We start from the raw sequence: 143,425 nt of genomic DNA, 5'->3' as shown, positions 1-143,425 counted from the left end.
CTCTACCTACAGTCCTCTTCATGACTTTGTATCACAATCAGAATAAAAACCAAAGTCTTAGCTAGACATGGTGGCACATGCCTATAATCCTAGCTACTTGGGAGGAGGCTAGAATGGATGGATTGCATGAGTTCAGGGATTTGAGGCCAGCTTGGGCAGTATAGTGAAAGCCCCTGTCTTAACAACAAAGTCTTTATTATGACCTACAAAATTCAGATTAATCTCCCTTTTTTTTTCTTCCAACATGGTATTACGTCTTACCTCTCTTCCTATTCCACTTCATTGTGCCCTATACTAGACACTGTGCTGTGAATTAGGGAAAGGAGATAGATAACTTAGCCCTTAAAAGAGGTGGTAATCTAGGTTTTTTGATGTTTTATTTTCGTGCTGAGGATTGAACCAGGACCTCGTGCATGCTAAGCACGTTCTCTACCACTGAGTTATGCCCCTGTCCCCAGTGGTTCTGACATAAGCCATAATGCTGGTTTATGGTAAATTCCTAGTAATTCTGATGTTTAACTCCTGGAAGGGATATGAGATTAAAATGCCAAACCTCCTGTGTAAAGTCTGGTTCTACTGAACTTGTGAATTAGCGTTCAACTTGGTTAGGACAGTGCTATAATTGTTTACTTCCTTGAAAGCCAGGTGTGAGCTGGGGGTAGAGGAGGTAGGAAGGCAGTAGAATAAATGAAGTACTAGTAACTACAAAACAGCATAGTCATAATAAGGGTCCTCCTTGAGTAGGCCATTGTTGGCACATTACTGGCGGTCCTAAGGAATTGGGTAGCTGGGCATGGGGGTGTTACAGTTGCAGCAGCGCTGTGGGCTCTTTTTCCTTGATTCAAATATATATGTTGAATCAGGAAATTAAAACTAATAGCTCAGTTACAGCTTAAACATCTTTATCACGACGTCAGTAGGAGACAGAAGAGAATAGCAGCATGCCTGATAGACAGCCTGGAGAGCCCAAACGGAACTCCGCCGCCCTCTCTGACCCCAGCCCTTAAATAGAGGGTTTTTTAATTGGTATGTTCTTAACGACATTACTAAGAAAACTGGCTAATTACTTACTGCTTAGGCTGGTGGTGCCTTGTCTCTGGACAGTGTACTTCCTAAGTGCAGGCATCAAGCATCTTTTTCAACCTTTCTTTTATTGGGCTGCATCAGTTGCCTATGAAATTGCTTTGAAGTAATGTGGCATTTACATTTCACTTACCAAAGCCAGGTCACAAAGAAGAGGGAAACGGAGGCACTAATTGCAGTCAGTGCAACTGTGTGTAATTTCTAGAGCAAGGCATGAGGCTCTTGCTACCTTTTATAGCTTTAAAATGTGCCAGTCACTGTGATCTTAGGGCTTTTAATTGTTTCCATATATTTTTAAGGCTAAAGGCTTTAATTGCATCTACTTTTTTTTTTTTTTTTGTACTAGGTAGGGATAGAAGCTGGGGGCCTTCTACCTCCAATCTACCCCTCCGGACCTATTTTTGATATATATATATATATATTTTATTTGGAAGCAGGGTCTCACTAAGCTGCTGAGGCTGGCTTCGAACCCGTGATCCTCCTATCTCAGCCTTCCAAGTACCGGGATTATAAGTGTGTGCCACTACACCAGCTTGCCTCTACATTCTTACTGTGGGTTAACATCAAGGCAAAGGAGAGGGGAGAGGGAGTCCTGGAGTATAACAGGCAGAGCTGCATTTTTCCCTGCTGAGTGCCTGCGTAGCATCCAGGTTCTAACTGCCTTTTACATTTTTATTGGAAATCAATATTGGAGCAATTTTCCAATAATGGTACAAGGATGCATGCCTATAATCTGAGTATTTAGGGGCCTGAGAAGGGAGGACCATAGGTTCAAAGACGGCCTTAGCAAGTAGACTCTCATCAACCTAAAAGACCCTCTTTCAAAATAAAAGAGGGCTGGGGGTGTATTTCATAGAGGTAGAACTCTACTAGGAGGTAGAATGCCCCTGGGTTTGATCCCCAGTACCAGAAAAAAAAAAAAAATTGGCTTATTAAGCTCTTGCCATATCTTTCTACAACTTTATTGATACACAATTGAAATATAAGAAACTAAATATTTATAAAAAATAAAATTTGGTTGATTTTGGCTACCTACATAAAACTTCCACAAACAAGATAATACCACTTAAAAGTTTGCATTTGAGCCAGGCCTGGTGGTGCACGCTTGTAATCCCTGCACTTGGGAGCCTGAGACAGGAGGATGGCACGGGTTCAAAGCCAGCCTCAGCTACTTAGTGAGGCTCTCAGCAACTTAGTGAGATCCTGTTTCCAAATAAAATATAAAATAGGTCTGGGAGTATAGCCTGGAGGTAGAAAGCCCCTGGGTTTCACCCTCAGTACCACCAAAAAAAAAAAAAAAAAAAAAAAGTTTGCATTTGGTTCTGACTGATTGGAAGGGAAACTAATTTCAGGGCAAAAAAAAAAAAGTTTATTTTGGTTCACAGTTGTGGAGGCTCCATTTGATGTACTTTATAACTCTGGGCGGCACATGGCAGTGCACCAGGGAATAGAACAAGAGATGGTAGAGTCCTGTAACCCCTTGAAGGGAAGGCACCCTGGTGACCTAGAGATCTCCCACAAGGCCCTGCCTCTAAGGGCCAACACCTTTCATTAGTGCCACCCTGGGGACCAAGCCTTGACACGTGGGCCTTTGAGGTATACACAACATCAAAGCCATAATGGCACAGTAAGTTGGTTCACGGTTTGGAAATTGAATGCCCCCCTAACCCTCATGAAAACGGGTGGCAGTGTTAAAAATGGGGCTTGGCTGTAATCTCAGCACTGGGTAAATCTGTTGTAATATCTGTTGTAATGGATTTATCTGGGCTGTAGCGTGTGGCTGAGGAAGGTGGGTCCCTGAGGGTGTGGCCTTAGGGATTATATAAGCTTCCTTCCCCTCATCTCTGCATTAGGCTTCCATAATGTGAGGAGCACAGCTCAAGTGCTCTGCCTCTTTGCTTCCCAATGCCATACCCTGAGATCCGTGGTCCCGGGCCTCACATGGATTCAACTCAAAGGCTCCAAGCCTTGAGCAAATAAACCTTCCTTCCTCTAAATTGTAGGATCAGGGTTTTTTTGGATATATCTGTGAGAATGCTGACTAAGACATTGGCCAAATGAAGTTGAAATGCCATTGTAATGCCAGTTAACACTTATATTCCATTAAGAATATACAGTGAAGCTGAGCGTGGTGGCACATGCTTGTAATCCCAGCATTTGGGAGGCTAAGAACAGGAGGATCGCAATTTGCGGATAGCCTCAGCTACGTAGTGAGGCTCTTTGTAACTCAGTGAGACCCTGTATCAAAATAAAGAATAAAAAATAGGGCTAGGGTATAGCTCAGAGGTAGAATGCCCCTGGGTTCCATTCCCAGTACTGCAAAAACAAAACACACAAACAAACAAAAAAATTTTTTTTTCAAAGCCAGGCATGAATGTGCAGGCTTGTAATCCCAGTACTTGGGAGGCTGAGACAGGAGGATCACAGTTTGCAGATAGCTTCCGCTATTTAGTGAGGCCTCTGCAATTTAGTGAGATCTTGTTTCAAAAATAAAGAATAAAAAATAGGGCTGGTACTATAGCTCAGAAGTAGAATGCCCCTGGTTTCTATTCTTAGTACTGAAAAAAAAGTATACAGTAAAAAATATGGTGCTCTAAAATCAGTTAATTTTTTTTTCAAAGCAAATTCAGAGTACTTTGAATATTCCCCTGTTTTCAGTGAAGCAAGTATGGGACAAGCAATATAGCTTTGGAGTTATTTATGTGCCTCGATGCATAGCATTTATAAAACAACACCTCTTTGTTTCTCATGAGAAGGTTGTTTCTAGCAAACAAAGACAGCTAATCATTGCTGACTAGGGTACTCCCTTAGCCAGGGTCCTAATGACACGGGGAGCTTCCTGTCACTGGACAGCATCACGCCTGGGCAAGAGAGAGTGCAGGAAAGCTTCATAGCTCCTGAGGAAGATGGAAGATGCTTGGTGAACGGCAGGCCTCAGCATCCTCTCTGCCTTCAGCAAAGAGCTGGTTTCCCTGGCAACGGGGGCCTACTTAATAAATGGGGCTAGGCAGCAGACACGGGCATGTCAATAGCAAGTGTTCTTGTAGAGGGAGGTCCTCTTCACCGAGTACATCCCTTTAACTGGAATACTCAGATCTGTTGATGGTTTCAGAAGTCAAAAAATAAATAAAAGCCAATGTGCATAGGAAAACATAACAAAAGCGTCAGTTTCATACTCCACTCCTCCCTCATTCTTATGACTTAGAAACAACCATCAGCTCATTTTTTAGATCTTTTGGCTTTAATGCCTCCCTATATATTGCTAATTATTTTCGTGTGTGTGTGTGTGTGTGTGTGTGTGTGTGTGTGTGTGTGTGATACCAGGGACTGTCAGCTCAGAGATGTTCTACCTCTGAGCTGCACCCCCAGCCCTTTTATTTTTTATTTTGAAACAAAGTCTTGCTAAGTTACCAGAACCTGGGTAGAAACCAATCCCCAGCAAGTGCATACACATGCACACACAAAATAAATTAAAAACACAGTTGCCCAAGTTCCTACTACATTTTACTTTACTTCATTAGATCATACTTTTCCTCACTAGGGAAGTAAAAGATCTTCATCAAGCTGGGCGTGGTGGTGCACACTTGTAATCCCCATGCTTGGGAGCAGAGACAGGAGGATCGCGCAGGTTCGAAGCCAGTCGTGCGTGCTGGCTTAGGAGACCCTGTTTCCAAATAAAAATGTAAAAATAGATCTGGGAGTGTAGCCCGGAGGTAGAAGGGCTTCCAGGAACCCCCCCCCCAAAAAAAAAAAAAACTTCATCAAACCACTACTCTCCATATTTTTCTTATTCTAAAATTGCTCAGGATCTGTTCTACAATTCTCTGTGTATGTTGCTGAAGATTGAACCCAGGAGCTTTCTACTTCAGCCACACCTCTAGCCCAATTTTATTTGGAAACAAGGTCTTAATAAGTTACTGAGGGCCTTGCCAAGTTGGGAGGCTGGCTTGACATATACAATCCTATTTCAGCCTCCCAAGTACAGAGATTATAGGTGTGTGCCACCACTCCTGGCTGTGTGTGTGTGTGTGTGTGTGTGTGTGTGTGTGTGTGTGTGTGTGTATTTTTGGTGGTACTGTGGATGGAACCCAGGGTCATTCTACCTCCAAGCTACATCCCCAGCCCTATTTTTTTTTTTTTTTATTCTTTATTTTGAAACAGGGTCTTACTGAGTTCCAAAGGGCCTCACTAAGTAGCTGAGACTGGCTGGGAACCCAGATCCTCCTGTCTCAGCCTCCAGAATGCTGAGATTATAAGCGTGTGATACCACACCTGGCTGTACAATTCTTTTTAAGGAATTCCTTGAGGCCCAGTGACCTCCTGTCTTAGATTTATTTTAAAACCCACTGCAAGGTGTCATCTTGGAGTTTCTTTTCACTATATTAACAGGGTTAGTTATATCATTTCTTGTTTTCTGTATACTCCTCACCCTTGCTGTCTTAGCTAATATTTTAATTAACCCCATCAGAAAGAATAAATTGAAAACAAATAGTCTGTGAATCCTTGCAGGTATAGACAGTGGCTTTAGTTTTTCCTCAGTCTTGATGGCTAGCTTAGTAGGTAGAGATTTTTAGGTACAAATTATTTTCCCATTGGATTTTGAGGGCGTGCCTCAATAAATATGAAATAGAATAATATATTCAGAAAAGTACATAAACACAAATGCCCATCTTAGTGAACAGTGAATATACTGATAAAATCCTAAGCATCTGCAAAAATACTCTCATTCCCACCTACTCCCTTCATCTCTGAGGCCCCTTTCCAATCTCAGTGCTTCTCTTCTCTCCTAGAAATATCCACAGTTCAGTGTGTGTGTGTGTGTGTGTGTGTGTGTGTGTGTGTGTGTGTGTGTGTACTGAGGATTGAACCCAAGGGCATTCTACCTTCAAGCTACCCCTTCCTCCTTTTTATTTTGAAATAGGGTCTCACTAGATTGCCAAATATCTAATTCTGTTGCAGAGGCTGCCCTTAAATGCACGATTCTCCATCTCAGCCTCCCAAGTAGTGGTATTTATAAAATTTTTCTGTTAGTCACTATAATTTTTTCTGTTAGTCATTATAATTATAATTTTTCTGTTAGTCATTTTTTTTGTGGGTCTGGGGATGGAACTCAGGGGCATTCGACCTCTGAGCTACACCCCTGCCCTATTTTTTATTCTTTATTTTGAAACAGGGTCTCACTAAGTTGCGGAGGGCCTCACTAAGTAGCTGAGGCTGTCCGTGAACCACGATCCTCCTGTCTCAGCCTCCCGAATGCTGGGGTTACAAGCGTGTGCCACCACGCCCGGCTTTTTAGTTATTTCTTTATTGATTGACCATGTGAGCTGTTTAAATACAAATGTCACAACAGCTATTCCTGGCTCTGTCTCTTTATTTGAGATTAACTTCTAGAAATAGCAGTTCTGAATCCACATAATATTTTATTTATTTATTATTTATTTATTTATTTTGGTGGTATTGGGGTTCCTGGAAGCCCTTCTACCTCCGGGCTACACTCCCAGACCTATTTTATTATTTTTTAATTTGGAAACAGGGTCTCTTAAGCCAGTGAGGCTTCTCTTCTCTTCTCTTCTCTTCTCTTCTCTTCTCTCTCTCTCTCTCTCCTCCTCCTCCTCTTCCTCCTCCTCCTCCTCCTTCTTCTTCTTCTTCTTCTTCTTCTTCTTCTTCTTCTTCTTCTTCTTCTTTTCTCTCTCTCTCGTCTCTCTCACTCTCTTTCTCCTCCTTCCTTCTCCTCCTCCTCCTCCTCCTCCTCCTCCTTCTTCTTCTTCTTTTCTCTCTCTCGTCTCTCTCTCTCTTTCTCCTCCTCCTTCCTTCTCCTCCTCCTCCTTCTTCTTCCTCTCTCTCTCTCTCTCTCTCTCTCTCTCTCTCTCTCTCTCTCTCTCTCTCTCTCCTGGGAATTGAACCCAGGGGCATTACCTCTGAGCTACACCCCCAACCCTATTTTTTTCTTCTTCTTCATTTTGAAACAGGATCTCACTAAATTGAAGAGGGCTTCACAACTTGCTGAGCCTGGCCGCCACCTGTGATCCTCCAGTCTCGGCCTCCCAAGTACTGGGATTAGAAGTGTGCACCACCACGCCGGGCCTTTTCTACCCTCTTTTTTTTTTTTTTTTTTTTTTCTGTGGTACTGGGGGTCCTGGAAGCCCTTCTACCTCCAGGCTACACTCCCAGACCTATTTTATATTTTTGAAACAGGGTCTCTTACGCCAGCGCTGCTGGCTTCGAACCTGCGCGATCCTCCTGTCTCCGCCTCCCAAGCGCGGGGATTACAAGCGTGCACCACCACGCCCGGCTACCCTCTTAACCATCAAAAATGTAGTCTTACCTAGTGTCCTAGTGTGATGGCACACACTTGTAATCCCCAGTACTCAGGAGGTTGAGAGGCTGACCCTGTTTCAAAATAAAGAGATAAAAAAATAGGGCTGGGAATGTAGCTAGGAGGTAGAATGCTCCTGGGTTCAATCCCAGCACCGTGCGCGCATGCATACACACACACACACACACACACACACACACACACACACACACACTTGCTAGAAGCACCTTCATAGAGCAAGGTCCTGGGGGAGGAGGAAGGGGGTGAAACCTCTTTCCATAAAGACTTTACAGACAAGTAAGGAGGGAAACACAAAGAAAGGAGGGAGGGTCGGCTTGTGAAATGAGCGCGATCCTTCTACTGCTTGATCTCAGCTAATGTAATGATAAATCTCTGTATAATATTAGCTTATTTATTTATGGTGCTGAGAATCGAACTCAGATAGCTCCACCTCTGAGTTACCCCCAGTCCCAGCCCTTGTTTTGAAACAGGCCTTGCTAGGTTGCTGAGTGGCTCCTTAAGTTACTCAGACTGGCCTCGAACCTGCGAGCCTGCTGTCTCCGCCTCCTACGTACTGGGTTTACAGGTGCGCTCCAGTGCAGAATTTACCCTTCACCACGCTGAAACTGCGCGTACGCTGGGTTGCAGGAGACCCCCCCCCCTTTCCTCCCCTTGCCGCAAGGCAACACGGGAGTCCTGCAGCTGCACTCTTCCACCTCCTGGGGGCGCCCCAGGTCTCGGCGCTGGGGAAAAGCCGCGGTGATGGTGACCTCACTGCCAGCGGCCAGCGGCCAGCGGCCAGCGGCGCGGTGAGAGTCCAGGCAGCACCTCCTCATTCTGATCACCCACCCTTCCCTACCTCTCCCCAGGGCGCCCGCGAGAACTCTCTGTTTCATCTCATTTGTGTTTTGCCTGCCACCCCTGCATCATGGCGCCAGGCTTCTGCCCCAGCATCATCGCCCCGGGCATCCGCCTCCATCATCCGCCCCCAACATATCATCGCCCCGGGCATCCGCCTCCATCATCCGCCCCCAGCATCATCGCCCCGGGCATCCGCCTCCATCATCCGCCCCCAGCATATCATCGCCCCGGGCATCCGCCTCCATCATCCGCCCCCAGCATCATCGCCCCGGGTATCCCTAGCAACATGGGCCCCAGTATCATCATCGCCCCTAGCGTTCCACTTCAGACTCTCAGTTCTCAGAGCCTTTGTTTCATTTTCTGAGTGGCTTTTCTTTGTCCTTCTGCCACTCAGGGCGAATCCATTTTCTAGTACAAATGCCAATTCCTTAGCCATCTTGCTGAATAGTGTTTTGCCCACCACTAATGACTCCTGATGATAAACGTGTGGTCATGAATACTAATTTGAAATTCCATCTAGTCGGATGATGACAGGGCGGGGAGGGGGGTCAGCGCTGATGCACGCCTTTATTCATTCATTCCGTGAGCATTGTGCGAGCTGGGAACACAGGAGGAACACGACGGAGCCCTCGCCTTTGCTCCGTGCTGTAAAACACAGCTGTAAAACACCACGATGCTGCAACCGAGGCTGGATGAGAGCAGAGCGTGGCAGGCTGGAGGCCCGGGCTGGGGGAGGTGATCCAGCGTGACTCACACGGGGGCCTGGAGTTGGCCAGATGCTAGAGGGTGGGAAGGTCATCTCTGGCTGCAAAAATAACAACACACGACAATCCATTACTTCCTCCAGCTCTCTGGAATGCAGTGAAGGCCAGGGCAAACCAAATGAAGAAAGGTTCCAGCCCTGCCTGGGATTACCAACAGGACCTGGTATAGGTATTTAGTTTTTTTTTTTGTTTTTGCAGTACTGGGGATGGAACTCAGGGGCATTCTACCTCCGAGCTACACCCTCTGCCCTATTTTGTGTGTGTGTGTGTGTGTGTGTGTGTGTGTGTGTGTGTGTGTGTGGTACTAGGGGTGGAACCCAAGGGTTTTTTTTTTTTTTTCCTCCTGGCTATACTCTCAGACCTATTTTGTATTTTATTTGGAAACAGGGTCTCACTAAGTTGCTGAGAGCCTCACTCAGCAGCTGAGGCTGGCTTTGAATCTATACAATCTCCTGTCTCAGCCTCCCAAGTGCTGGGATTACAAGCGTCCACCACCATGCCCGACTTACTGCCCTATTTTTTATTCTTTATTTTTAAACAGGGCCTCACTGAGTTGCAAAGGACCTCACTAAGTAGCTGAGGCTGGCAGGAAACCGCAATCCTTCTGTCTCAGTCTCCCAAGTACTCTGATTACAAGCCTGCACCACAACACCCAGCTAGGTGTTTAGTTTTATTAGTGGTAATAAACTTGCCAACCTGTCTGGCTTATTTCTGGCTGGGTGTTCTTTGGTGGACACTGTATTGACATTTTTTAATTAGTTGAGAAGGAATTTTTACACAATAAAATCAAATTTTCAGACAAGTATGGTGGCACATGCCTGTGATCCCAGTACTTGGGAGGATGAGACAGGAAGATCGCAGGTTTGAAGCCAGTCTCAGCAACTTAGCAAAACTCTGTTTCAAAAAAAAAATAAAATAGGCCAGGTATGGTGGTGCATGCTTGTGATCCCAGTACTTAGCAGCTTAGCAAGACTCTCAAGTGAGACCCTATTTCAAAGTAATATTTAATATATGTATATGTATATATAAGGGCTGGGAGTATAGTTTGGAGGTAGAATGCCTCTGGGTTCAATTTCCACTATTGTAAACAAACTAGAGCTGGGGGGATGTAACTCAGAGGTAGAATGTCCCTGGGTTCAATTCCCAGTGCTAGCAAATATTTATTTTAAAAAAAAGATCAGCTGGGCGTGGTGGCGCACGCTTGTAATCCCAGTACTTGGGAGGCTGAGACAGGAGGATTGCAGAGGTTCGAAGTCAGACTCAACTACTTTTTGAGGCTCTCGGCAAATTAGTGAGACCCTGTTTCAAAATAAAATATAAAAATAGGTCAGGGGTGTAGCCCGGAGGTAGAGGCCCCTGGGTTCCATTCCCAGGACCACAAAAATAAATAAATAAATAAAAATAAAAAAGATCAGGGTTTCTGGATTCTTTCCAAAAAAAAAAAAAAAAAAAAAGCAAAAGCTCTGTAAACATCAAGCCCAATGTTGCTATGGCAACAATTAGCTGAAGCCCTTCTAGAAGGAACCTGGCTGGCAGCGTTTGCTGCTGCCTTGACCTCTCCCTGGCACAGCTGAATTTGTGACCCATTTGGGGCCCCAGTTACAGGCTCAGGTGTGGACCCCCTTCCTGGGGCCATGAGGCAGGGGAGGAGGACCGAGGGGCCGCAGCCGCCCAAGACTCTGAGGTTGGTTGGGTAGAGCGCCACCCAGCCGACGATCAGAGAGAGCCCAGGAAGAGAAATGAGGTTGGCGGTGCCCAGGGAATTGAGTGATGAATAAACCTGACCCCGACCCGTGCTGGAACATCAATCCTGATCTGTGGGGGTGGGAGGAGTGTAGGGTCACCCGTCAGGGGATGACGGGAGGATTCCTCCCCTCAGGAACTCAGGGTCAGCGGGGTCCTTGCCTTCCACTGCAGAAAAGAATTTCAGCAGGCGCCAGTCAGAGACAAAGACAAAGGCTTACTTAGGAAATACACGTTCAAGGGAGAATCCCGGCCACCTCAAGAGGGAAAGAGCGACTTTTGGGGGCTCACAGTTCTTCCTCTCTTAGGAGACACTCCCCTCTCCCCGTGCAGGGCAGCCGGGGCACATAGCAGGGAGGGAGGTCCGGTTTTTTCTCAGAATCCTCAGGTTCCTGACATCTGAAGTGGATGGCCGAGCGGTGCCTGGTCTTGGCCAAGTGTCAGACCTTCCTTAAGGAACCTTTGCCAAACATCTTAGAAACTTTGGGTGAGGAGATAGGCCATTAGGATTAAAGGTGAGGGTCTTTTGGGGATCTTTGCCTAAGGGAAAGCTGACCCGGTAGGGTGAGGATAAAGATCACCATCGTGGGGTTTTAGATTTTAAGCTACAATCTTTTTCCTCCTGGTTGTTCTCCTTTTTACCTATTATTTTTATTTCTCCTATTCTGCCTCAACCCCAGAGTACCAGTGGAGGCTCAGTGGCCTGCAGCTTGTCCTCTTTCTCTTCCTATCCTCACCTCTGCCCCCTCTGCATACCTGTGTAGACCTCCAGCCCACAAGTCCAAGTTCTTTCTTTTACTGACATCCTAGCCCAGGGGTGGCCTGCATCCCCGTTGGTCTGATTTGATCAGCCTGCCTGCAATAGAAATTAGCAAAGGAGAGGAAAGAGAAAAACGAACTGTAGGCACTTTGATCAGACTGGGGAGGAGCACTGAGATTGCCCCTCCCTCCACTAAATCAGGAACCATTTGTAGAAACCAAAGCCAGGCGACATACACATGTAGATTTAGCTATGAGAACCTGTGGGTCTCAGCATCTGTTCTCAACAGGAGGAAGTTAAACCTCCTCAGTTTAACCTCATTCTTCTCAGGATGAGGCAGTTCCGAAGTTAAACCGATTTAGAGCTTTTGATTTCAAACGGGGGCTCTGTTTAGGTCCGCATGCCCCCACATCTCTAGCAAATAGCTTCCCTTTGTCTACCCTTTGGGCGATGGGAAGTTACACTGGTCCTAGGTCTACTGTTTGGAGAACCAGGCCTGAGCCGGGCGTGGTGGCACACACTTGTAATCCCAGTACTTGGGAGGCTGAGACAGGAGGGTCACAGGTTCACCGCCAGTCTCAGAGACATAGTGAGGCCCTCTGCAACTTAGTGAGACCCTGTTTCCAAAAAAAAAAAAAAAGAAATGGAGCTCAGAGATAGAATGCTACGGGATCCAATCCCCAGTGGCCCCCACCATACACAAAAAGAACCAGGCCTGGCCACAGAGCTTTACTGCAACCCCAGAGCTCTCTGTCACGGGACTGTGGGGTTCTAGGTACCAGGAATAGTCTAGAAGGAAAGTGTAGACACTGTAAGTTGTAGTCCCATGGGCCTGTAGAGTTCTCAGGCACAGAGCATGGTCAGAGGAGAGCAGAGTCCTGGGGTCTCAGCAAATCCAGGGTCAGGTCTGAAGTATTGACAGAGACAGGGCTGTCCTGGGGTTACTGTAGGTAAAGGGATCTGGATTAATTTTTGAGGTTTATTGTACCATCACGGTTGTGAGGCTTAAAAATAACAGAAACGTCTTTTCTCCCAGTTCCGGAGGGTAAAGGGCCAAACTCAAGGCCTCAGTAGGCCAGGCTCCTTCTAGGCTTCTGAGAGAGAATTTCCTCCACGGGTCTCTCCTAGTTGCTGACGTCACTCTGATTCCAACTTCACAGGACCCTCTCCCTGTATACCATGTCTTCATGTGGCCATCTTCTTAAAAGGACACCAGGCATATTGAATCAGAGGCCCTCCCTACCCCAGTTTGAGCTCAACTCAGCTAATTATCTCTGCTACTACGATACAATAATGCATCCCTTAACAATTTAGCAATGTTTTGATCAGCAACAGACCAATGCACCATAGTGATCCCAGAAGATTATAGTGGAGGTGAAAAATTACCACCTAGTGACATTAGCGCCATCAAAAAGCTATAGCTCAAGGCATTACTAATAGGCGTGTAGTAATACTGATGGAAACAGTTTACCACTCTGCCAGTTGTATAAAAATATAGCATAAAGTGGGTATGGTGGCATGTACCAGTAATCCTAGTCCTTGGGAGGCTGAGACAGGAAGATTACAGGTTCATAGCCAGCCTCAGCAACTTGGTGAGGCCCTTTGCAACTTGGTGAGACCCTGTTTCAAAATAAAAAATAGGACTGGTGGTGTCGCTCAGAAGTAGAATGCCAGCCGGGCACGGTGGCACATGCTTGTAATCCCAGTACTTGGGAGGCTGGGACAGGAGGATAGAAGGTTTGCATCCAGCCTCAGCTACTTAATGAGGTCCTCTGCAACTTAGTGAAACCCTGTTTCCTTATAAAGAATAAAAAATAGGGCTGGGGATATATCTCAGAGGTAGAATGCCCCTGGGTTCAATCCCCAGTACTGAAAAAAGAAAAAAAAAAAAGTAGAAACATACAAACTTAATAAGTGCAGGAGTCAAGGTCTACCTGATTTCCGCCTCTATTGTATCAGGCTGTATTGGTTGTTCATCAGCTCTGGGTGCTTTGAAGCAACACCTGGAGTTTACCTTTCCCATCCCCAGGCTGGGTCACAAAGCAGAGGAGGGAAACAGAGGCACCGATTGCCTCTACATATTTTTAGGGCTAAAGGCTCCAATAGTCTCTAGGGCTTTTAAGGCTAAATGCCTGCATTTCCTTTACATCCTTACTATAGATTAATCATTAGAGCAAAGGGCAGAGAGAGGGGAGCTCTGCAGTGTAATCGCCGCTGCCCCTCCCTGCCTGAGCGCCTGAGCAGCACCCAGGCTCTGACTGCTTTTTGCATTTTGGAAATTAATACTGGAGCAATTTTCCAATACCAGCACAATATTTGTCTACCATAATGCTCTATACACATATACCATGTATCTCACACGTATACTACATATCCTAGGTAGTAGGCTAGTGTAGTAGGCTACATCGTCCAGGCTTGTATGTATATATATGATGTTCAAACAGGACAAAAGTGTCTAAGAATGCATTTCTTAGAACTTATCCCAGATGCCAAGTGACTCATGATTATATCTCCAAGCAAGGTCATGTTCTGAGGCACTGGGGGTGAGGACTTCTATGTATCTTTATTGAGGGACACAATTCAACTCACGACAGAATCTACTAACAGGTCATGGGGCATGACAAGGGAGGGATTCTCCAGCTCACGGAAATCACCTTTCAGCCACCAGGCCTCCTGCAGACTGGGAGCATGGCGGAAGTGTCCTCCGGGGACTTCTGTTCTGCTTGACCCTGGTGGACAGTCTGCGTCGGCTCCCATCGCCCTTGCTCCTTCCCAACCTGCTCTGAGCATCTGGCTTCCTGAGGGCTGCGGCTGGCTCACCCTGATGGCCCCGTTGCTTTCTTGTTTTTCTTTTCTCCTCCTCTTTTTCCTCCTCCTCCTCCTCCTCCTCCTCCTCCTCCTCCTCCTCCTCCTCCTCCTCCTTCTTCTTCTCCTCCCTCTCTCTCTCTCTCTCTCTCTCTCTCTCTCTCTCTCTCCCTCTCTCCCTCTTTCTCTCTCTCTCTCCCTCTTTCTCTCTCTCTCTCTCTCTCTCCCCTTTGCTACCATACTATTTCCTCTGGCTCTCCACCCTAACCTCCAGTCCAAACCATCAAAGCACTGAGAGCTGTCCTGGCCCAGCACATCAGCGTGCTCTCTGTTGGAACAGCTTTCTTGCCAGTCTGCCTCATGGGAAGCGGCAGCCTGCGCAGTGGCTGCTCTGGGAAAGGTGTCTGCCCGCCCCGGCCCAAGTAGCTGTGCCCAGGGTTGGGTCCCCATGGTACCAACCGTGGCTGGTTATCTTGGAGTTATCATCTCCAGTAGCTAAGGGCAGGGCAGTGGTCCAGTGCTCCTTCTAAGACAAGGTTTCTTATGACTACTGACACGCGTGGCTTGGGTGACCCTTTGCAACTCAGCGAGATCCTGTTTCAAAATAAAGAATAAAAAATCAGGCTGAGGGCGTAGCTCAGAGGTGGAATGCCTCTGGGTTCCATCCCCAGTACCGCAAAAAACAAACAAACAAACAAACAAACAAACAACCTATTAATATGTCAAATGTCAGTTAAAAAGCAGTCTGAAGCTGGGTGTAGTGGCACACGCTTGTAATCCCAGCATTTTTTTGGTACCAAAGATGGAACCCGGAGACATTCTACCTCTGAGCTCCACTCCCAATCTGATGTGTGTGTGTGTGTGTGTGTGTGTGTGTGTGTGTGTGGTGCTGGGGATGGAACCCAGGGACTTTCTACCTCTGTGATACACTCCCATACCTGTTTTATATTTTATTTATAAACAGGGTCTCACTAAGTTGCTGAGAGCCTCATTAAGTAGCCAAGGCTGGCTTTGAACCTGTGCGATCCTCCTGTTTCAGCCTCTCAAGTACTGAGTACAAGCATGCACCACCACACCTGGCTCCCAGCCCAGTTTTTTGTTTTTATCTTTTTGTGGTGCTGGGAATGGAACCCAGGGGCATTTTATCTTCGAGCTACACCCCAGCCCAATTTTTTATTTTTTATTTTGAAACAGGGTCTCACTAAGTTGTGAAGAGCCCAAGCAGCTGAGGCTGGATCCTCCTGTCTCAGCTTCCTTCTCCTCAGATTAATGTGTAATCCCTGGCACACTACAAGCGTGTGCGCGGCCTATTTATTTTGAAATAGGGTCGCACTAAGTTATAGAGGGCCTCACAAGTTGCTGAGGCTGGCCTTGAACCTGCAATCCTCCTGTGTCAGCCTCCCAAGTACTGGGGTTACAAGCATGTGCCACCACGCCTGGCTTCCCGCAACCTTAATGACTTTGTGGTCCTCTAGGGTTTCAATTGCATGTCAGGGTTACCCAGTAGCCAAGATGGCTGTAGTCATGTCAAGCTGGATCTCACAGTGTCTGTGTGCGAGCAGACATATCAGTGTGTCTGCAGGTTGGATGTGAACAGTTTACATCACTCCTCCTATGTTATCAGGACAGACGGCGCCGTCTAAGACACACTTGACTGCTATTCGCAGCATGCTGCAGGTCAGCGGCCCCGAGGATGAAGTGAGAGACTTTGCTCTAGGGCCGTTCTGCTCCGCAGCCCTGTCGACTTGGACGCGTATGTAATGTGCGGGGACGCACGATGCCCCGTGATTTCCAGTGCCACACTTACAGCGTCAGAGTCCAGGGCGATGAGCTCAGCATCCAGGAAACGCGGCCTCGCCCATCCTGAGCTGGCTTCTGCTTTCTAATTTCAGCTCCTTGGCCACCGGGTTGTACCGCACGGCGCCCCGCTTCACCTTTCTGTAGGGTGGGGCTAAGTAACACTCTTCTTAGAGGGCTGTTTTGAGAATAACTTACATTATTAAGAGGACTTGAAACACAGTGCGATGTAAATGTTGAACAAAAATAAATGGTACTTCCTCCTGTACATGGCATTATGTAAGTTCTTCCTTTTAAAGCAAGTTAACTGATATTTATTTATGTCCCGTCACGCGTTGCTTGATGACACGACATGTTCTAAGAAATGCAGTTAGGCAACGTTGTCATTGTGTCAACGTGATGGAGCGTCCTTTTACAAACCTAAGTGGCACGGGTCACTCACTGGACCTGGCCTCCTGTTGCAATCAAGAGATGTAGCGGCTGGGCGTGGTGGTGCCTGCCTGTAACCCCAGCACTTGGGAGGCTGAGACAGGAGAGTCACAGGTTCAAGGCCAGCCTTGGAAGTGTATTGAGACTCTCAGCAACCTAGTGAGACCTTGTTTCAAAGTGAAAATAAAATAAAAAGGACTAGGGGTGTAGCTCAGAGGTGGATACCCCTGGGTTTAATCCCCAGTACCACCCCGAGAGAGAGAGAGAGAGAGAGAGATGTTTGAGGCTGCTGCCAGTATAATACAACATACTGCTTTATAGTTAACCTGTGTGTGTGTGTGTGTGTGTGTGTGTGTGTGTGTGTGTGTGTGTGGTACTGGGAATGGAACCCAGGGGCCTTCTAACCTCAGTGCTACACCTCCAGACCTATTTTTATATTTTAATTAGAAACAGGGTCTCACTAAGTTGCAGAGAGCCTCACTAAACTGCCAAGGCTGGCTTCGAACCTGTGATCCTCCTATCTCAACCTCCCAAGACTGGGTTTTTTTTGTTGTTGTTGTTGTTTATTGGTTGGTTGGTTGGTTGGTTTTGGTGGTACTGGGGATGGAACACTTCTATCTCCGGACTACACTCCCAGACCTATTTTATATTTTTGTTTGGAAAACAGGGTCTCTTAAGCCAGCGAGGCTGGCTTCGAACCTGCGTGATTCTCCTGTCTCTGCCTCCCAAGCACAGGGATTACAAGTGTGCGCCACCACGCCTGGCAGGTAATGGGATTTTAAGCATGCACCACCATGCCAAGCTTACTTAACTTTTTTTTTTTAAGTAGAAGGAATACACACACTTATAATACCAGTCCTTGAGAGTTTAAGACAAGATGATTGTAGGTTCGAGGACAGCCTCAGCAACTTAACTGTTTCAAAATAAAAAGGTCTGGGGCTATAGTTTGGAGGCAGAATGCCCCGATTCAATCTCCAGTACCAAAAATAAAATAAAATAAAGTGGAAAAAATAAAATAGAGAGTAGAAGAGGCACATTCTAAAATAATGATAAGCTGGGCATGGTGGCACGTGCGTATAATCCCAGTACTGGGGAGGCTGAGACGGGAGGAGCGCTTGTTCATGGCCAGCCTCAGCAATTTAGCAAGGCCCTCCATAGCTTAGTGAAATCCTGTTTCAAAATAAAAAATAAAGCCGGGCGTGGTGGCGCACGCTTGTCATCCCCACGCTTGGGAGGTGGAGACAGGAGGATCGTGCAGGTTTGAAGCCAGCCTTGCTGGCTTAAGAGACCTTGTTTCCAAATAAAAATATAAAATAGGTCTGGGAGTGTAGCCCAGAGAAGGGTTTCCAGGAACTCCAGTACCACCAAAAAAATAAAAAATAAAAAAAATAAAATAATAAAAAAGAAAAATAAAATAGGGCTGGGGGTGTAGCTCAGAGGCAGAATGCCCCTGGGTTCAAATCCCAGTACCATGGAAATAAAATAATGATAAAACGTATGGTATAGTAAAGACACAATCTAGCAGTAACATACTCATTTATGAACATCAAGAGTTATGCACAACACACAGGTGTGTGTGTTATATGTCTGCGTGAGGAGCAGCACAGTCTGTTTGCTGACACCGGCACCATCACAAACAGTGATGCTCTGTGCTGTGATACGAGGCCAGACATGCTGCCAGGAGACGATTAGAATTCTTTGGCACCATGATGATCTTAAGGGGCATCCCTGTGTGTGCCGTTCACTGTTGGCAGAAACATCATTATGTAGTGTGTGACAAGAGGTACTCTGTGGTCCTGGTCATCTACCTAAATATTTGTCTTTCTTCCTTGGTGAACTGTCTGGGTCCAGAGGACTGGGGCTGTGGTCTTTACTTGGTCATTAGGACATGCTCATCAGTAGTCCCTTCCTTCCTTTGTTCCTACCTTCCTTCTTCTCTTCTCCTTTCTCTCTTCCTCCTCCTCCCCCTTCTCCTCCTCTCTCCACCAGAGTCGTCATCATCTCCTTCTTCTTTCTCCTCCTCCTCCTCCTCCTCCTCCTCCTCCTCCTCCTCCTCCTCCTCTTCCTCCTCTTTCTTTTCTCTCTCCCCCCCCCACCAGAGATTGAGCCCAGAGGCATTCTACCTCTGAGCTACCTGCTATACCTGCATAGCCATTTATTTATTTATTTATTTATTTATTTATTTATTTATTTATTTATTTTGGTGGTACCGGTGTTCCTGGAAACCCTTCTACCTCCGGGCTACACTCCCAGACACATTTTTATATTTTTATTTGGAAACAGGGTCTCAAGCCAGCGAGGCTGACTTCAAACCAGTGTGATCCTCCTGTCTCTGCCTCCCAAGCACAAGGATTACAAGCGTGCACCACCATGCCCGGCTTTATTTATTTAATTTTGATGGTCCTGGTGATGGAACCCATGGACCTCTACCTCTGGGCTACACATTCGACCTATTTTATATTTTATTTTTTGAAACAGGCTCTCACTATGGTGCTGAGAGCCTCACTAAGTAACAGAGGCTGGCTTCGAACCTGTGTGATTCTCCTGTTTTAGCCTCCCAAGCACTGGGATTACATGTGCCACCATGCCCAGCTTATTTTTTGTTTTGAAATAGTGTCTAAGTTGCTGAGGCTGGTTTTTTTTTTTTTTTTTTTTTTTTTTTTTTTTTTGCGCGGTACTGCGGATGGAACCCAGGGGCATTCTACTTCTGAGCTATACTCCCAGCCCTATTTTATAGTCTTTTTATATTTATTTATTTATTTATTTATTTTTGCGGGTCTGGGGATGGAACCCAGGGGCATTCGACCTCCGAGCTACAGCCCCTGCCCTATTTTTTATTCTTTATTTTGAAACCGGGTCTCACTGAGTTGCAGAGGGCCTCACTAAGTAGCTGAGGCTATTTGCAAACCGCGATCCTCCGGTCTCAGCCTCCCGAATGCTGAAATTACAAGCGTGCACCACCACGCCTGGCTAGTCTTTTTATTTTTGAAACAGGGTCTTACTGAGTTGCAAAGGGCCTCACTAAGTAGCTGAGGCTGTCCATGAACTGAGATCCTCGAGTCTCAGCCTCCCAGAATGCTGGGATTGCAAGTGTGCACCACCATGCCCAGCTAGCTGAGGCTGTTCTTGAACCTGCAATCCTCCTGTCTCAGCCTCCCAGGTACGGGGATTCCAGATGTAAGCCACCACACCTGGCTTTTGATAATGATTCTGCCTTGCCCATATCTCTGAGGTTGCCCTGCCCATTTTCAATTACTCAAGTTTATTAAATGGGTCCTGAGACACTTTCAAGGGTAGAAAAGCTTACCCATTTTTTTCCCAATGAGTCAACTACACATGAAAAGCAGAAGGATATATGGGCCAAGGCTGTGGCCCTCAAGATATTATGTAAAAAAGGATGAGCCACAGACTCAGAGGACAGAAATCTTTGGATGACATAATCTTTTTTTTTTTTTTTTTTTGCAGACCTGGAGATTGAACCCAGGGCATTCTACCTCCAAGCTACACCCCCAGCCCTATTTTTTATTCTTTATTTTGAAACAGGGTCTCACTGAGTTGTGGAGGGCTTGCAATCCTCCTGTCTCAACCTCCCAAGTACTGGGTTTTATAAGTGTGCGCCACCATGCCCAGCTAGCTGAGGCTGTTCTTGAACCTGCAATCCTCCGGTCTCAGCCTCCCGAGTACTGGGTTTTATAAGTGTGCGCCACCATGCCCGGCTCACATTTCTTTAAATCCGTGTGCCATCTGTCCACAGAGGAGAGGCAGGGCAGTGCCTGGGTGGAGGCAGAGAAGGAAGAGTCTGTAATGGCTGACTTCTGTGGTCCAGAGAATTGGGCCCTGACTCTGCCAGCAGAGCCCCACATCTAAGGGGACCCAGACTCCTTGGAAAGCAACTGAATGGCCGTCTGTCATTAGTGAGCTTAACCTCTGGCATGGCCCCACCCTGAAACAACTGGTGTCCCCCAAATGCTCCTTCCAATCCTACATAAAAGTCTCCCGGAGTTTCGGTAGATACAATCTTCTCCATCTTCTTAGCCTTCCAGGAATGTTTTGGGGCTCCCTCGAGGTGAGTGACAGGGGCAGTTGCCCAGATGAGTCACGCCGTGATCTGGCTGTGTAATCTAAGGCCGCCATAGGGGAAAGCTATGTGGTGTCACAGGGCTCAAGCACAGCTGGCCGGGGGTGGGGGTGCGGGGCGGGGGAGCAGTGTTGGGGAGTGCATTCTTCAAAAGCAGGACTTCCAACTATTTTTAAAAAATGTCAGAGCGTGATAGTGGATTGGACACAAGCATTTGCATTTTCTCTTCCCGGAGACCCCACTAAATGGATTTTTAGAACACATACAGAGAGGGAGAACAGGAGGGGAGGGAGTAACAAACAGGTTCAGAAGCTAGAGGGCCATTAGAAGAGCGAGAAATAGGCCTGGTGTGGTGGCTCGTTCCCTGCCTGGAATCCCAGTGCCCGTGAGGCTGAGCTAGGAGGATCACTGCAGGTTAAAGAGCAGCCTGGACACTTTAAAGAGACCTTGTTTCAAGATAAAAACTAAAAAGGGCTGGGGGTGCAGCTTGGAAATAGAATGCTCTGGGTTCAATCCACACACACACACACACACACACACACACACACACACACACACACATGATCACTAAAATTCTCAAAAACTATTGGCACCAAATCTGCTTGTCTGCCTGCCTGTCTGCCCTTCCTCCCTCCCTCTCTCCCTCCTTCCTTCTTTCCTTTCCTTTCCTTTTTTTTTTTTTTAAATTGATCAGAGGATTCAACCCAAGGCCACTCTCTGAGCTGCACCCCGCCCTTTTTATTTTTTATTTTAAAGCGGGTTCTTGTTAAGTTGCCAAAGTTGACCTTGAACTTTCGATCCTCCTGTGTCAGCCTCCCATGTTCTGAGATTACAGGCTCCGGCTGGCAGAGTTAAAGAAAAGGCTTAAAGATAAGGATGTTTGTCTGAAAGTTTATTTAAGACGTGCGGGATCCTCGGATCCTATTGAAAACCACCTTCCCACTGCCACCCCCCCCCCTTTTTGTTTAATCAGGCAAAGGGGCTTCATTCCCTGGAGGAAATAAGGCAGGTCTCAGGACAGGGGACACCAGACATAGTTGAGGGTAGAGGTACCATATTGTAAGCATTCTACTTTATGTAGTGGGTGCTCAGGTCCTCAATTCCCTTATATCTGTTCAGTTCCTGAATTACCTAGATTGTTCCATCAGCCCATCCCCAGGAAGACCCATAGAATAATCTTAGAGGTTCCTCACCTTTGTGTCTAACTGAGAGTTTACAGGCAACTTATTAATAGGACTCACATGTACTTCATTCCCAATTAGCTTTTAATTTATTATTCTTAAAACAAAACTTCTAGCCAGGTGTAGTGGCTAATCCCAGTGCTTGGGAGGCAGACAGGAGGATCACAGGTTTGAGGACAGTCTCAGCAAGCAGTGAGACTCTCATCAACTTAGTGAGACCCTGTTTCAAAATAAAAATTAAGCTGGGCATGGTGGCGCACGCTTGTAATCCCAACACTGGGGAGGCTGCGATCAGAGGATCATGGTTCACGGGCAGCCTCAGCCACTTAGTGAGGCCCGCTGCAACTCTGTGAGACCCTGTTTCAAAAATAAAAAGACTAAAAAATAGGGCTCGAAGGTACAATGCCCTTGGGCTCCACCCCCAGCACCGCAAAAAAAAAAAAATAAAAAAAATTAAGAAAAGGGGCTGGGGGTGTAGCTTGGAGGCAGAATGCCTCTGGGTTCAATCCCCAGTGTGTGTCTGTCTGTCTGTCTCTCTCTCTCTCTCTCTCACACACACACACACACACACACACACACACACTCTTTCTTTATAGAAATATTTCCATCTTCACAGAAGTAGAAAAAGTACAATAGTCCCTCTTGTCTACAGGGATGTCATTTGGGTCTATATCTGGAGTGTCCCCCAAAGACTCATGTGTTGAAGCTAGTTTCAGATGCAGCAGGTTCAGAGGGAGGTGTCCGTGGAGGAGCGGGATCACTGGGGCTGTGGCCTTGAGGACTAATCTCTGTCCCTGGCTCCATTCTTTCTCCTCTCCTCTCCTCTCCTCTCCTCTCCTCTCCTCTCCTCTCCTCTCCTCTCCCTGTCCCTGTCCCTGTCCCTCTCCCTCTCCTCCTCCCTCCCTCCCTGCCTCTCTCTCCCTCTCCCTCCCTCTCTCCCTGCCTCTCTCTCTCCCTCTCCCTCTCTACCTCCCTCCCTCCTTCCCTCTCTCCTCCCTCCCTCCCTCTCCGCCTCCCTCCTTCTCTCTCCCTCTCCCTCTTGCACTCTTCCCTGCCGCTGTGATGTAGCATCCTCAGAGCCAACTGAGTCTCTGAGACCATGAGCTACAAGAAACCTTTTCTCCTCTAAATTTTTTTTTTTTTTTTTTTTGTACAGGAATGGAACTCAGGGCATTCTACCTCTGAGCTATACCCCCAGCCCTACTTTTTAGTCTTTTAAAACAGGGTCTCATTGAGTTATGAAGGGCCTTGCTAAGTAGCTGAGGGTGTTGGCGAACCACGATCCTCTGGTCTCAGCCTCCAGAATGCTGGGATTACAAGTGTGTGCCACCACGCCCAACCTTGGACCCTGTTTATGTACTCGTTTCCCCCCCCATATATATACAATTTGATGTCTCATTCATCTTAACTAAGCACTTAACTTGCACTGTGTCCATAACTTTTGTAGCATGAGGTTGCAACTGAAAACAAGCACAAATGTTCTATTCTTCACAATTTCCTTCGCAGAAAATTTGTTATTACTTTACAGCTTAGCAACCTCACACACACACACACACACACACACACACACACACACACACACATTGCCTTAAGTCAAGAACTTTTACCTTTTTACTTGAAACACTTAATGGCTTCCCTTTGGAGGATCAGAATTGCCAGCATCAAATACTCTTGGGCTTTGAGGCTATTATTACAGCAACTAAGGGTCCGCTGCACAGGAGCACTGACTGTCCTTGTAAGCAGTCTGATAACCGAGGGGCTGCTGAAGGGCAGATAGAGCGTGTAGTATGGACAAGGGGATAATTTGTGTCTGGGCTGGATGGTGTGGGATGATTTCTTCCTGTTATTAAGAATAGTGTATGATTAAAAACTCATGAATTAGCCAGACATGGTGGTGCACGCTTATAATCCCAGCATTTGGGAGACTGAGACAGAGACAGTTTGCTGACAGCCTCGGCTACTTAGTGAGACCCTTTGAAACTCAGTGAGACCCTGTTTCAAAATAAAGACTAAAAAGTAGGTCTGGGGGTATAGCTTAGAGGTAGAATGCTCCTGGGTTCCATCCCTGGTACCGCAAAAAACAAAAAACAAAAAAAAACCCCAAAACCCAACAACAACAAGCAAGCAAACCAACAAACAACAAACAAACAAACAAAAACCTCGTGAATTATTTCTGGGATTTTTCATTTAATATTTTCCGACTGTAGTTGGCCACGGGTAACTGAAACTGTTGAAAGAAAAATTGTAGATAAGGTGGGACGGGGGAGCTACTGTCTAATGAATCCCTGTAGATTTGTTATTAACTAGATCAGCATCGAGCTACTATCTGTATTTATATCTCTATCTCTATCTTTTTGGTTTATTTGTTTTGCTTGAGTGTGTGTGTGTGTGTATGTATGTGTGTGTGTGTGTGTAGTAGGGATTGAAACCAGTAGTTTTCTACCTCTGAACTACCTCCCAAGCCCTATTTTATATTTTGTTTTATTTTTTGGCAGTACTAGAGATTGAACCCAAGGGCGTTCTACTTCCAAGCAATACCCCCCAGTCCTATTTTTTTATTCCTTATTTTGAAACTGGATCTCACTAAGTTGTGGAGGGCCTCACTAAGTAGCTTGAGGCTGGCCTTGAACCTGTGATCCTCCTGTCTCAACCTCCCAAGTACTGGGATTACAAGCACGTGCCACCATGCCTGGCTCTATTTTTTATTTTGAAACAGGGTCTCACTAGGTTACCTTATACTGGCCCTGATCCTGTGATCCTCTGGTCTTATCCTCCTAAGTACTAGAATTACAGGTGTGTGCCACTGCACCCGGCTTTGCTTGAGTATTAAAAAAAAAGTTAAGTTAGCATAGTGGCATACACTTGTAATCCCAGCATCCAGGAGGCTGAAACCGGAGGATTGCAGTTCTTGGCCAGCCTCAGCTACTTAGTGAGGCCCTCCACGCAACTTAGTGAGACCCTGTTTCAATATAAAGAATAAAAATAGGGCAGGGGATGTGGCTTGGAGATCAAATGCCCCTGGGTTCCATCCCCAGATCAGAAAAAAAAAAAAAAAAAAGGTCTGGGGGTATAGCTTAGAGGTAGAATCCCCCTGGATTCCATCCCCAGTACCAAAAAAAAAAAAAAAAAAAAAAAAAGACGCAGCAAGGAAAGTCCACAAGGCAAATGACTTGATTTCTTTTTTCTTTTCTTTTTTTTTTTTTTTTCTTTTTGGTGGTACTGGGGTTCCTGGAAGCCCTTCTACCTCCGGGATACACTCCCACGGGCTACACTCCCAGACCTATTTTTTAACATTTTTATGTGGAAACAAGAGTCTCTTAAGCCAGGGCGGCTGGCTCCGAACCAGCGCGATCCTCCTGTCTCCACCTCCCAAGCGCGATTACAAGCCTGCGCCACCACGCCGGGCTCCTTGCTGCATCTTAATATTGCCCTTTAAGCACGTGCTTTTCTACTTGTCTTGCATCTTTTGAACTAATAGATAAAAAACAGGGCTTATGTGCTATGGACCCATTAGAAATCTAGTCTGTATCCTGCTCAGGTTAATATATTTGTTTTATTTTTACAATACTAGAAATTGAACCCAGAGGCATTCTACCTCTGAGTTACATATCTCTCTCTCTCTCTCTCTCTCTCTCTCTCTTCTCTCTCTCTCTCTTCTCTCTCTCTCTCTCTCTCTCTCTCTCTCTCTCTCTCTCTCTCCATATATATATATATTTAACTTCAAAAACAGGGTCTCACTGGGTCTCACTAGGACCTCCTATCTCAGCCTCCCAAGTACTGGGATTACTGGTATGTGCCACCATGACCGGCTCCCTGCCTCTTTCTTCTTTCCATTCTTTCTCCCTCCCTCCCTTTCATTCTTTCTTCCCATGAGTTGCCCAGGCTGTTCTGGGGAACTCATGAGCTCAAGAGATCTTCCTGCCTCAGCCTCCTGAGTAGCTAGAGCTACAGACATGTGCCACCATGCCCAGCTTGTCTTCTCTATTAATAGATTAAATAACAAGGCTTATAAGCAGGTCTAATAGTAATTGTAATGTAGGTATGAGCAAAAACAATATTTTGATACATTACAATCACTATTATGGGATATGAAAGAATCCACATTTTCTATTATTGACAAAGCACTGGGTGCTGCTTTATTGTAGTTTTATTTCTTTGCTTTCATCTATATTTATTTATTTATTATTTTCTTTTTTTGTGATACCAGGGATGGAACCCAGGGGCATTCTACCTCTGAGCTACACGCCCAGCCCTATTTTATTTTGAGAAAGGGTCTCACTAAGTTGTAGAGGGCTTCAGTAAGTAGCTGAGGCTGGCCAGGAACTGCAATCCTCCTGTCTCAGCCTCCCAAATGCCAGGATTACAAGTGTGCGCTACCATGGCCAACTTCATCTATATTTATAATTGAAAGTATTGCTAAATTTCAAAAGATTAGTGAAAATAAAGATGATGATTGCATTACCATTCAAATCCCCAGATTTCTTGAATTCTACCCATAGATCCTTGGTTAAGAACTTCTAGAAGTTGGGAACTGTGGTGCATGCCTGTGATCATAGTACTTGGGGAGGCTGAGACAGGAGGATGTAGGCTCAAGGCAAACCTCAGCAACTTAATGAGACACTCAGTAACTTAGCAAGACCCTGTTTCAAAATAAAAACTAAAAGTTGGGTGTGGTGGCGCACACTTGCAATCCCCACGCTTGGGAGGCAGAGACAGGAGGATTGTGCAGGTTCGAAGCCAGTCACGCTGGCTTAAGAGACCCTGTTTCCAAATAAAAATATAAAATAGGTCTGGGAGTGTAGCTGGGAGGTAGAAGGGCTTCCTGGAACCCCAGCAGCACCAATAAATAAATAAATAAATAAATAAATAAATAAATAAATAAATAAAAAAAAAACTAAAAAGGGCTGGGGGTATAGCTCAGAGGTAGAATGCCCCTGGGTTCAATCCACCCATCCAACACACACCCTCTAGAGGCTTGCTTAAATTCAGATGCAATATCTGGGGGCAAGAATTCTTGCCTGGTGCTGTGATGTGCTTCCTTGAGTACCACACCACGAGGCATGTTATGTCTGGCTGTGCCAGTTTTTGGGGTGCTGAAACTCCTAAGTGGGATAAAAAAGTACCGTCAGATCCATCGTTCCTTCCAGTTTCTTACCATCAATGATCACTGACCAGGTGGGCTTCCATTTCACGCCATAGAAATCAGAGCATCCAGAAGATAAACAATTGTGATAAAGTATCTAACAAATTTGAGTGTGTGTGTGTGTGTGTGTGTGTGTGTGTGTGTGTGTGTATGTGGTGGTACTAGGAATTGAACCCATACCCTCAGCCCTTTTTATTTTTATTTGGAAACAGGGTTTCACTAGGTTGATGAGAATCTCACTACTTGCTGAGACTGTCTTTGAACCTGTGATCCTCCTGTCTCAGCCTCCCTAGTACTGAGCTTACAAGCATGGGCTACCATGCCTGGAACATTCAGTTTTTAAAATCCATTAAAAATATTTCACTACCAGCCGGGTGTGGTGGCACACACTTGCAATCCCAGCATTTGGGAGGCTGAGACTGGAGGATCGCAGTTTGCGGATAGCCTCAGTTACTTATTGAGGACCTCTGCAACTTAGTGAGACCCTTTCTCAAAATAAAGAATAAAAAATAGGGCAGGGGGTGTAGCTCGAGGGTCAAATGTCCCTGGGTTCTATCCCCAGACCCGCAAAAAAAAAAAAAAAAAAAAAATATATATATATATATATATATATATATATATATATATATATATATATAAAATCTCACTAGCTTCAAGGACACCAACTTGTTCTGAAACTGGTAAATAAAGGGAGAAAGCCAAGTATTTATTTTGACCTTTCTATGGGAACTATTTTCTAGGGCAACTAAATGATTGTTGGTAAAGAGTCCTTTATAGAAGAATTCCAACTAATAAATACAGAAGGAACAATAAAATTAAGAAAAGATTGTTTTATTTTAGTGATTATATTTCCTCTTTTTTTATTTGTGGTACTGGGGATTGAATCCAGGGGCATTTTACCTCTGAGCTATACTCCAAGTCCCTTTTGCTTATTTTTTTGAAATAGGGTCTTGCTAAGTTAGTGAGGGGCTTGCTCAGTTGCTAAGACTGGCCGCCATCCTGTGATGCTCTTGTCTCAGCCTCCCACGACCTGGTGAGGAGACAGAAAGGAAATAGGCAGATAGGGACGAGGCCTCAGTAGAAAAAACTTAATTTCCTGAGGGGTGAGGGGGTTCAGAGATAAGAAGGACTAAAGCTTCACAAAGCCATCGGTTTACTAATCAACAAACCCAGGAGCCATCACCAGAAGCAAGTCTGACACTCCTGAAAGGAGACTCTTCAAAGGACTTGCAAATACCCTATGCAAATTCTGAGAGCTGCTTCCCAGAATTCGCAGGATCCCAAACTCACCACAATCAAACAGAGGACATGCAGACATATATAAAAACCCCTAGCGCAACCACCAAAACGGGGTTTTCCCTCTCGGGGACCCCCTCCCCTTTAGGGAGCTTTTCTTTCTCTCGCAGGTCATGTTAGCCTTGAGAGAAGGTGGAGTGCAACTGAGGGCACGTGGCTCAGGCAACATTCGGTTAGTGACCTGAAGGCTGGACATCAAGGCCAACCGGGGCCCCTAGGGGTGACCTGCACCTCTTTTCTGGCAGATCGCGTGGACTCTGGAAGAAAGCAACTTGCAGTTGAAGGCATTCGGCTTAGGCTACTCTCAAGTATTGTACTGAAGGCAGCTGCTGGACCCCAGAGTTCTGACAGCCCCTTTGGGGTGTTCGGCCACTTTTCCCTATTCCTTTCTGGCAGATCGCGTGGACTCTGGAAGAAAGCAGCTTGCAATTGAAGGCATTCGGCTTGGGAACTCTCAAGTATTGTCCTGAAGACAGCGGCTAGATCCCAGAGTTCCGACAGCCCCTTTGCGGGTGTTTGGCCACTTTTCCGTATTCCCTGCTGCTTCCAATAAACCATTTACTCCCTTTCCTGCGGTCTACAGGTGTCATTCTTCGCTCACCATAGACAAGAACCCGGTAAGGAAACGCCGAGTTTCTTCTCAAGAAACTCTGTTTCATCTTTGATGAAACGCCAGGTTTCGTCTCAAGAACCCCTCTGTTTCATCTTGGGGGCTCAGAAGAAACCCCCGTTTCCCTGGGATTACAGGTGTGTGCCACTGTGCCCAGCTGAATTTCCCTATGTTTGAACACTGGAACTCCTTTAAATCAGTTGTGGGGTATTTTTTACACAATCCAATTGCTCTTTGATAGATTCTTTGTTTTTTTGAAACGAGAAGACATCCAAGGTTTAACTTGTGTGTTACTGGGGATCGAACCTAGGAGAATTCTACCCCTGAGCTTGCACCCCCTGCTCGATTTGACTTTTTGTTTGGAAACAGGGTCTTGCTATTTGCTGAGGCTGTCCCTGAACTTGCGTTCCTCAGTGATTTTCTTTAGAGTCTTGGTTTCTTGTAAAAGGATGATGTTTGGAGATCTCTTAATACCCCAAATGCACACTATTATCAAACCTAATAATACGACATCAAATCCAAGAGGGACAGAGCAAATACAGCTAGAAAGTAAATCATGAGTTCGTAGGGATATTTCCAATTCACTTTTCAGGTTACAAAATTTTTCCTGAACACCGTTTTTCATATTTGTATTTCTTTTCTCTTACACTGAAAATTTGGTTGTGAATGACATTATCACAATTAATTATTTTTCTATTCTAATTTATACACATTACTGAGTAATTACTAACATTTAAAAATAAACGTTTTAAAAGAACAAACATAAACTTGTAACAATGACTATTAAATTCAAGACTTTTGCTGGGTGTGGTGCAATCCAAATACTTGCAATCCAAATACAAGCTCACACGCTTGCAATCCAAATACTTGCGAGGCTGAGACAGGAAAATCGCAGGTTCGAGGCTAGTTTCAGCTACTTAGTGAAGCCCTTTGCAAATCAGCGAGACCCGGTTTCAAAATAAAGAATAAAAAATAGGGCAGGGGGTGTAGCTCGGAGGTCGAATGCTCCTGGGTTCCATCCCCAGACCCGCAAAAAAAAAAAAAAAAAAAAAAAAAAGCCGGGCGTGGTGGCGCACGCTTGTAATCCCTGCGCTTGGGAGGCAGAGACAGGAGGATCGCGCAGGTTCGAAGCCAGCCGCGCGCGCTGGCTTAGGAGACCCTGTTTCCAATAAAAATGTAAAAATAGGTCTGGGAGTGTAGTCCAGAGGTAGAAGGGCTTCTAAGAACCCCAGTACCACCACAAAAAAAAGAGAAAAAAAAGAAAGAAAATATAAGCAAATACATAAAATTACTCACCTCTCCCTATTACCCTAAAGGCAGCATACTATAAACACAGTTACCAACTAGATTTTTCCCTCTTAATATATTCTGGCCATCAGCCCATAGTGTAATATAGAGATATTCTTTATTTCTTAGTATAGCTGCATGATTCCCCATGATGTGGAGAGACCACCACATATTCTGTCAGTTCTCCACAGATGGACATCTGTTCCTTAGTCCTTCTCAGAAACAGATAAGCGTCTGAAGAAAAAAATATCCACAACAAGGGCAAGAAGACAGAAACATAAACAGTTAAAGAGTCCCAAAGAATAGAACTTAGGCAGGAAGGAAAAAAAAAAAAAAAGCATTACTAACAGCTGCAGGGAGATAAGGTATGTAATCATGAAACTAGACCACAGAGTACTCCAACAAAGGAAAGCTCACAGAACCAAAAAGAGTTCTTGGAAAAGTCGCAATTTGCTATCACAAAACAAAAAAAACCCTTTAAAAAGCTGAAAGATAAAGTTGAGGAAGCTTCTAGAACCTAGAGCAAAAAAGTTGGAAACCAGAAGAGAGAGACCTGATTTGAAAACTGAAAATAGACTGTAACACGGGAACCAATCCTGAAAATCGAATACCAAGATAAGAGCATTTCCCAAAACAGATGAAACAGGGGAAAATAGAGGGGAAGAAAAAAAAAAAAGTCAACAAAATAATTCAAAGTCATTTCTCAGATGGAAGAACTTGCCTGTCAAGACTGAAAGAACTCACAGGTTCTCAGTGGAAGGGGCAAATGCAGTCACATCCACATAAAGAACGAAACGGCTGAAATAATGGTAGGTTATGTATATTAAATTACCCTTGCAAAGCCTCAGAGACTTGTAAGGGGAGGAAGAGGAAGGCGGACGGGGAAGTGCTCCAAAGCTCGTGTGATGTTTGCTCCTTTCGCACTTTACACCTCAGGATGATGCGTAATTACAAGGCACCGATAACGCCCAGAAGGAAAACCATGGCGTCCCTTCCAGGCCTTGAGAGGAGCGGGAAGAGCCCTCGGCTTCCGCAGCGGGCGGGCGGGAAGGACTCCCGCGAGGATGCCGTCGTGGAACGTCTCCAGAACGGCCAGCCCCTGGCCTGGAATCCGGAGCCGCCCAGGCCAGGCCTCGGAACTCTGAGGGAAAATGGTTCCCGTCGCGGGCTCCCTGCGACACAAACCAGTAGATCAGGGTTAGAGAGAATTTTTTTTTTTTTTTTTTTTTTTTTTGATGAGTATCATCTTAAATCCACCTGGGTCCATTTTACTAAGGGCCACTCCAGGGCTATTAACAAGGAGATAACGCGCCATGGCTTCAGGGGCAGAGCCAGCGGGGAGACGAGCCGGCCTGCTCCTTCTAACTGTCCCACCGTCTACTTTCCCTGAAACACTAAAAACAAAAGATTATTAAAAAAAAAATAGACCAAGCCCCACGGCGGGGCGGGGCGGAAGGCAGACGCGAGAAGGGAAGCGTGGCGGGACGCGGTGACCCGGACCCGTCCTCGGTGTGGACGGGGCGGACTCGGGGGGGCAGGGCACCGCCACTCGGCGCCACACGACCCCGAGAGGAAGGCGGGGCGCGGGCCCTGGGCAGGCGGCGTTTCTCAAACTCGGGCCTCGCGGCACCCTGCCATGCCCCATCCCTAGCAAACCCGGCTGGACTGACGCCATGCGCCCGCAGGGGGCGTGTGCGGGCGCTGCCTGGACGGGGAGGGTCCCGGGCTGCTGTCGGCGCCCCATCGCGGGCAGCGCGGCGCCACGTGCCTGGGCAGGAAGTGCCAGCGCGGAGCCTCGACGGCCGCACGGGCTGCAGCCCCGCCTCGAGGCCCCGCCCCCGAGGCCCCGCCCCCGAGGCCCCGCCCCCGCCGCGCGCTGATTGGCGCGGCCGCCGCCGAGCCGCCCGGCCCGCCCAGCCGCCCGCCCGGCCCGCGCAGTCCCCGCCGGCCCCGGGACGGGATCGCGTCGCGCGGCCGTTGGGTCTCCTGAGCGCGCCCTCCGGTGGCAGCGCGGCCGCCGTCCAGCCCGCCGCCATGAACGCCGCCGGCGGCGTCCAGCCGCCCTGTCTCCCGAGCCCCGCGGCGGGCGGCGGCGCGCGTCCGCAGTGAGTACGGCCCCCGGGCCGGGGCAGCGGACGGAGGGAGGGAGGGAGGCCGGGCGCCCCAGGCCGCCGCGACGGCGCGGGCCGGAGGAGAGGGCGGCGGGCCCCGTCCGCGCGCCTCCCTGCATCTACGCGCCCACCCGTCTATCTATCCGCCATCCACCCGTCCATTTATCTATCCGTCCACTTATCCATCCATCCGTCCGTCCGTCTGTCTGTCCGTTTACCCATGCATCCGCCCGTTCATTTATCTGCCCATCTATCCTTACATTTATTTATCCATCCGTCCATTTTCCACCATCCTTCTGCCCTTTCATGTGTCCATCCATCCATCCGTCCATCCATCCGTCCATCCATCCTTACATTTATCCATCCATTTATTTATCCACCATCCATTTATCCCATCTGTCCATTTATCCGTCCATCCGTCTGTCCATCCATCCATCCGTTCATTTATCCATCCATCCGTCCATCTCTTCACCAGTCTGTCATCCATCCATCTGTCCATCTCTCCATCCCTCCATTCACCCATCACCCACCCGTCCATCCATCCATCCATCCATGCATCTACCCATCCGTCCGTCTGTCCATCTACCCATCCGTCCGTCTGCCCATCCTTCTGTCCAGCCGCCCGTCGAGGCCGCGGCCCTGGGGCTCCGCGGCGGCTCGCGCCTCGCCATTGGCCCGGGGCGCGCATGATGGCAGCCTCCGAAACGCCCCTTTCCAACACGATGACAAGCCCCCTCCCCGCCCGCGGCCACGCGCACGTGACACTCTCGGGCGCCCCGGTCTCGGCTCGCGCGCTCTCCCTCCTCTCCTCCTCTCCAACTACGTGGAAACTTGGCCTGGCGGCCGCTGCAGCCCGGGCGCCGCACCCCGGCGCCCCCCGCCCGCGCTCGACACGGCGGCCGAGGCCACCCGCGGGGCGCAGGGGCCCCCGCGCCGCCCCTGCCCCGCGCCCCGGCGCCCGGAGCTCGCGGGCTTCCGCGCCGCCCGCCGCGCGCGCCCCCCGGGCAGCGGCTCCCGCGGCGGCGCCCTGGTCCCCGCCGGGTGGGACCCGCGGGCAGCGAGGTGCGTAGCGGCGGCGGGGGGCGGCTCGGCCTGCGGCGGGGAGCGGGGCGCTGCGCCCGCACTGCGGCGGCGCGGCCTCGGGCCCCGCGGACGCCCCCCGGGGCTCGGCGCGATCTTGCGGGGCGGCGTGGCCAGCGCCGGCCGCCATCCTGGCCTGCACGGCCACCTCCCTGGGCTGGCTCGGGGAGCCCCGGGGGGCGTCGCGGCGTCGTTCCGGTTTCGGGGACCCCCCTGGAGGAGCCCCGTCCAGCGCCGCGGTGGAGATGGGTGGGCTGGTGGCACCCGCCACCTCTCATCCAGCGGGGGGCGTTTCTTTCTGGGTGGCTTGCCAGCGCCGGTGCTGGCCCGGGGATATTTGAGGGAGGTGTGCCACTTGAAAAATCAAAAGGGACACATTGTTTTTAAAAGAGGGGAGTAAAAAAGGGTTTCTGAAGTGCCCCCCCCCCCGCCCCAGCGCGGTGCTGCTGCTGGCCCCGATGGATCGCTGTTGCGGGGAGGTGGGGGGACCCCAGCGCCCGGAGAGCCCCGCGAGGTCATCCTCTCCAGCCTGGCGAGCCAAGCGTCGCGTGGAGGCGAGGCTGTTGCTCCGGTGGCGATGGCGTGGTCTTTTGTTGAGCATCCTGTTTGGTGCTTTCTAGAAAGTACTGTTTTGCAGGGGGTCGGAAGTTGGTTTCTACAGCCTTCCAGGCCGGGGTATTTCGTCGGATTGCAGCAGGATGGGTTCAGGAGTCCCGAGGACCTTTAGAGAGAGCAGCCGGGGTTAGCTGCCGGGGACCTCGTCGTCAGGGCTAGGCCTGTGGGTTTTTAAGTTTACCTTTTAAAATTTAACCAGAACCCACAGTAGAGACCTATACCCATCTGCGTACATCCATAGAAGAGTGTAACATTGCCCAGAAGCTTCAGTACAATTATTCTCTCTACAGCCAGAGGCACAGGGATTCTATTCTGACTGTATTCTGACTGTATTCTAACTGTATTCTGACTGGGGATGGAACCCAGGGGCGGTCTACCTCCGAGCTACACTCCCAGCCCTATCTTTTATTCTTTATTTTGAAACAGGGTCTCATAAAGTTGGGGAGGATCTAAGTTACAGAGGGTCTCACTAAGTAGCTGAGGCTGGCCCTGAACTGCGATCCTCCTGTCACAGTATATGTATTAAAAAAAAAAAAAAATCTGGTCATGCCAGGCGTGGTGGCGCATGCTTGTGATCCCTGCCTTTGGGAGGCAGAGACAGGAGGATCGCGCAGGTTCGAAGCCAGCCTCTCTGGCTTAAGAGACCCTGTTTCCAAGTAAAAATATAAAATAGGTCTGGGAGTGTAGCCCGGAGGTAGAAGGGTTTCCGGGAACCCCAGAACCACCAATAAATAAATAAATAAATAAAAATAATAAATAAAATAATAAAAAATCTGGTCCTAATTGGTGAACTTGATTCTGTGACTGACTGATTGTAGGTGATCGCTGCAGGGCTGCATATACTCCTGGTTACGTAGGTTCTGGCGAGGTGTGCACAGAGAGCCCAGTAGGGCAGTGTGGGAGTGCTGGGTGGCTGGGGATATAGGACTTTTTTTTTTTTTTTTTTTTTTTTTTTTTTTTCTGATTCGGAAGGAAGAAGAAAAACAAGTGCCCCAAAGCTGCTGTAGACTAGGGACCCATAGCGTCCACAGGGAATTCTTTTCTGTGTTTGCTTAGGGTTGTACAGCTGGACCTGCATCATGTCATAGAGGAAGAGTTGAAGCCCAAGGAGGCCATCCGTTGTTAGTTGCTGCCTGCTTGCTTGGAGTGGATCTGGGATTAGACACCTGTTCCCTTGACTTCCTGACCCCAGCAAATCGAGACTTGGCCCTTTTGGAATTTTTAAACTCTCCTTGGCTGGTTGGTTCTAGTTTTCTGTGGTTGCAACCAAAGCCCTGTACCCTCTTATTGGGTCCTTGTTTCTTGGGACGCACATTCTGTTAGCAGTTGAAGTGGAGCTGCGGGCTCCATGTTTGGGGAGGTACAGATCTCGAGGACATTTCTGAGGACTGACGCGGAGGTGGGGTGTGGGCTTTTGGCCCTTGTTTTTATTGACCTTGAAGAAGGAGCCCTCCCCTGCTCTCCAGATGGGCTAGCAAGCGAGGGAGAGCTCCCCCTCCGCCTTGGAGTGAGGCTGGCTCCCTGCTGCTGCAGCAAGTTTCCTTGGAGTGCAGCCTGACTTCTCAAGGCCAAGCACATGCTTGTTACAAAGATCTTTTCAAGAAAGAGGAATTTGGGAAATGGACAGTCCTTCACAAAGATGACACTAAGTTTCAAGAGCTCTACTGGGGGCAGTGGTGGGGAGCAGGGTTGAATTTAAACTTAATATTTTTTGGCGTGTGTGTTATAGGTGATTAAACCCAGGGGCATTCTGCCACTAAGCTACACCCCCAGCCCCATTTTTATTTTTATTTTTTTTGAAATGGAGTTTCACTAAGTTGTGGAGGGCCCCGCTAAGTTGCTGAGGCTGGGGGTATAGCTTAGAGGCTTACCTGTGATCCTCCTGTCTCAGCCTCCCAAGTATTAGGATTACAGGAGTATGCCACTATGCCCAGTTGAATTTAAACTTTTCTTCTAAAAAAAAACCTGTTGAACCAGGTAAACAGGCATCTGGGTACTCCAAAAATGTCATTGTGCTAAAACCAAGTGGGGTGCTCCTTTTTGGGGTAGTAAGCTTGTTCATTCTGCCTGACCAAACTTTTTTCTTACTTATGCCTACATCTCTACCTATTAGTGGAGATGGAGGCATACATAAGAATAGCTTTATTTCCTTGCTTCTGCTGAAAATCTGGAAAGGGTGGATGAGTTTTACCTGAGACGCAGTCTACCTGAATCAACTCCATCTGTTGCCTGGATGTTGACTTTCAGCGTTGATGTCCGAGCTCATTCACCACGGCGTTGGTGATGGCTCTCCCTGTGTGTTTTTTGGAGACAAGCCAAATCGAGCTTTAGCCCTACCTAATTTTGAAGTTCTAGTGACAGTGAATTGGTATATTTTGATTTTTTAAGTACTGGGTCTTTCTATCAACACTTTTTCGAGTGTGGTTCCTTTCGAAAAGGGGTCTTGGTTGTTAGCCTTGAAAAATAGTGATGATATTTTGAAGGAAACAAGGCCAATACAGAAAATAGGGAGGATTATATGTGTCTGTGTGGTGTATTTGCCGTACTGGGACATATTTTTTTTCCTTTTGTTTTGGTACTGAGGATTGATGGAAGCCAGGGCTTTGCACACAAGTGCTCTACTACTGAGCTACATCCCCAGCCCCTATTTTTAGTTCTTTTTTTCTCTTCAGTACCAGGGATTGAAACTGCGGGCACTCAATCTCTGAGCTGTAATCTGAGTCATTTTTATTTTTTTATTTTGAAACAAGGTCTTGCTAAGCTGCACAGGGTCTTGCTATTTTCCTGAGGCTGTCCTCTAACCTTCAAGCCCACAGCCTTCCAAGTACTGGCACCACCACACCTGGCTTAGTTTTGATTTTGAGACAGCATCTTTTTAAATTACCCAGGATGGCCTGGAACTTGCGACTCCTCTGCCTCAGCCTTCTGAGTAGCTGGGGTTACCAGCTTGTGCCTCTGCTCCAAGTTTATACTGGGAAATCTTGATGCATTGTGACAGGGATGCTCGCTCAACAGCCTTGAGCGGGCATGGACTCATCTCCCATGTCCAGCTGGGGCCTCCAAGGCGGTCAGTCTCCTTTGGTCAACCTCGGACCAGCTCATTCTCTGCCCATCAGAGTTCACTCTGCCTGGGGGGCCACAAAAGTTGGTGACTTTCTGGAGCTCATTTCAGCCTCTGCACACTGGTCAGGTACCAAAAGTCTGGCCCCAAGATTTTTCTTTTTTTTTCTTCAGGTCTGAAAATGGAACCCAGGGACATTCAACCTCCGAGCTACACCCCCTGTCCTATTTTTTAAAAATTCTTTATTTTGAAACAGGGTCTTACTAAGTTGTAGAGGGTATAAGTAGCTGAGGCTGTCTGCAAACCATGGTCCTTTGGTTTCAGCCTTCCGAATGCTGTGATTACAAGCGTGCACCACCATGCCTGGCTCCCGAGCTTTTCTTTTTAATACTCCTTTTTTTTTTTTTAAATCTATTCTCACCCTTTTTGCTGTTTATTTTTCAGGTCAATTCTGCTTCTCAGCTGTATCTCAGGGCACCATCTTGGGCTAACATATATAAGACCTGGGCCTACTGCTGGTGGTAGAGCAGGGTCAATGCCAGGCAGACCTGAGAGAAGCGAGCAGTGGAGGCATAGCCAAGCACCCAGATTCCAGCTCAGAACCTTCCCAGGAGGAAGTCTGGGAGCCCAGTTGAGCTGTGCCTAGACAGAGGAAGAGCCCTTCAGGCAGGCAGCCTGGGGCGCCTGGAGGAGAGAAGGGCATTCTAGACAGACAGTACTGTTGAACAGACGGGCTGGTACTCCAGACATCAGTGTAATACTAAGAGTGTATCCCATGCTGGGCTCTGTGTCTCTTTCGTTATTTAATTTCCACAACTATTAGGAGTAATCCCCATTTTACAGATGTATCTGTGCCAGATTGTAGCTTCATGAGAGGAGTAGAATTTGTCAGTCTTGCTCGTTCATATATTCCAGTGTGCCTGGAACATTGCGTGTGTGTGTGTGTGTGTGTGTGTGTGTGTGTGTGTGTGTGTGTTAATATTTTGACTGAGGAAACAGGGAGCCCAGTGAGTCACAGAAGGCAAGACCTCGTGTTTCCCAGCAAGGACACTGAGCCCTAGAGCTCAGTGGATTCTGCTGTCTGATGCCATGTCTGAGAGAGGTGGAAGTGGGACTCGAGTCGCAGTTTCTGGACTTCTTCTGTGAGGACACTCATGTCCCTGCGCCATCCTTCTGCTGCCGGCTGCCCTGTTCAAGGCAGTACACAAATAGGAGTGGGAGGAGCCAGGTGGAGGTAGGCCAGGTGAGTCCTGCAGGGTAGGTGCAGAGCTGGAGACCGCTGGAAAGCTGGGTGAGGGGTGTATGGAGACTTAGCATGGAAATCTGAATGATTTGGACTTGATTCTAAATGAGGTTGGGGGAGAGAGAGAAAAAAATAAAAGAATATATGAATGTACAGCTCTGTGTTTTATTTATAAGGTTAATCCTGGAGGTAGAAGTGGGGGTGGCAGCCTGGCCGAAGACCACATGGTTTTCAAAGCCAAGTTCAAGGCGCTGTGTTTCAGGAAACTGTCAGCTGGCCTTAGAACTGGCGCTACAACTCCAATACTCCCAGCACTGCTAAAGTGCTACCTTCAGCTGTCCCGGTTAGGGAGGGGCTGTTTGCTCATGGGGAGCTCCTGGCCCCTTGAGACCCTCTCTTTTACATCAGTGAATGGTGTTTTGGTTTTTCCTCTGGGGTTGGACTTGCCTTTCATACTGAGCGAGCTGTAAGATTGCTGTGTTCTTGGGTGTGGGAGGTGGGATGGATGCCGATCATGGACATTTAAAATCCAGGCGTACTTTGATTAAGGAGTTTCTGAGGAATGCATCTGTAGGTGACTTCCTTATCATGTATTCACATAAACTGAGAAGGCTGGGATGTCGCTAAGTGATGTGGTCTAATGGACCACCCTCACACATGCAGTCTGTCATTAACTGGAATGTTATGACACACGTGACTGTTGCAGAGAGGCGGGGAGGGGTCTGGAGGAGGGAATGCCTGGGCTGCTACTCTCCAAAGCCAGGTTCTCCTGTGAATGAGAAAGGCCTTGTGCCTTTCTTGTGGCTTCTCCTGACCTCACAACCATGTGTGGCTCCCAGGTGCTCCAAGGGAGAATGGACGCTTAAATGAGGGGACCTGGCCAACTCCTGGGCATCCTGGGTAGCATGGATACCGGAGTCAAGGTTTATGAGTGTGCTTGGCTGAACAACACTTCTTCGTTTGTCTTGAGGTAGAGTGCTCACTTCTGGGTTATTCTTTAGGTTGGCTTTTGGAAGGATTTGATTTAAAAAAATGTCATCCTCTATTTTTGCCCATTTACCCTCACCCTTTGTACACTTATCACTTTCCAGGATTGTGAACACAGATTTTGGTCTCAGACTTGGGGTGTATGCTTTTCTTTCTTTCTTCTTTCTGTCTTTCTTTCTTTCTTTCTTTCTTTCTTTCTTTCTTTCTTTCTTTCTTTCCTTCTGACTGGGAATGGAACCCAGGAGCATTCTACCTTTGAGCTACATCCCCAGCCCTATTATTTTATTCTTTATATTTTGAAACAGGGTCTCACTGAGTTGCAAAGGGCTTCATTAAGTAGCTGAGGCTGTCCATGAGCTGCGATCCTCCTGTCTCAGCCTTCCAAATGCTGGGATTATGAGCGTGCGCCACCACTTCCATTCTACTTCTCACCCCTAAGAACACAGCAATCTATGGCTCGTCCAACCTGAAGTTCCTTCACCTGTATGAATCTATTTTCTAGCTGTAAAACTGCAATGATTGTACCTCTTTATTGAACACTAATGATACTCAAGGAGAAGGGCTGCAAAGTCCTTAGCTCGAGGCCTGTCACCTAGTAAATGCCAGTACATTTTGCCTGTTAGGGCACAGCTGCCTTGGCTCATTCTCATTCAGACATGGGCAGGGGACATACCTGGCTGTTGCATGCCCAGGCAGCTTTGTGGTCCCACCACTGGACACAGATGAGAAGGAGGCCTCCTCTTTGGAGGTTAAGCAAACTGGAAGTAGAACTTGATCTCTCTCTGCCATTTCACGATATTTCTTGATCATCTTCCGGGGGCCTGATTTGGCTTTTGGGGCTTGGATGTCTGCCTTTCAAAGTCTAAGTCATCTGCACAGGATCTGGGAATAAAACTTGGTGTCAGGCTCTTTGCTTGTCTTTCCTTGAGAATGGCTGTCTTTAATATGAGTTTACATTTTTCTTCCTTTGGATTGAAAGTATAGTAAATGTACTTCTGTTTTTACTTTGAATGTTCTTATTGGCAAAATGAAGAGTTAACCCCATTTTAGGTTCTCTTCAATTTCTGTGTGTGTGTGTGTGTGTGTGTGTGCAAATGTTATTGCTCACCAGTTCCAGAAATCTAGAAACTGCTAATCTACAGGATTATTCCTTACTCTCACCATTTTTGAATCTCTAGGGCTATAATTGCAGGTGGAAATATGTGGCATGGTATGCCAACCATTACATTTTTTCTTTTTTTTTTTGCGGGTTTGGGGATGGAATCCAGAGGCATTTGACCTCTGAGCTACACCCCTGCCCTGTTTTTCATTCTTTATTTTGAAATAGGGTCTCACTAAGTTGCAAAGGGCCTCACTAATTAGCTGAGGCTGTCTGCAAACCGCAATCCTCCGGTTTCAGCCTCCCGAATGCTGGGATTACAAGCGTGCACCACCCTGCCTGGTTTAAATTTTAAGTACTTATTAATTTGTAGGCATCTTTCTTGTTTTCTTCCCAAGTAGCCAAGAGCTTTGGCAATTTTATTTTGGTTGGATTTACCCAGTTGTTTTCTGGTTTGTATTTGTATTCTGGCTTTGATTTAGTGTCTTTATCCAAGGGAACAGCTGACAGTTGAACCTTTCTTGATTTTCCAGGAAATGGCCAGACATTCAATACTACCAATGAAATCACCTAGTCTGAATTACCCCCCCCCCCACACACACACAGCGCCAGTTTTCTTCTTTTCTCATTGCTCCAGCTTAATCATCTGTCTGATAGATGCAGGTAGAGAATCATTTATTTCTTCAACAATATGGAGCCCTTGTCTTGTAGAAGTAATAGGAATGAACTAATATTCAGTTCCTGCGTGAAGAGTTGGGGTTGCAGGGAAGCATTTGGACAAGTAGTTGTCTGGCACGCCGGCTGAGACTGAACACAGTGCCCGCAGCATGGAGGCCTGGGGCAGGGACACGCGAGGGGTGAGTGGGAAGCTTGTGGCCAGTGGAGACTGGCCTGAGGCTGGCCGGGAAGAACCTGCGTGCATGGAGGTTGTGCTGGGAGGCGGCTGGGGGTCTTTACAAGCTGGCCAGCGCGTGACTGACGGCTTGGGGCTGCCTTGTGGAGGCGATGAGGCTGCGCTAGCTTGGAGCGAGTAGAGCGGTGGAGCGGCCAGCAGCGTTCCCACAGGCTGGTGAGCACTGACTTGCTGGAGGCCGTGCGCCCACTCTCCTGGGCCTGCCCGCTCTCAGGGGAGGCGGAGCGGAGGCGCGTCGGGGTGCAGTGACTTCATCTTTGGCGGCTCATTCCCTGGGTAAGGCACTCCGGACGGTAGGCTGGATGTGCACGTCGGTTTGTGGCCCCAGTCGTCATTACCAAGCAAACGGAAACGGCACGTAGGGTCACTGGGCCTGAGTGTGGCCACCTGGAATGCCCCTTGTGCAAAGGATCCCTGTCAGGCCTTGCAGGAAGGGATGGCTTGACGGGGCGTCCTGACACGGTGGGGACACTTCTGGTGCCCTGGTCTAATGTGAGGTGGTGGAGAGGGTACAGCAGGCCTGTCACTCTTGCTAGCCTCCTTCCTTTCTGATGAAGGAAAAGAAAAGCAACTGAAGCTACTCGGGCAAAAAGAGGAACCCTGGAAGGGTGCTCGTATCTCAGTAAACCTGGGAAGGGCTCGGGGCAGCGGGGCCTGCAGGGCACTAGGATGTGGAATTGGGGGGTTCCAGGAGCCCCCCTTTCTGCTTCTCTTCTCTCTGGGTGTAGGGATCATACTCTCTCCCTCCAGAGTGACTTCTCAGTGGAAACTTCACAAGAGGATCCTTTCCCAAGGGCCAGTTCAAAACTCCCTGTGAAGGCCCAGCCCAGTAGGCCTGCACAGAGCCAGTGAAGGGCCCTGGAGCTTGGGCTGCACCAGCCCTTCCCAAGAAGCCTTGCAGTATGCAGCCAAGCCAGGGCACACATGCGGGGCACTGGCCTCCAGCTGGAGAGGGATTCTAGGGGCCTGGAGCAGGTGCCCTTCTCCCCAAGGGAACTGTCACAGTAGAAAAGGATTTGAGGCCATTCTCAGACATCCAGATGCTGACCTCTTCCACCTCTAATCCTTACAGCCTTCCCTGTTCTGGAAAGTGGACAAGGCCTTGGGTCCCATATTTTTCTCAGCTATAGCTCTTAACTATCTGGTAATTTCAGGGAACTCCTTTAAAAACAGGCAAGTACTAAGGCTGTGTTTTCACCAAATATTTTCTCTTTGGTGAATAAACAAAGCAAAGGTTCTGTAAATGTTGCAGGCTTCCACCCAGGTAGCATGCAGGGATCACCACCACAGCACCAGTGCTGTGCCTGAACCATCACAGACCGGCGGGAAGGCGTGGCTTCTAGTCCCGGCTCTTGGGCCAGCTGCAGGTGGAGGACCAGGTGCTGCGGTGGAGGTCAGGAGGCGAGCCCCCCTTTCACCCCGGTGCTCTTTCTTCTGTCACCACACAGGCCCTTGACTCTCCAAGCCTTGGATTACTTGTTCTAGAATCTTTAGTCCAGTTATCTCAGTTTATTAAAGCCTTTCTATTTATATAATTTAATGAATACAGTCAAGCAAGGTATTGTATTAGTTTCCTAGGGCTGCAATAAAGAATGACCACAAACTAGATGCTGACCAGAAATTTATTCTCTCAGAGTGCAGGAACATTCTCCCCATTCCCAGATCTGTTCCCCAAAGATCATCACTCTTATTGGTTTCTTAAGTGTCCTTCCAGAAATTCTCTCAATAGAACACACACACACACACACACACACACACACACACCCCAAGTTGTTCTACAAATTGCTCTTCAGTTTGCTTTATTCATTTTAGTTGTGTATTTCGATATCTTTTTCCACACTGTACTCCACTTTACATAAACTTCTCCAGTCACTGGACTTTGGGATTTGTATTGTTTTGCTTTTACAAAGAATGAGACTTTCTCATGTACTTGAATTTATGTACTCTAGGAATCCAAAAATATCAGGACAGATGAGAAGGAGGCCTCCTCTTTGGAGGTTAAGCAAACCGGAAGTAGAACTTGATCTCTCTCTGCCATTTCACGATATTTCTTGATCATCTTCCGGGGGCCTGATTTGGCTTTTGGGGCTTGGATGTCTGCCTTTCAAAGTCCAAATCATGTAGGAGTATGTTAGGTATTGGTACATTTCTTTCTAGAGACATTAAAGGTGATCTAAAATGTGTACCCATATTTTCTTTAGTGTTTTTGTTTTCTTTTTCTCAATGATTGTTTAAATGGAGTATTTGCATGCAATAAAAGTCCGAGACTTTACATGTACTTGTTAACTGAAGTTTTGCGAATGTATAAACCTGTGTGGCCAACCACCTTGGTCAAAATATAGAACGATTCCACTCCCCTGAAAGCCCACCCAGACCTCTTTTCAGTCGCTGTGTCTGTCTCCCTAGGCAACCACTGTTCTGATTGCTTGGCTTGGCCTCTTCCACAGCTTCGCCCACATGGAATCATACAATGTACACTCGCTGGAGTCTGGCTTGCTTTACTCCTATTGCCATCTGAATCAGCAGTTTATGCCTTTTTATTGCCATGTCTCTTTTTTTTACTCTGACTTCTTAAAAATGCATTTGTAAATGATTTTTGGTATTTGATGTCTATCAGTTTTCTATTGCAGCCATAACAAACTACTACAAACTTAGTGGCATAAAACAACAGGAATTTATCACCTCACAGGTTGCATGTCAGAAGTCGGGTCAGCTTGGCTGGTTCCCAGGGCTGGAGTCGGGGCGTTGGCTGGCTGGGCTCTGAGCAGGACAGCCTGCAAAGAAACCTCGTCCCGCTCATTTGTGTTGTCGGCAGGAGTTAGTTCTTTGTAGCTCTAGGACCAGGGTCCCTTGTCCTTACTCAGCAGCAGCTGGGCACCTCTGTTCTGAAGGCCACCATGGTTCATTCATCTCCAAAGCCTGCAGTAATTGACCCAGTCTTTTTCTACCTTGAAATTGTCTTCTGGGTTTCTCCTGCTTTCCTCTTCCACTCAGATTATCCAGGATGATATCCCTGTCTAAAGGTATGTAATCTCAATTATATCTGCAAAGTTCCCTTTGCCATGTAATTTTATATATTCACAGGTACTTGTGATTAGGGTATGGATCTCTTTGGAGGGCCCATTGCTTGACTTACCACATGGTGTGAAGTCAAAATTTAACTTCTATGCATTTTTAAAAATTTATTTATTTTTTATTGGTGCAATGTATTCATACATCATAATGGTATAAATAAAATACTTTTGTAGGCATACATGCACACATCGCCCAGTTAGCCCCTGCCCGATCCCCACCTCATTCTCTCCCCATCCCTCCTTCTCATGCTTGGCTTAGTGGTTGACATCTAGTTTTATAGCAATTTATCCAATATTAACGATGATAATCTCACATAACAGTTTCATTTGTCTGATACCAAGCTTTTGATGACTTAAAGATAACATTTCAATATTTATTTTGCTTTCTTACCAGAGAATATTTTTTTCTTTTCTTTTTTTTAGGTGAAACTATCATACATTTATTTATTTATTTTTCAGAAAAAATCTACCCTAATATGGAATATGACCTCTAGATACCCAAAAGGATTTTGAAAAAGAACAGAGCTATGCTGGGCGTGGTGGCGCACGCTTGTAATCCCCGCGCTTGGGAGGCAGAGACAGGAGGATCACGCAGGTTCAAAGCCAGCCGCACGCGCTGGCTTAGGAGACCCTGTTTGGAGACCCTGTTTCCAAATTAAAAAAGTATAAAAAATAGGTCTGGGAGTGTAGCCCGGAGGTAGAAGGGCTTCCAGGAACCCCAGTACCACCAAAAAAAAAAAAAAAAAGAAAAAAGAAAAAAGAAAAAGAAAAAGAACAGAGCTAGAAGATAACAGAGCTAGAAGATGTATATTTTCTGATTTCAAACTTCATAAAGCTACAATAATTGAAACAGTGTAGTACTGTTCTAAAGGCAGATATATAAACCATGGGAGTTAAATAAAAGCCTAGAGCTAAATTCTTCCATATATTGTCAAGTTACTTTTGACAAGGTTTTCACAAACATTTGGTGGAGTAAATACCAATCTTTTAACTAAATATTGTTGAAAAATAATAATTACATGAAAAAGAATAAAATTGGACCCTTACCTAACACATATACAAATATTAACTCAAAATAGATAAAAGACCTAAATATAAATCTTAATACTATTAACTTTTAAAGAAAATCTGGGTCATAAAACCTCACAACGTAAAAATTGGCAGTGATTTCTTGGATATGATTTCAATGGCACAGGCAACAAAATGGTAAATAAACTCCCTAAAAAATAAAAAAATATTGTATATCCAAAGACAATGTAAACAGAGTTAAAAGTTACTGATAGAATGGGATAAAATATTTCCAAATGCTATATCTGAAGGTATATTAATATTCCAACTAGAAATCCTAAAAGTTAGCAACAATAAAAGTAAACAATACAATTTAGAGATAGGTAGAAGACTAACATAAATAATGAATCTCCACAGATAACCAGTCTTAGTTGTCTGTTGGATGGAAAATCTTGTTTCTCTGGTTCTGGTGTGTGTTACCTATTTCTTCTTTGTAGTTAATCTCTTTGAGTATTTTCTCTAGCGCTGGTTTTGAAGACATAAATCCCTTCAGTTTCTGTTTGTCGTAGAAGCTTCTTATTTCCCCATCTAATTTGATAGAAAGTTTTGCTGGGTAGGAAATTTTTGGCTGGAAGTTGTTTTCTTTCAGAGTTTGGAATATGTTACTCCAAGCCCTACTGGCTCTCGTGACTTGGTTTGGGAAGTCTGGAGTGATTCTAATTGGTTTGCCTCTGAAAGTCACTTGGCCCTTTGTTTTTGTTGCCTTTAAGATTCTCTGCTTGGCTTCCACATTGGTCATTTTGACAATTATGTGGCGTGGGGATCCTCTTCTCGGATCCTGTCTAAAGGGAGTTCTATAAGTTTCCTGGACCTGTGTATCGACCTCTTGCTCTACGTTTGGAAAATTTTCTGCTATTACTTCCTTGAAGAGATTGTTGATCCCTTTGGTTTCACCTTCTTTTCCCTCCTCTATTCCAATTATTCTTAGGTTAGCTCTCTTAAAATGGGCCCATATTTCTTCAATGTCAGATTCCTGCTGTCAGATTTTTTTTTCTAAATTAGAAACTATGTGTTCATTTTTTGAATGATCATCTTTTAGGAGCGAGATTCTATTCTCCATGTGGTCTAATTGGTTGTTTGTACTTTGAATTGAGGCCTTTACTTAATTAATTGCATCCTTTATCTCTCTTTGGCTCTCTCTGAATTCTTTTCGAAACAGCTCTATTATTTCTACAGTTATTTTCCTGATTTGATCTTCTAGAAATCTCTGAATTTCTGTTTTATCGGGTTCTGATGTTGTGGGGTTGTGGGCATTCATTGCTCCATTGTTATTCCTCTTTTCCATGATTTCGGAAGTTTGTGCCTTCTCTGGGTTCTTCCCTTGGGTCACTACGACTTCACTTAAGGTGCTCTGGATCTCGAGTCTGTGGTATCTCAGTCCCCACTACTCCTTTACTGGGTTGTATCGCAGAGTCTCAGACCCTGGGAGTCAATCGAGGCTGCTTTAGACCATGGGGGGGTGCCAGGTTGGGCGTTCTCCTATGGTTTGATATCTTTGCCACTGCCACTCCCCCACTGGGTCAAGTCCCTGGGAGTGCAGTACTGGGATTTCTCCTCTAGGGGCCACAATTTGACTCACTGTTGTTGAGTGCGCAGATGGAGCTGTTGTGTACTCGGTGAATTTGCTGCTGCTGCCGCCAGTGGCAATATGGTGCCACTGCCACACCCTCGTCCATGAGGCTGGCGTATTTCTTTTCTGTTTTTGAGCTCCACTCTGAGTCCCTGCAGGGTGTGCTGAGCCCAGCCTCTGGGAGCTTTAGATGCTCCCTGCGCTGAGAAATCTGCCGAATTCCTCCCGGCTGATCCGCAGCGGCTCACCTCAGCTTGCTGTCCGTCGCTCCTCTCTGGAGCCTGGTGGGCTGTTGAGTGCGTTGGTCTGGTGCTGTCTGGTGAACTCGCCGCTGCCGCCGGCAGTAAGGCGCTGCTGCCGCGTCCTCAGGCGTGAGGCTGGCGTATCTCCTCTCTGGTTCTGAGCTCCATTATGAGTTCCTCTCCTCTCTGGAGCCTGGTGCTGCAAGAAAAGATGGTGCCCGCTGCTTCGCGCCACGGCTCCGGCTGCAGCACTGCGGTCTGGTTTCTGGTGTCTCGTTTTTCCAGCCCTCTTTTTCTCTGTCCCTTGAAATTACATTTTTTGTTTCTCTGCTGATGGTGTTTTCTGGCTATGAAAGGCGCTGATTTTGTGGTAATAGAGATTGGTTGTTAGCGGGGCTCGTAAGCCCTGCTTTTCTCCGTCGCCATCTTCCCAGAAGTCTCATGTATCTAACTTCTATGCATTTAGACTGTTGTATGAACTGATTCCTTTTTTTTTTTTTTTCGTTTCTTTTAAAGCCACCATTTTTTACTGGGGTTCCTGGAAACCTTTCTACCTCTAGGCCACACTCCCAGATCCAGTTTTATACTTTTTTTTTTTTTTCATTTGGAAACAGGGTCTCTTTTATTTTATTTTATTTTTTTGGTGGTACTGGGGTTCCTGGAAGCCCATCTACCTCCGGGCTACACTCTGAGACCTATTTTATATTTTTATTTGGAAACAGGGTGTCTTAAGCCAGCGGGGCTGGCTTTGAACCTGTGCGATCCTCCTGTCCTGTCTCGGCCTCCCAAGTGAGGGGATTACAAGAGGGGATTACAAGTGTGTGCTGCCACCACGCCTGGCATATGGCATATATTTTTAAACATTATGTTTTGTTACATTGGTGTGTTTACTCCCACATGCTAGTAACACACTTTAAAGATAGATACATTTTACATATACATTTTAAAATGTTAGAGATGAGCCAGGCCTCTTGGAGCTTTTGTAACCTCAGCACTCAGGAGGCTGAGAATCAGGGAGACTGAGACGTGACTGAGACAGGAGGATCTCAGGTTCCAGCCAGTGTGAGGGAGCTTGTGAGAGCTGATTTCAAAATGAAAATTAAAATAGGAGGTAGAATGTCCCTGGTTTCAGTCCCTAGTACTACAGAAAATAAAATGTTAGAGAAGATTCTCTCTTGTTATTTCTCGTTTTGATATCTTGGCTATTCTGGTGTGTCTAATCCTTTAGATGAATTTGAGAGTTCTCTCATGAATGTCTTTACACATCTTTTAAAAATAACTTATTTTGGGAGCCAGGTGTGGTGGCGCATGCTTGTAATCCCCGCGCTTGGGAGGCGGAGACAGGAGGATTGCGCAGGTTTGAAGTCAGCCATGTTGCTTTAAGAGACTCTGTTTCCAAATATAAAAAAGTATAAAATAGGTTTGGGAGTGTAGCCCAGAGGTAGAAGGGCTTCCAGGAACCCCAGTACCACACAAAAAAAATACTTATTTTGTTGGAAGTGTATATTAACTAATATGGGACGATACTACATTTATCATAGTGAATTTGCCCAAACAGAAGCAGGTTGGGTATTTTTTAAATTTAAGATCATGATTTCTGAGTGAAGTTTTGTGTTTTCTCCAAATAAGTCTTGCAAACGTGTTTTCATAGACATTTTCTAAAGAACTTAAAAATGCTTTCTATCAGAATTACATATGTAAATTTTAAAATTAAAATTATTATTACAATTTTTCTTGGAAAATGCATGTTTATTTCCTCAGGTTGTTTTAGTCCTGTGTTAATTTAAGCCTCTGAGCTCAAATCGTAAAGCAGTGTCAATAACGATTAGCCTCCCAGGAGCCCTGCTTCTGTTCTTCTCACTGTTCCATTTGGATCTGAAAATTTAACGAAAAGCGTGTTCTGAGGCAGTGTTTAGTCAAGGGGCCAGGGTGACTCAGTCTGAGGTGAGTCAAGTCCTACTTGAGTACCAGGGAGACACAGGATGTTAAATTTGTCTCTTGAAAATTCTGAACAACTGGTCATGTGGGGATCAAACCAGTCGAATAACAGGCTGTTCTCCCCATCCCCCTTTCAAACAAAAACGGTTATTTCATGAAATCAGTTCAGAAAATGTTCTTCCTGCTTGCTTTGGAGGTAGACAGCAGTTTTATTGGGTTGCTCTTTGGTTTGATAGGTCTTTGCTCCATCTTTTAAAGGGGCAGAAGCAGGAAAGAAACTTAAAACTGCGTTTTTAGGGATGCGATGAAGCAGTGACCTCACTTCCATTTGTGATACGGTGGGCTCTGAACGGGATGCTTGTGGAGGTGTGGCCGCGGGATACCTAGCACCACTTGTGACCCCACACGGCCGGCCACAGCACGCAGACGTAATTCCAAGAGACTACTCATCCTCATGGATTAAATGCTGTTCAGGACGTAAAGACCGCAGGGTGCTCAGAGATGTCAAGAGGGTGGTGCAGAGAGCATGGAGAAGCACCAGCCCCTGGGCTCAGACCCTGCACTCCAAAAACTTGGGAAACCACCCTCAGTTACCTGCCACGCACACACATGGGGTGTGAAAGCTACGTTTCCCACCGACATTCCAGATGTGGCACCTGGGTTACTTCCCTATCCAGAGCCAGGCTCTCCAGTAGAACTTGCTGCGGTGAGAGTCTACATTTGCACTGTCAAAACACTGGCCACACGTGGCGCTGGAGTGTGGGAAGTGTAGCTAGAGCCACTGAGAAACTGAAGCTTTAACTCTATTTTAGTCAATTTCATTTAAAATGTTAATATCTGCATGTGGCTAGTGGCCACCATATTGGACAGAATGTTCCAGATAGAACAGAATAGTAATAGCAGCTAGATAAAATAGTAATAGGGTAACCAGGCGTGGTGGCCATGCCTGTAATCTGAAGTACTTGGGAGGCTGAGAGAGGAGGGATCAGAGGTTGGAGGACAGCCTCAGCAAGTAGTGAGACTATCATCAGCCTAGTGAGACCTTGTTTCAAAATAAAACCAAAATAGGGGTGGGGTGCAGCTCAGAGTTAGAATGCCCCAGGGAATCTCTAAGCACTCCCCCCCCCATGGTAATAGAGCTAAACTGGCATGCTTTTTAGCTCTATGTAACAAAACCTAACTTGAGCAGTAAGACTATTTCTTGGCTCATTTTGGGATACCAGTTGCTTGGCAAACCCAGCAGTCCTGTCAACCTTCTCTTTTCTGGCTGCCTACCATTATAGGTCCAGTTAGTTATTTTCTGACCTGTGAAACATGTGCGGTCTACTTGGGGGCTTTGGGGAAGTTCCTTCTTTTATGAAGCAGTCGAGTGGCACTGGGAGCCAGCCATGTGGCTCTTCCCTTCCTCCTCTTCCTGCCTTGAAAGTCATGCCTGGAGTTTTAAGAACCTCGTGGAGCAAGCATGAAGACAGGTGTGCCTAGGATGGTGCCGCAGGGAGTTGCAGGACTCCATCTTGTGGGAAGATGGGCCTCCTGCATGAGCCGCCGTCACATATTCTGGGAGCTGATGGATGGATCGACATTAACAGAAGTTCAGAGATGGAGCAGGTTTCAGGATTCTCTCAAATCAGTTCCCCACCAATTGTCCTGTGGCTCCCTGGGCTCTGTCGTCTTTCTGTGAATATTGGTTTTATCCTTAGGGCAGAAGCGAAATGCGGCTGAAATTTAGTGTGTCCCATGTATACATCTTGATGTCTAGAGTCACAGGCTCACTTCCACCTTGGTAGGGCCCTAAGTACTAGAGAGGTCTTCTTGAAGCTGATTCAGAAGCAACGAACCACTTCCTCAGAGTCCCCCATTAATATCTCCTCACGTTTCATGGGATAGAACTGTGCTCCACAGTGGGTACTGGACCAGTCCTTGGCAGGGGCATAGGATTTACTTATCAAGCCTTTAGGGACTAAGGGTGGAGTTGGCTTCCCTTAAAGCTAAGGGGTCTTTGGAGGGGGTAGAGGTGGATATAGAACCAAAGTTGGGGTTCAGTTAGGCAGGCGTGGTTACATTAAAGGGCCCAAATGGGCCCTTTACATTAAAGTAGCCAAATGGGTAGAACATTTACATTAAAGTAGCCAAATGGGTAGAACGTCAGAGCTTCCTAAGTTTATCATTAATTTTATTAAGGGTCAACTTTCAAGTTTCTGCCATAAAAAATTAACCTGTTTTTAGTTTTTACTACACATTTTCTGGCACCATGCTATCGCTAGAGTCCCGGGAAATCTTAGCCACTTACTGGCAATTGTTGTCTTTAGAAGGTTTATTTCCTGAGTTTCTGGTGGCCTGTGTGCTGTGTGTCTGGGTGGTGGATGGAAGGTGTCTAGGTCAGAGTCCATCTTCTGCCAGCTGTCGGAGTGATATTATTAAGCTGAGAAAATGAACTGAAATGAGGCTCACATATTGTTATCTAGTGGTCACTTATTAAAAACAACACAATTCTCTGTGGTTGGGTCAATTTGGAACTTCGTAAAAGACAACATTCGTGTGGCCAATAAACTTATGAAAAGGCACACACACCCACTATTAGTCACCAGGAAAATGCTAACTAAAACCACAATGAGATACTACATGGCCACCATTAAGAAGACCGGTAGTGCCTAGCGTGGAAGTGTTGGCAGCTTGTACTTCCAACACATTGCTATTGGGAGTCTAAATTGGTCCAACCGCTTGGAAAACTGGCAGTATCTAAGCAGTACATCTCCTCTGTGACCCTGGTAATGTTCCCAACAATGCAGACATTATTCATTGAAAGACATGTACAAGAACATTGTTAACAACTCCTTAATCATCTCAAGCTGGGAACAACCCAAATGCTCATCAGCAGAATGGTAAATAAGCTGCGGTGTGTTCGTTCACCCCGGCAGCACAGCGCGGAGGGGAGCCGTAGCCACTGCAGCGGCTCGCGGGAGGTCACACAGGTCACGGTGAAGGAGAGCGAGCCGCGTGAGCCCACTGAGCGGCCGAGAGTCTCAAGACAGGCAACACCTGTGGATTAGGAGGCAGAATGGTGCTGGAGTGGGCTCGGCCTGGAAAGGGGCAGCAGGGCATCTTCTGAGGACCCAGCCATGTTCCAGTGTAGATCTGCACGGGAGTTCTATGGGCAGAAAACTTACATGAGCCACACACAGCGCGTATACACATCACTGTTTTACATCGGCAAGGATGTTGTCAGAAAAAAAATTGGGCCTGTTTAAGGTAATGGGATAAGACAGATCCCCACCGTGTGATTTTTCATTACTGCTGTGTGGTAATTGTGGATGTATGTTGTCTGACACTTAGACTGTAACCTCACGTACATTTATTGCATAGTGTGGTTATTTCTTTTTGGTACTAGGGATTGAATCCAGGTGTGTTCTACCACTGAGCTCTACCCCAGTCTCATTTTTATTTTGAAATAGGGTGTTGCTAAGTTGCTGAGGACAGCCTTGGATCCGTAGTCCTCCCATCTCAGCCTCCAACTATTGGGATTATAGGCGTGTGTTACTGCACCCAGCTCATCATGTGGCTACTTTTCTGGTCGCAGGAGTTGTATCTGAGTACTGCAAACCATCTGCACGCGACGCCTGCTAGGAGACGAGTTCTACTTCTGTCCTGGTGGGGCCAGGACCTTAGCATGGCTTTCTGAGCAAATCAGTATCTTGGCTTCCTTCACTTCCCTGGATGTACATGTAAATGAGCACAGCCAGGGACAGGAGAAACTTTGGTGTCCTCCATCTTTTTGGTATCTCAGTGTAGCAGTGTGCATAGGAAAAGAAATCATTTTTTGTTAAGCTTGGAGTAGAAATCCAAGTGTAGCCAGGTGCGGTGGCACAGCCTCAGGAGGCCAGCCAGGACGGTGAACGTTGGAGGCTGCCTGGGCAACTTGGCAAGGCCCTGTCTCAGGACAAGCATTAGCAAGAGCTGAGGAGGGAGGGAGCTCAGGGGTAGAGTGCTTCTGGGTGCAGGACTGAGGCCGGAGCGGGGGAGAGAAATCTAGGAAATGTTCTACTTTTGTGTGGATTAGTGTTTCTGTTTCTGCATTCCTATTTTGTTTCTTTTTACTTTAAAATGTTTAATTGTAGTAAAAGACATGAAATTTACCATTTAACCATTTTACGTGTGGAAATAGATCATTCCTGTTAAGTATATTTGTATTGTTGTCCAGCTGATCCCTTGAATTTTACTTGGTAATCCGAAACGCTGCCGCCCACCCTCCAGCAGCCCCATTGTGTTTGGTATTTCATTTAACAGTGTCCTCAAAACTCTTCCATGGGGCAGCATTGTCAGAACCTACTTCTATTTTGTATATGACACGTTTTATTTATCCATCCATCAGTAGATAGATCTTACTTTTAATATTTCTTCTTTAATCTCCCAATTCCTCTAGGGTAGTGTTTTTCTCAATCTTTTTTTTTTTTTTTTTTTTTGGTGGTACTGGGGTTCCTGGAAGCCCTTCTACATCCGGGCTACACTCCCAGACCTATTTTATACTTTATTATTTTTGGAAACAGGGTCTCTTAAGCCAGCGGGCCTGGCTTCGAACCAGCGCGATCCTCCTGTCTCTGCCTCCCAAGCGTGGGGATTACAAGCACGCACCACCACGCCCGGCTCAACCTATTTTTTTTTTTATTAGATTCCCCACTCTAACTGTATTTGTTTTTCCTAATATAGCGTCTCATTCCCCAAGAATTATAAACACCACAGACAATATTATTTATCTGATTCTTTATCATATGTATGTCTGTGCATTGCGCATAAAAAATTAAAACTTTTCACTCCCCCAAAACCAGTTTTTGGGGGTGATAGTGCTCACTGAGAAGGCATACTGCAGGGAAACCACTCCCAGCCCAAATTCACCAAATACACTGGTAACAAAAGAAATGGCGTGTGGAGAACATATCAAACTCAGCTCCTCTTTTTTCCCCTCCAACTCTACTTCCTCTTACCCTCCCTTAAACAAACAGATACACAGGCAGAATGAAGGACATTCTTGACCTAACCTGTTTGGTTGAAGGTGAGAAGTGTTTTTTCTGGTCTGTTTACTCTAATATCTGTGTGATTATTTATTGAATTACAGTGTCTATCTAATAGACAAACTTCTGGAGGGATGGTGACTCTTTTTTTTTTTAACCATCAAACTCCTGAGGCTTAGCATAGTCCTTACATTTAGACATTGTGTAAGTATTAGGACTGGAGTGTTTGGAAAGTTACAGATCCTCTTGGGAAGCACATGGGTGCTGAGTGAGTGTGTGAAATGTCTCTAGGAGAGGAATGGGCTTGAAAACAGACAAGAGACCCTGCATGTTATGGGGAGAGTAATTTATGGTGTTTCTTTTTTGCTAGTACTCTGTCCTTTAGGATGTAAATTTTACAAGGGCAGTTCAGGGCCAGACTAGCCAACACATTTTGGAATTACCATCTTCCCTCTGAGGTGCATGTAGTTGAGTGTGCAGGCCACTTCTCTGGGCGTTGGGTGGGGCAGGCAGGTGAGACAGTGAGGTGAGGGGCAAGGGAAAGTCTTTATTGTCCTGCTAAACACTCTGAGCGGGAAGGCTTTTTTTGGGGTACTTTTCTCACCCATAAAAGTACAAAGTGCTTTTCCAGAGGCCTCTGAAAGATTTTGAATGAGTCTTTTAAGAAAATCCTTACTTTTCTCTTCCAACACTTGCATCCTTTTCCCCATGGGAAAAAAAAAGCAAAAAACCAAAAAACAACCCTCCCATAAAACAAAAAAGCAAATTGGAATCCTGGGCATGATTTCTGAGTTTGGATTCTTGTTTGGACCTTCTCTGTATACCTTCCTGGAGAAGAGGAAACACTTTTAAGAGGCGCTCTCTTTGGATTCAGCTTGGAATTGTCTCCACTCCCACCATTCCAGGCCTGATATTGGGTCATGGACTGCTTTTGGAGTCTTTTGAAAGGATTTTAATAAAAAAAAAAAGGTACCAACAAAACCCCACAAAAGTAAACACGTGTTGCTGTAGGAAGAGCAGAGCTCCCTGCTACATCCTTTAGTTCTTGTAGGTTCTTTGGCTCCTTCTAGGAATCCAACTAATAAAGTTGATTATTATAAAAGAGCATCAAAGTTTTATAATTTTTGCATGTACATGGGGATGTTCACAAGAGAAATGATGTTCCAAAGATATGATCAAAGCCTGTTGCTTTTTATTTCTTTTTAGATAAAGAACAATCAATCTGTGAGGGAATGACAGGACAAATGGACAGCTAGCTGGTCGAGGGCGGTAAATTCTAGGGATGTCACCCAGAGAGGGCTATGTGGGGGAGGCGGTGGAGAGGGCAGGGAAGGAAAGATTACTGCAGAGTTTGTTTACTCGGGGCTATTGCAGCCCAGTCTCCAGTCTAGTGGCTGAGGCTATCTCCCAGTCCCGGTACGGGAAGGACATCCCTCCCGAAAGAATCCAGGCGGCTGGCTGCCTGGCTGTAGGAAAGGCAGGCCAGATGGCTGCCTTCAGTCACAGTTCCTCAAGTGACCACTGCACCAGTTGGGTAGATTTTGAGATGGCACATCTTTAACTCCTTTGTTGCCAAAAATTCAAGTAGAATTCACGTATGAAGACAGAGACGTCCTCTCCCCAGTCCAGCCCCCCCCCCCCGCCCCGTCCCGGAACCTCTGTCATTTGCAGCCTTTCTCTGTAGATAAGTCGGTTACAGAAGCTCACGTGTGTACACACAGTGAGTAACAACAGCCACACCTACTTGAATCTGCTGTGTTTTGAACGTGCTTATTTTTCTTGCTTTTGCTTTTTCCGCATAGCCAGGCAGCCAGCTGGCTGTGATACTGCCAGCAATTGCACTTTGAACTCTCTCAGCTGCGTGCTGAGACTCAGGAAAGCCAGCTCAGCGACTGAGAACTCATGCGCATCTTGTAGCTTTTGCATTGTTACCAAAACTGGAAGGGTAGGGGAGCGACTGCGTGGTACCCAAACGTTCTATGCCATTGTTGCCCTTGCTGACCTGTTATCTCCGTTCTGCTCTTGTAGTTTAGCTCCTCTTTTGGGGGGGCACGGGCAGTTGAGCCCAGGGGTGTTCTACCTCTAAGCTATACTCCATTTCTATTTCAGTTTTTATTTTGAAACAGGGTCATGCTAAGTTGCTGAGACTGGCCTCAAGCCTGTGGTCCTCCTGTCTCAGCCTCCCTATTTAGGCTTTAAGTTCAGGCCATCCAGGTTTCAGGTCCAGGACTCCCGCTTGCCATGGTAGTAGCTACTGCAAACAGCTGCTTTTGCCTCAGTTTCCCTATGTAAAGCGGGGACACTCATGTCAACCCATGGAGTTTCTTAGGAGAATGAAAGACACAGTGATAGCAAGCACATAATAGGAGCTTAGTACATAAGGTTATCAGGTGCATTATCATTATGGTAAGTTAACACATTAAATAACTTCATAGGATAGACTGCCAGAGGCTTTCAAAAAGACCCCGCAGCCGAGCTGTGTGTTCTGTGGCTGGCTTATAAGCCAGTCTTCTTTATAACGAGAACGAGGCTCCCAGGGAGTGCTGTGCGGTTGGCGCGCCTTCCGTCTCCTTTGATGTGACTGAACCAAGGAAGAGTAGAACCAGAGGTGGGTGAATTTGTTCAGGGTTTGTCCACAGAACATTCAGGGCCCACTGTTGATTTCCAGAGGAGTGTGAAAGCAATTCCGAACTGAACAGCCTTTATTGTTTTATAAACACAGTAGAAACATTTTGTATTTGAATTATTCAATCAAACCTTTAAAAAAGCCATATTTTAATAACATTGATCGTCTGATTACCAAGACCACAATATTGCAGAGCAATTGGAAATTCAGAAAAAACATGAGGAACATTAAACGCTGCCTAATCTCAGTGGTGTTGCTCTTAACATTTTGGCAACACATTATACATGTATTTACATTAAATTTGGGATGATATGTCTTATGTAACTTGTATTTTTCACTTACAATCTCTATTAAATATTCTTTTACAACTTGATTTTAAAATAGCTGCATGATATTTTACTGTATGGGTCTGATTAAAATCTGCTATGCACCTCTGTACCATTTAGGGCCACTTGAGTTTTTCACGGTGTGCGCATCCGTGAGGCCTGATCTGTCCGTGCACGCACGTCTCCCGGTAGGCAGCGTCTGGCACTAGGGCTCATTCCGCTACTTTCGATGACACCTCGTTGGCCTTTCCATTTCTTTGCTCCTGGTGAGGGCAACCCTGCATATCCAGTCTCTGGACAGTTAGCATTTGCCTTGCATTCCTCTGTAAATTTTCTGTTCGGAACTCACATATTTTGGTCAGAGCACTGGTCTTTTCTTGCAGTGGACAAGATTTATGTAGGAGGAATATTAACCCTTTGTCAGTGCTTGCAGTGATTTTCTTGTTCTAGTTGTCTGATTATGGCCAGTTTAAAAAATGTTTATTGGACAAAGGGTTGACAGTACTGGAAAGAGAAACATGTCTTTATTCCCTACTTAGTCAAAGCCTGACCTTTTTCCATGTTTTTCTCAGGCATCTCTATATAAGTCTGAGTCATATAATTTAGAGATTACTGAATGTAGAGTGTAGGTAGAATTCTGACTTGTTCAGGAGTCATAAGCTTCATTTTGGTAAAGCTCTGCCTAAGGAACAGCACAGTCCAAAAACCCTATTCCCAACTCTTATATATATATATATATATATATATATTTTTTTTTAATTAAAAATACGTCTATTGCTGAATTATAGTCTCACATCATGATGTAATTCAAAGCTGGTCGTGGAGGTGCACACTTGTAATCCCAGTACTTGGGAGGCTGAGACAGGAGGATCGCAGTTTCGTGGCCAGCCTCAGCTATTAAGTGAGGCCCTCCGCAACTTAGTGAGACCCTGTTTCAAAAAAATAAAAAATAAAAAATAAAAAATAAAAAATAAGAAAGGACTGGTGTGTAGCCCAGAGGTAGAATGCCCTTGAGCTTAATCTCTAGCACCAAAAAAAAAGATGTGATTCATAATAATAGGGATATACACGCCACAGCCCTTGGTGAGCTTCCCTGTCACAAACAAGCCAACATGTACACCTGCACGGTTTTGCTCCTTCCCCCAGTTCCTACCAGGACTTGAAATGATAAAAATTATTATCTGTCCAGGAATTGAGTCAGCCAGACAGCGGATGGGTTTTATGACCTGGGTAGACACGTGCCCTGTGTGGGTGCTCAGATCACCCTCTGTGTTTCCAGTGCCGCTGGGAGGAGGAAATCCTGAGGGAAATCTCTTCTGTGGCCACCCTGTCTCCGTGGTGGCTGCTTCTCCAGGCTCTTGGCCATTCTCCTGCCTTTGGCCAGCACACTCCCTGAGTCCCCTGTGTGCTCAGGGCTGCCGGCTGCTTTTCCCCAGCCCTCAGGCCCCACCTGAGAACATCAGTAGCACACATCCTTTCTGGGTCTGGCCTGACATTGGTACGCCACAGATACTTAACTTATGTGCTAGGTCATAGAGAGACAAAAATAAACAAGATGGAAATTACAGCCAGAAAGAAGCGAGGACCTTTGGGTGATACAGGCAAATAAGCAACAGCAACTTCGGGGACAGTCACTCCAAGGCTTTATGGTGTCTTAGGAGGGCATGGGGCAGGCGAAGCTCTGGCCCGTATTGTTGCCTCTGTAATGGGGACTTGAGAACTACCCTTCCCTGCCCTGTTTCCCTGGTTGAGCAGACAGGAGGGCTGTCGGCCGAGTCCAGTTTGCTCTGGCATGGCTCAGTGTCAAGGGCAGAACTGGGAAATACCATTAGCAGATGCTTAAGCAAGTGACCAGGTGCCTTTGAGCCTCAGTTTCCTCATCTGAACCATGGGAACGGTGCCTCCTTATGGGCTGTGGTGATGGGAAACGAGAGAGCAGTCAGTGCCACTTGTGGGCATCGTACCCACTCCCTGCCAGGTACTACTGTCCCAAGCCCAGGCGCAGCCTCACAGAGCTCGCACTGAGCGCATGGGCGGTCAGGAGAGGCCTGAGAAGGGAAAGGTCTCCTCCGGCTCCCTGCGTGATCCCCTGTCAGAGCAGTTGCCAGGGTGTGCCTCTGGAGGTGGGTGGGGCTAGAATGAACCAGCTCCTTCACCGGAGGAAGCCCTGCAGAGTGGAGGTGACGCCAGCAGCAGGAGCCTGGCGGGGAGCCCGGGGCAAGCCTTTCCTGCAGGATGGACCCCATTGCTTATGTTGAGCTATTGAAAGAGTCTGGCAACCAGGTTTTTAAGAATGGGAACTTCTCTTTGGCCATCAAAAAGTATGATGAAGCTATCCAGATTCTCCTGCAGTTTTACCACTGGGGGTAAGTATTATTATTATTATTTTTTGGTACGGGGATGGAACCCAGAGGCTTTCTACCTCCGGGCTATACTCCCAGACCTTTTTTATATTTTATTTGGAAACAGGGTCTCACTAAGTTGCTGAAAGCCTCACTAAGTAGCTGAGGCTGGCTTCGAACCCGTGTGATCCTCCTGTCTCAGCCTCCCAAGCGCGGGGATTACAAGCGTACGCCACCACGCCCCGTTGGGGGTTAAGTATTTGGATTCCCCACCAGCATTTTTTAAATAAATGAGGATTCTATGTTTTCTTCTGGTCACACCACCTGGCTTCTGTTTCCTTTCTCCCTCAGACTGAGATTGTTATTGAACAAGGGGAACAGAAAGTGAAACCCAGAGGACGGTCATAAACACAAGGAAACTCCTTTGTCTGCAAGGGAGTCAGTTTCTGGGATGGCTGAAGTCCCCATCCTTTCGTCTTCTTGGTCTCCTGTGCCATTTACCGCAGGCCACAGAGGCACCGCCCAGACAGTGAGGCTCACCTGCTCCTCACTGCAGCGGTAGGAGACCTGCTCTCAAACGCTGCAATCCCTCATGGTGAGGGACTGCTGAGGACCCACGGAGCCTTTTTATGTAGGTTACAGCCGTCAGTGTAGTCCGAGTTAGAACTTGAAATGGAGAAAAAAGTTAAACTATGTAATTATTCATTTAATAAAGTCTCAGCAATAAGTCCATTGTCTTTTGATGCAAAATGCCTTTATTTTCTAAAACGACACATTTTGTGAGGAGAGCGGCACATTTTTGCGGCCCTCAGTGTCTGTGTCCTGGAAGGCAGATGTGTCCTCCGCCCGCCTCCGCACTCAGTCCTTGGTGATACCACATCACGCAGCCTCTGGAACTTGTAGCCTCTGGAACAGTCCCTGTGTGCTGCAGAGAGAACCAGTGTGGGCGAGGTGCATATGGTTTTAGTATTACTGTTCTATAAGTTTCTTGTTGTTGCTGCAACAAATCACTGTATACTCAGTGGCTTAAAACAATACCAATTTATTTTCTTACTTCTCGAGCCAGAAGTTGGAAATGAGCCCTGTGGGGCTCAGTGGGAGCTCTGAACCTAGTTGCTTGCCCTTTAGTCTTTGAGGGCCGGCTGTGCTCCTTGGCTTTCGTCCCCTTCCTCCGTCACAGCGCTGCGCTCCAGTCTCTGCTTCCACTGCCGCTTCTGTCTTCTGCTCTGGAAGTGTCTTTCCCTCGGGAGGGCCCTGTGATTGCCCCCTGATCCAGGATCTTCCCACCTCACTCGCATCAGCAGGCCCCCTTGCTCATAGCAGGGAGCGTTATTTGGGGGCCACTGTTCAGCCCGTCATGGCCGTGGAGCTGTTTGAACCTTGTGGCCACTGCAGTGGTCTTGGGGACGCCCCTAGAGGCTTCCAGATCATCCTTGGGAATGGCTGCAGGAGACGGAGCAGAGGGCCTCTGCGGTGCATCGCCTGAGCGTGCCCTGAGAAGCGCACTGAGTCTCCCTCCTCCCTCCTGCTGCCTGTGCTCTGCACTCCAGCTGAACTTGAGTTGACCTAATTGGCGAGTGCCTTTAGTTTCTGTGTTCTGACTCATGGGGTACAGATCGGGACTGTGTCAGAGCGGGGTCTAGAGCTCAAAACATTCAGCTTCCTTAACGAGGTAGTGTGGTGCAGGGGTTAGGGCTGTGGACCGCCCCCACCCTGTGTGCTCCTAGCTCAGCTCCTCCAGCTGCCTGGCCGGCCACTGAGGGGGCTTCTGCGTGGACCTTCCACGTGCCTGGCGTGGAACCTTCCCCACTTCCTCGCCCACTGCCAGCCACTTGCTCCCCTGCTGTTAGTAAACACCAGGCTTAGAGGCCTCTGATTCACAGAGCCCAGATCCTTTCAGGAGAGTGGGGCTGAGGGAAGGACGAGGTAGGAAAGCCCCAGGCAGGGATGGCGTGTGAACCGTAGCCGGGCAGCCCACGGCAAGCCCTGGAGCGCACATGGCCCTGCAGAGCTGGCTTTGCCTTGAGGCAGGAAGGCTAGCCCTGCGATAGTGTCTATCAGTCTGGTAGTCATTGACTGGCCTCTGGGGCTGGTCTTGGGGAGTGGGGCTTTGCTCCGCCTGCCACAACTAAATACTGTATCCTGGGTGGCTTAAGCAGCAGGCACTTACTTCTCACAGGTCGGGAGGCTGGCGCTCATGATGAAGGTGCCCAGTTTGTGTATCCAGTGATAGCTTTTCCTGGCTTCTAGATGCTGCCTTCTCCCTATGTCCACCCTGGCCCAGAGAGGGAGGGGAGGAGGAGGGAGAGGGAGAGCCAGAGCGAGCGCAGGCAGCCAGGCACACACATGCGTACACATGCTCTGTGGCATCTCTTTTTATAAGGACATCGATCCCATCCAGAGTCCCCCACCGGTCCGACCTCATGGAAATAGCGTCCCCGAGGCCCTATCTCTAAAACCTGTCAGGGGTTAAGGCTTTAGCATATGAATTTTGGGGAGACACAATTCATTCCATAGCATGGTTGTGACTTCCTGGGGAGAGGGCAGCTCTCATTAGGCTGAAGGTAAACCTCTGGAGAGAGAGCCCCTAGGGGCAGCAGCAGTCGTGAGCAAGGGGTCTGGGAAGGATGCTGTGGCGAGCCTCCTTTGCTGGTCACCTGCTGGGTGTGCCTCTGGCCCTATCCCTTTACAACTGGAGGGACTATGGACAGTGAAAGGACCAGGAAATCAAGGGTGGGGACAATAATAAAGGTGACTGTTACTTTGCTATTTTTGTGTTTATCTGCATTACCTAACTTTTGTACAGTGATTTGTATTGTTCTTACAATTAGAATATAAAATAAAAAAATCAAAGTCTTGCTTTCCTCCATTGTGTGTATTACTTTCCACTGGCATCTGGGCTTCTCGACACTGGTGTATTTTATATCTTCCTTCTCCTTCTGGCCTAGTTTTACCTGTAAGCTTGCTGCTGCATCGCCAGGGGGCTCAGGCTATAGCGGTCCCTGCCCTGCCCTGTGCTAGAGGGCCCGCCTTTGGCCATCCTCCAGCTGTGTACCTCCCCACAGGCAGTAGTCTGCGGGGCTGGGCCCTCGCCTCCCCTTCCTTGATACCAGGTACCAGGACCTGGAGTTCTCTGCCCGAAGACCCTGTGCACAGGGCCTACTGAGGAATCTTCTTCCCAGATGTCTAAGGAGATGATGGTTGATCACGTGCTCCGAGAGGTCCTTCTTGTGGTGCGCTCTCATCCAGTCAGCACCAACACCCACGCAGAGCAGTTCACACCCTATCTCGACTCCAAAGCTTTGGTGGGAAACTCCCATTCTTAGGACTAGTCACCCTTTTGCAACATCTTCAGAGAGCTCCAAAAAGTAGATTTGTGGAGATCAGTGGGAGAGGGAACCAAGGTGTTGAGAACATTAGCCATCGAAAGGGGGAGCCGAGAATTTGGGCGTGAGGAAGGACAGAGTTTGCACTGTTTGCACATTATAAATACTCTCGGGTTCATGGGGCTGCAAGGGACAGGTCTGCTGGGCATAACTGAGACATTTTCTGCTGACCCCCTCTTCCAATGGCAGCAGCGAGCTCCAGAATGGTGCCTCAAGGACAGTTTTGGGTGTTTGCGGAGTGATTGCTTTACAGATCACCGTTTTGTTCTTTCTCACAGGGTTCCCCCGAGGGACCTGGCTGTGCTGCTCTGCAACAAATCCAACGCCTTTTACAGCCTTGGGAAATGGAACGAGGCTTTCCTCGCCGCCAAGGAATGTCTCCAGTGGGATCCAACCTATGTCAAGGTACAGGCCAGTGGCAGTGGCGGCGGGAGCTGCCGCTGTTTCCTCCTGCCTCTCTCCCTCTTTTCTTTTGAGAACAATCACGCTAGGAGTGCTCTCTGCTCGCCAGACCCTGCAGGGCATGTGGGCATTACTGGAGAGCAGTCAGAACAGCCGTGGCCATGTCGACCCTCACTCCAGGGGCTTGGCCTCCTGCAGTGGAGGCCCCGAGAGGCCGGAGGAGCCCATTTTGTTCTGATGCCGCTGTACCAAAATTCATGATCTGCTCATGTTCTTTTTATTATTACTTTCGTTGGTGCCTTGATTCTATAGCAGTGAGATCCAAAACAGTGCATTGCATACACTCACGTCACTTGTCACTTGGGGGTCCCCTCTAAGTCCCACCCCACTCCATCTCCCATGCTCCATACAGTTGGTGGGATTGCTGGTGACATCTTCACATAGTAACATCGCATTATTTGATGTTTCCTTCCTCCAGCCCCCCCAGTCTCCTCCCATAATCCTACTGGTCTCTCCCCTCCTTTATGTGACATTCCTTTCTTTCCTTTTTTTCTCTCTAGCCTCTGCATATGAGGGAAAACACGGCCCTGAGACTGATATCACTTAGCACAGTGTTCTCAAGTTCCACCTGTTTTGCTGCAAACGACACACTTTTCTTCCTCGTGGCTGAGTAAAGGGCATTGTGTGTATATACCACACTTTCTCTATCCAGTCATCTGTTGATCGACGCCAGGTTGGCTCCGAAAGGTGGCCACTGTGAATCATGTCGGACCCACCATGTGACCAGCTATACCACTCCTTGGTGTCTTCCCCAAGGGATTAAATTGGAATCCTATAGTGGTATTGTTCACGTTCTTTACTGTCTGTAGCAAAACTTTTAGGTAAACTATTTCACATGCAAGCCGGCTAGAGGACACAATACCAGTTATTCAGAAAGCATTCTTTACTCTAGAAATCAGCCATTTTGGAAGGATCAGGATAGTTTCAGAGGCCAAATAAGACCCTTTAAAGCATTAAAAAAGTAAGTGATCTTTGGATTTTTTTTTCCAGTCAAAGTACCCTGAGTGTCCATTGTTTAGCACTAGAAGCTCAGGGCCTTGTGCACACTAGGCAGGCACTCTCACCAAGCCACATCGGGGCCCACTGCCCATTCTTTTAGGCAGCCTCCTGGTTCAGGTGCCTCCAGGCAGACAGCAGGAGCAGGGCACCATCCCAGCCCTGCATTCTCACTCAAGCTGGGAGAGGAGCGCATGGGAGTGAAGCGACAGGCTGAAGGTAATAGCAGTTCTGGAGCCATGGGAAGCAACAGACGGTATCAAGTGAGTGGGCTGGACAATTTACAGAGGCTCAGGAGAAAGCGGGGCAAGCATAGGCCTTCCTGTCTCGTGCTCTGCTGCGCGCTGACTGGAGCAGCTTGGCTGAGTTGCTCTTCTCTAAGCCTCAATTTCCTGATCTGTAAAATGAGATCATGCCTGTGCCTTGGAGTTGCTTCAGGGATTAAGGAGACGTGAAGCAAAGCTGTTCGCACTCCTCAGCAGGAGTTTTTAATTACATCCGTAGAGGTGTACCGCTCATGCGTGACTGCCGGAAACAGCCTGCACTGGGCAGAGCGGGGAGGTCGGCCTGCAAATTACTCCAGTCCTGAGCGAGGGCTTGGATAGTTTACTTTATAAGTAGGTACTGACCCATAAGCCTTTTTTGTTGGAAAAGGTGTGTGTGTGTGGTGCTGGGGTTCAAACACAGGGCCTTGCACATGCTAGGCAGGTGCTCTACCACTGAGCCCCAGCCCCAGCCAGAAGGGTGGGGTTTTAGAGGTTATTGGCTGATTTTGAAAATGGGAGTATGTTCCTGATAAGTTCTTCCTGGCTCTAAGCAGGTAGGGGGGGAGCAGTGGGTTTGGCTGCACCCTGAGGGTGAGGCTGGAGCCCCAGGGTGAAGGGTTCTAAGTGATGTCCCAGATGCTTCCCTGAGTGGCCAGACCTGCAGCAGCTCCTGATAGCTCCTGGCCCGAGTGCCTCTGCCCACCCTCCTTCATCGCCCTCTGCAGGAGAGGACGCGTCTTTTCTTAGATGCTCTTGCGGTGCGGTGGTCAGGCCCCTCTGAATGGACTGACAAGAGACAGATTAGCATGGGGAAAGCATAGCAGTTTGATTTAATGCTAATTTTTGTGTGATTTGGAGCCTTTCTAGAGAAGAGGCGAAGACCCCTAAGACCGTGACAGGACTCAGAACTTACATGCTATTTTTTATGGCAAAGAAAAGGGGGGTTTTTAGACTTCTAGGGCTGCAGACTGGGAAGGTAAGTATTTGGGGGAAAGGAATGGAAGGTAGGCTATTGGAGCTTTGTGCAGGTCCATCTTGGAACTGACTCTGTCTTCTTCATAACTAAATTTCTCTAGGTGAGGGGATTTATAGTGGGCTCAATCTTGGGCACCTGAATGTAGCTAGTTAAGAGAAGCTACGGGAGAATTATTTCTGCAATTATTGAGTCTCAAGTGCTTTCAGTTTAAAATAATGTGTGTGTGTGTGTGTGTGTGTGTGTGTGTGTGTGTGTGTGTGTGTGTTACAGAGGATTAAATCCAGGGATATTCTTCCTCTGAGCTATACCTCCAGCCTGATTTTTATTTTGTTGAACATGCAGTCCTCTTGTCTCAGCTTTCCAAAACCTGGGATATAAGCATGCACCACCACCATGCCTACCTTAAAAGAATCTTTATGCCCAGGTGGTATATTTAGATGACATATTCTGATCCCCTCTACCTCTCTTCAAAATATAAAATAAAACTTATACCTGAGAAAGCACGGAAATGTGAGGGTCTGAACCCGTCTGCCTGGTTGGTGAAAATAAAACACAGAGAAGACACATGTCTTTCCTCCTCTTTCTGATTAGTAACTGGAGTCTCTGAACTCTCAAATAAAGGTTAAAATAAATCAATAAGTAACCAGAGATTTGGTGTTAAGTGGATTTTTTTTTGGTACTGGGGTTCCTAGAAACCCTTCTACCTCCGGGCTATACTCCCAGACCTATTTTTCATATTTTATTTGGAAACAGGGTCTCTTAAGCCATTGAGGCTGGCTTCAAACCTGCGTGATCCTCCTGTCTTCACCTCCCAAGCGTGGGGATTACAAGGATGCGCCCGGCGTGTTAAGTGGAATTTTTAAGTGCTTGCTTTTTTATGAACTGAATTTATGAACACATGTTGTTTTAGACAGAAAATTGTTTTGGAGGATCCCTGAGGCCGATGTCGTGGCCCAGGCGAGGACAGCAGTGTCATCTGTTCCCACTCTGGAGTCCTACAGCTTGCACGTAGGCAGGTGACACCATTTTCTCTCCTCGTCATCATGATTTTCTTCTCCATACCAAATCAAACTTTTCTGGCCTCTTGTGTATGTTGCATATAACGTGGAGCTGGTAAATCTCAGTGGTTGTCATTACATTTTCCTACACACCCAGCAGTGGAAGTGGCGTTTATTCTGATTGAAAGGAGCGTGGAACGACTTCTGAGTTCACATGAGCATCTCGTTCTTTCCCTGAACACGAGTCATAGGAGATTTTCATTCCTCTGCTGTGGCCAGACTGTGATTGGAGGTCTGAGTAATAAAACACATGCATAATTGGAACCGGGCGGCTTCCATCTCTCAGTATCCTGTGTTAGATCCTGTGTAAGCTGTAGACTTGAACATGAACACGTATTTTCTTGGCAGTTAAAATATGCAGAGAAACAACACAGCATGTACTGCGCGTGTTGGAACCCTGTCTGCGTGGGCCAGACTTCTGGGGTCGGGCCCTGCCCGCCGCACTCTTGCTGTTCCTGTCAGCCGCAGGTTGGATCAGCAGATGGGAACGTTACAGTTTTGTTTTCCTTCTGTCCCAGGGATACTACCGGGCCGGCTACTCCTTGCTGCGCTTGCTCCAGCCCTATGAAGCTGCTCGCATGTTCTTTGAGGGTCTGCGCATTCTGCATAGCAGCCAAGAGCAAACCCAGCTTGCTGACTTCCTTGTTGGGGTCTTCACCACTATGAGCAGTAAGTCCAACTGGGGAGACTTGTTTTAAAGAGCATGTCATTTTGTTTGGATGGTTCATGGGCAGACAATTGTGTGTTGTGGCTTTGTAGCTGACGTAGGTAGTTGGTGGCTCACCACACCTTTGGGATTTTGTTTTGGATCCAATAAGTTTTCTGCATTGCTATTTATAGAGATTTGCCTTATGTAGTTTTTGCTCTTCCCTATGATTTGTGCATGTATTTCTCTAATCTGCTGAGAAAGTACTTTTTTGTTACACACATATCCTGGGAGGGCCCTGGTGGGTCCTTGGAGGACTGCTGGGGGCAGCCCCATCAGCGGAGGACCCACACAGTCTAGGAGGGACCAGAGCGGAGCCCTCTGCACCTGTGCATTAGTTTGCCATTCCAATGACCTGCTGCTGAGGTGGCTTTGTCAATGGCCCAGATTAGGTAAACCCAGGAGCCTGTAAAGCTGTGGGATACCCCTGCCAGTGACCTGCAGGGTGGAGTCCTGCCAACACTCAGGCCATTGATTTCAAATACTGTGTTTGATCAAATTTAAATGGCACTCACTTAAGATGTGCCATTAATTTCTGTTCTGCCAGTGTGAGACAGCATCCATCATAAGACATGTCCCTATGTCAAAGATGTTAGAATATAAAAAAGGGTTTGGGCGTGGTGGCGCACGCTTGTAATCCCAGCATTTGGGAGGTTGAGACAGGAAGATCTGGGTTTGTGGCCAGCCTCAGCTATTTAGTGAGGTCCTTTGCAACTCAGTGAGACCCTGTTTCAAATAAAAAATTAAAAAAAAAGAATATAAAAAAGGGCATGTGTTAAGAGTCACTGACAAAAGGTTTTAGCTTTTGGAAGTGGGGGAATCACTGTGTGAGGTGGTTCAACTGTTATCAGTTCAGATGCTCCTACAGCTGGCTGTTTTGAGAAAGCAGCTTCTGCAGCTTGTGGGCGACTGTGGAGTTGGTAAGTTTGGCACAGAGAGAGTTTAGCGTAGCTGAAGGCACTAGAAAGGAGTTAGAGGCAGGCCCAGCTATGTTCCCCAGCAGAGAGATAGGAAGTCTCTGGACCAGAACGGGTGGTCACAGTCCCCAGGCAGCTGTTTGCTTACAGTGGCCAAAGCCGGCCTCCTTTTCCTCCTAATCTAATGGCTTGGCCCATTTCCCAAACTTCCTCAGTGTCTTTCCTCATCTTTTAAAAGTCATTGTCCTGTCAGAAGCCAGGCCAGACTGATGGGAATTCAAACAAGTGCTTCTTGGTGATTGCACACTGAGATAACCTGGCTATTCCCAGGAGTGGCTTCTGTTAACAGGACTCCATAGGGCAGTAAATACTTGTGATATCTTCCCAACAAGGTGAATGTGTGCCTAGGGCCCCAAATTTCTAAATGTGGAAAAGTATATTTATGGGAATTTTGTGTCCTTGCATACAGGGTATGTTTGTTTTCATATTTACTTATGCTTTGAAATCAGCAACCCTGGAAGAGGTGCCCTGTTACCTGGCACTTGCCCTGCCTCTTGGACAGTCGCGTGCGAGCTGGTCAGATGTGGTTGGGAGGATCACGAGATGCAGTAGGTGGGTGGGTGAGAAGAGCGAGGTTTGCAGCATGCACGTTGACTGCAAGAGCGGTGGCCCTGCTCCCGTACTGGCTTATGTCACACAGCAGCTGCACGGTATGTCACGACGCCTCTGTCTTCTTCTGTCATCATTTCAGTTGTTGGAGAACAGTAATATCTGTTACATTCTTCTCAAAGGAAACGAGCTCCTAACTTCCCCTGAGCCTCCCTTTCCTCCTCTGTAAGAGGAGATAATAGGCACTGCCGTGGGGTTTGTTTGAGATGAAGTATAAGCACGCATCACTAGGTTCCGCAAGGCGAAAAGCTAAGTGAATGTTAGTTCACATTCATGCTGCCTGGCTTAGGAGATTGAGTTTATGGGTAAATTTAAAGTGATCGCCACTTCAGTCGATTATAAAGGACTTTGTACTATTTTGAAAAAAAATGCCTTTCTGATTATTATTATTATTATTATTATTATTATTTTTTGGTGTGTGTGTGTATGTGAGACCCTGGAGATTGAGCCCAGGGCCACATGCCTGCTAACAAGTGCTCAACCACTGAACAACATTCCAGCCCCTGTTTTCTTTGCTTTTTAATTTACTCTTGCCTGCATGCAGTCTTTATTGTAGAGGCTTTTCTCAAATGTCCCCTAAACGTTCTGACCGAGGGTCCTTTCTTTTCAGGCGACTCCATTGTTTTACAGAGCTTCCTGCCCTGCTTTGACCATATTTTCACTACTGGATTTCCAGCACATGTGTGGCAGTCTGTGATAGAGAAGTTGGCAAAGAAAGGACTATGGCATGTGAGTGCCGGGAGGCGGCTGTCCAGTGGGGAAAGCACACACTCCCGGCGACACGACCCAGGCTCCATGTGCTCTCCTTGTTTTATCTTGATGCCAGGCTAACGTTTCAACTGGGATACCATTAAAGGTGGAGAGTCATTGAGACAGAGCAAACAACTAGTTTTTATTTTTTAAGATGGTAAAAGCAGTTTGTGGCAACCGCACTCCTTGTTCTGGGTCTCCATGGTCATCAAAGACGCCACTGATGTTGTGAGGTGGGGAAAATAAGTGAGTGCAGGCTCGCCCTCCTCATCCCATGCCCTTTGCACCGGCACCAGCCCGCGTCTGTGCTCCGGAGGGTTTCTGTGTAGCCCTGGGGGTCTGCTGGCAGTGAGTGCCAGTGGAGTGAGGTTGCAGGTGTCCGTAAGTCCTAATCCTTCACTTAGTGTTTTGGGTTGATTGCTTCCCTTTGAGCCTCGTTTCCTCATTTGTAAGTTGCATGTACAGACATATCCTCTCAGGCTTTTGCTGAGAATTAAGAGGTAATGCACGAGAGCACCGGATCGTAATACCAGCTCTGCGGTGCTGCTGAACACCAGCTGCTCCTGTCCTCAGCAGGCTTGGAGGAAATATGGAGAGAACTTGGCCTTAGCAGGAACAGGAAATTGACTAGACAGACACTTATGGCTTAAGCTGAAAAACTTGGTCAGTAGCTTAAGCTTAAAAAAGAGACAAAGAGAATGTTTCCTCCTCCCCCTCCTCGCGGGTCAAAGCTTGAGATAACCCTCGTGTTCTGATAACCTGTGTGAGGACATTATTTCAACTTTCCCTCCCTTCTATTAGGCATTTCTACTGTTGTCATCAAAAAAGGACCGACTACCGCGAGGTATCCAGGTTCCCGGGTTATCACTAAAAAGTCTCTTCGAGGTAAAGTGACTTCTTGAAACATGGTTTCAAATCAGGCCACTCTAACCTTGGTTTGGGACACAGACAAGTCCCCTTCAGCGGCCTCAGCACACGTTTGTTCTCATACTCATCTTAGGCTTGAGATCTAGGCCGTGAATCGAGGTTTTACTGATTATAAGCTATATAGGTAAAGCAATTTGAAGTTTCATGTTTGTGTTAGTCAGCTTTCCATTGCTGTGACAAACTACCTGCGATAAACAGCATAAGAGGAGGAAAGGGCTTCTTTGCCTCACAGACCAGTCCATGGCTGGCTGGCTGGCCCCATGGCTTTAGAGACTGGTGAGGCAGAGCAGCATGGTGGGAGCATGGAGTGGATCAGAGCGGCTTAGCTCAGGGTGGCTGGAAAGCAGAGAGAGGGAGGGAGGGAGGGAGAGGACAGAGACCCAGTATCCCCTTCACGGGCATCCTGAGGACCTGCTCCCTCCAGCTGGGCCCCACTCGCCAGGGACTCAGCCTTCAACGCTGGCCTCTGTGGACATCCCAGATCCGAGTTCTAACGGCACTGCTGAAGTGACTTCGCGCTTCGTCCTTTGTGTGTGTTTCAGAAATTTGTCTTCATTGGACTTTATGAGAAAATGGAGCAGGTGCCCAAGTTAGTCCAGTGGCTCATCTCCATCGGCGCAAGCATCGAGACCATAGGACCGTACCCTCTCCACGCGCTCATGCGGCTCTGCATCCAAGCGAGTGCGTGTTCTCCAGCCCTCCGCCTCCGCTCTGCCCTCCCGCTCTCACTCCCGGCTCCTCCAGCCCCTCCGCCTCCGCTCTGCCCTCCCGCTCTCACTCCCAGCCCCTGAGCTCTGGAGCTCAAGTGACACCAGAATTTAGCTGCTTGATGTAGACTATCCCAGTGATTCAAATTTTTAAATGAATAAAAGCAGTGGGAAGCAGCATCTTTTTATGACTTGGGGGCCTAATAGCTACAGGAGATGCAGATTGAAAGGCTCGCTTGTTCCTAGACAGATCCTGGCAGCAGGGTGAAGCCTGGGATCCTAGGAGGGACTTGGGCCCGGAGGCTGGTGGCTCTCTCCCCTCCCACTTTTACTCTAGCCCCAGGCCTTCTGCTGTGTTCTGGGACTGTGCTGGGGACTCCAAAAAGAAACACAGGCTACTACTGATACAGTGTGGTTATGGTTCTTTTAGAGGACTGCTATTTTTGTGAAATTTTCTTTTTAAGGCTTCACCATCTGGTTATAGGATATAAAATTTAAATATTTTTATTCTATCATTAACACACACTTTAGACAGAAGCTTGTTTTTCTTTGCCAAGTGTATGAGGACATTTACCTATGCCATGTTAGAGCCAGGAGGGGCCAAGAGAACGTGTCTAGCCGACGTCTTCAGCCCGTGTGCTGTCCCTGGGAACAGGCATGGGTGGTGCACCAGAGGCCTGGGGCCTCAGAGCCCCATCCTCTGCTCTGCCTTTCCGACATCGCTTTCATGTACTGGGTCTGGGGATGGAACCCAGGGGCATTCTACCTCCGAGCTACACCCCTGGCCCTATTTTTTATTCTTTTTTTGAAACAGGGTCCCACTGAGTTGCAAAGGGCCTCGCTAAGTAGCTGAGGCTGGCTTCAGACCATGATCCTCCTGTTTCAGCCTCCTGAAAGCTGGGATGACAAGCGTGCGCCCCCTCACCCAGTTGAGGTGTTATTCTTACACAGAGGTCGTGGGGAAAGCACTTCCAAGCACAGCCCGATGAAGAGCAGTGGCTACCATCCCCCAGTTCCAGTTTCTGGAGGGCAGAGAAGGGGGCTCTGGTTCTGGTGGCATGGCCCTCCACCGGGTCTGTTGTCAGTGCTGCACTCACAGGCAGTGCTGGTGAGGTCGGCTCTTAAGTTCTCCCCTGGTTGGCTTCTCAGATGACAACTCTGGAGTGGCCACAGTTGGCGTCCACAGTTGGCAAACGTGTGTGGCTTTCTTAGCTCTCATGAGCTACAAAGAAGGGGCCTGGGAAAATAAAGTCTGTGTCCTGCTAGTAGGAATCGAAGCCGATGCTGGCTTGCTGGCCAGTGGAGGCTGGGTGCCCTGCCCAGGCCTCTCCACACCAGTGCCTCTTCCCGCTGGCCATCAGTGCTGGCCAGTAACCACGCATGGCTGCCCCTTTAGCCAGTGCACCGGTCTTTGCTAACAGGCGGTACTTCCCACGGGGTCTCCCTCAACCTTGCCCTCCTCCCTGGAGCTCTTGACTGCCCGACGCAGGAGTGGGCACCAGGCCAGCGCCGGCAGCCTCAGGGCAGGCCATGCTCATGGTGGCCCCAGAGCTTGTCCTGGGGTGGGGTCACTTCTTACCCAGCTCCACCTCCTGCTCTGCCCTGGGCCCTCGCCCCTTTCTTCTGAGACCTCTCTCACTCTCAATAAACCACACACACGAGGATCCCTTTATCAGGCTTCTGGGGAATCTGACCGTAGACTCCATCCTTTGGACTTACAAACTGTGTCCCCACACCCCTGTGTGGTAGGGAGTGGGAACATGGCTGGGATTTTCATTTGGTCATCTTAGTGTGGCACAGAGCGATTTGCCTGGCCGACTTTACGAGGGTAGAAAGTAACACGCGTACCTTCTTTGCATTCTCTTCAGGGGAGAACCATCTTTTCCGGTGGCTAATGGACCACAAGCCCGAGTGGAAAGGGCGCATCAACCAGAAGGATGACGACGGCTGCACCGTCCTGCACGTGGTTGCTGCCCACTCCCCAGGGTACCTCATCAAGCGTGAGTAGCACCTTGCTGCGGTTGCATCCTGGCCCCATGCTTCAGCATTAGAGCCCACGAGGCCCGTTACCCCCACTCCATGAGGCTCCAGGGCCAAACCTGCCCTGGAGTTACACTTGATTGGGAGAAGAGGCTGTGTGGAGAAGGCGGCATGTCAGAAGGAGGAACCATGGGCTCAGGTTCTCTCTGCTTTAAAGGGATTCCAAGAGCTGGGCGTGGGGTGCACGCTTGTAATCCTCACGCTTGGGAGGCGGAGACAGGAGGATCCCGCAGGTTCGAAGCCAGCGCTGGCTTAGGAGACCCTGCTTCTAAATAAAAATATAAAAATAGGTCTGGGAGTGTAGCCCAGAGGCAGAAGGGCTTCCAGGAACCCCAGTACCACCAAAAATAAATAAATAAATAAATAAATAAATAAATAAATAAATAAAGTATAAAATAGGTCTGGGAGTGTAGCCTGGAGGTAGAAAAGCCCCTGGGTTCTATCTCCAGTACCACAAAATAAATAAATAAATAAATAAATAAATAAATGGATTCCAGGGGGCCAGTGACTCAGGGTGTAGGCTTCTGCTGCATCCTTGACTTCCTGCTTCACATTACATAGGGGTTTATTTTAATTAATTAACTTGGTTAATTAACTGAGGTAATTAACTGAGGAATGAACCCAGGAGTACTCCACTCCTGTACTCTACCCCTAGACCTTTTAAAATTTTTAAAAAACTTGATCTCATTAAGTTGCTGAGGGCCTGGCTAAGTTGCTGAGGCTGGCCTTGAACCTATGATCCTCCATTCTCAGTCTCCAAGTCCTGGGATTACAGGTGTGCACCATTGTGCTGGGCTCCAAGTACTTTATTTTATGGCAAATCTGGGTTAGGGGCCCAAGGTGAATTGTGAGCCAGATGGCAGGCTGGGTCTTGCCTTCAAAGTGCTTAGAATCTAATGCAGGCACGGCACCCTCAGTACTGCGGCCTGGCGGGCCACATGGAAGAGAGGCTGGCTCAGGCTGGACTCTGGCGCCTGCCAGCTGCACGTGCCCCCTAGTGTGTAAAGCAGGAAGCCTTCCCTCCCCACGGCTCTCTGCTCTCTGATGGCACTGCTTTTTCCTGGAACTCTCAGACCCCTTGGTCTTTGTTTCTATTTTGGATGGAGAAGAACATTTTTTTCTAGAATGGTAATGGGCTCTCAGCCTTGGGGGGTGGGAGGTGACAGGGACCGTGGGAGTTTGTCCTGCTGCCGCAGCAGCCGGGAGCTAAGCATGGGAGCCTGGCTGGGCTGTCACCTTCTGTGAGCAAGAGGCGTTGGAAGTTTGGATTTAAAAAACTATGAAATCTTGTGATTTTTCAGATGTCTGCTCAGTATAAAAACGCCCATGGGCCAGACCTAGCCCAAAGACCTCTGGGGACCTCAGGGTGGTGGGGCCTAGGAAATCCTTTTCAGCCATCCTCAGAGGGGCCCACTGAGAATCATTTCTCTAGTGCTATTTCCCACTGAACTAGGGCCCAAGAACCTTCAGGTGAGAAAACAGAGAAAGGATGTCCCCTAAGTGTTTCAGGTTTATCAAGATACATCGCATAACCGTGCAATTCACATGTACAGTGCAGTGCTTTCTAGTTTATTCTCAGAGTTGTCCAGCCACCATCATAGTACGTACACTGGATCTGCTACTCCCCATTCCCACTACTAGTCCCTACTCCCCATCATAGTACATACACTAGATCCACTAGCCGCTACTCCCCATCATAGTACGTACACCGGACCCACTGCTCTCCGTTCCCGCTGCTCCTCCAGTCCTGGGGGTCCCTAATCTCTTTGTCTTCACGGATTTGCCCGCTGTGCTCATTCCCTCTCCATGGGATGATATAACACTCAGGGTTTGTGCCGGCTTCTTCTCTAGCATGGTATCTTCATCAATCCTCACGAGTTAGTGTGCTTCGTTCCTTCCCATTGCCAAGTGCTAGTCCACTGTGTGAATCGATCCGCTTTGCTCACTCACTCATCAGTTGTTGGGTGTGAGAGACGTTTCCAGTGTTTGGCTATGATAAGTAATGCTGTGGTCAACATGTGTGTTAGTCTATTTTCTATGGCTTTAACAAAATAGCTGAGGCTGGGAAGAGTATAAAGGAAGACGTTGACTTAGCTCTCAGTTTGGAGGTTCAGCACGGGGCACTGCTGTGCACTTTGCTCTGATGAGACCCCCGGCAGTGCCACGCGGTAGCTGGCATCAGGTGGGCGTGTGTGCAAGAGGGAGATCAGTTGCTGGAACACGAAGTCAGAGGTGGCAGGTGCAGGCTCACTTCTTTTTTACCCCCCTTGGTACTGGAATTGAACCCAGGGGCATTCTACCTCTGAGCTACACCACAGACCTTTGTATATTTTATTTTTATTTCTTTTTGCGGGTCTGGGGATGGAACCCAGGGGCATTCGACCTTCAAGCTACACCCCTTGCTTATTTTTTATTCTTTATTTTGAAACAGGGTCTCAATAAGTTGCGGAGGGCCTCACTAAGTAGCTCAGGCTGTCTTGCAAACCATGATCCTCTGGTTTCAGCCTCCTGAATGCTGGGATTACAAGCGTGCTCCACCATGCTCGGCTTGTATTTTTAGAGTCTTGTTAAGTCACTGAGGTTGGCTTCAAACGTGTGATCCTCCTGTCTCAGCCTCTCAAGTACTGGAATTAGAGGAATTACAGGTGTGCACCACCACACTTGGCCAGGCTCACTTTTTATTTTTTATTTTATTTTATTTTATTTTATTTCTTTTTTGGTGGTACTGGGGATGGAACCCTTCTACCTCCGGGCTACACTCCCAGACCTATTTTATATTTTTTTTATTTGGAAACAGGGTCTCTTAAGCCAGCGAGGCTGGCTTCGAATCTGTGTGATCCTCCTGTCTCCGCCTCCCAAGCGCAGGGATTACAAGCATGCGCCACCACGCCCTGCCAGGCTCACTTTTTATTTATTTATAACAAACCACTGTGAGAATTAACCAGGGCCTTATGGAATTACATGGATCTTTTTCTGAGGGCAACACCCCAATGACCTAACAGTCTTCCACTAGGCTCCGCCTCTTAAAGGCTCCATTACCTCTTAACATCAGCATACTGGGGACAAGCTGCCAACACTTGTACCCTTGGGAGAAACACTTAAATCATCTCCATCTCACAGCAGCATTCATACACCAGCCTCTGTGTGGATGAATGTTCTCACTGTTCTCAGGTGGACCTGGTAGTATTGCCAAGTCATCTGGGGGCATTGACTTTTTGAGGGATTGCCAGACTGTTTCCACAGGGGTGGCACCATTTGGTATTTTTACCAATGGTGTATGGTAGTTCTAGTTTCTCCATATCCTCATAATACATCCTGTTATCCGTCATTTGTTCTTGCAGTGCTGGCAATTCATCCCAGGGCCTCATACATGCTAGGAAAGCACTCTTATATTGAGCTATATCCTGGCCCCTTTTAAATTTATTTTGAGACAGCGTCTCACTAAATTGCCTAGACTGGGTTTGAATTGCAATACCACTGTCTCAGCCTCTGAGTAGGTGGGATTACAGACATGTACCACTGTGTACCCTGGCCACTGTCTTTTTTTGTTGTTGTTTTGCGATACTGGGGATTAAACCCAGGGGCATTCTACCTCCAAGCTATACCTCCAACCCTATTTTTTTTTTTCTTGAAACAGGATCTCAGTCACTAAGTAGCTGAGGCTGGCCTTGAACCTGCGATCCTACTGTCTCAGCCTCCCAAGTACTGGGATTACAAGTGTGTGCCACCACGCCTGGCTTGTTGTCTGTCCTTTTGATATCTTGTATGTTTTAGTACCTTTGTAAAGCAGTAGCATCCCAGGAAATGTTTAACAACTGGCTTTCCAAAAGAGAAGGCCTGAATTGATTTTCCATGGTATAAATACTCCCGCAGTGGCCAGTTGCAGGCTACCAACATGACAGTACTGAGCAGAGTCAGGAAGAGAAAGCAGCAGCGCACCATTGTATCGTATTTTCAACATAGGGCTACACCTAAGATAAATGTAAAGAAACCACATCATGGGTAATAACACAGCGCAGTACAATAACTAGCAGTGATAAGCTTTGTTTTTATTTTTATTATATAGTTTGTGCAGTGCTGGGGACTAAATCCAGGGTTTTGTGGGGACTAGGCAAGCACTCTACCACCGAGCTACACCCCAGCCTCGAATTTTGTTTTTACTCTAATTTATTCATTATAAGTTTATTAACCAGCTTGCAACTCCTCTGGATGTTAAGTAGTTGGCCCTTGTGAACTGGCATGAGCTGACTCCAGCGTGCCCTTGTGGGGAAGCGGAGGTTGGCCTAGTAATTCATGGTTACGTCTACACTACCGGTTGTCGCGCTCTTCTTACACGTCCCAGCCCTGAACATGTTCAAGAAAAAGCACTTCCAGTAAGGACTATGATGAAAAAGAGATGTACTCTGCAATTTCTTCCCTCCTTCCTTCCTGCTTGCCTGCCTGTCCACACTGGGGTTGGGACCCAGGACCATTCTACCTCAGAGCTGCATTCACAGTCCTATTTTATTTTATTTTCAATTTGAAACAGGGTTTCATAAGTTGTGGAGGGCCTGATAAGGTTGCTGAGGCTGGCGCAAACCTGTGATCCTCCTGTTTTAGCTTTCCAAACACTGGGATTACAACTGTGCACCACCATGCCCGGCCTTCTTTTGTTTTAATGTGTTAGTTATTGCTATAAAATCCCCTCTTCATACTGGTTTTGCTGTATGTTGCGTTTCTATTTTTCGTTTGTTTCAAGAAATTTCATAATTTCTTTTTTTTTCACTGACCTATTGGCTATATTGCTTAATTCCATGTCGTTGTGTGTGTGTGTGTGTTTCTGATACTGGGATCAAACCCAGTGCCTCGTACAAGCTAGGCAAGTACTCTACCTCTTGTTTAATTTCTAGTTTTATTCCCTTGTGGCCAGAGAAGATAATGCTATAATTTTATATTTTTGAATTTGTTGAGATTTGTTTTATAGCTTAAAAAATTAAGACTATTCCATGTGCTGATAAGAAAAATGTGTATACTGTTGGTTGAAATTCCAGTAAATGTCTGTTAGGTCTGTTTAGTCTGTAGTTAGTTTAACTCAACTCTGGTATCTCTTTTTTTCTTTTTTCTTTTTTTTATTGTGCATTGTCGTACATCCTGATGAGCTGATGGAGGCGTACACGCGCACACCACTCCTTTAGCCCTTCCTCACTTCCCACCCCATCCCCCTTCCTGCTTCTTATGTTTGGCTTAGTGATCGACTTTGATATGTTTGCGAATGTACACTTGCAGGGAAATGGATGGAACTGGAGAACATTATGTTAAGTGAGATTAGTCAGTCACAAAAAGGAAAAAAACTAACTCTAACTCTGGTATCTTTGTTGACTATTTTGTCTGGATGATATGTCCACTGATGGAAGTGCTGTGTTGAAATCCCCACCTATTACTGTACTCAAGTCTCCCACAAGAACTAGGAATATGCTCCTAGGTAACACCTAAGGGAATATGAAAGTCTGCCCAAACAGAAACTTCTAGTATTGTTTACAGCAGCATTATTCATAACAGCCCCAAAGTGGAGACAACCTAAATCTCCATTAACAGATGACTAGATAAACAAAATTCAGTATACACACACAGTGAAATATTATTTAGCTATGAAACAGAAAGAAATACTGACAAAGGCTATAAAAAGGATGTACTTAGCATAATAATGTTTAAACTGCTTGTTTGAAATTGCTTATTTTATAAATAGATTTTTAATAGAATACATTAGAAAATAAAAAATATTATTGATATTAATGTTGAGAGTCTCTATCCTACTTCTGTCTTTGAGTTTTCTGAGTGTTATTAATATCTTATATTTTCTTCTGCATGTGTACAAGAAATAAAATAATGTTTAAGATGTCAGTATATTGGCCTGGCTATGGTGGTGCATGCTTGTAACCCTAGTACTTGGGAGGCTAAAGCAGGAGGGTTATAAATTCCAGGCCAATAGCAAGACTCTGTTTCAAAATAAAATACAAAAAGGACTAGGGTTGTAGCTCAGTAATAGCATGGCCTGGGTTCAATGATCAGTATCTCAAACAAACAAACAAACAAACAAACAATTGCTAGCATGTTGTTATATAATTGGGTTTTGAATGCTATTACTCACTTGAACTCTAGGAAGGTTTCCCCAATAGTAAGTGAGATTATTTCCATTTGAGCATTCTTTGAAATGTGGAGAGTCAAGAACTCTTCCGATCCTTTAATCTGGCCTGAATTTCACATCTGTCATTTGAAATAGTTGTGGGCTCAGTGGACCTGTAGGAATCTTCAGTTCTTTGGTTTTTTTGACCAGGTACTCATTAGGATTGCTCCACTTGCTCTGCTGCAGAGTGGTTAGAAAGGCCCGCAGCACAGTCAGTCTCCAGGAATCAGCAGAGCTGGGCAGCAGTGGACCCCGAGCTTAGAAATAGTCATTTCTTTGTGTTGAAGACCAATTTGATATCCATTGGGTTGAAGATACAGGCTTGTTATACCTGGATTTTTTTTTTTTTTTTTTTTTTTGTACTGGGGATGGAACCAGGGGCACTCTGCCTCCAAGCAACACCCCCAGTCCTATGTTTTATTCTTTATTTTGAAACAAGGTCTCACTGAGTTGCAAAGGGTCTCATTAAATAGCTGAGACAGTTCACAAACTGTGATCCTCCTGTCTCAGCCTCCCAAATTCTGGGATTACAGTCGTGCACCACCACGCCCAGCTACCTGGCTTGTTTATAACAAGACACTCAAACTGGTATAGGCAAGAAAGGAAATTTACTGGCTCCTGTGTATGAAAAGTCCAGAGTTTGGCTCAGAGGGATGTTTGTGTGTTGTTTGCAAGGGTCAGTCTTACCCCTTTGCTCTCACTTTTCTGTGTTAAGTTCACTCTTAGTCATGCTCTTTCATTTGAGGTAAATGAACTTTCAGGCTTGCTTTCTGCCAATTTGTCATCTTCAGTCAAAGAGGTACCTCCTCCCAATATTTTAGGAAGAGTCCTACAGACTAATTGACCTGACTTTGATCACATGTCCTCCATGAACCAATCACTAGGGCTAGAAGGATGGAGTGATCTGGTTGGCTAAGTCCTGGTCAGGTGTTAGCTCTTAAAGGGATGATGGGATACAGCTAACTGAATGGAGTGATCCGATTGGCCAGGTTGTGTTGAAGTCTTTGCCCCTTGAACTGGGGGGGGGCATAGAAGATGGAATGATCTGATTGGCCAGGTCCTGGTGAGGTATTGGCCCTGGGTGTTTGGGGTGGTGTGGAGAATGTGGTGGTGACTGGCTTTGTGTTTGATGTTTTTCCTCATCAAATTCGGTATGCTGAGATGAGGAAGAGGTACTGTTCCAAAGGAAAACTGGGTCATTCTCAGGAAAAGAGGGAATGAATACTAGCCAGGCAAAAAAATTAGTCTGTCAGTGGGGTGCAAATTTTGCTTCCTTAGCCCCTTAAATAGGTTTGAAAGCCTGTGTACTTTTAACTTAACACTTTGAATTTTTGTCTGTAAATGTAAATCATTGTAAGAAAGGATAATTTTCAGAATTTTCTATGTAATGATGTTTTGAAATAGGACTGTTGGTTTACTTCTTCTTGTTGTGTATAATAGAACATAAATGCTACAGCAATTTGATATCCTCCAGCCTCCTTAAAATATAGACAAGCTCTTTAATATTAAAAAAATCAGCTGTGCCATTCTCTCTCTGGATATTTCCAGTTTACTTTTCTAAAAGAAGTTTTAATATTTTGTATAATTGAATATTTTGAATATCAAAATATTATGTATTATAAAATATATATACAGAAGAATATCCAGTGATACTCTTCTGTAACAAAAACTACTATATCTTTAAATTCTAGAACATTTCTGTGATTGTCAAGCTCTAAGGGTTAAATTTGTTTTATAGTAAATATAATAAACATTTCTAAAAGTTTTTTTTTTTTGTGGTACTGGGGTTTCTGGAAGCTCTCCTATCTCTGGGCTACACTCCCAGACCTATTTTATGCTTTTTTATTTTTTGGAAAGAGGGTCTCTTAAGCCAGCGTGGCTGGCTTCGAACCTGCATGATCTTCCTGTCTCTGCCTCCCAAGCATGGGGATTACAATCGTGTGCCACCACGCCTGGCTCTTTCTAAAAGTTTTGAACATAAAAATACAGTTTTAGAAGTAGTTAGGTGGAGACAGGTAGATGGCAGTGTCTTTTAAAAGGAGCTTTTTAGGCTGGATATTAGTGGCACATGCCTGGTAATCCTGGTACTTAGCAGGCTGAGACAGGAGGATTGCAGGTTGAGGGTAGTAGCCTCAGCAATTTAGTAAGGCTGTGTTTTATTTTTATTTGTTTTGCAGTACTGGGGATGGAATTGAGGGGCATTCTACCTCCAAGCTACACCCCAGTCCTACTTTTTATTCTTTATTTTGAAACAGGGTCTCACTGAGTTGCAAAGGGCCTCACTAAGTAAGCTGAGGCTGCCCTTGAACCATCATCCTCCTATCTCAGCCTCCCAAATGCTGGGATTACAAGCGTGCGCCACCACGCCTGAGTGAGACCTTGTTTTAAAACAAAAAAGACTGGGGGTGTAGCTTGGAGGTAGAATGCCCCTGATTTTGATAATACTGCCAAAAATATAAGATAAAAGTAATAATTAAAAAAAGAGACTTTTGATGACTTCTGGGAAGATGGCGACTGAGAAAAGCAGAGTTTACGAGTCCTGCTAACACTCGATCTTTATTGCCACAAAATCAGTGCTTTTCATAGCCAGAAAACACTATCAGCAGAGAAATAAAAAATGTAAACACAAGGGACAGAGAAAAAGAAGTCTAGAAGAAAAACCAGAGACCAGAAAAGAAACCAGACCGCAATGTGGCGGCTGAGCCGCGCCGGCGCCATCTTCCCTCACAGCACCAGGCTCCAGAGGGGAAAGGTAAACAAGGAGCTAAAGTGAACAGCTGCGGATCATTTGGATGTAATTCAGCAGTTCTTCCAGCATAAAGAACGTCTAAAACTCCCAGTGGCCAAGCTCATCATGCCTTCCAGGGACTCAGAATGGAGCTCAAAACCAGAAAAGAAATACGCCAGCTTCACGGCCAAGGGCATGGCAGCGGTGCCATATTGCCATCAGCGGCGTCCTGCGACAGCTCCAGAGCAGCACGCACAATAACCATAAGTGAAATTGCGGCCCTTACAGGAGAAATTCCAGCACTGCATGCCCAGGGACTTGTACAGCTTTGATAATATCCCTGGGTCTGAAATTTTACAGACCAACCCAGTGAAGAAGTAGTGGTGGCAGAGATACCACACCTTAGTTGCAGCTCCACATGGTAAAACGCCCAGCTCGGCATCCCCATGGTCTCGTGCAGCCTTGATTAACTCCCTGGGTCTGAGACTTCATGATGCAACCCAGTAAAGGAGTAGTGGCGGCTGAGATTACCACAAACTCCAGATTCAGAGCACCCTAAGTGAAGTCGTGGCGACCAGGGGAAGAACCCAGAGAAGGCACAGACTTCTGAAATCACGGGAAAGAGGATCAACAATAGAGCAATGAATGCCCACACCCCATAATATCAGAACCTGATAACACAGAAATTCAGAGATCTCCAGAAGATCAAATCAGGAATATAACTGTAGAAATAATACAGGACTTTCTAAAAGAATTTAGAGAGAGTCTAAAAGAAATAAAGGATGCAATCATTGAAGTAAAGGCATCAATTCAAACTATAAACAATTGATTAGACCACATGGAGAATAGAATCTCCCTCCTAGAAGATAATCACTCCAAAAACGAATGCAAAATTTATAATTTAGAAAAAAAAATCAGCAGGAATCTGACATTGAAGAAATATGGGCCCATTTTAAGAGAGCTAACCTAAGAATAATCGAAATAGAGGAGGGAAAAGAAGGTGAAACCAAAGGGATCAATAATATCTTCAAAAGAAATAATAGCAGAAAAATTTCCAAACATAGAGCAAGAGGTTGATTATAAGTTACCTGGACCTGTGTCCAGAACTCACTTTAGACAGGATCAGAGAAAAGGTTCCAATGCCACATAATTGTCAAAATGACTAATATGGAAGCCAAGGAAAGAATCTTAAAGGCAACAAAAACAAAGGGCCAAGTGACATTCCGAGGCAAACCAATTAGAATCACTCCAGACTTCCCAAACCATCATGAAAGCCAGAAGGGCTTGGAGTAACATATTCCAAACTCTGAAAGAAAACAACTTCCAGCCAAAAATTTCCTACCCAGCAAAACTATCAAGTTAGATGGGGAAATAAGAAGCTTCCATGACAAACAGAAACCTAAGGATTTTATGTCTTCAAAACCGGCGCTAGAAAAAATACTCAAAGAAGAAATAGGTAATACACACCAGAAACAGAGAAAAAGATTTTCCATCCAGCAGACAACTAATCAAAGAAGAATAAACAGTATTTCAAACAGAAATAAAATCTTTTTTTTTTTTTTCAGGTCTGGGGGTGGAACCCAGGGGCATTCGACCTCCGAGCTACACCTCCTGCCATATATTTTTTTTATTCTTTATTTTGAAACCGGGTCTCACTAAGTTGCAGAGGGCCTCACTAAGTACCTGAGGCTGTCCTCGAACCATGATTCTCCGGTCTCAGCCTCCCGAATGCTGGGATTACAAGTGTGCACCACCGCGCCCGGCTCAGAAATAAAATCTTAACATGTTAGAAATTAAAAGTTATCTCTCGATAATCACACTGAATGTAAATGGCCTCAATTCCCCAATAAAAAGACATAAGTGGCAAAATGGATTAAAACCCCAAATCCATCCATCTGCTGCTTACAAGAAACACACTTTACAAGTAATGATAGTAACAAACTCAAGGTAAAGGGCTGGAGCAAGGTAATTCATGTTAAGTAGCCATCCTAACAAATGTGAAGTAGTATTTCACTATAGTTTTTATTTGTACTTCTTTAATGATTAGTTATATTATGATAATGATGAGTAATATTCATGTGTTTATTGGTCACATAAAAATCTTTGGAGATTCATTACCTATTTTAGTCTTTTACCTATTTCTAAATTGTTTGCTTTTATTGTTGCTAATTTTTAGGATTTCTATTTGGAATATTAATATACCTTCAGGTATAGCATTTGGAAATATTTTATCCCATTCTATCAGTAAGTTTTAATTCTGTTTGCATTGTCTTTGGGTGTACACTTTTTAATTTTTTTAGGAAGTTTGTTTATTCTTTTGTTGCATGTGCCTTTGGAATCATATCTAAGAAATCACTGCCAATTTAAATGTTGTGAAGTTTTATGGCCCAGGTTTTCTTCTAAAAGTTTATAGTCTTAAGATTTACATTTAGGTCTTTTATCTATTTTGAGTTAATATTTGTATATGGTGTTAGGTAAGGGTCCAATTTTATGCCTTTTGAATTGTTATTTTTCAACAATATTTAGAGAAAATATTATTATTTCCTTCACCAAATGTTCTTGGAAACCTTATAAAAAATAACTTGACCATATATGGAAGAATTTATTTCTAGGCTTTTTATTTTACTCCACTGGTTTATATATCTGCGTTTATAGCAGCACTACACTATCTCGATTATTGTTGCTTTATAAGGTTTGAAATCAGAAATTGTACATCTTCTTGCTGTGTTCTTTTTAGAGATTGTTTTGGGTGTTTAGAGTTCATATTTCATGTCAGGATAGATTTTTTTCTGAAAATAAATAAATAAGTAAATGTATAAAACAAAAAAAGGAGACTTTGCAATTCTCAGTTTCATTTGTTCCTAAGACTGAACAAATGAAATTCCTGTAGGGCAGGAATATTTGCCTTCTTTGGGGCAGTATCCTTTAGTAATTATAGTAGTTTTCTGTGCTATGTAACAGATTTCCATATCATAGTGCCTTAAAACAACACCCATTTGTTGGCAAGCAGTCCTGTAGGTCAGTGGTTGGACACGAGGTGACTAACCTTTCGGCTTGTCTTGCCAGGCCGAAGTCAAGGTATTGGCCTCGCCCGTGTCCTCTGGCGTTCTAGGCCCTCCTTGGATGTCACTTGGTATAACTGGCAGAACTCAGCTCTACACAGATGTTGGACTGAGGCCCCCATTTCCCTGATGGCTATCAGCCAGGACATATTTGTCCTGGGGTCCCTTAGATCTTAAAAATCAGCAGATTTCTTGTGCATTAAATCCATTTTATACTTTGAATCTTTGACCTCTTCTACCTCTGACCTCTAGAATTCTGACCTTTACCACTCATGTGATTAGGGCAAACCCACCTGGTAGTCTCTCCATTTTTAGGTCAACCAGTTTGGGACCTTAATTGAACTTGCAGCACCTGTTCACAGTAGCACCTGTATTGATATTTGACTGAGTAACTGGGAGAGGTGTGCATACACCACGGGTCAGGGATCCTGGGGCTTAGAATTCTGCCTATCACAGTAAGATTCCCAATGCGTAGGAAGTATGAGCTTTTACTTTATAAAGTGAGGGATGAACAGTTGTGGCTGGGGAGATGGGAAAGGACACCATGAGAAGGATGGTATTTGGAATAAATATATCTTGTTAGGCAGTGAGCGTTGAGTAAGTGCGGAAGTTGGAGGTCAGGCATCGATTGGTTGTTCTCTGTGCCCACGTAAGTCTTCGCGCTGCCACATACCCCTAGGGACATGCCTGTTCCATCCTGAAAACTGTTGCATCTGTGATCATGGGGACACCGTGATGCTCTCGGCAAATAGATTCATCAGGGCAGCAAAGGGAGCTGACAGCCAGAGGTTTGCGGCTGGGAGGTGGTAACGACGACAGCAACAAAAGCCTGCAGCCAAAGAGATTGCCACTTTCTTCTGGCTCCAGTCTGCTTTTTTTTTTTTCTGGAACAATATTCTGTTTCCTCTCTAGGGAATAAAGAAATCTGAAGTCACAGCTTGCTCTTATCCTTACAGCTGTAACTGTTGCTTGGTAACCAGATTCCCCCTCTCCTTGCTTGTTACCAAGGAGAGGGGAGAAAGGTAGAGAGGAGCGCACTTCTGAACCTCTCAAAAGCTATTGTCCTTCCCCTCCACGCCGGACTCCTTGCTTTGGGGAGTTGGGTGGACTGCCCACCGCGGGCAGTTCAGCTTCCTTAAACATAGGGGCCCTGGTCCTTTTGTCCAGGGCACCCGGGAGGAAGAGCACTCATGGGGACGTCTCCTTATGGCAGGAACCATGACAGCTCCCCACTCTCATTTTGGCCTGCCCTAGGACAAACAGAGGACGTGCAGATGCTCCTGCGCTTTGGGGCCGACCCCACTCTGCTGGATCGACACTCTCGGTCGCCCGTGGATGTCCTGAAGAGAAATAAGAACTTCAAAGCCATTGAGAAAATCAACAGTCACTTGGAAAAGCTGGCTACATGTTCCAAGGACCTGTCAGGTACAGCTCCGGCAAATTAATTTATTTTGGGGGTAAAACTAGTTCTGTGATACTAAATACAAATCAGTTTGTTTATCCCTACTTGGTACATGTAGATAGAAGTAAGATCCCTCCCCTCCAACATTCAGAAAACTTGCTTGCCTTTTTTGAAAAACAGAATGAGACAATTCTTATTAAGAGAGCATCTACAGCCGGGCCTGGTGGTGCACAATCGCCGTTCGCAGACAGCCTCAGCTACTTAGGCCCTTGGCAACTTAGTGAGCCCCCTTTACAAAATAAAGAATAAAAAATAGGGCTGGGTGTGTAGCTCAGAGGTAGAGTGCCCTTGGTTTCTATCCCTAGTAGCACACACACACACACACACACACAAAAGAGCATCTGTGCATTGATGACTTCCTGGGAACTTTTCCTGGCTTACCTTTGAGCAGTATGGGTAATTTTTTTTCTATATTCACTAGTAAAAGTGGAAATAATTTCAGACAGAATAGAGATGGCAAAAATTCAGAAAAAATCATTGCCAACAATTTAAAATACAGCTAAATTTCTTATTTCTTGATCAACTTGTGAATGCCGCCTTGGACAGACTTTCTTGTGTAATACGAAGTGTTGGACTCTCGTTCCTACTTGTTGGGTTATATCCGATGTAGATTGATTTTGAAAACTGAAAACCAGTGGGTAGCATTTACGTGGTAGTATGATTATATGAATCTTTCTCTTTTTACAACCAGTAGCATGGCTGGACACACAGAAATGAGTCAGGAAATGCCCTGACAGCTTTGCTCTCGCAGCGTGAGACGCTGGGGCTTGAGATGAGCTCGGTCTCAGTGGGAGAGTGCTTGTGAAGCGACACCCTGGGTTCAGTCTCTAGCACTGCCAAAAAGTGATATTTTTGAATTAAGCATCCCACTCGAAAGAAAATTATTTTTATGCTTCTTGTAATTCTTACACTCGTGCATGACCCTTGGGGCTCACGTGTGCATAGATTTCTGTTTTGATCTGCTATAGTACCTGCTCAGCGCGTCTTCATGAAGGAGGTATGGATGGCAGATTTATGAAGTTTTTGAAAAATGTATTTATTTTTTCCTCATACTGAATGATCATTTATTGAGTGTAGGCATTGTATTTTATTTTCTCACATTATATCATATTTGTAATTAGAATGCATTTTTCAATCAGTGACATGTCATAGTTTAATGACAGCCTTTTCCTGTGTGTTTAGCAATTCAAAGTATCTTTATTTTTATTTTATTTTATTTTGTGGTACTGAGGATTGAATGCAGGGGCATTCTACCTCTGAGCTACACCCCCAGCCCTTTTCATGTTTTATTTTGAAACAGGATGTGTTGCTGAGGCTGTCCTCTAACCTGCGATCCTCCTGTCTCAGTCTCCTAAGTATTGGGAGTACAGGTGTATGCCACCATGCTCGGCTCCAGAGCATCTTTAGATTTATGAAATACATTATATAACTTTGTTATTAGCAACTTTGAAAAAATTGTTTTATTGCCTTCTAGCCTCCATTTTACTGTTTAGAAGTCTGATGTTAGTTTCATTTTTACCTCTTTTAGAAATTTCTCTGCCTTTGAGTTCTAAAATATTCTTGGGATGCATCAAGATGTGGATCCTTATTCATCTTGCTTCATACTTGTTGACATTTCAGTCTGTTTTTTTAGCTCAGGGAAATTATCTTCTATTATTTTATTCCCCATCAATATTTCTTTTTCTTGTTTCCATTATTATTAAATAAACAAGCTATTTTATTTTATTTTATTTTATTTATGTGGTATTGGAGATTGAACCCAGGGGCACCCCAACCCTATTTAATTTTTTATTTTGAAATAGGTTCTTACTAAGCTGTAGAGGGCCTAAGTTGCTGAGGCTGGCCTTGAACCTGTGATGCTCCTGTCTCAGCCTCCCAAGAACTGGGATTACAGACGTGCACACTGCACCTGGCACGAATGAGCTGCTTGAGTTAATGATATGAGTGTCTCTACTTGTCCCTAATACTTTTCCACTTCTTTTTTCTTCCCAGATCTTTAGCTTGGGCTACAGGTTTTTCCTTTTATAATTCAATTTGTCCATTGCTACATTTCTATATTTGGAAAGTCATAGTTTTAATTTCTAAGAACCCCTTCTTCTGATTATTTCTCATTATAGCAGCTTATTCTTATTTTGTATTTGATACTTCTTGAGTTGCACTTGATATTAATTGTACATGTATGTACGTATGCATGTGCATGTACATGTTTGTGCACACACATACACACGTGTATGTGTGTATGAAGTATGTAAAGCATGTTCCCTTTTCCTCCCTGCATTATGTTACTTTGGGGTTAGTCGATTCCTTTATTGCTTCCCTCCTGCTGTTGCTTTCCCCGAACCGCCTTCTGATCTGTGGGTTGTTTCTGTTTGTGGATGAAGGATTGCATTGGCCAGCACTTACCAAGGAGCCGGTGGGCCTGTCCTTAGTTACTTTGGTGGTAGTTGATTCTTTTCCTTGCTTCTCTTTTGTGCTGTTGCTTTTCCCTGATCTCTGTGTAGATGAAGGACTGGACTGGCCAGCCCTCACTGAGTGGTCAGTGGGCCTGTCCTTAGTTATTCAAATGTGTTTCCCCAGAGCCCTCCTTCCCCTGAGTGGGCGAGGGAGTGTACCCGTAGGTGGTGTGTCCAGGCCCGAAGCAGTTTGGTGCCTGAGGATTACTGCAATTGCCAGAGAAAGAAAAGTTCATGTGGGGGAGATTGAAGCTGATTTTCATTTCTGCACTGGTGTTTGATTTTTATTTGTTTATGTCTTCTGTGACAACGAGGAGAGAGCAATGATGTCTTTGCTTTTTCCCCCCGTGGATGTCCTTTTCAAGTTTAGATGATTCATATTTTAAGGAGTTAGGGGATTTCTTCTGTGAGGAATGAAATTAACAAAGCATTGTGTAATGCTGTCTGAGAGCATGTGTATATAATCTCAGTTTGAGAAATTTGAAGTAACTAAAGAGGTTACTTTGCCAATATACTTCTAGGGTTTAAAAGGACAACAATGAAAAAAGGACCACTGGGAAATGGTAGGAAGTGGTTGATTTATTCACAAATTTATCTCTTATTAATTCTGTTAATTCTTAGAATAATGTGTATATTTAGTGTTATAGTCCTTGGCATATCGTTCATTTGTTTAGTTTTTAAAGTTTTGATTGTTTTAGTTGCGTAGGATCTTTGAATATCAACCAATCCTAAAAACATCTCATCTTGAGACAGGGCTGCTTTTTTTGTTGGGAGTGTTGGCCCCAGGGCCTCGAGCAGGCGCTTTACACTCTGACCTTCTGACCTATACTACCAGTCCAGAGATAGATTCTTGCTCTCCTTTTCTCTTCCCCACCACTTACATCAGCACCTTGGGTTCAGAACCAAGCAAGGAGACTCAGTAGAATCTCAGCGTGTCCCCTTTTACTGGCGTGAACTTGGCGTCCTTGCCAGGCTGCCATCGGCTCAGCAGGGGGCTCTGGTGGTGATGGGCGTACCAACTTGAAGCCCCCAGCACTTACTGCAGTCTTGCTGGGTGCTTATTACTTTAAAGTTTTCCAAAAGACCACAAATTTTTCTTGTCATGCTAATAAGCAAATACTGAAAGGCAATAGAGAAACACTGAATTAATGGTGAAAAGAAGTGATGAGAAAGAAGAGGATGGCAATAGTCAGAAGGACTTGTAAGCTGGAGCCTTCCTGTATTTCTTAAAATCCTTCTAGTGGTGGAACCCTTGTAGAAGTCACTCTCTGAATATGATCTCTGTGTATAATGATCTCAGAATGGGGTTATGTATTGAATATCACTTTTCCTTTATATATTAATGTGGCTGTATGGAGTTTTATGTGTGTATTTTGTTTCTAAGATTTTGCCTATTGAGCAGACTTTAAAACCTAAGACGGGACTGGGAGATCTTTCTAGAACATCTCCCTGTAATATACTTTCTTGAGATGATGGACATGCTCTATGCCTGCTTTGTTTGATAATAGCCACTAGTTACATGTGTATATTGAACTGTTAAAATGTGAATGGCTTGTGCATCTGAAGAACTTAATTTTTAATTTTATATAATTACTTTTATATAAGTAAGTTAGTGGCTACTGTATTGAGCAGTGTAGGGTTTTTTTTTTTTTTTTGGTGGTACTGGGAATGGAACCCAGGGGCCTTCTACCTCCGGGCTACACTTCTAGACCTATTTTATATTTTATTTGGAAACAGGGTCTCTTAAACCAGCTGAGGCTGGCTTTGAACATGCACGATCCTCCTGTCTCAGCCTCCCAAGCGCGGGGATGACAAGCGTGCGCCACCACGCCCGGTGAGCAGTGTAGTTTTAGATGTTAAGTACCAGAAGGTTTTTCTGTTTAGAGTAGTAGTTGAAAGCTAGTGGGAGAGTCAAAGGGAGGCGCCAAGATCCATGGGAATGAAGACAGATCTACTCTGTTTTTACGGGCCTTAACCCCTCCCATCCTCACCCACTGGGGGGCAGATGGAGGCCTAGTCTTTGGGAAGAGCTGTTGTCCAAAGAGTCTGACTTGATGAGCTTTGCTTTTTACATCTGTAGTCCTGAGTGCACCATTAGGACACGAGATTTTGGAACCTGGATGAATAAATGAACATTCTAACTTACAGGCTCACATTAAAGATGCCTTTCTCCTTTGGCCTTTCCTGAGGGTCTCAGTACCCAGTTTTTTTTTTTTTTATAATGGTGGTGCTGATGTCTTTGGATAGGGCTGCCTTTTGGCATGTAGGTGAGAAATAAAGTTTGAGCAATAAAGGGTCTATGGAAGACTTCAGTTGTTTTCTAAACCAGAGTGCTCCATGTTAGCGTGCGCACACATTATTTGGAAGCCAGTGAGATGCAGATTTTGGATCACCAGCTTCAGGATGGCCCCAGACTCTGCATTCTCACAGTGGCCGGGGATGCCAGGGTCCATGTTGAGGAGAAAAGCTTTAATGGCAAATAGTAAAGATTAGACTTGGCCTTCCTGATTCTCATGGACACCACCAGGTGGCAGCCACGTCCACTTTCTGTAGTGGCCAGTGCTGCTCAGCGCTTTCCCCTGGTCCTAAGACCAAGGATAAGGAGACGGGGTCTCGTAATTTCTTGTGGTCTCTCTGATTCATGAGTGTTTGTCTCTGGGGATGGACTCAGATCCAGGCTGTGCAGGGCCGGCTGTTTCTGCTCTGTGGTCTATACCAGAAGGGTGCCTCTTTTCAGTGATGCAGGTGTGGGGTATTCATCATACGTTTCATTTTTATAAATCACCATTTTAATTTGTTTTGGAAAATGTATGAAATGTGGGAAAGAAGGCACTAATTTTCCACAAATTCACCTGCCAGGAAAAATTAATATATTTGTGACTTGGTCATTGAATCTTATTCAATGTATTTATAGTTACACATTTTTGTTTTATTTTATAAAAATGGAATGGATATATTAATTTAACACGATCAAATTGTATATAATGGAACGTAACAGTTTTGCCTTTTATACCTTGATAGAGAAATTTTGGGCAAAAATTAAATCTCTTTTTCAAATGATTTATTTTTATTTCCTTATTTATACTTATGAGCACTATTACAACTTCAGGAGATTTCTTTAATTTTTCATTTCAAATCTTATTTATATTTGCTTAATATTATCTTTGTTGAAAATTTATAAAATATAGTTTTATATAAAAACAAATATTGTGATTACACTTTGGCATGTTTTACTCAGTTTTGCTATTGTTCAGTTAACAATCGTATTAATAACTTTATATCCTGATGTTCCTTTTGTCTCTTATTAAGCTTGTAGAAAATTTAGAAAAAAAATCCAGAAAAATTAATGTAATAAACAAGTGGTCCATGGCCTTACTACCCAGGAACACCATTTGTTTTATTTAGAACATTCACTGTATGCACTTTTATGTTGTTGGCAGCATTCTCCGATTCCCCCTAATGTCTGGAGGTTTCTCTATATCTATAGCTGCCTTCTTAATGGTTTAAGCCACTCAGTCACACGCTCATTTTACAGCTGCATCTCGTTGTCTCTGTTGTCGAGCTAGTACCTTTCTGTTCATTTTCATGTGACTTTTGTATTAAACTAATTTTCCTGGGGGAAGAATGATCTCCTTGAAAGCTTTTAATGGCTTGGTGCAGGGAGACAGGCAGCAAGCCTCATCAGCTTGATAGCAAAGGACATTCTTCTTTTGCTAAGGGTCCTGTTTTTTTCTGTACTGTGAGTTTTTGTTGTTTTCTGCGTCTTCATAGATATTTTAGGATGGAGGTAGGAGGCAAGGTTCAGGGGTGCCAGCCTGGCGGTGGTACACCACCCACATGTGTTCTTTCTCAAGGGAGCTTCTGGCCAAGGTGATGTGGGTCTCCTTTGGCAATGGTTACCCTTTCTTATTCCCTGGACAATGGTGCTATAGGGGATCCCACTTCTGCCTGGCAGCAGAGGCTCTCTTGATCAGAGGGCAATGAGCGTTTGCTCAGAAGTTGGTATGTATGTTTCTCGTGTTCTGACTTGATTTGTTGACATGTGGTCCCGGTGTGTATCAGCTGAGGTGGGAGCTCTGCCTGTTCCCCCAGATTCCTTCATTATTTGAGTGTGTCCTGATGCTGGTGTGCCTTCACAGTGAAAGGCCAGCACCACAGCTCTGCCTTGTTCTCAAGGAGTCTCTTCAGGCCTAGGGAGCCTGGTTTGCTCACGTGCCTTCAAACCAGAAGTATCTGGGAATTTCCCTCCTCCCAGGACAGCCCATGGGCAGTGCCTGGTAGGCCCGCTCTCCTCGCCTTGCCTGGGCCAGCTCTGAGGTGTCACGCTCCAGAGCACCCCTGTGTGTCAGGAAAGGCACCCTCTGCGGGACTTTACTGAGTCCACACACTCAGCTGGCATCCTCTTCCACCCCTGTCCTGCTTCTCCTTGTTCCTTGCAGGTCTTCCTCCTCAATAAGCTACTTGGATGCAATTCCTTGGCTCAGGGTTCGCTGCAGGGCAGCCCATCTGAAGAAAGGCTGCTTTAACCCCCCCCCCCCATTTTCAAATAATCCATCTCTTTTAATGGTTTCCACTCTGGTAGAACACGACATTGAACATTAATTCATCTCTGCAACCATAGTAGCACTTCTGCTGTGGGGCAAGTCCTTTTCTATTGGTGAGAAAACAGATGTCCCTCTTTACTCCCCTGTCCAGTGAAGTTCCATTTAAACTAAGAATGCTTTTTGAGATTATAATCTGATTTTAATACATCATCAGTATGTATTTTATAATTACAACTTCTTTCTCAAATAAACTGAACCAAGAGATATATTGTCTTACCTTCCTTGGCTACAGAGATGGCTCTTTACTTAAACTGGCCTTCCCACTTACCAACAAAGCGTATAGATTACGTGGGTAACGGGCATGGAGTTAGATGTCATTGCACTGAGCCACCTTCCTGCCGTCAGTTACCTGTATTGTTATACCAGTTACCTAAACTACCTGAAGGCTGAGTGCCTTAACAAACAAAAGCGCTTCTTTAGCTTAGCTCTTGGTCCTGTCCATTGCAGTTCAGTTCTTACAGTCTTACTGGAGCTCCTTCAGGTGTCTGCAGTCTGCTGATCTTGGCTGGGCTCTCTCGCATCTAATGAGGCCTCAGTTTGGACGCTGGGCTGATTCCTTTGTTCTGTGTTGTCTCTTATCCTCCAGCAGACTAGCCTGCACTCATTCTCATGGCAGATACCAAGACCTCAAGAGCCAAGAGAAGTATGTAAGGCGTCTCAAGGCCCAGGCTGAACACTGGCACAAAAGTCACAGCAACTAATGAAGTCTTGCCAGAATCAGGGAGGTGGGGAAACAGCCACAGCTCTTGATGTGAGGAACGGCAGCCACACTGCAAAGGTGGCCACACGGAGGGAATGTGGTTCTGTTCACATCTACCACAGCTGCGACCTCTGCATTCAGAAGCATCACCTGGCGGTGTTTTGCAGGACTCAGCAGTGGTGATGGACCCACTAGTGACAGCGACATTTTCCGGAGGACCTCTGAGCAGCTGGTGCAGTACATGAACTCGGGAAACCGGTCATTGCATAAAAACTTTCTGAAGCAGGAAGTAGTTCAGAGGTTCTTACGCCTTCTTTCCTCTCTGCAAGGTATTTTTCTTCACAACATTCAGTTGTGTTAAAGATGACTTTGCCCCTAAAACTCTTTTCCAGGGGCTGGGGATATAGCTCTGTGGTAGAACTCATACTTAGCATGCAAGAGGCCTAGGTCCACTTTCCAGTGCCACAAAAAATAAAAACCAAAGCCAAATTCTTTTCTGATATCTTCAATAAACTAATTTCTTCCAGTGTGCCTGCACGCTGCTTTTTCTCCTCATCTCTTTCTATTTCCTACTGTTTTGTAACAAAGAATTGTTAAAGCTGCAAAAAAAATCTAAAAATCAAGGCAGTGCATCTACATGTAGAACATTAAAACAGAAGAGAGTTCTTCAGTGAAAAGTCTATGGGCACAGGATAGACATCAGTCCTTAAATCCCCTCAGAGGCAAGCTCTGTTACTAGCTTTTCACGTGTCCTGCTAGAGTGTGCATACAGTCCTTATTTGTATACAACAAATGTTTTTTCTATAGGTAACAGCTAAGGTTAGAGTATAGGTTTTTGTAAAATTGAATGCTAACTTTTTTTTTTCTTTCTGAGAAAATCAGGAAACTGCCCTGAAAGAAGTATAGATGACAAACTAAAATAATTATGAGAGTTGCTAGGAGTCCTAAGAAGATGAACTTAGCATTTTAAAAGTTGACAATTCATTAAGGCTGTGATGTCTTCATTTTACAGAGAGCACAAGAAGGCAGGGGCGGAGGAGCCAGACACATTTTTCAGCTGATCCGCATTTGGGGCTTGGCTCTACTGCTTGCCCGATCTGTGGCCTTGGTTCATTTAGTTGCCTCATTAAGCTTCACGTTCCTCATTCGGGACTCAGCTGGGGAACGAACCTCCAGGGATAATGCATCTACAGCATTTGGACTAAGTCCGGTACATAAATGCTAATCCCAGTTAGCTGTTAGAGTGAGTTCAGTGAGTTAGAGAGTAAGATTGGCTTTTCTTTCTGGAATATGAATGGGCCAAAGATAAGTGGCACACACAAGACTCTAGGCTGGGGCACCTTGCCCAAGGCCCATTGGTGTAGACAGTCTGTGCACATCACATCTAGGGAGCCTTTGGGTTTCGGACCTAATGTCATCTGACCCATGACATCCTTTTTCATCTATACTTAAGGTTGTGACAATAAAACCCTATCATCAGAGTTTGGCCAGAATATCCTAAGAGGCCACGATGGGATTGCCACTTCTTCTTCCTTTGCTTCCTCCCGTCTGTGTCCTTGGGCTTGCTTCTTTCCTTCTTGGGGATTGCGCTTGTTAAGGCGGCTCCCTGCTCTCTGGCTGGACCACTTCCTCTTCCTCTCTGTTCCTGGCTCTTTGTGCCTTTCCAAAAGTCTTCCCATGATTTGCTTCTGGAGTTGAGTATGCCTCTAGTCTATCTGGCTGTTTTGACTTTTTTCCTCTCCTCTGTGTATCCTTAACCAGCCATAGGGATATTCAGAACTGTTTCTGTTGGAATTGACAGACTCAGATTAGCTTCAGTTATCAAGGAAAGTGACTTTTCGGACTCATGCTGGAAATGCCTGAGTTGGCTGAGGGACAGAGCCACCGTCACCAGCACCCTTGTCTCTCGTCCTCAGCTCAGCTGTCCTCTGGTCAGCAACTCTCAGACTTGGGTGGAAACAGTATAGTCTCTAAGCTCTGGCATGGCCAGCATCCCTGGACCCATAGACCCCTCTCTCTCTCAGTGGTGTAGACAGAAGTCCTAGGCTTCACTTTTGGTCATAGTGTGAACATCCAAACCAACAACCACGTGCAGGAGGACAGAAAGTCTCAGCTGGCTCAGGCCCCAGCTTACGCAGCCCTGTCCCGTTCATCCCTTGGCACGGTGCTAGAGGGCGTGGCCTGGCTGCCAGAAGACCAGTGGGGTCAGAAATGGCAAGTGTTCCTTTAAAGTGTGTCTATTTTTCTTTGATTTGAATCCTTGCTAAAAGAAGATGACAGGCTGGCCTATATTTAATTTTCCTTATTTTAAGTGAATATTTTAGATATTAATATGAATATTCATTTTGGGAAATTTAGGAAAAGATGAGAAGCATAAGCCTTCAAATGCAAATCAGGTTGCCCTTATTTCGGTAGTCTTTGATTTCTAACCATTTTTTTTTCTCCCTGCTTTCTTATGGGTAAATTGCCAGACCAAATACGTGATATCCAGTAGAACCAAATCTTAGATAAATAGAACTTGTTTCTTAGTACAACTGTGTCCCAAATATTGCATAAGAGAGATGCTAAAATTTTATTTGTTCACCTGAAATTCAAATTGAACTGGCATCCTGCATTTTTATTTGCTAAATTGATAAACTACTCACTGGGGATCCATTTGAAATGTTTTCCCCTTTTAAGATTCACCAGCAGTGTGACATGGGATTACCATTGTCCTGTCTCTAGATGTCAAGGGTCACATGGAAACACACATGCGTGCACACACACACACATCATGGAAAAACAATCAAGAATTGAGGACTAAACCATCTTCTCACTGTTGGCCCACAAGGCTTCCCTTGTTGATTACCTTATAGCACCCCCTGTAGCTCAGTTTCTTAAGCAGAACATCCTTTGACACTGGAGAGCATTGCCTTGGCCCGAGTGCTCCGCCTCAGGCCACAGCCCCGCTCTTGCACCTCTGGGGCCGAGCTCTGTGCTCTCCGTACGCCATTCTCGTCTCCTTTAGAAGCCCGCACGGTTAATGGTTTGATGTTCACCAGTGACCAAGTAATTAACCCGAGATAATCATTTGTGTATAGTTTCTCCAGTGCCCAAAAACATGTTCCGTAATCCATGTTAATGGTTAATTATGTATATATGTTGGGTTGTGGTTGGGAAAGGACGACAACTCACCTAAACCTTTTCTGGAGTGTGGTTTATTCTTATTCTTGAAAGAAATTCCTCCTGACCTGATCTGTGACATCAATCGAGACTGTGCCAACACCTTTATCAAGTTCTTACTGGAAAAACAGAAATGGGCCGAAGTGCTCCTGCTGCTTACCCGCAGAGTGAGCGGGGAGCCCGCGCTCGGAGACTGCCTCATCAAAGACTGCAGCCTCTCAGACCTGGACATCTGCACCCTCATCCCCCACCTGAGTGCCTGGGACCAGAGGAAGACTCAGCTCCTGGGCCGCCTGATAGACAGTGGAGGTGAGCGCACGGGAGAGGGCCGCGCAGGAGGGCCGGGGGGTGTCTGTGTGGGAATCCAGAACCCTGCCTGGCTCCCCGCTTTCAGAGACACCCCTGTGTCTTCCTATTTTGAAACAGCAATGAGGTTAACACCCCCAAGTGAATGCCTTTCCAGAAACTCTACGTTTTTGTGAATTCTATTTACCTGTTCTCTCTTTCTCTTATGTGAAAACAGGTATGTAAGGTTCTTGGCTCTGGGTAGGCCCACGGTGGCCAACTCTGCATGGCCTCTGGGGAACTTTCGCCTGCATTGGATATACTGTTGTGTGGCTTTTTGTCAACCCTTGTGACTTTTTTTTTTTCTAATCAACAGATTGGGATTTGACGTGCTCATTTTTTAGGGAAGCAGCCAAGTAATCGGTGGGTGGAGACTTCTGTCACTTTAATCAGAACAATCACACAGGACGATGAATGTCTGAAGTGTGCAGGCATCTTGCAAGAGTCAGTGTTTAAAAAATAATTTGGAAACGCCAGCCTCCTCCCCTTCCCCTCATCCGCAACCCACCCAGGCCACTCCTAGCTCTGTGGCCTTGGCCTGCTGTTTATGCCCCCTCCTTTTGTCATTTATAAGTTGGCAGCGATAATAGCCTCCACTTCTTCTTTTTATTGATACTGAGGCTGGAACCCAGGGGCATTCTACCTCTGACCTACACCCCTAGCCCTATTTTTATTCTTTATTTTGAAACAGAGTCTCACCAAATTTCGGAAGACCTCACTAAGTAGCTGAGGCTGTCCACAAACCACGATCATCCTGTCTCAGCCTCCCAAGTACTGGTTCTAAGCGTGTGCCACCACGCCCGGCTAGCCTCCGCTTCTTAGGCTGTTCTGATTAAAGGAGCGACTGTGTGCAGGCATTTGGAAGGACAGCTTGGTGTGCGGTTTCTGCTTGCTTTGCTGTGTAAGAGGAAGGGCTCTTCATAGGGACCCAGCACACTAGGCTTTAGGTGTTAGCTCCACCCACAGCTCTCAGGAGGTAGATGGAGCTCCTTCTGTACTTTATTTCTTCAGAACCTTTTCCTCATGTGGAATGTTGCTTTCTTTGTCATGGGTTTCTTGTTTATTCTTTAATTCAGCAAGCACTTAGAGATTACCTCCCAGGATCAGGTGCTAAGAACCAAGCCTGCAGAGGTAAACACACACTGGCTGCAACTATAGAGTGCATGACTGTCTTTGGGCGGCAGGCAGGGAGGCCCCGCTGTAGCGCAGAGGGGTAGGTAAAGGAAGGCGACGTGCGGGGATGGAGAGGGGTCAGGGAGGGTAACGAACCATGGAAGCAAGGATGGAAGAGGTACTTCTGTCGTGGTCTCCAGCTGCGGTGGGCATGGGACTAGGCAAGTGCTGGGATTCCCATCGCATTCCTGCTCTGCCCTCACTCTGAGTCAGTGCATGGTGGGCACTGTGCTGCTGTGGGACCAGTGGAGGCGCCAGCCCATAGACGGCATGCCTGAAAAAGCAGAGCTGGCAGCGGAGGACACTGGGCAGCCTTTGCTTGCAGGGGCGCAGTGACAGGGCACCTGGGGTGGATCAGCACAGGCTCTTTCCTTGGGCCTGAGTGGCAGAAGCAGCCCCCTGCCCTCAGGGCGCTGGGCTCCTCCTCTCCGCAGGAGCAAAACTCACAGGCGACCTTCTTTTCTGCCCTGTGTCAGCCTTGCCGGAGGGGCTCCAGGAGAGCCAGGAGAAGCCGCTTCTCTTGTGCCTGAAATATGAAGACTTCGACTTGGCTTTCCTTCTCTTGACCAAGGGTGCAGACCCCCGGGCCATGTCGCTCACAGAGGGAGACACGCCTCTGCACGCATCACTACACATCTTCCTAGATATCAATGGTAAGCCCGACTTCAAAGCAGTCTTTTCTTGGGAAGCTGGAGATTAGAACTGATGCTATGCTCTTTGATCTTCCATTTGGCAAAAACGCTAATCTGAAAAGGGCCCATTTCCTTGCCATGCCTGTCCAGATCTCCTGGTCTCTCACCCACAGCATGATGGGCATAAGTGACCGTCATGGTGAGTGGTCAGGGTGGGCACACTGGGGATTTTTAAAAGCTGGCTGTTGGTAGCTGGCAAGTACTTTCCATTTATTTACACCATTTTCAAGAATCCTTATATAAAGGGTCTTCCTAGACTATGCCTGGGTTATTTTGGGGCACACTGCTGACATATGGGCAGGGCAGTTCTTTGTCATCAGAGGACATTTTGTGCATTGCAGAGATTTAGCGGCATCCCTGGCCTCTCTGCTAGCCACTGCCAGGGGCACCCTTCTGGTTGTGACAGTCAGAAATGCCTCCAGCCATTGCCACATTTCCTCTGGGAGTAAACCACCCCTGGCCGAGAACCACTGGGTTATTCGATGGGCATCAGACCCTGTGGGAGGTGAGCGTTCTGAGAAGGCCCAGGCTGGCACCGCTCTGAAGCCAGTCTGCCCGCCCGAGAGGCGTGGCTCCGCACTCATGGACTGTGTTTGTCTTTCAGCCGACGTCGGGTTTAGCTTCCTCAGCCACCTCCTGGATCTCTTCTGGTCCAACCCCACCAAGTTCCACTACCTGGACCCCAACACCCAGGACAGCAGTGGGAACACGCTGATGCACCTCCTCTTTCAGAAGGGCATGCTGAAGCGCATGAAGAAGCTGATAGACCTGCTGGTGAAGTTCGACATCAACTTCCACTTGAAGAACAAAGAGGGCAAAGATGCTCGGCACCGCATCAAGAAGAATGACGCTCTGCTCTTGGCCTGGAACAAAGCCCTGACGGAGAGTCGGCGCAGGAGCCGGCAGGAGGCCGCTGCCCACCTGGGGAAGCTCCCGAGGTCTGGCCCTGGCCATGCAGCCCAGCTCAAGTCCCAGGGCTCCCTCAAGTCACTGGTGTGTGAGCCCAGCAGTGGGACCCTTGAAGGGGCTGCGGTTCCCGACAGCTGGGAGACTCTCCCTGAGGCTCAGTTGAGCAGGCAGGAGCTCGAGGCCACGAAGCCACACTCCCTGAGGGACCGCCTTGTGCAGGACATCACTGTTTTGATCCAGCAGGTTGAGCTGGATATGGCCCTTCTTGAGGATGGTCCTCAGCATTCTGAGCATTTGGAGGCCGCTGTAGGCACAGGAGGGAAGAAAGACCAAGTCCCATGCCCCCTGGGTGTGGGGAGCTCCGACTGCACTGGGACCAGCCCTGCTAGCCCGGAGGCCGGGGACGCTCATGCCCAGGTGGGCCCTGGGGCCCTCCAGCTTGTCCCTGCTGGCCACAGGGTGAGGGAGGGCAGTGAGGAGCAGGACACCTGGAGCATGCAGGAGCTCGAGGCCTGCCTCCAGGACTTCGATAATATGACCTGGGAGATCGAGTGCACCTCAGAAATGCTGAAGAAGCTGTCCAGTAAGGTGATGACCAAGGTCATCAAGAAGAAGATCATCCTGGCCATCCAGCAGCTGGGGAACGGCGAGTGGACCCAGGGTCTGCAGAAGAGGCTGAAGCACCTGAAGGGCAACATCCGGCTCTTTGAGGCCAAGCTGGACAAGGGTGCCAGGATGCTGTGGGAACTCGCCATTGACTTCTCCCCACGCTGCAGCGAGAGTCCCGAGAGGGCCTTCACCCCAGAGCGGAGCCCCTGCTCCCGGGAGAAGTCAGGGCGGGTCTACACAGAGATTATCCGGATCTGGGACATTGTCTTAGACCACTGCAAACTGTCAGATTCCATCATGGCCATCTGCAGTGCCTACAACCGGGGCTTGTCCTGCGTCCTGCGTAAGAAGCTCAAGGGTATCAGCAAAGGCCAGGTGTCGTCTAACATGAAAATCCAGAAGCGGATTCCCCGTTGCTACGTGGAGGATACAGAGGTAGAGAAGAGCAGGGAGCGCTTGGATCCCGAGTACTTTCCCCCGGCCAGCGCAGTGGAGACGGAGTACAACATCATGAAGTTCCACAGCTTCAGCACCAGCATGGCCTTCAACATTCTCAACGACATGACCGCCACGGTGGAGTACCCCTTCCGCGTGGGCGAGCTGGAGTACGCGGTGATTGACCTCAACCCCCGGCCGCTGGAGCCCATCATCCTGATCGGGCGCAGCGGCACTGGGAAGACAACCTGCTGCTTATACAGGCTGTGGAAGAAATTCCACGTCTACTGGGAAAAGGCTGAGCAGGCAGGAAGCCCGCTGCTGGCCAAGCAGGCCTGGCCCAAGACGAAGTTGCAAGTGGAGCCCAGAAAAGGGGGTCTGGGGAGGGAGGAGGAGGAGGAGGTAGAAGAGGATGAGGAAGAGGAAGGTTCTGGCCCAGTGGAAACGGCAGCTGGGCCAGAGGAGCAGGAGGGCGAGGCCGGTGCAGGGGCAGCCAGCGTGGCGCCCACAGGGGATGGCCACGCAGCAGAAGGGTGTGCGCTGGGGCGTCCCCACCAGCTGGAGCACTTGCACCAGATCTTCGTGACCAAGAACCACGTCCTGTGCCAGGAGGTGCAGAGGAATTTTATTGAGCTTTCCAAGTCCACCAAAGCCACCAGCCACTACAAGCCACTGGAAGCCCATGTCCACAAACTCCAGGACCTGAGGGACGAGCACTTCCCTCTCTTTGTCACTTCCAAGCAGCTGCTGCTCCTGCTTGATGCCTCCTTGCCTAAACCGTTCTTTCTGAGGAATGAGGATGGGAGCTTAAAGCGGAGCATCGCAGGGTGGTCCATGCAGGATGAGTTGAACATCCCTGACTGGCAGGAGGACGAGGAGGATGCCGAGGCCGACGGGGACTGCAGCGAGGAGGAGCGAGCCACGGAGGCGCGCGCTGGGGACAGTGACCCCCGGGTGTATGTGACCTTTGAGGTGTTCACCAACGAGATTTGGCCCAAGATGACTAAAGGAAAAACCTCCTACAACCCCGCACTGATTTGGAAAGAGATCAAGTCTTTTCTGAAGGGTTCTTTTGAGGCTCTCAGCTGTCCCTACGGGAGACTCACTGAAGAAGCGTATAAGAAATTAGGGAGGAAACGGTCCCCCAACTTCAAGGAAGACCGGAGCGAGATCTACAGCCTCTTCTGTCTGTATCAGCAGATCAGGTCCCAGAAAGGTTACTTTGATGAAGAGGATGTCCTGTACAACCTGTCCCAGAGGTTGTCGAAGCTCAAGGCACTCCCCTGGTCCATCCACGAGCTCTATGGCGACGAGATTCAGGACTTCACCCAGGCCGAGCTGGCCCTGCTGATGAAGTGCATCAACGACCCCAACGCCATGTTCCTCACTGGAGACACAGCCCAGAGCATCATGAAAGGCGTGGCCTTCCGCTTCAGTGACCTGCGCTCTCTCTTCCACTACGCCAGCAGAAACACCGCAGACAAGCAGTGTGCTGTCCGGAAGCCCAAGAAGATCCACCACCTATACCAGAATTACAGGTCCCACTCTGGTACGGCCAGGCCTTGGGCTCGCTGCTTGGGGAGGTGCTGGGGTTGGCCTTGGCCCTGAACCTGCAGGGTAGCTCTGGCGAGGCCTTGGCGGCTGGAGTTTGTGGGTTGAGGTCCTATGGTTTCTGCCACCGCAGAAAGTAAGTCGATAATTCAAAATGCGGTTGGGTAGAAATGGACTTTAAATACAATTATATTTTAAGGAGTTTGCTGTGACATGAAAACATTTCAGGGGGACATTTACACTGCTTTAAGAACTTTTGGTAAGATATCTTGGAAGTGGCTGTCTAATCTCTGTAAAGTAATATGCCAGTTACAATCCATTTAAACTGCTTTAAGAACTTTTGGTAAGATATCTTGGAAGTGGCTGTCTAATCTCTGTAAAGTAATATGCCAGTTACAAGCCATTAACAACCCCAAAGCAGTTTTTCTCCCAAGGAGAAGTAGAAACGCTGTGGTAGGAGCCTGGGAGCCTGGTTTGTGTCTCGGCTATGCCCCAGATCTGTGCCAGGCCCAGTGCTAAGCTGTTTACAGGGAACCTCTGCTCAAGCCTCAAGCCCTGCAAGCAGGCATTGCGCACTGTCCATGCAAGGGAACGGAGGCAGGGTGCTTGAATGATATGATGCCAGAGAGAGTGTTTTATTTATGCTTTATACATGCTGACAAGTTCTCCCCCTGTGTTTTCAACTCTCCATGAACAGCATGAGGTGTTATTTTGCGTCTTTAAAGATGTTATCTACAGGATCATGCCTAGATCTTTCTGCAACTGTGTTTTTGCCAAACACTGTGGTTTTGAGAGTTCTTCATTTTGTTAACATGGAGCTCTCTCTAGTTTATACATTTCCAACTTTTGCTAATATTTCATGACTAAACCACAGTTTACTCTCCTTTTTCCAGTGCTGGGGATTAGGTTCCTGTCAGTTCTTATTGTGACGTATGATTTTGGGCTTAAATTTCCTGAACAAATCTCTTTGGATATATATTCTATCCACAGGCTTGTTCACTCTTGCTTGGTTCTCATGGTGGGTGTAAAATGAATTCTGCCAGTGGATTTAATTTTATTTCTCTGAGGTGTGATATCTTCATGTGCTTAGTGACTGTTCTGTTTTCTTCTGCAAATTGTCTGGTTTTATCCTTTGCATATATTTTTCATATTGATTTATAAGATTTTCTAACCAATTTTCCTTTTATATCTTTTGTTGGTTTTATGTTTTGCAATTTCTTCTCCCACAATGTGAAAAATTTTATTCCATTTCTTTCTGATCTTTTTTTCACACATATGTAACATGCATCATTACGCATATACTTACTGAATAGGTAATGAAAATATACTGTGTTTATTTCCTTTCTTCGTCCTATTATTTATTTGTTTGTTTGTTTATTTATTTATTTATTTATTTATTTATTTATTTATTTATTGGTAGTGTGGATTGAACCCAGGGGCATTCTACCTCCAAGCTACACCCCTAGCACAATTATTTTTTTCTGAAACAGGGCTTTTCCAGGTTGCTAGCTGTCTTACTACTTTCTGAGGCTGCCTTTAAACCCGCGATCCTCCTGTCTCAGCCTCCCAGGTATTGAAATTATAGTAGTGAGCAGCCTGCTCAGCTCTCTTACTATTTTGAAGATTGAAAGTCACATAGCATAGAGTTCGTGTATTTGAAATGTTCAGTGTAGTGGTTTTTAATGTATTAATGAAGATGTGTGACCATCACCACCATATAATTCCAGAACATTTCATCACTCCAGAAGGAAGCCCCATAACCACAGCAGGAACGCCCATCACGCTCTTCCCCCCACCCATGACAACCACTCACCTTTGGTGTCTATGGATTTGCATCTTGTGGAAATTTCATTCAAATAGAATGATAGTTTTTTTTTTAACTAAGCATAATGTTTTCAAGGTTTACCCATGTTATAGCATGTATCTGTACTTTTTCATTTTTATGGTTGAACTATCTTTTATTCTTTGAGTATGGTTATATCAAACACTACTTATCTAGTTTCCTGAGTGACATTGAAGTGGATTCTAGTTTTTCAGGGCACGAACAACACTTCTGTGCTCTTTTCTGATCCTCCCATTAATGTAAGTTTTTGTCCTGGCTAGCTCCTAAGGAAGATGACCATCGTGTGGTAGCTGATTTGCCTACAATCAGCAGCTTATATTATGCTCGTGATCGCTTTACATGGTACACTTGCAGTAATGACAGTATTGGATAGCAAAATTTCCCCTTATTATTTGGTAACAATGGGACACACAAGACATTTTGTGATGTTCTACCTGTGCTTTATAACCTATCTAATGTTAGGCAAAGGACACATGGCCCTAAGGGAAGTAGAGAGAGCCAGCAAGATAGATACTCAATCCTGCTTCAAATCCCATTGCTGGGATCCAATGTCTTGGACTTCCTTGTTTCCTTGTAAAAGTATGATTGCCTCATCTGTCTCACCGGGTTGTGTGTGGTTAGGGTTAAATGGACTGAACACTATGGAGGAGACTATTGCGTGTGAGGTGTTCAGTAATGTCAGTGCCACTCAGAGCTTAGACGAGAAACAGGACTGGGGAGAAAGCTCTTTGGAGAATCTTTTCTCCTCCTCTAACAGGTTTTCTTTGTGCAGTCCTCTCTCAGCTGACTATAAACCTGGAGGATAAGGGTGATGGAGGCCTGGCTTGTTGTCCTCAGCTAACATTCAGCGCTGCAGTTACCATGGTAACTTTGCTTCCAGTGCTCTCAGCACCAATGAGAGGAGACAGGCCAATGCTTGTTTTCTTACCATAGCCTATCTTGGCCTCTTTTATGGGCATTTTAACAGCTCCAATTATTTAAATTGCATTTCTGCCTTTTCTCTTCCTTAGGAGGTAATTTTCTCTAATTAGGACTGTAAGTTGGGTCCTGCAAAACCCCTTCAGCTTAGCAGCACATCTTTCTCTTCCTTCACTGCACCAGAGTAGAATGGTTGGGGCCATATTGGTAGTCTGATGGGTGCTGGAAATACATACTTCCAGGGCCAATACTCCTTCTCAGGAAAAACACAAAATAACAGTAACATCCAAAACATAAAGTTATTAAAAAAATCATGTTGTACAGTATCTGAATGTGTTTCTGTTTTATCCCAGGCATCCTCAATCTGGCATCTGGAGTGGTAGATTTACTTCAGTTCTATTTCCCAGAATCCTTTGATCGCCTTCCAAGGGATTCTGGCCTCTTTGACGGTCCCAAGCCGACTGTCCTGGAGTCTTGTAGTGTAAGTGACCTGGCAATTTTGCTAAGAGGAAACAAGAGGAAAACCCAGCCCATTGAGTTTGGTGCCCACCAGGTGAGCTTCTTGGGATGGTATGTTTTGTAATAAAAGGCAGCTCGCAGTCACAAAAAGACTGAGAGACTGAATTATTCCACAAGGTAGAATTCGGTAACCCCTGTCCCAGAATGGGTGAGCTCCAGAGATAGGTGAGTGACTAATTGTTTTAATACTGTCCCTGTTCTTACTGACCAGGTCTATGCTCGCTGTTCATCTTTAAAGATACCACAGATCCTTACCGTGTTTTTCTTTGTAGAATTTAATGTTGTTTTGTTCACTTCAGGTAATCCTTGTTGCCAATGAAATGGCAAAGGAGAAAATTCCAGAAGAGCTGGGGTTAGCACTTGTGCTAACGGTTTATGAAGCAAAAGGCTTAGAATTTGATGACGTTCTCCTTTACAACTTTTTTACTGATTCTGAGGTATGTCAGACTGTATTCTTTTCACACAACCCATACCTGCATGAATGAACTTCCCCTCTGGGGAGGAGAGTTTGGAGGCGAGGATAAGAGAGTGTGTCACAGGTACCTGCTTGTGTTGGGGCAGCATCCATTTTGAGTGGGTGTATATTATTTAGATGTGGGTCTTGACAGTGGCTGTGGCTGTCCACAGCACGCCAGTCATGGGCTGGTTCTCCCCATTCCCTTCCCTGGCTCTTGTACTCATCTTCTGAGTGCCTACAATTAAGGGCTAGTTCCCAGTTTTCATTAGCTACTGTTATCCTTGGCTCCCAGGGATGCTAAGTTGGAGCGAGCTCTAAGGAGAGCCTTACAAAGAAGGCAAGGGTAGCAAGGTCCATCCTATGAGGACAGAACTGGGCAAGGTCAGTTCATAGAAAGACAACTCCGGGAAGACAATTGAGGCTTGGTTCCTGCCCGCTGGATCAGGTAATATGGGGACAAGAGCAGCTGCCCACCTGGGACCCCTTCTGGCATGGCTTCACTACCACTGCTTGTGGCCCATGTGGACCATGGCAGCCAGGGAGTCCCCAGACTGACCCCAGAGACCTCTGCGTCAGCCCATTGCTTTGACTCAGCTCCTGATCCTTCTGATGGCTTTTCTCCGCAAACTTGTTCATTATTGGTAGAGCCATCGGATCCAAATCATTGTTTTGGGTCTCCTAGCCACTGGTTTCCTTGTGCCACCATCTGTTGCTGGGGACCCAGGCTGGCTGCTGACCATGCTGTGGTGTCTTTGGGGACTTAGCTGGCTGTGTTCTGGTCCCTGTTGCACACTTCCCATTACACATGGTGCATGCTTGAAGGGGTTGTTTCATACCTAAGTCAGGAGCACTATTGGCTTTGACACCTCCAGGAGCACTGTTGGCTTTGACACCTTCAAATCTGCCTCAGAGATGAGCCTTTAAAGAAATTCCTTACCTCTTTCCTAATAATTTTAATGTCATATTTTCTGTAATACCAATGGCTAATGTTGCTAAGGATATTTTTCAGCTTATAAAGTACCTTTTGAGTGCATTGTCTCACTCATCAACCCTCGGAGGCGATCTCTATTTTTCTTACTCTAATTTTATAGATAAAGCCAAAGGTCACTGAGGTTAGGTAAGTTGTTCGTAGTGATAACATAGACGGCAGAGCCTGAAGATGAACCTAGATTCTTTCAGTTACAAATCTCTTTCCATTGTATCTCCTTTGACACTTCACCTGTGAATTGGCTTTCAGAACCTTTTATAATGTGTCTATCATTGCAATTCCTTTTCTACTGAATTTTGCTAATAAAATCAGATGCACATTCATTAACCCTGGAACCATTTTTAATCTCTGAGGACTACCTTTTTTATTCTACTAACACATCCATTGGTCATGGTTGGACTGAGGCTCCCCAAAAGGAAGAAGGGGTAAGAATTTGTTGTACCTGTGCTTATTAAGTACCAGTTATATGTGTGTGTGCCAATAAGAAGCTCAAGAATCTTTGGACTGAAGGAACTGTAAGTTGTGGTAGGATCTGTTTATGAAAGAAAAATACCATTATTTGGTCTCAGTGTAATGCTGGAAATGGCCAAGTCTTGACCTTACGCTCTCTCCCACTAAAGACTCAGTGAGTTACATGAAATTAAGAACAAACAAACAACTAAGCTGAATCTTTTGTGGAACCTGCATTCTGCTTACACAGTAGACTTGTGAAAAACCTTTGAATGGGATACTGTCCAATGTCAATGTAATCATGCATACCCCAGCAGAAAGTACACCCTCAGTTAATCATCTATAATCTCTAGGCCAAAAAGAACCTGCCAGCAAATGAGAGGAGGAAATGCTTTAATTCAAGGAGAAGGGAGGCAGATCACCTCCATCCCCAGTCTCTGTGGTCTTGTGTTTGGGGCTTCTTTTGAGGCGGCTGGCTGAGGTTGCTGCACAGCAATTGGCTGTTTGGCAGGGCAACTGTGAAGAGCTCTCTCATCCACTGTGGCTTCCTCTCCCAATCCGGTTTAGTTTTCAGGCAGGCATTCTTTGTAGCATCTGTCTCCTTGGCTGTGAGTGTTATGAGGAAGGGCAGGGAAGAAAGCCCTCCACTCACCCCTGTTTGTAATTCTTCTTTCTAGGGGATTGATTTTGCTGCACAACCACATGGTTGCTAGGGCTTTCTTCTGAGATGGGGAAGGACCCAAGGAATGGCTACACTAAACCTGTCTCTCATAGGGTGTTGCCTCATCTTGGGGGAGAGCACTCATTTCCCCAGTTACCCCCAAACTACCCTCCATGGGCTTTGGAAGGCGAATTGCCATCTATACTCCGTCCCAGTGGAGAGCCCCTTCTTTCTCACTCATGTGTGAAGGGGTTGGGGGGACTTTGAAAATTGCACCTTTTATGGGTTGGCTAGTGGACTTTGAAACTTGAGAATAGGCCCCACAAAGTGAGTTTGCAAGTAGAATCTAAGCCTTTCCTTCACAATTGTTAGTCCCAAGAGAAGAATCTGGAAGACTTTTAAATGCTTTTCTTTTTACTGCCACAGGTGTTGTAGGCCTGTATCCTTCTACAAATACACATACTCCTTGAAGTTTCCATCCTGAAAAAAAATGTGTCTGATTCATGGGAACAGATCAGTCATGTACCATCCGAGCAGCTCTTGCTTCTCTCCCAGAGAAGCCGAGCACCTGTGCTCAGCCTTGGTGCAGTCAGGCAGTCTGCGCCTGGTGCAGCCTGACAGGAGGGTCCCTTCAAATGTCAGGTACTTTTGTCATTTTCCTGCTTTCCTGGGCAGACAATTCTGCCAGCTAAATAGCAAAGAGGGCAGTCACGAACATGTCCTGAAGCTTTTCCCTAAACCTTCGAGCTACTTAAACAAGTTCATGATTAACATATTATTTTGGAACATAGTGATTAATTCCATAATTGATTAGTAGCATGACTGTTTCTGTTTTATAGATAGTGGTTAGGGCATTTAACTTAATTTAAACACAGAGTTTAGGTTATGGGGTAGCTTAGAGCAGATCATTTTTGCTCTCCACTTCATATTTTCTGCATCTTTTAAAAGCTACATAGATGGCAAATAGTACTATCTTATTCAGAGAAAAGGCTAAGAGAGTTAATTAGCTGCTCTTACAAGGCATAGTAAAGTGTGGAATCTGAAATTTCTTAGGAATTTTGCATCCTAAATTCTGCATGTAACCTGGGCATTTTGGCTTTGCTAGGGGATTGGAAAACAGGGCCTGCTGGCCAAATCCAGGCCACTGCTTATTCTGTGTGGTCTGTGGACCAAGAATGGATCTGAATTTTTTTTTTTTTTTGGTGGTACTGGGGTTCCTGGAAGCCCTTTAACCGCCAGGATACACTTCCAGACCTATTTTATATTTTTCAATTTGGAAACAGGGTCTCTTAAGCCAGCGAGGCTGGCTCCGAACCAGTGCTATCCTCCTGTCTCCACCTCTCAAGCGCAGGGATTACAAGCGTGTGCCACCACACCCAGCCTGAAAGTTTTTAATGAATGGAAAAAACCCAAGGGATAATAATATTCCGTGGTACATGGAAATGATATGCAATTAAATTTGTGCCCACAAATAAAGCTTTATTAGAACACAGCACCCACTTGTGCCATGTTGACAGTGGCTGCTTAGCACTACAAAGGCAGAGCAGAGCAGCTCTAAGAGAGACCATGTGACCTGCAAGGCCAAACCTCTTATCTGATCCTTAGAGAAAACTGCCAAACCCTGGTCTACACAGTCACTTTGGTTTTGGCACTTGGGTAAAGGGAAAACATGGGTAAAACATCAAACATTGTTGACACTTGGCATTGACCATTTCCTTTTATTTTCCCTACAAACTTGAGGAGAGGAAGGGAATACGCTGTGTGTGTGAGCCCATGTAGTTAGTAAGTACGAGAACTGAATCACACATATTTCCTTTCTTATCTCAGAGTCCGCCTTGCACAGTGCGCCCACAGCACCTGGAGTCTCTCCCATCTCAGGTTGAATAATTTCATTGGTCAGTCTGCCACATGTGTCTTAACTACTGGCTCCAATGGCATTCCCTAGCCACGCTGTGAGAAGGGGCAGCTCCTCTCCATAGTGCATGTAGAAATCCACTCAACTAGAATGGCTTCCCGGGCCCTGAGTCTTCTTCCCAGTGTGGGCACATATGCCTGGCTTCTCAGCTGCCTTGCCAAGCGTCTGGGGATTTTCACAGCAGCTGCCATAGTAGCCCCCTCCCATCCATTCTGAGGCCGCAGGAGGACCCCTTCTCACAGCTGTGTTGAAGGCCTGATCTTGGTTGGGGCTCAGTTCCATGACACTTGGGGAGGCAGTTCAAAGGCATATTCTATTGGTTTATAATTTGTCCTTGTTGTCCAGGCTTACAAGGAATGGAAGGTCATTTCCTCATTCACGCCTTCATCATCCGACTCCAGAGAGGAGAACTGGCCATTGGTCGAAGTGCCCCTGGAGAAGCCGAGCTCTTCTCAGACTCGGTCCCTCATGGTCAACCCAGAAATGTACAAGGTGAACTTCCGCCCTGTGTCCACACATTCACTGACATGGAAGCAGCAAACAAGGCTTCGGAGAGAAGCTGAGCTGAAACATGGGGCCTGAACCTGGCCGGTCCTACTTTATATCAGCAGCGGTGCGGAGACTGGGAAGAGGCAGAGGCCTCGGTGCTGGCAAGCTTCCTTTTTCTCAGCAGAGAACTCGGCTTGATGGGGGGGTCTGAAAGTCTAATGGGGAGGGCAGTAATTTCTGTTCACCTCTGGAACTCAGTTCTTTTCAGAAATTTCCTGGTCATAGAGTAGCTTCTGAGTACTTTGCTACGAATAAGAGTTATAATAGAAGTGTATGACTGGCTTAATTTTTAAAAAGTCACACTAATTGTGTAAGATGTATCCACCAGGTAAACTGAACTGAATGAAGGGTATAACTTCTAGTGAATCTGTGGTCATTTTAAAATTAAAACAAGAGTCACGGCAGATGATGGGGCGCTCACTCACCTTTTGGGTGGAAACTTTCTCCTAAGTTCACTAGCTCCTCGCTTGTCTGCGCTGCAGCTGCTGAGCTGGAGTCCTGTTCACAGCTGTGCATGCTTCCCTGAGATCTAGTTTTTGTGGGTTTTCAAGACCAGAGTGGGGCCATCGAAGTGTGGCACGTTGTAGCTGCAGACAAAAGGCTCATGATCCTGTGCTCACTCCCTCCCCAGCTCCTCAATGGAGAGCTGAAACAGCTGTACACTGCCATCACCAGGGCTCGGGTCAACCTCTGGATCTTTGATGAAAATCTAGAGAAACGAGCTCCAGCGTTCAAATACTTCATCCGAAGAGATTTTGTCCAGGTTGTGAAGACAGATGAAAATAAAGGTAAGGCCTCATTGGAATAGTCTCATTATTGGGGGAGGCAAGTTCTCTCGACTGTTCCTGTGGTCGGGTATAGAGAGCATAGGTCTGGTGTTGTTCTGGTGTTTTGAAGTAGTGGGAATTGGACCCAGGGCCTCCCATGTGCTAGGCAAGTGCTCTACCACTGAGCTATGCACTGGGCCAGGTTATAGTTTTTGAAAGCACATCTTTTTCTCTCCATAAGCTGCTGAAAATGAGTGTTCTCATTCATTAAGGCTCATGGGAAAGTGTGGTTGTGGTGGAGTTACGAGGGCTAACTCCTTTAGGAAGATCTTTTATTTGTCCTTTTAAAATGAGTGCTATGACGCCGGGTGTGGCGGCGCATGCTGGTAATCTCCGCGCTTGGGAGGTGGAGACAGGAGGATCAGGCAGGTTCGAAACCAGCCTTGCTGGCCTAAGAGACCATGTTTCCAAATAAAAACATAAAATAGGTCTGGGAGTGTAGCCCAGAGAAGGGTTTCCAGGAACCCCAGTACCACAAAAAAAAAAAAAAAAAAAAAAAAAGGATGCTATGGTCGTTGTTGGAGGAAATAGGCCCTGTTGGCAGAATGTAAATTGTTATGACCTTTGCCTTATTGGCAGTGTCCATTAGTATAAAGATTTCACAACCCTATTTGTAATTACAAGACACTACCAATGTCCTAGGTGTCCAATGGGGGAAAGGCAAAATGTGTTTCTTTCATTGGAATACCAGGTAAACATTAAGAAGAGTAAGGTTGATTTCCATGTATGGATATGGAAAGATGTTCGAGATGTATTTGATGAAAAAAAGTAGATTTTAAAGCAATATAGATAGAATTTTTGTGTGTGCTGCTGGAGATTGAACATAGGGCCTTGCATATACTAGGCAAGTACTTTATAACTGAGCTATATCCCCAGGCTCCTAGAATGATCTAATTTTAAAGAATCCCTATATTATACTAATATAGCATATGCCCTATGTCTGTAATCCTAGTACTTGGGAGGCCGAGACAGGAGGATCACAGATTACTTAGCGAGACTCTCAACAGTCTAGCTGTTAAAAAACAAACAAACAGCCGGATGTGGTGGCACACGCTTGTAATCCCCGCGCTTGGGAGGTGGAGACAGGAGGATCACGCTGGTTTGGAGCCAGCCTTGCTGGCTTAAGAGACTCTGTTTCCAAGTAAAAAAATATAAAATAGGTCTGGGAGTGTAGCCCGGAGGTAGAAGGGCTTCCAGGAAGCCCAGTACCACCAAAAACAAAAACAAACAACAACAACAACAACAACAAAACAGATCATCCACCACCAACAACAACAGAAGCGGAGCTGGGGGTCTGCCTGAGAGAGAAAATGCTCCCGGGTTCAATCCCCAGTAACACACACACACACACACACACACATACACACACACACACACACAATATAAACTGTATATATCAGAGTAGAACATTTACTTGTATGTGTATGTTTACAAACACCTATTTAGTGGCTTTAACTATCAAGCATAACTCAGTTCCTGTGTTTGTACATTGAGAATTACGTCTGTGAGAGTTTGGGATGATGGTTGTTTAGTTCCTGGGTTCCACAGACTGAGGACCCAGGCTCAGATAGTGAGGGCTCGTCAGAGTCGTCTGACCCTCTTCACCTTCTGTGATGGGCGTGGGGTTGACGCAGGGAGGGTGAGAAGGGAGGCCTGTTATGTCCTCACCGCCACATTTGTTCTTCCTGAAGCCAGCTGTGTATGGTGCCAGGACTGGTGGGCGTGGGGCTGTGGAGTAGATATGGACACCTTTTACTTTTCACTTTTATATCCTCTGTGCTGTTTGTAGGGTTTACACAAGTTACTATCATGTTATCTTCATAATGTACAAAGATTAGCTGAGTTAGAAATGAAGAAAAAGTTTCCTGATGGATAAGCACACAGAAATAATCTGCCCTTCAGGAAGGAGAAGGGTTAGACTTTCTCGAGGTTAATGGGTACCTCTCCTGGCTGGGGTTAATTTTCTAACTGTAAGGAAGGAGCAGGACTCAGGCTCAGACACTGTGGAAAGGTATGCTGGTTTTCTGAGGACTCATCTTCTGGCTTTATGGAGGTTATTTCTGGTTATTGCTGATGGCTAGGTTGGGCCAGGATTAAGTGGTTTTTTTCTCCTTGGACCTCACTGTTTCAGTATGATGAGAATAGTCAAAGGCTTTGAGTTTAAAAACCTGTCTACTAGCCAGGCCTGGTGGCACACACTTCTATTCCCAATCCTTGGGAGGCTGAGACAAGAGGATTGCGGGTTCGTAGCCAGCCTCAGCTATTTAGTGAGGTCCTCTGCAACTCAGTGAGAATGTATTTCAAAATAAAGAATAAAAATAGGGCTGAGGGTGAAGCTTGGATAGAATGTCCCTGGGTTCAATCCCCAGTACCATAAAACAAAAACAAAAGCCGTCTACTCATAAAACCTCTTGAGCTGACCTGTGCAGGCCCCACTTCCTCCTCAAGGGCTTTTACCCTCTCAACTAAAAGGACAAGGATTGGGTTGGCCTAGCATGCTCAGCTGCCATCTATCATACAACTTTTGCTCTTTTTAGTCCAAAAATATGTTCTAGTGCCTACTGTAAGAGATTATCAAGGCCATTTTTTAAACCTAAAAATTCAAAGTGAAAAAGAATTGCAATTCATTTTATGTCTTGGTAGCATTAAGAATGCGAGAGGTCGTTAATTATGAGTTAGAGTTGCACACAGTAAAGTCTTTCGGAGCACCCGATCCCACCATGCAGGGAACGTGGGTGAGGAGCACCCTGCGCTTTGCATTTCTTCACCACGGTGCCTGCAGAGTTCGCTGGCTCAAGTCAGAGATAATATAGGGTTTTACTGTAGGGCTAAAGTCTCAGCAGGGCAGTCATAGCACACCTGGAAGCAGAATGAGATGCCAGGAAGTCATCCCTGCACAGGGCCTCTTCCTGCGGAGGGAGAGCAGAGAGTGCTCAGGCTGTGGAGTCTAACATGTTCTCACACCTTCTAAATAAAATCTTCTAAGCACATTGGCCATGTCTGCTTCACTTCCTTGGTTGCTGTCCACTGGCCTGGGTGCCTCTGACCCCTCAGGTTCGCTTTGGCGTACCGTCTTCCTCGTGTGTCATGAGGCTGCGCATTGTCTTGTTGCTGGGGGGCTGGTGCGGTCGCCCAGGGGCACAGAAGGGACAGACAGCAGGTGGCTGCAGTGGTCTGTGGCCACCAACAGGAACATGCCAGGTTGCTCACTGTGACGTGCGCAAGCCTGTGCAGCTGGAAATGCAGATGGTCCCAGACTTAGGGCGGTTCACGTTACAATTGTTCAACTTTCTGATGGTGCAAAAGTGACATGCAGAGAACAGAAATTGTTACTTGAGCCTGGGTCGTTTTCAGGCCAGCAGTTGTGGTCCAGCACTCACTTGTGGTGCTGGACAGTGACCGCGAGCCATGGCTTCGTCATCCATGCAGCCTGATCCTCCACAGTGCCAGCCATGATGTTGGGCTGGTCAGGTGTATTAAGTGCATTTTTACTGATGATTTATTTTCAACTTACCGTGGGGTTTATTAGGAAAAACCCTATCATAGGTCAAGTAGCATCTATACTGCAAAATCCTGTTACTTTGTTCCATGCTAAATCCCCTTCCTGGGAGCTTGTAGAGAGCTACTTGGCTTTGGGTTTTCAGAGAAGAATTAGTAGTTGAACTCTGTCATCTAGTTCATAACCACAGAACAGGAGAGTGGACCAAAATTTAAAAATTCAAACCCATTCGTTCTCACCTCCAGCCTTTTCTCCTGAAACCCAGAGCAGCCTGGCCTGGCAGCTGAAGTATCTTAAGTGAGGACTAGCAGGGGACAGCCCAGGCGTGCTGTCACCGCGTCTACACTGCACAGCTGCGGGCATTCAAAGCGGAACTGGATTTCCTCCCAGTTCTTGGGCTAGAAGTGCAGGATCAAGGTGCTGGGGCTGGATTCTCTGCAGGCCCTCGGGACCACCTTCCCGTGGTGCTGTGTGCCTCCCTCTGCTGTGCCCTGCTCCTGCTGCCTCTCTGTGTGCCTACTCTCCTCCTCTCACAAGGACACTGCTCAGTTTGGGTTAGGGCCGCCGCTAAGGCTCCTTTTAAGTTCCTCACCTCTTTAAGGCCATGTCTCCCACCACAGTCACATGCCGAGGTGAGAAGATTAGGACGTCGCCAGGTGAATTTGGGGGACATGGATCAGCCCATAACAACAGGGGTAAGCGAGCAAACTCTCGGAGCTGCACACCTGATCTTCCTTTTTTATTTTAGACTTTGATGATAGCATGTTTGTCAAGACCTCGACTCCCGAGGAATGGATCGCACAAGGAGAATATTACGCCAAGCACCAGTGCTGGAAGGTAAGGCTAGGCCAGGTGGGGTCCCACCGTCGTACCTGTCTGCGGGTCAGGGATGGCGTAAGTGGCTTGTGCCACTTCTGAAACACTGGCTGCCGGAGACCACCAGCAGGTACTGAGAGGCACGTGGAGGTGTGGCCTTTGCCTGGCAGAGAATCCTATTTGTTTTCTCTCCCGCCTGTGCTCTGTGTTTGCTGTCATCACATGGGACAGATCGCTCTTGTTGGCTTTTCCAAATTAATCCGACACCAGCTCCACTGCCAGCCTGAGTCTGGGGGGGCTGGTTAGGCCGGATCACGAGCTGCACCGACTCCATCGCAGTGAGCCTGGGCAGCTAGCCTCCAGGAAATGTCCTCGGTAGTGCACCGTTTGAAATAATGGGAGGGGGAGGGGGAAATTCCCTAATGTATATGATATACATTCACAAACATACCAAAATCAATCACTAAGCCAAACCTGAGAAGGAGGGAGGGGAGGGAATGGGGAAAGGGCTAAATGAGTGATGTGTGCATGTGTACCTCTACTATTTTTTTTTTACCACATTAAGATGTGTGACTACAATGACCAATAAAAAAATTAAAAAATAAAAACTTTCCAACAGCAAAATAAAAAGAAAGAAATATCAGAGCCGTTGTTTCCCCCAGCATATCTGCATATTATATCACAGAGTCTCAGGTGGGACCAGGGCAGGTGTCTTCCAGAAGAGGTGAGGAAGATGTCTTTACCTGTAGTTTGTGAATGTTGACTAAAAGAGCACTGTTGGACGCCAGGCGTGGTAGTGCACACTTGTAATGCCCGAGCTTGGGAGGCGGAGACAGGAGGATCGCACAGGTTTGAAGCCAGCCACGCTGGCTTGGGAAATCCTGTTTCCAAATAAAGTATAAAAATAGGTCTGGGAGTGTAGCCTGGAGGTAGAAGGGTTTCCAGGAACCCCAGTTACCACACACACAAAAAAAGCACTGTTGTGCTCGTTCCCTTTATGTTCTGAATGATTGCCATTCTAGTTGGAGTTAGGTGAAATCTCAGGGTAGTTTGATTTGCATCTCTCTGATTGCTAATGATGTTGAGCATTTTTCATGCATTTATTGGCCATTTGAATTTCTTCTTTTGTGAAGTGTCTATTTAGTTCACTTGCCCATTTTTTGATTGGGTTATTTGTTTTCTTAGTGATGAATTTCTTGAGTTCTCGTATAGTCTAGATATTAGTCCTCTATTAGAGGAGTAGGTGGCAAAAGTCTTCTCCCATTCTGTTGGCTCACAGTTGAGGTTTTTGATAGTTTCCTTTGCTGTACATAAGCTCTTCAATTTAATGCAATCCCACATATTGATTCACCTTTTAATTTCTTGTGCCTTTGGGGTCTTGTTGAGAAAGTTTTTACCTGTGCCTATGTGTTGCAGTGTTGGACCTGTGCCTTTTCAAGGAGCCTCGAGGTCGCTGGTTTAATTTCCAAGTCTTTGATCCATCTTGAATTGAATCTAGTGCAGGATGAGAAGTGGGGTTTATTTCCATTTTTTGTGTGTGTGTGTGTGTGTATATGGTTAACCAGTTTTGCCAACACCATTTGTTGAACAGGCTATCTTTTTTCCAGTGTATGTTTTTGGCCCTTTTGTCAAAAACCAATTGGCTGTAAGTTTGCAGATTTGTTTCTGAGTTTTCTGTTCTGCTCCATTGATCTGTGTATCTGTTTCTGTGCCAGTACCATGCTGTTTTTATTACTATGGCTTTGTAGTATAAAATCAGGTATTGTCATTTTTCCTGCATGATTTTTGTTGCTGAGAACTACTTTGGCTATTCTGGTTTTTTTTGTTTTGTTTTTGTTTTTGTTGTTGTTGTTCCAAATGAATTTAAGGACTGATTTTTTTTTTTATGTGAGGAAGAACTTTGGTAATTTAATGGGTATTGCGTTGAATCTGTAGATCATTTTTGGAAGTATGGATATTTTAATAATATTTATTCTGCCTATCCATGAACATGGAAGATCTTTTCATCTTCTAAGGCCTTCTTCAATTTCTTTTTTCAATGTTAACTCAATACCAAGAAGTCTGGTCTTAGGATCAATTCTGCAGTTAAACAGAGCCAACATGGGCCGATCTCCTTCCATCTCTTCCTTGTTGAAGATGTGCCCTCATGGTTGCGTACTGACTAGTGGGCGCAGCAGCTCTGAGCACCCTGGGTCCCTTAGCAGCCACACAGCAGAAGCGCAGGGCAGGCACTTTCTTCTGGCTCTCTTGTTATCTTGAAGTCCTCGACCGACTTCCTCATGCCGCTCACTGGCTGGCACTAGGTCATGTCCTATTGACACTCCTATCGGCACTGGAGTCTGGAGGTTTGGGTATGTCTGGAAGGTAGCATTAAAAATACCTAATATTTGAAGATGAGCGTGGTGACGCACGCTTGTAATCCCCGCGCTTGGGAGGCGGAGACAGGAGGATCGCGCAGGTTCGAAGCCAGCTGCGCTGGCTTATGAGACTCTGTTTCAAAAATATAAAATAGGTCTTGGAGTGTAGCCTGGAGGTAGAAGGGCTTCCAGCAACCCCAGTACCCCCCCCCCCAAAAAAAAAAACCAACCTAATATTTGTTGCAGAAGTCAGCTGAGCCCCAAAACTTTATTCACTGCTCATCCTTGTTATAACTGGAAAGAAATACTGCACATTTGGCTGTTGTTGCAAAATCGAGAGTTTTTCTAGACAAATGGAGGGAAGGGGAAGCTGAGGCAGCAGCAGGAGGGGGTGACTGAAGGAACCACATCAAGACCCCACTCCTCCCAGACACCGCGGTGGTTCCGTCGGGCGCTTCCCATGGGCTTTTAATTATTCACCCCTTAAAAATATCTGTGAACAGGCCGGGCGTGGTGGTGTATGCTTGTAATCCCTGCACTTGGGAGGCTGAGACAGGAGTATCGCACGGGTTCGAAGCCAGCCTCAGCTACTTAGTGAGGCTCTCAGCAACTTAGTGAGACCCTGTTTCCAAATAAAATATGAAAAAGGTCTGGAAGTATAGCCCGGAGGTGGAAAGCCTCTGGGTTCCACCCCTAGTAACACCAAAAAAACATATATATATATATATATCTGTGAACGTTTGAACATGAAATCATTTTAGGGGAGCCTGCAGAGTTGAGAATATTATGAAAAGCCTTCCTCATCTGACTTTATTTTTTTCCTTTTCATTATTTATTTATTTATTTATCTTTATTGGTGCACTGTATTCATACATCATAGTGGGATTAAAAAAAACTTTGTAGCCGGGCGTGGTGGCGCACGCTTGTAATCCCCACGCTTGGGAGGCGGAGACAGGAGGATCGCGCAGGTTTGAAGCCAGCCGCGCGCACTGGCTTAGGAGACCCTGTTTCCAAATAAAAATGTAAAAATAGGTCTGGGAGTGTAGCCCAGAGGTAGAAGGGCTTCCAGGAACCCCAGTACCACCAAAAAAAAAAAAAAAAAAAAAACTTTGTAGACATACATGCACACATCGCCCAGTTAGCCCCTACCCAATCCCCACCCCGTTCCCTCCCCATCCCTCCTTCCCATGCTTGGCTTAGTGGTTGACATCTAGTATTATAGCAATTTATCCAAAATTAAAAATGATAATCTCACATAACAAGCCTGATACCAAGCTTTTGATGACTTAAAGATAACATTTCAATATTTCTTTTTGCTTTTTTTCTTACCAGAGAATATTATTTTCTTTTTTTTTAGGTGAAACTATCATATATTTATTTATTTATTTTTCAGAAAAAAATCCATCCTAATATGGAATATGGACTCTAGATACCCAAAACGATCTCGAAAAAGAACAAAGCTAGAAGATGTATATTTTCTGATTTCAAACAATATAAAGCTACAATAATTGAAACAGTGTAGTACTGTTCTAAAGGCAGATATATAAACCATTGGAGTTAAATAAAAGCCTAGAGATAAATTCTTCCATATATTGTCAAGTTATTTTTGACAAGGTTTCCACGAACATTTGGTGGAGGGAAATAATAATCTTTTAACTAAATTTTGTTGAAAAATAATAATTACATGAAAAAGAATAAAACTGGACCCTTACCTAACCCCATATACAAATATTAACTCAAAATAGATAAAAGACCTGAATATAAATCTTAAGACTATAAACTTTTAGAAGAAAATCTGGGTCATAAAACCTCACAACATTGAAATTGACAGTGATTTCTCAGATATGATTTCAATGGCACAGGCAACAGAAGGGTATACAAACTCCCTAGAAAATAAAAAAATATTGTATATCCAAAGACAGTGTAAACAGAGTTAAAAGTTACTGATAGAATGGGATAAAATATTTCCAAATGCTATATCTGAAGGTATATTAATATTCCAACTAGAAATCCTAAAAATTAGCAACAATAAAAGCAAACAATATAATTTAAAGATAGGTAAAAGACTAACATAAATAATGAATCTCCACAGATAACCAATCTTAGTTGTCTGTTGGATGGAAAATCTTGTTTCTCTGGTTCTGGTGTGTGTTACCTATTTCTTCTTTGTAGTTAATCTCTTTGAGTATTTTCTCTAGCGCTGGTTTTGAAGACATAAATCCCTTCAGTTTCTGTTTGTCGTAGAAGCTTCTTATTTCCCCATCTAACTTGATAGAAAGTTTTGCTGGGTAGGAAATTTTTGGCTGGAAGTTGTTTTCTTTCAGAGTTTGGAATATGTTACTCCAAGCCCTTCTGGCTCTCATGACTTGGTTTGGGAATTCTGGAGTGATTCTAATTGGTTTGCCTCTGAAAGTCACTTGGCCCTTTGTTTTTGTTGCCTTTAAGATTCTCTGCTTGGCTTCCACATTGGTCATTTTGACAATTATGTGGCGTGGGGATCCTCTTCTCCGATCCTGTCTAAAGGGAGTTCTATAAGTTTCCTGGACCTGTGTATCGACCTCTTGCTCTACGTTTGGAAAATTTTCTGCTATTACTTCCTTGAAGAGATTGTTGATCCCTTTGGTTTCACCTTCTTTTCCCTCCTCTATTCCAATTATTCTTAGGTTAGCTCTCTTAAAATGGGCCCATATTTCTTCAATGTCAGATTCCTGCTGTCAGATTTTTTTTTCTAAATTAGAAACTATGCGTTCATTTTTGGAGTGCTCATCTTCTAAGAGCGAGATTCTATTCTCCATGTGGTCTAATTGGTTGTTTGTACTTTGAATTGAGGCCTTTACTTCATTAATTGCATCCTTTATCTCTTTTTGGCTCTCTCTGAATTCTTTTCGAAACAGCTCTATTATTTCTACAGTTATTTTTCTGATTTGATCTTCTAGAAATCTCTGAATTTCTGTTTTATCGGGTTCTGATGTTGTGGGGTTGTGGGCATTCATTGCTTCATTGTTATTCCTCTTTCCCATGATTTCGGAAGTTTGTGCCTTCTCTGGGTTCTTCTCTTGGGTCACTACGACTTCACTTACGGTGCTCTGGATCTCGAGTCTGTGGTATCTCAGTCCCCACTACTCCTTTACTGGGTTGTATCGCAGAGTCTCAGACCCAGAGAGTCAATTGAGGCTGTTTTAGACCATGGGGGGTGCCAGGTTGGGCGTTCTCCTATGGTTTGATATCTCTGCCACTGCCACTCCCCTACTGGGTCAAGTCCCTGGGAATGCAGTACTGAAATTTCTCGTCTAGGGGTCGCAATTTGACTCACTCTTGTTGAGTGTGCTGATGGAGCTATAGTGGACTCGATGAATTCGTTGCTGCTGCCGCTGGTGGCAATATGGCGCCGCTGCCACGCCCTCGGCCGTGAGGCTGGCATATTTCTCCTCTGGTTTTGAGCTCCGCTCTGAGTCCCTGCAGGGTGTGCTGAGCCCAGCCCCTGGGAGCTTTAGACGCTCCCTGCGCCGAAAAATCTGCCGAATTTTGCCCGGCTGTTCCGCAGTGGCTCACCTCGGCTCGCTGTCCGCCGCTCCTCTCTGGAGCCTGGTGGGCTGTTGAGTATGTTGGTCTGTAGTCGTCTGGTGAACTCGCCTCTGCCACCGGCAGTAAGGCGGTGCTGCTGCGTCCTCAGGCGTGAGGCTGGCATATCTCCTCTGTGTCTCTGAGCTCCATTCTGAGTCTTCCTTCTCTTTGTGGCTTGGTGCTGCAAGGGAAGATGGCGCCCGCACTGTTTCGTGCCGCGGCTCCGGCCGCAGCACTGCGGTCTGTTTTCTTTCTGTGTCTCGTTTTTCCAGCCCTCTTTTTCTCTGTCCCTTGTAATTACATTTTTTGCTTCTCTGCTGATGGTGTTTTCTGGCTATGAAAGGCACTGATTTTGTGGTAATAGAGATTGGTTGTTAGCGGGGCTCGTAAGCCCCGCTTTTCTCCGTCGCCATCTTCCTGGAAGTCCCCCTCATCTGACTTTATTTTGATCCCATTGAAGGACTTTAGAACTCAGATTATTTTTATTGAGTTTTTGGCAGTATATCAGTGCATGTTTCAGAACCACCAAGAATCATTCATTCAAGAAATATTTGTTAAGCATTGTGTCTGGGCCCAGGCATATGATGTTGAGCACAGCAGGCTTACAGACAAGTTCAGGAGTCACAGCTGAGAGACCAGCTGCCCTCGGGCCACCTGCCCTGGACAGGTGCCAGGAGAAGCCTTGCTCAAGGAGAGGAGGCTTGAGCTGAGACCTGTGGGATGGATGAAGTTAAGGAAGCAGAGAAAGGACTGGAGAGAAACAGCCCATGGAGAGAATGTGTGCGAAGGCCCGTGGTGGAGGGAGTGTAGCACAGGCACGTGTGAAAGGAGGCCAGGCGGGGTAAACAGTTCAGCCTATCCACTTCCTCAGCAGATGCCACTTAGGCCCCCCGTGCCCACCCTGAGCCTAAGCTCTGGGTGAATGTGAACTCCCCCCCTTGTTACTATGGTGGCCTGTAGAAATATACATGGATTCTAGATACTTCCTAAAGAAAAATGCGAGAGTCCCAGCTGGCAGCACTGTTGGTTCTGCCTTTCGTGCTGCTCCATTTCCTCCTCAGCCTCTTCTGGCGATGCGGGTGTTGTTACTACCACGTAATGCTTTGACTCTTCTGAACGTCGCCTCCTTACCTTGCTGGGAGCCCACCTCTTGCGTATTCCAGGTTGCAGCCAAGTGTTACCAAAAAGGAGGTGCATTTGAGAAGGAGAAGCTGGCTCTGGCCCACAACACTGCCCTGAACATGAAATCCAAGAAAGTCAGCCCCAAGTGAGTGCGGGTCCGATGGCGCGGTCGGTTCAGATCTGCTGAGAAGAGAGCAGCCGGTGAACACGCTGGGGTTCTGCCGGCAGTTCATGGGAATAATGCTTGGTTTCCTTTTGTCCAGGGAAAAGCAGTTGGAGTATCTGGAACTGGCAAAGACCTATTTGGAGTGCAAAGAGCCAAAGCTGTCCCTGAAGTGTCTGAGCTATGCCAAGGAGTTCCAGCTCTCAGCCCAGCTGTGTGAGAGGCTGGGAAAGGTAGGGCCAGGGCAGAGGCAGAGGCCAGCTGGGAGAGGCCAGCGTGGCCAGTGCCCGGCTGGTGGAGGGGGATGGTGTGAGGGAGGTGGTGGACAGGGAAAGCCGAGCGGGCTGGCTTCGCTGACGGGCTGGTTGGGAAGCGTGAGGATGGGAGGGGTCCAGTGTGCTCTCTGGTTTGTGGCAACCGCGCCATTGGTGGTAGAGGCCCACCTCACCACCTTCGTGTGTTCATTCTCTTCCCCTTCACTGCCAGTCTCTCTCCCATTGTCATCTCGCAGCAGCCGTGCTAACACATGCAGGCCCCGCTCCCCAGAGCATGGCTGGCGAAGGACGAGCAGTGGCGTCTTTTGCACACACACTTGCAAGCACACCCGAATGGCCTCGTGTTTAGCTCTTCTCTTCTCACCCTCTGCTCTTGGCTTCTGGCCCTGTGTGACCACCGGTAGTAGCCCGAGTGCGTTGCCTCTTCCTTTTCCTAGTGACGGTGTCCAGGCTGCTGCCGAGTCGCTGCCCCCAGCGCATGGAGCAGCGTGTTCCTGTGTGAGCCTTGGTGGCACATTTGCTAGGCGCGGGCTTGCTGGCCCTGGGATGTGCATGCGCTGTACTTCTTACTAAGTGTGAGCACTTTGCTTTCTAGAATGGCCATACCATTTTGTGCCTGAGGGTTCTGTGTTCCCCACCTTCTCAATTGTGTTTCTCACACAGTAACTGTAATTTTCTGATTTCCACAAAAGTGATGGAGATATATATCTATCTATCTATCTCACTGTGTGTTTGGTTTGGGGAGGCTTTTTTTTTTCAGTACAGGGGATTGAACCTAAGGGGCCTTTTACCTCCATTCTACATCTCTCTTCCTTTGTATTTTTTTTTTTTTTTTTGGTGGTACTGGGGTTCTTGGAGGCTCTTCTACCTCCGGGCTACACTCCCAGACCTATTTTATATTTTTGAAACAGGGTCTCTTACGCCAGCACGGCTGGCTTTGAACTTGCGCGATCCTCCTGTCTCCGCCTCCCAAGCGCGGGAATTACAAGCATGCGCCACCACGCCCAACGTATTTTTTTATTTTGAAACAGGATCTTGCTAAGTTGCTGAGGCTCTTTCTAAATTGCTAAGGCTGGCCTTGAACCTGCAATCTTCCTGTCTTAGCCTCCCAAGTCCTGGGGTTACAGATGTGTGCCACCATGCTCAGCTTCACTGTGGTTTTAACTTGCAAGCCTCTAGCAGTGAGGTTGAACATCTTCAGATATTTGTTAATCATTGAATTTTCCCTCACTGCAAACTGCCAGTTCATATTCTTGGCCTAGTTTTCTGTTTTATTTCCAGGAAGTATTTTTTTCTTTTGGTTGTAGGAATCATTTTTATGTTCTAGCCCTGCCAAGTCCTGGACAAATTCATCACTAGCCAAATGTGGCTATTAAAACTAAAATTAAATAAAAAATTTAGTTCCTTGGTTACATTACCTACATATCAAGTTTTATATATTCAGATGCTGTTTGTGGCTAGCAGATGAGATAGACAGATATAGAACATTTCCATCTCATAGAACATCCCGTTGACAGTGCTGACGTAGATGTTAGTATTTGTCTTCTTTTAACCTTATTTCATGTACCCTATGTTGAAAAATTCCAACATAACCAGATTCATTAGTCTTTCTCCTGAAATTTGTGTGTTTTGGGTTTTGTCAAAGATTTATTTACCTCCAAATCACAGATATTCTCATGCATTTTCCCTCAGTAGTTTTCTCATTTATATATTTAATCCACCGGGGACTTACCTATGTATATGGTGTGAGGTTGGGATTTAACTTAATTTTTTTTAATCTTATAAAGAATTAATTTCCCAAATATTATCTACATTTTAGTGTTTTTTTTAATTTTTTTTTATTTTTGTGGTACTGGGGCTGGAACCCAGGAGCATTCTACCTCTGAGCTACACCCTTGGCCCTAGTTTTTAGTCTTTTTATTTTGTTTATTATTTATTTATTTATTTATTTATTTATTTATTTATTTTTGGTGGTACTGGGGTTCCTGGAAGCTCTTCTACAATGCTACACTCCCAGACTATTTCATATTTTTATTTGGAAACAGGGTCTATTAAGCCAGCAAGGCTGGCTTCGAACCTGCGCAATCCTCCTGTCTCCGCCTCCCAAGCGCGGGGATTACAGGCGTGCGCCACCACACCCAGCTAGTCTTTTTATTTTTGAAACAGGATCTCACTGAGTTGTGAGGGGCCTCACTGAGTAGTTGAGGCTGTCTGCAAACCGCGATCCTCCGGTCTACGCCTCCCGAATGCCGGGACTATAAGTGTGTGTCACCATGCCCAGCATTTTAGTGCTTTTAATTGGATTTTAAAATATAGTTGGCCTGCCGGGCGTGGTGGCGCACGCTTGTAATCCCCGCGCTTGGGAGGCAGAGACAGGAGGATCACACAGGTTCGAAGCCAGCCACGCTGGTTTAGGAGACCCTGTTTCCAAAAATAAAAAAATAGGTCTGGGAGTGTAGCCCGGAGATAGAAGGGCTTCCAGGAACCCCAGTACCACCAAAAAAAAAAAAAAAAAAAAAAAATAGTTGGCCTACAAGTATCCTCCCTGTCCTTCCTGGTATTGGTTTATTGTTAGGATTATTAATACGCTATATAAAAGTAAAATCTTACTTTGTCCTAGATAAGAGATGCTGCCTATTTCTATAAGCGAAGCCAGTGCTACAAAGATGCTTTCAGATGCTTTGAGCAGATTCAGGAATTTGATCTAGCACTCAAAATGTACTGCCAAGAGGAGCTTTTTGAGGAAGCTGCTATTGCAGTAGAAAAGTAAGTGGTTTTCTTCTTTCCCACCTCCCACTACCCCCCTTGCTTCTCTTGGAAGGCAGCCTGCCCTGGGTGCTGTTATCCTGTGGCTTCTGAAGTGGCTGGACCAGGTCAGTCTCCTTCCACTTGAGTGGTGGCCTTGGGGGTGAGTCAAGAGCTCCTTGAGGGCAGGACTCTGTTTTCCACTCTTTTTTCAGCTTTGACACAGGGTCATGAGGAGAGGAGGCTGGAGGAGATGAGGATTTGTAACAAGTGTGTTTATAACGGGCTGTACTGACATCAACCAGCAGAGCTTACCAGTCTCACATGAATCCATGTACACCTGGCAAGAGAGAGGGTCATCAGTTGGATAATAAAGGGTAGACTGCTAGAATCACTAATATCTACACGGCTCCCGTGTCCCTTTCTCTTTGTCACATTCAGCTTAATCAGAGGTGTATGCCTGAAATGATTATCATGCTTCTGTGAGAGCGGAAGGTATCCGCTCTCATAAAAGCATGTTGACTTCCACTTGGCTTGAAATTGTAACTCCACTCTATTGCATTAATTAAGCACAGTAATGCCAGATTGCTTTGAAGAAGGTTTTATTGTTTATTATTTATTATTTTATTATTTATTATTATAGTTATCGTACTGGCAACTGTATACTGAGGCATTTTTAAAAATGCTCGAATGCTTGGCAAGTTTACGTCTCATTTTGTTGTATCTACATGTGAGATTTTCTTTAAATTGCTCAGTGCCGTACTTTGGGGGAAATTTCCTGTCGGCTGGGTGACAGTCAGTTGACCTTTGTACATCTCTCTTTGCAGGTATGAGGAAATGCTGAAGACCAAGACCCTTCCCATTTCCAAGCTCTCCTACTCTGCTAGTCAATTTTATTTGGAAGCTGCCGCCAAGTACCTGAGTGCAAATAAGATCAAGGAAATGATGGCCGTGCTCTCGAAGCTAGACACCGAAGACCAGCTGGTGTTCCTCAAGTCCCGGAAACGCCTGGCAGAGGCCGCGGACCTGCTGGACCGGGAAGGCCGGAGGGAAGAGGCGGCCCTGTTGATGAAGCAGCATGGCTGTCTGCTGGAGGCCGCCAGGCTCACTGCTGACAAGGACTTCCAGGCCTCCTGCCTGCTGGGGGTGGCCCGCCTCAACGTGGCCAGAGACTGTGACATCGAGCACACCAAAGCCATTCTGAGAGAAGCGCTGGATCTCTGCTATCAGACCAGCCAGCTGGCTGGCATCGCAGAGGCCCAGTTCCTGCAGGGGGTGATCCTGAAAGACTTCCAGAAGCTCAAAGATGCCTTCCTCAGGTTCGACATGCTCAACCACTCAGCCGGAGTGGTGGAAGCGCTCTACGAAGCAGCCAGCCTGTGTGAGGTCGAGCCCGAGAAGGTCCTGGCCCTGGCTCCAGGGGGCTTGGAAGTCCTGCTCAACCTGGTCAGGGCCCTCAAGAGAGTGACCAACAATGCTGAGAAGGAAATGGTCAAGTCTTGCTTTGAGTTTTTTGGAATCTCCCAGGTGGATGCCAAGTATTGCCAGATAGCTCAGAACGACCCTGGGCCCATATTAAGAATAATTTTTGACCTGGACTTGAACTTGGGAGAGAAAAAAACAAAAGAACATTTCTTGATAATGACTGACCAAGTGAAACTAGCCCTGAACAAGCACCTTTTGAACAGGCTGTGTCAGATCACGCAGAGCCTGCTCGGGATGACCTACCCGGGTGTCTGCATGAGGTTTATCGTAGGCTTAAAATGTGAAGATGAAGACTGTGAAGATTTTCACAGGCCTCTGCGGCGCTGTGAGGCCAAACTGATGGTTCAGTCAAGAATGCACCTGGTGGCAATCAATGGGTTGCTTTTGGAAGCCAAGAAAGTATTCCCTAAAATCCTGGCTGAAGAACTTGAAGAAATCGATTATATTTTGTCCACAGATATGTACGGCCTTTGCAAATCCTTACTGAGTGTCCTGTTCCCTAGGCATTTTCATCAGAGAGTGCTGTCAGAAAACCCCATGGCGTGCAAAGAGATCCTCAAGCTCAACTACAAAGCCTTCCGATCCTATAGGTTTGCCTTGAAAGAATACATACACGATCTGTTCCGAAACGAAAGGGCGCGCAGCCGGCGGGAGTCCACAGACCTGTGGCTGACCGCCATGCAGGCGCTCCTCCTCTGCTCCAGCTACCCGGAGGAGCTTGGAAAGCTGCTCCACCAGGAGGAGGACAACTACCACAGGGAACTGAAAGCCCTGGAGTCTGGAAAGGACGAGAGGGGCCGGGGCAGAGGCAGCAGGATCAAAGGAATAGAAGGGAAATTCGGCATGCTGGTGCCCAACAAGGACGATGAAGGCGTGGAGAAGACCCACCTGTGCTTCATCCGGCTGCTGGAGAATTGCATCGACCAGTTCTACGTGCACAGGAACCCGGAAGACTACAAGAGGCTCTTTTTCCGTTTCATGAACGTCCTCATCAAGAGGTGCCAAGAGCTGCTCATCCCCAGCATCAGCAACACAGTGGCCCTGTTGGAGTTCCAGTTCATCCACTGCGGGGTGGTGCTGGCCCGCCTCTGGAAGAACACCATCCTGTGCCTCCCCAAGAGCTACATCGCGCTCCTGCACTACTGGGAGTTCCTGTTCAGCAAGAAGGACAAGGAGCAGGGGGACGTGTTCTCCATCATTCAGGACTACAAGCCCAAGGATGTGAGCAGAGCCATTCAGGACTTCCGGTTCCACCTCTCCTACCTCGTCAAGGTGCTCTGTGGCTACGAGAACGTGAACTTCAACGTCCTGATCGATGCCTTCAGTGAGATTGACTGCCTGGTCTCGGGCGAGGCCGAGCGGACACTGGTGCTGAGCCTGGTGATGCTGGTGAATGCCGACGAGGTCCTGCAGCCATTCTGCAAACCTCTTCTGTACCGCCACTTCCAGGAGATCGAGACCAGGCTGCAGCTGATGAGCAGGGACTGCCCGGACCAGGTTCCCGAGCGGCTGCAGAAGGCAGTGAGGCGGGTGTTGGTGGCCGTCAACGTGAAGGCCGTGGCCGAGGCGCTGCAGGACCTGCTCTTTGAGCGGGATGAAGAGTACCTGATGGACTGCCACTGGCGCTGGGACAGCGGACACACCAAAGGGTCCGGTGTCCGTGGCCTCTGTCACGAGGAGGTCAAGCTCAACCGCTTGCTTTGTGTGGGCCCTGTGGACTACTTTGCCGAGCCCGAGTGTGACTTTGATGAGGACGAGACCGATGAGCTGGCCCTGGAGGACCGAGACTGCCTCCTGGCCGCCATCCTTTCAAAGAAGCAGCGGAAGGCCTCCATCCAACGCAAGTTGAGGAGAGCGTGCCTGGTGGTGTCTCTGTGCATCAGCTGGAGGAGGCGGGTCCAGGTGGGACGAGGCCGGGAGGAGGCCAGGGAGCCCAGAGCCGGGAACTTCAAAAAGGCCGATGTGGACCGAACCCAGTGCGACCTGTGCGGGGTGAAGTTCACCCGCAGCCCCGAGCGCTACTTCAGCCCCAGCAAGACATTCGAGGGCGTGGCCTCCGAGGCCGTGGGCCTGTCCAGGGCCGAGCTGGATGGGAAGGAGTGTCGGGAGAGGAGCAGCGAGTCCTACGAGCAGCATCTTCGCCTCGAAGGCCACCAGAGGCAGCAGAAGGCCTACCAGAGGTACTCAGAGTTCTTCCACGAGAAGGTGGATCCCGCCATTGAAGAAGGCAAACTGGTGGTGCAGGACATCGAGCAGAGCGTGTGGCTTCACAGCCACCTGGGCTACAGGGAGCACAGCCACATGCTGCAGAGGAAGATCCAGGAGCACATCAAGCGGGTCTCGGAGTTGGTGGAAGACCTCTACCGGCGCAAGGCCTGGGCTGGCGGTAAGGGTCCTGAGGTGGCCTGTGGCCCTGTGTTCTGGAGGGAGGGTGACTTGGGATGATGGGATCTTGACATGAGCGGAAACAGGAGTACAGAAGCTTTGTTCTCACATTGCAGCAAAACCTCGTTGTTTGGCCCCCCAGCCTCACTTAAAGTCTTTGGCCAGGATGGTTTCCCCAGGTGCTAAAGATAAGAGAATGGCTTGCTAACTAATTCTAGGGAGGGAGAAGGTAATAAGCCTTGAGGAGACTTGCATGCTCTCCTGGTTCATTTACTCGGGTCTTTTCCTGGGCAGGGCCCTGAGGAAGTTCTGGAAGTGCGAAGCTGCTCTCTTCTCAAGAGAGTCCCTTAGGTCACACCCGGGTGAGCCTCGAAGAATACGAATTCTCATGTGGTCTTAGAATCAGGGGTCCCCTAGCTTCATTCTTAGCTACTGCTCAGCAGCACCGAGCAGGAGTTACATAGAAAACTAGTGAAGCTGCATATTTTAAAGCCTTCTGTAATTTAGACACCCTCTCCAGTTTAAGGTTTAATACCATTGTGGACACAAGCTTCCTTGAAGCTTTGCTCTTGGCAGGCTCCACAGACAACAGTAGTGGGGTCGGCCAGCATTCAAAGAAGTTTGCAGTAGGCAGCAGGAGGCAGCTCGGTCCCTTACTCCAGAAGGCCGGGTCAGAGAGCACGGGCGCGGGCGGCGCGGGGGCGTGGCCAATGCCTGCAGCAGCCTCCTCACTGGCCCCTGTTGCTTGGCTCCTGCAGCGGAGGAGGCGATGACTCGGCTCGTCAAAACTCTGGACCTGTCGGTCCAGGATGCGCAGAAGTGGCTGACCAAAACAGAGCAACGGCTGAAGGAGGAAGGTAAGGGGCCCTTCAGTCTACCGCCAGGCAGCTCTTCAGGTCCTCTGGTGCTTGGTACTGCTGGCTCCCAGGGGAACGTGAAGTGGGGCGCCAGTGCTCTCACAGTGGCCTGTTGTCTAGGAGCGTCTGCCAGTGTACCCACGTGTCTCCCTGTGATTGTGAGCGCCATCATTCTGGGCTCATGTGAGTTGCCACAAAGCCCTTTGCTGCACAGGAGGCTCAGTCACTGCACATACAGTGGCTCCCAAGACCAAGCATCCCAGAGCGATGCCTTGATAGATGTTTGCCTGTAGCTGGGTGTGGTGGCACACACCTGTAATCTCAGCACCTGGGAGGCTGAGACAGGAGGATCACTGGTTTAAGGCTAGCCTCAGCATCTTAGGCCCTCTGCGACATAGTGAGACTGTGTTTCAAAATAAAAAAACACATAGGGCTGGGGGTGCGGCTCGGAGCTAGAATGCTCCTGCATTCCATCCCTAGTGCCACGCACGAAGTTTGCGTGTGCCAGTCCTTCATCTAAGTCAGTGGATATTTCCTGAGTGTATAGTGTGTATCGGCCCTGTTATGGGCCTGAGAATATGCTGTGAACAAAACACACAGAATCTCTGGGGAAGCTGCAGGCGCCTTCCTAGAGAGGCTGCAGCTGGTGTGGAGTGAGTCACATTCTTGGTTGCAGTAAGAATTTTCCTGCCAAGTTCTGTGGTCCAGAAGGACTCCGTCTCGCCCTCTTCCCCAATGCCTGGCCCTCCAACTCGACCACATTTGCTTTTCCTCTGAGTATTCCACGATCCTTGGGTGCCCTCTGAGGCCTAATCTAGATGCTCCTGGAAAATCCGGACCCTGGAGCTGGGAGAATTCGAAGGAACCTGGTGCAAATTTCTGTGCCAATAAAAATCCTGAGCATATAGTCCTTCTGGGGACTATGGTTCTGTGATTATTTCAAAGAAAGTAATTAGTATGCCAACCCAGGAATATGGTCAAATCTAGGTTTTGTTCATTTTGTCATTTAAAGGGCCCCTAAAGTAAGGCCAGAGAAACCAGCCTGAAAGAATTAAATCCTGGAGAAAGGTGTTCACTTTGGCTCTTCGTGGGCGGCAATACCAGAACTCAAAGGAAAATTGTCTGGCGCCCTGGATGGAAAGGTTTATTGCTTTAGTCTAAAACACTGATTACAAGGCCGGGCATGGTGGCGCACGCTTGTAATCCCCGCGCTTGGGAGGCTGAGACAGGAGGATCGCGCAGGTTCAAAACCAGCCTCAGCTACTTAATGAGGCCCTCAGCAACTTAGTGAGACCCTGTTTCCAAATAAAATATAAAATAGCCCGGAGGTAGAAAGCCTCTGGGTTCTACCCCCCTTACCACCAAAAAAAAAAAAAAAAAAAAAAAAACACTGATTACAGAAACACTAGGTTTTTGTTTTTTTTTTTTTGAAGATTTAAAGAAGTTTATTAAAAAGATAGAAATACAGAAGATAGTTACAGCCCCATGCCATGCTTGAATGGCATGGGGGGTGGTTCGAGTGATGCCCACCAGCGCTAGGTTTAGTAGGATGTTGCACTTTACAGTGGAATGGGGACAAATCACCTCCGCTCTCTCTTTCTGGGTTTTGCTTCTCACTAGGTATTGTTCAGGAGGATGATTATGAGACTGAAGTGGAAGATTTTGGTGAACTCCGTCCTAGAAGACGCTCGCGAAAATGTGGAAAGCAAAGAAAATACTAGGTCCTCAAGAGCCTCCGGAAGAGTCCATCCTGTCTTAGAATTTGGAGTCAGAGGCAGAAGAGACAACGAATATAAGTTAGCATTAAGACGCAAAGCCCAGGGTGGTCCAGTGGCGCCTTGCTTTTCCTTCCTGTTGTTTCTCTCAGAGGAGCTGAGGATCTGATTGTTGCCTGGCCTGCAGGGCCTCGTGGTCTCCACGTTGCAGTCTAGCGGTGTTAGGCCCCTGCAGCAAGCTCAGGTTGGAGGAGTCTTAGCTGAAGGGAAGGTTGGCACTCCTCCAAAGCCCCCAGGTACCTTGCTCGTGACATCCTGGCAGTCAGTAGCAAGCGACGGGCATTTAAAATGGACACCCGTACCTCAGAGGTGCCTCTGCTCCAGGCCAGGAAATCCCTCTGTGGACCCCCCCTGCCATACTGCTGCCACTGTAGTTCAAGAGCTGAGTGTGCCCAGGGTCCACATGGCCCCACCAGCACCCCGAGCCCAGGCCGCACTCTGGTTATTTCGAGCCCGCTTGTAGCGTAGTTTCTTCCGTTATATCTCTTAGCCTTTCCTCTCGGCAGCAATTTTTCTGCCCTCCTTCCCTCCATTTTTTTGGTGACCATTCTCAGCTTCCTGTGCAAGTCACGGTTAGACTACCTCAGAATGTAGTCAAGAATCCACCCAGCATCCTTCGGACATTCCTTCTTGGACATTCCTCCTGGGGATGTCGCCAGGGCTCTCCTGGCCTGCGTCTCTGAGGTGGCCCCAAGGTTCCCTTGGCTAAGGCGCAGGCATCCCCAAAAGAATTGTCTGCAGCCATACACTAGGCTTCTCGGTTCCCCGGCAGGTTTGCCACCAAAGCTTGGGTTGAGGTTTTGATGCAGTTCTGCGCGCAGAGCTCAGCACTGTGGGGCAGCGGTCTGCAGAGCTGTGGGCGAGGGACACGTGGGCTGAGGGAGCCAGCCTTCCAGGGCCAATTCTTCAGGACTTGGCTTTGAATCACTGTCATGTGGCTGGTAGGCCCGGGCAAGGGCTCATGGGTGGGCCTGTCCGCAGGAGGCCAGTGTTGCCCACTGCTGAGCGGGCGGCCACCATGCCCGTCTGGGAAGCCTTTGCCCCGGTGGCCCTGGCAGCCCCGCCTCCTGCCGCCCCACTGACCCCCATTTGCTGCTGCTTTTGCTGCTCATTGTTTCCTGCCATTGTCTTTCCAAATGACTCTTTCCTTGAATGTTTATGTTCCTGATTTGTATTAGGTTATGTTTCTAAAATTTATTCCAGGTGTTTTTTTTTTATAAACTTTACTTGCCAGAGAAAAAAATATCAATCAAATCTTGCTGTATTATCACATTTTTATAAAGTTGGATCATTTCTCTTACCTGCTGCTGTCCTGTGGTTTATTTCCATTTTCCACCAAGAGACAGAGGGCCAGTTTGGGAGCTAGTGCCTTTGGCTCAGCTGGCGCTGCTGGCCAGGCAGATGCTTTCTGTGTCTGCTGAAGGCAGAAGCCCAGGGCCAGAGGACTCCAGCCCACGCGGGCCACATCTGGAATGTTGCCACAAGCCACCCTCCATCCCTTCTGGTCACATTCTTTCCAGTCTGCGCCCTTCACATGGTGGAGCAGTCATACCCCAGGTGCTGCCCACGTGGGTAGAGCCCTCTTGATGTCTCAGCCCAGCTACCAGCAAACGTGGCCAAGTCCCTGCCCCTGGCTGATGCCAAGTGCAGCAAAACCAGCTGAGTCTGCCCTATTTTCTGACCTCCCAAATCATGAGAATTAGTAAATAATTACTGTTATAAGCTACCAAGAGTTTGTTATACAGTAACCAAAATGAAGGCGGACTGTTATAGTTAAGTATAAAACGGCCCCTAAATAGCTCAATTATTAATCTTCACAGTTGATATAATTGAGTCATGAGGGTTGTAATCCCAGAAGAGGATAAATCCATTGTAAAGAGCTGACCTGGTGGTGTCCGGTAGGGAGAGACTGGAGGAGGTGGTCCTGGGCTGTGGCCTTGGGCTCCTCCTCCCTGTCTCGCACTCTCGCTTCTGGCCTCCATGATGTGAGTAGCAGCACAGCCCGTGTGCTATCCTTCCTGCTGCCACGCCCTGAAATCCCTGGGTCCCGGCCTCATATGGACTGAACCTGAAGAAAAATCTTCTTTCTTCTAAGTTACATGGTCACTCTTTAGATTATAGCTACAAGTATGCTAACTGGAATGCCTACTAAGTACTGTTGGGTACTGTGATTTTGGAATCTTAGGACAATTCTCTCAAACACAGAGTGAGAACGGCCAAGTCTTCCATGTGGAAGGCGGAGTGTGGGTTAGGCTGGTGAGCTGGTGGGGGGCAGAGCAGAACTCCCTCTTGGGGGCCAGGTATTGCACGCTCTGCCTTTGGAAGGAAAGGGCTTCTCCCACTTCTTTCCTTGCCTGGTGGGGATCCTAGCACCATATTATGTAGGACCCTAGTGCACTGTGGGGTTTCTAGAACCTGCCCTTGGAACCAAGTATTTGCTATCTTGGCAACCAGCAGCCAGGAGGAGCAGGAGAAGCAGGCTGTTACAGGTTTCTTTTCACTCAGCTCCTGGGTCCTGGTTCCCCCAGGCCACTGGCAGCTAACACTGCCTGCTATCACATAACGGCAGACCTGCCCTTGACATTTGTGGGGTGAGGGTTAAGAATAGAAAATAGAGATTTTTCCTCTACCCCTTCCTTTGCTTCACCCCACACCCTGAAAGAGCTCCCTTGCACGTGTGTAGACATTGTAGCTATAGATACCAAAACATATCCCCTGATGGCACCCTCTTCCCTTCCCCAAATAGTCAACCTTGGACCCAGGACATCAAAGGGCTATTAAGGCAGGGAGCTCCTGGGGATTGGGATGTGATTGGAATGGCATCTTGGGTATGAACTCTATTTGTAGGTTTGGGGCACAATATTTAGCTAACAACATGGTGTTGTACCTTTCTTCTTGGTCATGTCTCCTATAGGGTTCCTGTTGGACAGACATCTAACATTCTTGGATTCTCCAGCGACCCAATGAAACTTCAGTGCCCAACCTTTCTCTCTCTTCCTCCACCACTCCCTCCAAATAAAGTAAATTCTCCCTGGCCTTCCCTAGCAGGCTGACACTGGTTCTGGGATCGATACAATTTTATGGTTAGAAGTTTGTATTCTTGGGGTCATCCTCAAGTTCATGAAGCAGAGGCTGGATAAATCGGTGTAGAAGGTAACTACTCTCCTTTCTGTCACAAATATAGTTCCTAGGCAACTGAGACTGGCTTCACCTGACCTCGTCGCTCTTGCTTGTAAAACAGAAGACCAGGCAGATGGAAAAGGAGCCGCCTTCCCACCCAACAACCCCGTCGCGGTCCAGAGGTTAGGAATTCATCGCAGACCTCTCTGTTTAACCTGAAAGCCTTTCCTTCCTTGTTGCAGTGGAGAAACCCGGCCTGCCAACAACATTAGACAGCTGAGCTTCACTTCCACCCACCACCCAGTGAAATGTGTTTCCTGCTGAGGAAGGAGGGGTGTGGCCACAAGCTAGGTACCGCGCGTGCCTGAGGTGGGCTGTGCGTGAGGATCCCATCTCCTGGTGCTGAAGCTGCTCAAAAGTCTGTGTTCTGGGCCTAAGACACCTGTGTCTCACCCTTCCCATTGGTGATGTGCCATGGTTATCTGAGAGGACTTTTGTGGGAGCTGGGTCACCACAGAACCTTTGTGCTGTGTGTGTGTGTGTGTGTGTGTGTGTGTGTGTTATAGGGGATTAAGCCAGGGGCATGTTTCCTCTGATTTGTACCCCAGCTCTTATTTTTAGGATTTTTTTTTTTTTTTGTGGTACTGGGGTTTCTGGAAGCCCTTCTACCTCCGGGCTACACTCCCAGACCTATTTTTACATTTTTATTTGGAAACAGGGTCTCCTACACCAGCGCGCGCGGCTGGCTTTGAACCTGCGCGATCCTCCTGTCTCTGCCTCCCAAGCGCGGGGATTACAAGCGTGCGCCACCACGCCCGGCTATTTTTAGGATTTTTGAAAACAGGGTCTCACTAGGTTACCGAGAGTCTTACTACATGGCTGAGGCTGATCTTGAACCTGTGATCCTCCTGTCTCAGCCTCTCAAATAGTAGGATACAGGCATGTGCCACCATGCCTGGATACCATGGTATCCTTGAAGTGACACCTAAGATTAAAAATTGTCATTATCTTTTTTTTTGGTAGTTGGGGGTCCTAAAGGAATTCTACCCCTGAGCTATACTCACAGACCTCTTTTTAAATTTTTTTTTAAATTTTGAAACAGCATCTTGATAAGTTGCTTAGAGTCTGTGCTAAGTTGCCAAAGCTAGCCTCAAACCTGTGATCTTCCTGTCTCAGCCTCTCTAGTACTGGGATTACAGATGCATGAAAACCAGGCCCAGCAAATTGACCTTCTTATATAGACTGTGAATTTAGACACTTTGTTGAAAGTCTCTGAGCCCACTTGGGAATTGAGAAAATGAAAATAATGACAGAAGCTGGTGGTCGTGATGGCATCCCCTCGCTTTTCTCCCTCTGTACCAGATGGATGAATATTTCAAGGAGAGATTTGTTTCCTAGGTGGAGAAGGGTGGTCTCAGCAACGAGGAGACAAAGCTTTGGGACGAAGCTGCGTCAGCTTTTCCTGTGCCCTTTTAAAAAGCAGGTGGGGACATTTTTTAATGGGCTTTGTTCCCAAGGACCCAGGCTTCTTTAGAGACTGAGGCTATTTTTAACTCCAGTTTGAGTGTTTCTGCAGGACAGCTGTTTTGGGGAAGTATGTAGGCCAGTCTGTGATTTGGGGAGTCATCACTTCTAAGGTTAGGGAGTGGGATGGGGGACGAGAACTAGAATAACTCTGGAACTTCTGGAGACACCCGCAGAGGGCCCCACTACCCTGAAGAAGGCTGCGGCTCAGACTTTACGGCCCTCAAGTGTCTGCACGAGGCGGCGCAGACCAACATTCTTTTGTTGAGCTTCAAGTCGTGTGTGTCCTCTTTTCCCATATGCTATTACCCAGTCAGAGTGGAGAAAAAATTGACAGTGTTCCTGTGGGAGAGGTTGTGGAATGAGGGTCTTCTCATGGCTGCGATGGGAACCCAAGCCAGCCCAGACTGGAGAGCATGCTGGCAACAGCCATCATAACTGAAAGTGGACTTGCCTTTGGACCCAGCATTCTTTCTGTTTTTTTATTTTAAAAATTATTATTATTGTTGTTGTTGTTGTTGTTTTGTGTCACTGGGGATTGAATCTTGGAGCATTCTATCACTGAGCTACAGCCCCAGCCTTATTTTACGGTTTATTTATTTATTTAATTTATTATTACTATTATTATTATTATTATTTATTATTATTATTATTTGCAGTACTGGGGATGGAACCCAGGGGCCTTCTCCCAGCCCTATGTTTTCTTTATTTTGAAACAGGGACTCACTGAATTGTGGAGGTCCTCACTAAGTAGCTAAGGCTGTCTGCAAACCGTGATCCTCCTGTCTCAGCCTCCCGAATGCTGGGATTACAAGTGTGCACCACCATGGCCTGGCTTTGCTGTTTTAACTTAAAACAAGGTCTTGCAGCCAGGTGTGTTGGCACAAACTTGTAATCCTAGTGCCTAGGAGGCTGAGACAGAAGGATCATGGTTCCCGGCCAGCCTCAGCTACTTAGTGAGGCCCTTTGCAACTCACTGAGACCTTGTTTCAAAATAAAGAATAAATAAAAATAGGGCTGGGGGTGTAGCTCATAGGTAGAAAGCCCCTGCATTCCATCTCCAGTACTGCAAAAAGCAGTAAGTAAGTAAGTAAATAAATAAATAAATAAATAAATAAATAAATAAATAACAAAGTCTTGCTATGTTAACATACACTGGCCTTCAACCCACGATTCTCCTGCCTCAGCCTCCCAAGTACTAGGATTATAGGCATACATGTCTGGCTTATTTTTATTTGTGATGAAATACAAGTAACAGAAAATTTGTTATCCACATTGTGGTGCAACAAGCCCCTAAAGCTCTTCTGTCTGTCACAACCAAAACTCCACCCACTGGCCACTGACCTCCAAGTCACCATACCTCCCACCTCACAGTCCCTGGCGACCACCCGGATACTTTCTGCCTCTGTGAATCTGGCTAGGCTAGCTAGTCATACGAGTGGAATCGTCCAGCGTTTGCTCTTTTGTGCCTGGCTGATTTCACTTAGCAAGCCTGCAAGCTTCATCCATGTTGTAGACATCCCAGCATGCACTACAACACAGATCAACCATGAAGACGTGCTGATTGAAGTCAGCCAGGCACAAGGGAGGGACACACAGCAAATGCTTTGTGCATGAATCTGTCACTCTGAGCCTCACCGCGACCTACAATTCCAGTGCTCCAATAAAAAACCTAAAAGATAAGCCGTAGACAAGAATAAAAACATTTACATAAAAATCAATTAAAAATAGCCGGGCGTGGTGGGCACGCTTGTAATCCCAGCACTTGGGAGGCTGAGACAGGAGGACCGTGGTTCGCGGACAGCCTCAGCTACTTAGGCCCTCTGCAACTCAGTGAGACCCGGTTTCAAAATAAAGAATCAAAAATAGGGCAGGGGGTATAGCTAGGAGGTCGAATGCCCCTGGGTTCCTTCCCCAGACCCGCAAAAAAAAAAAAAAAAAAAGAACATAATGATGTCATTTGTGGGGAAAAGGATGGAACTGGAAAACGTTATGCTAAGAGAGATTAGTCAGTCACAAAAGTCAGAACTCAGACCCTCTCCCTGAGATGTGGAGGCTAGGGAGAAAAAGGGCCATAGGAGGAACTCTAGCCGAAGAAGGAGAAACCGGAGGTGAGCAAACACGGCGACCTGAGGGGCATGGGAGGAGGAGGAAGAGGGGAATTCTCTAATGTACCTGAGGTACATTCACAAACATATCAGAGCTAATCTCAACCGAACATGAGAAGGAAGGAGGGGTGGGGAGCGAGGTGGGAATTGGGGAAGGTGAATGTGTGACGTGTGTGTGTATGCCGTGGTCCATGCAGTAACTTTGAACTGTATGGAAATGCTGCGGAAGTTTTCTGACGTCAGGAACATTTTTCTTCCATCTTTTATCCCATCCATTTCTTCCTCCCTTCAGTGTTCCTTCAAGTTACTGGGATCCTTTGGCTATTTTGGCCCTAGCCTCGCAGGTATGAATTTGAAACAGAAGCCCCCAACCCAGGCAGCTGTGACGACCTGTCAGCTGCAGGCTGGGCTGCTCACAAAGTCCATGGTCCTGGGTAGGCGCCCGGTGGTGCGCCCAGTGCCGGGAATTCCTTCCCACTGGTCTTGATGGCTCTGGAGGGACCCATGGGACAGCACAGAGCCCAGTTACCTCCAAGGAAGGGCAAGAACGTTCGTGTGGAACGATCCTGATTTCTTAGGGTGCAGATCAGGTCGGTGGATTTTTCAACTTTATTCAGAGCTTTCTGTTCCCTCGAGCCAAGGCTGTGCCGTGTCAGGACAGCTGGATGGAAAGCAGACTACCGAGTCTGTTCTCCTGGGACTTTGTGCCCGGTGCCAACACTAGTGTTCTTGGATCCAACCACAAGACTGCGGGTGCTCCTAGATCGTCAGCTCTCAGCTCTGTACGAACCCACATGAGGATAGGGTTTCCAGGGAGATCTGGGCTGGCAACGGTGGCAGTGGCACTTTCCTGGGGGAATTCTAAGCTGCCTTCTAGCCAGGGCTTTCAAATAAAAATTTTAAAGCAGTAAGAATCCTGCTAGGATAAGAGTAGATTCTGGAGATGCCAGGCTGTCAGGCTGTGTGTCCTGGAGGAGGCAGAATGTGGTCTGGGTCCCAGGGGTGTAGCCTGTGAAGTGGGCAAGACCCTCGTATGTCTACATACGTGTTGGTACCTGTCTGTGTGTGCGTATGCATGTTGCATGTGTGTGGTGGGACACAGGCCTGGAGGGAGAGGGCACATATGGCAGAATGTCTCATCCCTTCTGTTCTCTCTCTCTGCATCTCATTTAAAGAGGAAAAAAAATTGTGCAGGCTGCCTGGGGGTGTCCAGGTGGGATTAAACCTACTGCAGATTAGTCCAAGTAAACCGAAATATGAAAATATATCTGAGGAGTCTTTGCCAAGGGACAAATACTGTTTTGTCTACCCTTAGTGCAGAAGGTATTTTTAAAAAAAAGTGGGATCCTGCAGTCTGCAAGGATCTAAAAATCCTCTTGCCATCCTAGCACTGACGGGCGTAGGTGTGTGGGGGTGGAGGGGTGCAGGGCGGGGCTGCCTGCTTGGCATAAGGGGAAGGGGGTCTAAGGCCTTCTTGCTAAGGCTGTCCCACCAGTTACCCTGGTTTGCTACCATGAAGGAAGTGCTGTGGACTGGCTGACTTCAGCCACAGAGATTCATTTTCTTTGGTTTATGGAGGCTGAAAGTCCAAGATCAAGGTGGCCGCAGGTTTGGTGGCTCAAGCGGCGCCTCTCCTGGGCTGGCAGATGTCGTTTCCTTGTGTCTTCACAGTCTTAGTGCATCTCGGGGCCCTAACATCCTCTTACAAGGACAACGGTTAGAATGAATTAGGCCCATCCCAATGATTTCATTTTAGCTTAATTCCATTTTTAAAAGTTCTATCTCCAAATGTAGTGGCATGGGCTTAGGAGTTCAACACATGAATTTCAGGAGAGAGGGGGAGCGGTACTGTAATAGTTTGGACTTGGAATGTCCCTGTGAGCGCTCATGGAAACTAAACAGCCATGTTGAAAGTGAAGCTTGATTCCCAAAGAAAGGTCCCTGGCGGTGTGGCCTTGAGGATTATGTATAGTTTGTCATTCCCTTGCTCTCTCTCTTGATTCTGGCCTCCATGATATAAGAGCAGAGCCCACCCTCTCTTTCTCTTTCTCTTTCTCTCTCTCTCTCCTTCCTGCCACCAAGCTCTGAGCTCCACAGACCCGGCCTGACATACACTGAATTCTGAAATCTCCAAAATGGGGAGCAAATAAATCTTCCTCTTGTTTTGGATTACAACAGTGAGACCGCTGACCAAGCAGGAACCACTTCTGTTCATAACACGGGGCAAAGGCATCAGCTCTTCCTAGGGAGACTTGAGGAAGAGTGGGTGATGGTTGCTGACTTGTCCATCGGAGACCCAAGCCTGTGGTGGTGAAGTTTGGGGCAAGCGAAGGGGACCAGAGGATAGATGCCACCTTGGTGTATAGAATGGTGCAGGCGCCCTGGGGCTGGGCCGGCTGCCTGGCGAAGGGGAGTGGGGGGCTGCTCATGGAGCGCTGTCTTCTGTCTTCGTCTTCCTCTCGTCCTTTCTGATCCTCCTTCCGGCACATCTCTGCCGCCCTTCTGGTCTCAGCTCCTCACAGTGCTCAGGATCTCACAACTGAGTCTAGCTGCTCACCACCTCTTCCAAGGACCTGCGGGGCTTCTGCACCCTGGGGCCTTGCTGCACACTAAACTCTGCCTGCCCCCAACATGTTTTCCCCATGGATGGTGTTTGCTTTCTGGCTTCTCAATTCTTATTTAGGGTCACCTTCGTCTTGGCCAAAAGACTCAGGAGGAGCTGTTTGCATCCCTCCACAGTGGCTGTTTCCTGCCACTCCTACCCCTGTGCCTACTCTTGCAGCCATTAGTAGGCACCAAGAGCTCTCTGGAGTCTGCGGGAATGACTGTCCACCCCTGTTTTTTGGCCTTGGCTAAATCCTAAACCATTGCCCAGGCTGAGCAGTTGCTCAGTTCTAACCATCACCCATGCAAACATTGATAGGGCGTTATTATATTTGACCTCCTTTTATGGACTGAAAGCCAGCTGGGTGCTGGGGACAGAGACACGGTAGGAGGTAGCAGGCCTGGCACGCAGGATGTGCATGCACGGCCCGCCCTCTACCTGACTCAGGGCTCCTCCCCTCACTGTCTGGACCCTGGCACCCACCTCCCAGGCTGCCTGGCTTCTCATCACTTGTGTCTCAGACACAGCTGCCTGCT

General features: G+C 46.8%; 1 protein-coding gene across 4 annotated transcripts; it reads left to right on the top strand.

Moving 5' to 3' along the window:
• Positions 1–33,198: 33,198 nt before the first annotated feature.
• Positions 33,199–133,478, top strand: TRANK1 (tetratricopeptide repeat and ankyrin repeat containing 1; the record flags this gene model as incomplete). 4 transcript variants are annotated; one of them, XM_080714912.1, is made up of 23 exons in its annotated part: positions 33,199–33,326; positions 63,119–63,245; positions 67,117–67,267; positions 69,501–69,619; positions 70,442–70,525; positions 71,110–71,248; positions 73,143–73,274; positions 86,522–86,692; positions 94,654–94,815; positions 97,703–97,957; positions 99,643–99,819; positions 100,463–103,360; positions 106,477–106,676; positions 106,942–107,079; positions 111,459–111,605; positions 112,294–112,450; positions 116,737–116,825; positions 123,889–123,992; positions 124,111–124,243; positions 126,906–127,051; positions 127,858–130,901; positions 131,659–131,757; positions 133,378–133,478. In XM_080714912.1, 21 exons carry the CDS (start codon positions 67,177–67,179, stop codon positions 133,476–133,478), a joined length of 8,586 nt encoding a protein of 2,861 aa, XP_080571038.1. The 4 variants fall into 4 exon arrangements, with proteins under 4 accessions (XP_080571038.1, XP_080571036.1, XP_080571035.1 ...); XM_080714910.1 differs by lacking the exon at positions 33,199–33,326 and adding an exon at positions 59,348–59,478; XM_080714909.1 differs by lacking the exon at positions 33,199–33,326 and adding an exon at positions 59,348–59,478 and having other exon boundaries at positions 63,062–63,245.
• Positions 133,479–143,425: the final 9,947 nt, after the last annotated feature.

This window comes from Muscardinus avellanarius (assembly GCF_963383645.1).
Source record: "Muscardinus avellanarius genome assembly, chromosome: 18".
Taxonomy (NCBI): domain Eukaryota; kingdom Metazoa; phylum Chordata; class Mammalia; order Rodentia; family Gliridae; genus Muscardinus; species Muscardinus avellanarius.
Note: the sequence above shows the minus strand (reverse complement) of the source record. Positions and strands in the feature narration are given on the sequence as shown.